Source organism: Panthera leo, chromosome B1 (assembly GCF_018350215.1).
Source record: "Panthera leo isolate Ple1 chromosome B1, P.leo_Ple1_pat1.1, whole genome shotgun sequence".
NCBI classification, from domain to species: Eukaryota; Metazoa; Chordata; class Mammalia; order Carnivora; family Felidae; genus Panthera; species Panthera leo.
The window spans coordinates 131,208,882-131,353,060 of NC_056682.1; the positions used below are offsets into that span (position 1 = coordinate 131,208,882).

A 144,179-nucleotide genomic window follows, 5' to 3' on the forward strand; every position below is an offset into this window, starting at 1 on the left:
AAAGCAGTAAGGTCTTGGGAGGATTTGTTTCAAGGCTACACAAGTAATCCTGTCAGCAGTTATCGCCTCCTAGGGGAAGGAAGCTTTAAAAAGCTAAGTGAAGAGAGGGTGGGAGTTTTAGGGCCCCAGGTAATGGGCGGGAGTCCAGGACAGGGCTCTCTTCCAAAAGAAGCAAAGAACAAAGGCAGAAGAGGAAACAGGCCATTTCCAATAGGACCTGGAGCAGAGTGAAGCTCTAATCCTACGCTCACCTGGAGACCCAGGTAAACTAAGTTCCCGATGTGACCAAGGGGTGAGGGGTTGAGGAAGCAACAAACTTCTTAAGATCTCAAGTACAAGAGAGAAAGAAGGTCCCCCTATATTTTCAGTGCTATTTTCATGGACATGAGGCACAAGAGGGCTGAAGCTTTTGGTGTTTGACCACTTTTTTGCTGGCCAAAGGAAAGAGCTAGGATAGGACAAGGTGGATAAGGAGGTATATTATGTAGTGGTGATGAGGGTGGGTAATGGAGCCCCTCTGCCTGGGTTCAAACTCTCCTCTGCTGCTTACTAGCTGTGAGACCTTGAGCAAGTCACTTCATTTCTCTGGCCTCAGTTTCTGGACTGCAAAATATAGGGGTAATCTAGAACCTACCTGATAAAGCTTTTGAAGGATTAAAGGAGAAAATATATAGAACATGTTTACAACTGTATACGACATGTAATAAGCCTGCACTAAATGTTATCTATTATTACCTGCCCCTTGGAATGTTTCTTTTTACTTACCCACCCCTCCTCATTTACATATGGAATGTCCCTCACCAGCAAACTCCTCCTCTGAGGTGCAGCATGTAGGATCAGGTTGATTCTCTCATTCTCTTCCCCTGCCCCCACCCCCTCCTCACCCCCCCCCCCACCATTGGATTCTGGCTTTGCTAGGTTAGACCCAGTTTCCACATTCTCAACACCTGTATTCACCAGCTGCCCATACATCACATGTAGGTAGCATGCTTCTCCAGCTTCCTTACTAACAAGGCTAGTCCTGGACAATAAAGTCACATGAACTCTCAGATTTAGAACATTGAACTAAGGATTTGACTGGCAAAGTGCAAACTCTAGACCAAATCACATTTCTTGATGATAGCATGTACGAGGTCATCCCAATAAGCCTGAAGGAACATTGAATTTAGCTTTTTTTAAAAAAAAATCTGAATAACAATACACAATCATTTGAAGTATCTTATTCTGTGTTATATGAATAGGTCTTGTTCTATGACATAAGATCCTTGCACTCTGCCTGGTAATACTGAATTTAAAAAAAAAAAAAAAAAACCTTCTTGGATTGCTTACATGCTTATGAAAATCCTCTGCTAGAAAACACATACAAGCATACGCTTGAAATTTTACAGAGCATGTCAGAAAGTTCGTAGCACCCTTGATACTGGCCATGTACCCCAAGTTGATTTCTAATGGTTAGTTTAAAGTTCTTTTCCTTTTTATCATTCTCTAATCTTTCCCTCATTTTTCTGCCACCCCAATTCACTTACACTTACCCCAACTTGGTAATCAAACCACATATGAACACATACATGTATATTCCCCCTCCTTATTTCTAAATAAATATCCTAGAAATTCTTAGCAGCTAATTGTGGGCTCAGCACAGGGCTACTGGACAGATAAAACAGTGAATAAGAAACATTCCCTACCCTTAAAAAGCTTACAGACAATCCTATTTATCAGTAGGGGATGTCCCTCTATAAGAAAAAGAAGATCGAGAAGAGAGCCATACAGGTTCAGGATCATATCCGTCTTGGCTAACAAAATGAAACTTTAATTTAATGGATTTAATGGAGAGCAGCAGTGAAAGAAATCTTAGAAGAGTGCAAATTTCATGTTGGCAACATCGCTAGTCTGACCTCACTTTGCCTCTGGTTTATGTTCAATGAAAATTAACTTCAACCAGCATCAATACATTTAAAACTATTGGGGTTTTCCTCAGAGCTGAATTAATAAGAAGGTCTAATGGCTTCAGAACAAATTGATCAAAGTTTCATTTAAAGTCTGACATTTAAAGTGGAGCATTACAAGTAGCTTACTCGCCCTCCAGGAAGACTTAAACGTAGAAGTGCTGTAACTTAAACTGTGCCTCTGACAGTGACAAAAGTTGAGATTTATTAAAAGGATGATGACGATAGTGATATCTGCCCTTCATTGAACATCAGCTATATGCCAGACACTGTGGTGGAGTCTTCACATGCAATATCTATGGTCCCTGCACCAACTCCGAACAAGAGGGACTATTACTTTATTTTACATATGAGAAACAAGATTAAGTAATGTGCATAAAATCACATATATCATAATGGAAGGGTGCACATAAATGTGCAATATTTAGGTAAGTCACTTTGATTTACTCATGTAAATATTTTATTATGTACATTATACAAAGACCACCTGCTTCTGTTTCCTCTTTCTCTTGCAACTTCTAGTTTAATCTTTAGATATTAAGTCTCTACTTAGTAATTCCCCAGAGTTTTGAGGAAGAATAGTAGACACCTGTTGTTTTTGCCTGTCCAGCATTCACACCCCCTTCGAGCAATAGCACCTCCATCCACTCAGTCCCTGTGATTAAGGTGGGCTTATCCCATGCTTAGCCAATCAAAGCACTGCATTATCCTGACTACAACATAACTGGTTCCAAACAGAGTGAACTAAAATTATCTCCCAAACTTTCATTGGAACTCTTGAGGAACCTTCCTTTTGACTGGGGTTGCTGAAATGATAGGGCAAAAGCTTAGACAGAAAGAAACAACCTGCCTGAATTTGGAACTAGAGCAAAGGAATGATGTATCACATGATGAAGAAAATTCCTGGATCCATCTGTGTCTGAAGCCATTTGGACTTCTCCATTTAATAACCTAATGAATATATTTTCTCACCATATCTCAATTTCTTGATCCAATAAAAGTCTTCTAATACAGAGCATAATCTTAGTCTGCAACTTTCTATTAGATGCAAGCCATGGTTTTGGAAATACCAAAACATGAAGAATCACTGAGCAGATTCTGTGGCAGGCAGAATAATGACCCCCCACCCCCCATCAAAGATGCACCCATGCTCATCCCTAGGACCTGGGAATATGTTATTTTACATGGAAAAAAAAGAAACACCTTTGCACATGTGGTTAAGGATAAAGACCTCCAGATTAGATGGCCCAATCTAATCGCATAAGTCCTTAAAAGCAGAAGAGGGAGGCAAAGACGTTAAGAAATGGAGTGGGAGAAGATTGAGGAAAGATTCTAAGCATGAGGAAGAGTCATCTGCCATTATCAACTTGGAGGATGGAGGAAACAAGCTATGAGCCAAAGAATGTTGTGTCCCCTAGGAGTTAGAAATGATCCCCAGCAGGCAGCAAAAGGAGAAACTCAGTCCTACAATTAAAGGAACGATGTTCTGCCAACAGTCTGAATAGAAAAGGTGTTCTTCCCTACAGCATCCAAGAAGAAATCTAGCCTGCTGGCACCTTGATTTTTGCCTGGTAAGATCCATACCAGACTCCTGACCTATGAGCTATTAGGTAATACATTTGTGCTTAATTAAGTTGCTACATTTGTGATAATTTGTTACAGTAGTAATAGAAACCTAATATGGATTCTGATCACTCCATTTGCTTTAGAGACTCTGGGGGAATCAGACCATACTACCGAAAGCTCTATTAGGAGGACCCCCTGGGCATCAGGGGAGGAAACTATGGGCCTAATCCTCAGGTTAAGTATGTTAGCACCCCCACACAAAGAGGGAGGAGAGGAGGAGAAAAATATAGCATAAGAGAAGGCAGAGATACTAGGCTGATAAAATATGTGCCTCATTTTGTGTCACTGAGCAATCGTTACCAAGGAGCACATTTGCTGTGCTACCCTTGGGCTCTGGCAATCATGTTCAAAATTCCTAATTCAGCATTTGCAAGGAAAAAGCAGCCAAGCTGAGCCTTAGGGACCTAGAAAGCAGTAATCCATGATGAAGAAACTTCTCTCCAATGGCAAAGTTTCTGAGAGCGAGGGAAACTGGTGACAGGAAGAGAAAGCAATGAGAGTGTTGAATGAGAACCACAGGGACAGTAACACTGACAGGCCTAGAAAGATCTGGGCTTCTGTAGCAGCAAAGTTAGAGAAGCCACGGGAAAAGAACTTGAAGTCCCCAGAACCCTTGAAGTGAAAGTGGAAAGAAAGGAGAGAGTCAGGGTCCCACTGAGAATTCTGTGGAGGGGGCAGAGAAAATCAAGGAACGATGACTGGAATTTTTATACAAGTCCTCAGTGCCCCCCAAAACTCCCTAGCCCAAATATATGGGTTACCACACACCCTAGTTTATATTTACAGAAACTTAGAATATTCTAAATGATATCATGTCCTTTTTTTTCAACGATGTCCTTGCGTTCAGGATGACGCATTAGAGGCCCTCTCAAGGTCTATCATTCAAGGCTCTGTTAATAATGGTTTTATGCTGCCAGGGCAAGTCAGGCAGGATCCCAGCTTTCAACCCATTTGTGGGGATTTGATACAATGAGGAGAAGGCCTACATACTTGTGGCAGGATGATTTTCCACTCTCAGGTTACCTGGCTTTAGATGTCTTCTGAAGAGAATTCATCAGGGAGTTATTTAGTCATAAATCTCTGAAGAAAGTACTTGAGAAAAAGACACAGAATTTATAAAATGAAGATCTTCAGAAATATTTTCTTCATTCAAAGAAAATAGCATTTATTACTAAAGCATCCCAGCCAGCTTTCTCTCTTAGGTAAATCCTAATTTTATTTTCTTTCTTTTTTGTAATGTGCTACGATTATACTCTTAAAGTGAATGGTTATGTCATATTAAACAATATGCTATATTTGAAAAATCCTAAGAATTTTGAATTCATTTAACTTTTAAATTTTTTTAAGTGTATTTATTTATTTTGAGAGAGACAGAGACAGTGTGAGCAGGGGAGGGGCAGAGAGAGAGAGAGAGAGAGAGAGAGAGAATCCCAAGCAAGCTCTGCACTGTCAGCACAGAGCCCAATAAGGGGCTCTAACTCATGAAACCATGAGATCATGACTGAGCTAAAACAGAGAGTTGGATGCTTAACCTACTGAGCCACCCAGGGGCCCTGAATTACTCATTTAACTTTTAAAAAGTACTAGAATCCTACCTAAAGACACTTCTAGCTATTTGGACTTAGATGTTGATGGGCCAAGAACAAAACAACAAAGAAATTAACAATAGTAATTGCAGCAAGAACTCGTTAGGGCCAGTGCTTACTATATGCTGAGGAATCATAAGGAATGAATAATGAGTTAAAACCATATTTTAAAAAGTCATAGTCTAGAGCTTTTATCTATGTAGTCTGGTTTATTTACTCATATATAGCTACAATATCTTTATCCACTAATGACTCAATTGAGCTGATCTCAGATAATCTATGAAACGGGGACTAGTTGACCTCTTGATACCCAATGGAAGAAAACATTCTAGTTCATATTTCATACAGTAGTCTGAGCTTGGGAAATTTTAAAGACAACTGGAAAGTGTTTTTTCTCTAAAGCTATATTTAGTTTTGTTTATCTTCCTTGCTGCTTAATTGCAATGTGAACATAAGATAGTCTGATTTCTGATTTACCAATCTACATCTACTAAACAGAAAACAATGGCATGTCCTTTCTAACCTCCAGGATTTTCTGCGCTGGGAAGGACAGTTAATTGCAACCATACAAATTACCCCATTGTAAAGAGAAGTGCACTGCCTTTCTTTAATCATGAGGATTAATCTTTCTTCATAATTCTCAGAAATAGCAATCCATAAGATTAATAGTATATAGTTACCCCATGTGGGTTTTTCTGTCCTTTGTTTTTCTTAACAAATAAGGGCAAGAATTTGAAGTAATATTAAGTAAGTGTTACTCATTAAACTCATGCACTCAATACAGTTGAACAAAACAAATAATTTTGTGGCTAAATCCTGATTGTCTATAAATCATTTTGATTCCTGGGTTTATAAGAAATCCTTCTACATTCTCAGGAAACTGGACTCTTTTAAAATTTTTTTAATGTTTATTTATTATTGAGAGACAGAGAGACACAGAGCATGAGCAGGGGAGGGGCAGAGAGAGGGAGACATAGAATCCAAAGCAGTCTCCAGGCTCTGAGCTGTCAGCACAGAGCCCAATACAGGGCTCAAACTCACAAACCACGATTTCATGACCTGAGCCGAAGTTGAAGTCAGACGCTTAACCGACTGAGCCACCCAGGCGCCCCAGGAAACTGGACTTTTAAGATATTTTTAGGAATTGTGTTCTTCTTACTAGTCAGGTGGGGTTTTTTTAATGTTTATTTTATTTATTTGTTTGTTTATTTATTTTTGAGAGAGACAGAGACAGCGCCAGCAGGGGAGGGGCAGAGAGAGAGGGAGACAGAATCCAAGGCAGGCTCCAGGCTCCAAGCTGTCAGCACAGAGCCAGATGTGGGGCTTGAACTCAGGAACAACAAGTTCATGACCTGAGCTGAAGTCAGACACTTAACTGACTGAGCCATCCAGGCTCCCTACTAGTCAGTCTTAAAAAAAAAAAAAAAAAAAAAAAAAAAAAAAAAAAAAAAAAAAAAAAAAAAACTAACACAGAACAAAAACCAGGAATATAGTTTCCACGAAATCGTCTCTATTTGCTTTGCTTGAGTAATGGTAAACAAATGTCTACGATAACTCAGAGAATTTAGGAGGTGGAAAGAATCTTGACATCATCTGCTCTGTTCTGTCTTCCTTCACCTCTCAGCCCTGCTCTGTGGGTGAGAAAGATGTCTGCTTTGCTCTCCACTGAACCCCATTTCAGAAAAGAAAGTTGAGGCCCAGAGAGTGGTGACCATTATCACTCCACTAGCCATTAAGACAACAGGACTCCTAGCTTCCTGTGCAGTTTTCATTTCCTGCACCCAGAGTCCCTGGAGGATGTGAAGGGTCAGAACAGTGATTCAAATATTGATGTTGATATCCTGTTAGGGCTATAAGGAATGTAGTCATGTAATCCTGCTTCCATATTTTCTAGATGAAACCCAGACAGATTTTGATTTGTCTGAGGTCACATGCATTGTCAGAGGAAAAGCAGAACTGGGTGGTGTCGCTCCCCCACTCCCTCCATCCTCAGAAGTGAACAAACTCTCTGGAGTGGGACCTGGCAAAGTAAGGCCAACTTCTGGGGACTTGATGGCTCTTTCATCTCTTTGTCTCTCTTAGATGAGTCGTTCCTCCAAATGAAGTGGGTAAAACTACTTCAGAATGAAGATTCTCAAGATATTCCTAAATTCCTTGAGCTAATTACAGTGGCCATATAATTGACCTTTCAAAGAAAACACAATAACCTACCTTTTATTTCTCCCTTCTTGTTGTACATCAAGGAACAGAGCCATTTTATGCCCTAATTTGGGGTTGAGCATCATGATTACATTGTAGATACTCCAATAAAAAATAGAGGTTAGCAGGTGCCACTGACGCATGTTCTAATATGTCACTTTTTAGCTAAAAAAGAAAACATGTCCTAGGGAAGGAGCAAGCAGTGCTTAATGGATCAAGAGAAAGAAACCATTGCTTTAGTTGTATTTGTTACTTAATCTATTTGTAATGGACTGAATGTCTGTTTCCTCCAAAATTCCTATGTCAGTATCAATGTAATGGTATTAAGAGATGGTGCCTTTGGAAGGCAATTGGGTCATGAGGACATCTCACAAATGGACGAATGCCATTATACAAGGGACCCACAGAGCTTTCTTGCCTTCTTCACCATGTGAGGATACAGCAGAAAGAAAGCTGTCTGTGAACCAGGAAATAAGCCCTCACCAGTCCTCAAATCTGCTGGCACCTTGATCTTGGATTTCCAAGTCTTTGGAACTGTGAGAAACAAATGTAGTCTATGGTATTTTTATCATAGCAGCCCAAACTAAGACACCTGAAGTCTACATTTTCAATAGAAAGAACCGTGAAATCCATATTAGCAGACTCTCAGACATGTCAGGGCATTTGGAGACGATGGTGAGAAGAGTGCTGAGTGGGTGTGATGGTGGTGGCTTTCCAACTGTGTGCTGAAAACAAATCTTGTCACAGCCAAGCCCTTGAAACTCCCTCTCACATTCACTTGATACTCCAGTCTAAGTATGTGTTTGCCACAATGCCTCTGAAAATTTTAACTCTTTCTCAATTCCTTGATAAGCCCTGATGTCTCCTAAGTAAAAACTGATAACAAAACTGTCATTACATGAGTGCCACTTATGTGTGAGGGGCTGTGCTATGTGCTTTAAATGCATTATGCCCAGTCTCATGACAAACTTAAAAGAGAGATTTCATGATGTTCCCTTTATAGAACATGGGTTTGAGAAGCCTAGAATTTGCCTAACAGGTCAGTGAACAGTTAACAGGTAGTTTAACAGGTCAGTTCAGGACAAAGCTTGCTTCTACTTGCAACCCTACAGATCCAGGTGTTCTTTGCAGATTCTTCTTCTCCTCCAATCCTACTCCGCTTCACAATCCCTATCCTCTGGCTATATTACACCTGAACAGAAGGTTCAGAAATAATGCCCAACCACAGAGAGACTGCCCCTGCTCTGGCAGTGAAGATGACTTGCTCACTTCCCATTGTTAGAGTCTCAATAATGAAGAAGAATTGGAGAGGGGCACCTGGGTGGCTCAGTTGGTTAAGTGTTGGACTTCAGCTCAGATCATGATCTCAAGGTTCGTGGGTTTGAGCATCGTGTCGGGCTCTGTGCTGACAGCTTGGAGCCTGGAGCCTGTTTCAGATTCTGTGTCTCCCTCTCTCTCTGCCCTCCCTTGTCTTTCTGGCCCTCAAAAATATATAAACATTAAAAAAAAATAAAGAAGATGTGGGGAAGGCCAAAATGAGACTGTCGTTTTCAGTTGTGCTTTGTACTTAACCTATAGTCTACATTGTCAATAGGAAAAGTGGTGAAATCCACAGTACTAGACGCTCAAACTCAGCAGGGCATTTGGGGACCTTGGTGAGATAAGCATTTGAGTGGGCTTAAGGAGATGTTTGAGCAAAGGAAAATTTGGAGATTGAATCTTGACACTTCTTAATCAGAATAATATTCAAATCCAAGAAGTGGAGCAAAAATAAGTACTAACTATGGGATAGAGTGGGAGAAGGAAACAATAAGATTAGAAAGGTTTTAGAAATACTAAGTAAGAGAGAAAGAATGTAGGAGGTGATGAGGGTGATAGTGTGGTTGGCAGGGGTGGAGTTTTGGCATAATTTTAAGTGTATACCTAATAAGATTTAAACATGAGCTGTCAGAGGAATCATTTCTAGGTTAGAACAAGGTATAGACAGAGACTCAGAACATCAGAGATTTGTTACTATTTCTTAACTTTTGTAAAATATTACATAATTATGTTGACTCTTTGTGGTTGATTCCAGCAATAAAAACTGACCCACCCTTAATGTTAAAACATGGAAGGTAAATCTTGTCCAGGTTTGTTCTGAGTTGTCTCATATATTAAAGTTGTGTAAGAATAGTATTCTGAATCCAGTATCTTTTTCCTATTATGATGAATTAAACTCTCATCTTTACCCTGGTGGGAGTGGCATATTTATTCTCAAAGGGTATAATGGACCATAATGGAAAAAAGCTGATGAGTATATACATTGTAACCTGTAGGTAAAAAACATATTATTGCTGTTACCCAGGACTCAACCGTGAAGCAACATATAAAGGAGGAAATATCATTACTATTCACCTTATCCTTTACAGACCTCATTACTATTGTAATTATATTTTAAAAACATGCATTTTTAGCAACAAATGTTCTGAAAAATTGCCATTTTCTATAGAACAATACATAGGTAGATAGGTAGATGATCAATACATAGATAGATAGATAGATAGATAGATCGATCCAGGCAGACACATGCATGTCTGTAAGTATCTCTGTGTGATGCATGTATACTCTATTTTGATCGAATTTTTGTTAACTGAAAAATTTCTAGACTTCAGAATTTTGAAATACCCATTACTAGGCTCATATGTGACTATTTGTGGTCTTTGGGTTTTTTGGCATTCAAATATCTCATAAAAGACAAAATTAATCTATGTTGCTGCAATCAGAAAAAAAAATACCAATAAAAAGGGGAAAACGAATACCTCTTTCCAAGGGTCAAACCTACAGCCCATTCCTAGTCTGAAGTAACTTCTGTTGTCTACTCACCTCTTTGTGTGGTAATTAGCTCAGGTTTAGGAGGAATTCCTTTTTCTTGATGCACCTGAGTTTTTAATGCTATTTCCTGGCCATTGGGTAACAGAAATGTGTCCCACATGGCCCAAGGTTTACATGCATGAATAAAGGTCTGAAATTTAACATCAAAGAGATGTCTTTCCCCTCAAGAAAGTCCTGTGAAAGCTTAGGTTTCTCTGTCACCAGGACAGTAGAATATCTAAGGAAATAGGTTCGTCAGATTTATGTCTTCATCCAATGACAAAATAGAGGATGAGGAGACTCTTCCAGCTAGAATCCAGGGAGGCACCAAAAAGAGAAACATTATAAACCCTTAGTTCTCATCCATCTTAACCTCTGTGGTTAGTAATGCGCTCAACCAGTCCAAACTAAGACATCTCTTTCTGACCATTACCCAGCAAGGTTGTGCTGTACTCACTTTCATCTTAGCGGTTTATATATATTTTAGATAAAGGATGAAACATAAGGTACCACTCCATGCTACATAGATTTTCCTTCTCTCATTATTGATTATTTTGTTGCCAGGCAATACACTTTTAAAATAACTAAAAGCACAATAGAAAATCCGTAAGTATTTTATCCTTACCCCTTGGCATAATTTTCTGTTTTCCACAATGCCATTTTCTGGGCATTTTCCCCATTATGAAGACTCTCCTTTAATGAGCCCTGAAGCATCTACTTGTGCAGGAGCCACAGTAAGACGCAAGTTAGGTATCTTCTGAATGACTTCAGTATCTACATGAAATACCCAGAAGAAGGCCTGGAAAAGATCACAAACAATAAACTTCGGTCAGATGCTTGGAGAAGAGCACCCTTCACAAAGCAACAGTTACTGAGTACACTTAAGGAAGCAAGCCAGCTATGATTCCTGCCCCTCAGAGGTCACATCTATTATTCCTGCCTTATGAAGAGTTCAACAATAAGGTGGCAGTTGGTATAAGTGGGGATTAAGGATGAGCTGGGGAAGAATCAGTGAGAAGGAGTCGTATTTAAGGAAGTAATGTGGATAGAAATCTTCCCCATCCCAGAAGATAACTTGTTGGGCATTTTCACCTAAGTCAACAGTTAGAGAACATTTTTTTGTAAAGGGCAAAATAGTAAATAATCTAGCCTTTGCAGTCCATACAGTCTCTGTCACAACTACTCAACTCTGCAATGTTCCAGTTGAATTTCAGACCCAGGTGGTAGCTGGGTTTGGCCTAAGGGTCATAGTTTGTTGACCCCTGATATAAATGATCACAGTTTCAAACTTGGAAGTATGTTTAGAGGGTGATATAATTAATAGAAAAAGAAATAGAAGAAGATGTGGGTTTCATGGGACAAGACAATGAGTTTGGCATTCAAAACTATTTAATTTAATACAACAAGTATTTCCTAAGCACTTACTGTGTCTGAGGTGTGATACTGGGTAAAACAGATAAGGAAATGGATAAAATATGAGCTCTGCTCTCAAGGAGTTCACAGTCTATCATACAACGGATAAAAGCATGCCATGGAGTCACAGCTTTAGGGAAGTACTATGTCCTGAATTAAGCAAGCCATGTACACAGGCTCAATAAAGTGCCTCATTCGAATCCTATTAGTTCACAAAACACACTCGTGGTTCAGTGAGCTGGACTGAGAAGGACAAGCAGAAAAAGTTCCAAGCTCACCTTGACAAAGGAAATAAGTTCTTTGGTTTTAGATACTGAAAAGTATGGTACACTCAAAAGTGTGCCCCCTCCTGAAGATATCCACATCCTAATCCCTAGAAACCTGTGACTATGTTACCTTGCATGGCAAAGGGACTATGCTGATGTGATTAAATTAATGATCTGTGACAGTGAGATTATCCTGGTAGGCCAAATAAAATCACAAGGATCCTTCTAAAAGGGATTTGGGGAGGGGCACCTGGGTGGTTCAGTCAGTTAAGCGTCTGACTTCAGCTCAGGTCATGATCTCACAGCTTGTGGGTTTGAGCCCCACGTCAGGCTCTGTGCTGACAGCTCGGAGCCTGGAGCCTGCTTCGGATTCTGTGTCTCCCTCTCTCTTTGCCCCTCCCTGCTCACACTCTGTCTCTCTCTCTCTCTTTCAAAAAATAAACATTATTTATTTATTTATTTATTTTTTAATAAATAAAAGGGACTTGGAGAGGTCAGATAGAAAAGTTACTATGATGATAGAAATAGAAATTGGGGTGATTTGGCTGCCAGGCAAGGAACGTCAGCAAGCTCTAGAGACTAGAAGAGACAAGGAATAGATTCTCCCCTAGGGCCCCCAGAGGAAGTGGCCTTGCCAATACCTTGATTTTAGCCCCATTAGTCTCCTTTTAGACTTGTAACCTCCAGAACATAAGATTGAATTTGTGCGGTTTTCAGCTACTAAATTTGTGGTAATTTCTTAATATAGCAACTATAGAAACTAATACAAGAAGTAAAACCAAACTAAGTTATACTGCAGTCAAATTTCATTTTTTTCCCGAGCTCCATGAGAGCAAAAGTTTTATATTCCTAACACTTAGAATAGTGCCAGAAGCAGAGTATATGCTCAATTATAAAACAGTGAAACAATGAATGCCATAGTGGTACCATGATACTTCAGAAATATAAGAGAGTTGAAAACCTAGAGGAATGGTCCTATAGGGAGAAAAAAAAATTATCTAAAATATGCTGTTGGGAACTATAAAAATAACTGTGTCTTAGCCACATGTTTATACCTAAAAGACGCAGATGCAGAAGAATCATCTAAATTTTAAGGTAAATTATTGAGCCAAATTCTCCAATATACATTCCTTTTCTCATGCAACCTATTGTTCTTTTATAAATGAGGTGGTCTAAACTTCAATTCTATTTAATAAATGTTTTTCTCTATACTTCTGATTGTTCCGGCTATTCCTCTTGGAACTGGGCAGAGAAAGAATTTGGAAATCCCCGCTGTTTCAGGGAGGAGGCTAAAACTGATGATTCCTACAAGCCTTGAAGTTCACGTCTACATCCCTCAACATCACTATGACAAGGAAGGGTGACTATTCCACCTGTCTTAAAAAGAAAAGCCTTCACACTGATCTTCTATGGCCACTTTGCTTCTTTAAAGTTTTCCTAACTTGAGGGGTGGTGGATGTAAGGTAAAGAATAAAGAAAAGAAAATGAACTCAAATATCAAATTCACTAGATGCCTTTTTTTCAAACCCCACCAACCACAAAGCTTTATTAGTGAGAGTCAATGATTACTGTAAGAAACTCCCAAATCTTGGTGGCTTAGCGTAGTTTACTGAATCATGTGCTTACATTAAAAAAAAAAAAAAAATCCAAAGTAAATGTTCCTAATCAGTGGTTAGTCCTCTGTGTGGTTAGTCAGAGATCCAGGACTTCCCGGGCCTTGTAGTCCTCCATAAGATCAATAGAAGAGAGAAAATCATACAGGAGCTATGGAACTAGGAAGTAGAAAAAACAGATTTGGTAAGAATAAAGGCTCTACGTAAGCTGGCCTCTGGCCACTCCCACCAACTCATTTCCTGTTCTTCTTTCCCTCGTTTCATGTATTCCAGCCATTTTAGTCTTCTTGCTGACCTTTAGATATACCAAGTCAAGGTCCTGCCTCAGAGCCTTTATTATCTGAAAAGCTATCTCGCTATTCACCAGACACACACAGCTTGCCCCCTAACTTCACTCTGCTCAAAACCACCTCTTGAGAGGATTTCTCTGATCACCTCCACCCATCTAAAATAGCACCCTGTCACTCCAGTCTCTTAACTCTTCTCTTCCCCTTTATGACATTCATCACTATCTGACATAACATATATTTGTTTATTCAGTTTTTATCTGTTTCCCTCAGTAGAGCGTAAGCTCCTGAAGTCAGAGACATTTGTCTGTTTTATTCATCCCTGTATTTGGAGCATCTAGAACATTGCCCAATACATAATATAACACTAAGTAAGCATTTTATTGACTGAACTATGTTTCTTAATAAGGACTTCAAATAGGTAATACCACAGTAACTGTTTTCTAGTGACCTGTTTGGAGCACAGCACAGGATACTCTTAAATGTCTCTTTTACATCCCTCTTCATCATCCCACTACCTCCTTTCCATCTTGAATTTAAGACTCTTTACAAAGAACTGCTTTCTCAAAACTGCAGCTTCCCCGTGTTTCATAGTGTCTCATGTGTCGCTCGTGCCTATATGGAAATCAACTACTTATGCATCTGTCTCCCTCCCAGAACTATGAATTCCTCCTGGGCAGGGCTGTGTATTATTCAACTGTGTGTCCTCATTGCTTAGCATAGTGTCTGGCATATGGTAGAATCTTAACAAATATCTGCTTGTCAGAACAGTTTAATGATTTTGAAGACTTCTTGCTTCAGGAAAACTTTTCAAGAGAAAAAAAAAATCCACTCAAACTTCCCTAAGCGGTGCTAGTAAGAATTTGGCGAAACATTATTCCTCCCAACTCCTTCTGAATTGTAAGAATGCAAGCAAAACTATTCCTTGAATCATGTATAATTAGTGCAATGGTTGTTAGAGCTGGCTTGTTTTCAGTGTCATTATGATACAGTAATCTAATATAGTTATAATATGTTGCTATATATGTACATGGTAGTACATTGAGATATCCTGAATAATGTACATATCCTATTTATGTAATTTTATAGAATTTAGAACATAATCTTATTTTAAATGATTGTAGAGATTTTAGTATTTGTTTGTTTTTAACTCTGAATCATTTTGTTGTTGAATTCATGATCAGAAAAATCAGACCTAATGGTAGCATTATTGCTATAGGGAAAAAGATCCATTTTATACTAATACACTTTCTTTTTTTTTTAACGCCTATTTATTTATTTTGAGAGAAAGAAAGAGAGAGAGTGGGGGAGGGGCAGTGAAGGAGGGAGAGAGAGACTCCCAAGCAGGCTCTGTGCTGTCTGCACAGAGCCCAACTTTGGGCTCAATTCCATGGTTCCATCATGACCTGAGCCTCAGCCACCCAGGCACCCCCTAGTATGCTTTTTTTGTTGTTTATTTATTTATTTTGAGAGAGAGAGACAGCATAAGTTAGGAAGGGGCAGAGAGAGAGAATCCCAAGCATGCTCCACACTGTCAGTGCAGAGCCCAATACAGGGCTCAAATCCACAAAGCGTGAGATCATGACCTGAGCCGAAGTCAGACGCTTAACTGACTGAGCCACCCAAGTGCCCCAATATGCTTTCTGACATAACTTCTAGAACTATCTTATATAGAGAGAAACATAGAGATTCCTTATAGTAAATGAATAATTAGGGAGATAAGTCATCCTGGAAATTACAAATAGAAGCAATAACCCATTTGGTGATTAGGAAAATCTAATAGTCTTCTTAACTAAAGAAGTCTTTTTGCATTCGTATTTCTTATGTATAAAAAGTTTCCACCAGTGCCTGGGTGGCTCAGTCGGTTGAGCATCTGACTCGATTTTGGCTCAGGTCATGATCTCAGGGTGGTGGGATCAAGCCCTGCCTAGGGCTTTGCACTGAGCATGGAGCCTGCTTAAGATTCTCTCTCCTCCTCTCTCTCTGCCCCTTCTCTCTCTCTTTCTCTCTAAAATAAAAAAAAAATTGTTTCCAGAAAATCTGATAATACTTAGAAGAATATTATCTCATCAGAGGTGCTTTCAACCTATAAAAAATTAAAACATACTATTGATATATCTAGGCTTTATGGATCCCTTCTGTAAATTCATATATTTTCTGATATATACACACATATATTCATATTTAGACACACATTATATATAAATATATAATAACACTGTGTGTTTATATATATGTATGTGTGTGTATATATATATGTATGTGTGTATATATGTGTATGTATATATGTATATGTGCATATATATGTACATATGCATGTATATGTATACATGTATACATGTACATATATGTCTATATTTATGTGTATGTATATGTATGTGTATGTATACATGTACATGTATATGTATGTATACATTTACATATGTATGTATATGTATGTGTATGCATATGTTTACCATGGTCAATAACCATGTCTCCCAGGAAAGGGAATCATGTCTTTTAGAAATTCTGTTCCACCATATTATTTGCATTTTATGGACTGATTAGGTGTTTGGTTCTGTCTTCACCCATGCAAAAGAGTCAATTTAGGATATAAGATATGGCAGCCAAAGGATGTAAATCCGTAAAATGCATTTCACCCGTTTCTATTTGGATCCTTACCTAAAAATCAGTAATATCTAATCTACCACATCATGGTGAATATCAGCCATAGAAAATTAAGCCAACTGAATATTATAATGTTAATATAATTATCAATGAATATGAGTCTGTAAATCCATAAGAACTAAATATAACCTAAATTTCTCTGGGATCTTAATAGGCATCAAACTGATTGACTTGACAATAAGGAGTGCTTTGGTGGCTTCAAGTTTCAGGAAGTAAAGTGGGACACCTAGTACAATTCTACCTTTAGGTGAGGTAAGGGGAAAGATAGGATAGGAAGACCAATTTTTCCTTTGATTTTCCAGGTTTTACTACCATTCTGGAAGAGCTGTTAGATAAATCAGATTTTCTGTTTTGCACAAATCCAGAAAACACCATTTACATAGAATACAATTTTATTCCTTGAGTTGTGCAATTTCATAACTACATCAACTTAACCAGTCTGGGAAAACTGAATATATTCATCAATCCACAAACAATATGATAACGTGAGTTTATTCATTCATTAATTCAGTCCTTATTAACGACTGATGCAGTGGTGATGCGAAATGCCAAATCACTGTTTATTTTTGCAAAGGCTTCATATCCATTGCAGAAAACAAAATCAGGAACTATATCTTATTTTTTAAATTTATTTCTGCTCTATTTTTCTTTTGTGATATGATACTGCACATTTCCATCAGGAATCTTTACAGTTCCTCATTGAAAAAGAACATTCCATCCAATATATTGTAGGTTAGACCTGCCGAAAAGAAAGAGCAAGAGGCCAGCTAGCTGGCTGTCTGGTTGGCTATTTTAGGCAGAGTCTCTTGGGGATGTAGTACCTGTATGAGGCTAACACAGGCCAGGTGTTTAGCTTTGCAGTTTGCTAAAATCCATTCTATCTGTTCACCCTAAGTGTGATCAAACTCTGGGGAAATTATCTGGGCTAAAAAAGACTCACAAGAGATGGATATGCAAACCAAAGTATCAATTTATTTGCACAGGTTGACATATTTGCACAGGTTGACAGTATCATTGATCAGGATAATGCATTAAGGAAACAGACATGAAAAGGTTACTCGTGAGCTCATTCTTAGAATAACAGAAGTTGAGAACTTTAAAAAATATTCAATCGGACTTAAACTATCTGTTAAAATATTTTAAACAGCTTTATTAAGACATAATTAATGGGGTGCCTGAGTGGCTCAGTCTGTTAAGTATACCTGAGTCTTGATTTCAGCTCAGGTCATGATTTTGTAGCCACGAGATTGAGCCTCAGCACGAAGCCTGCTTAATATTCTCTCTCTCCCTCTGCCCCTCTCCTCTGCTCTCTCTCCAATTCTCAAAAAAAAAAAAAAAAAAAAAAAAAAAGATAAAATTCACATAGCATACAATTCACTATTTTAAATTGTACAATGTTTTTTAATATATTCACAGTGTCATGCAACCATCACCCCTATCTAATCTTAGAACATTTTCATCACCCCAAAAAGAAATCCCATACCCATTAGCAGTCACTCCACATTCTCTCCTTTTCCCTGCTTTACAGCCCTAATTAGGCAATGACTAATCTACTTTCCATTTCTATAGATTTTTGTATTCTGGACATTTTCTATCAATGGGATCCTACAAAATGTGATCTTTCGTGACTTCTTTCACTTTACATGTTTTCAGAGTTTTTCCATGCTGTATCATGTATCAATACTTTTTTATTTCCAAATAAAATTCTATTTTATGGGTGTTTGTACTACAGTTGATGGATATTTGGGTTTTTCTACTTTTTAGCTGCTATGAATAATGCTGTTATGAACATCTGTGTACATATTCTTTTGTGGGCATATGTTTTCATTTCTCTTGGGATATACTTAGGGTACAATTGCTGGGTCATGTGGTAACTCCATGTTTAACCTTTTGGGGACCTGCCAAACTGTTTCCCAAAGGAGCTGTACCATATCTAATTCCCTTTTGCAGTTATGAGCATTCCAATTTCTCCACATCTTTGCCAGCATTTATTTTCTGTTGTATGATAGTAGACATTCTAATGGGTATGAGGTAGTATCTCATTGTGGTTTTGATTTGCATTCTCCTTCTGACTAATGATATTGAACATTTTTTCATGTGCTTATTGACCATTTGTATATCTTCTTTGGAGAAACGTCTATTCAGATCCTTTGACTATTTTTTAACCAGAACATATATAATTTTTTTTATTGACAAGTAATATTACGTTGTACAATATGCCATATTTTATGTATCCATTCATCAGTTGATGAGCACTGTTAAATAATTTTTTGTGTTTTGTGTTTTTATGGAGGATGTTGGTGATCTCAGCAGATGGAGAAGGCTGGGAATTTGGACTAGGGAAACTACCTTGGTTTATGGGCCTGACTCAGAAAAAAAGTAATAGTGTCTGAAAGAATGGGCAAATTTTGTTACATAGAGCTCACATCTTTAAAGTGGAGGGAAGGTAGAACAGACTTAGAAGTGAATGAGGCAAGACAGTCTCTAGATGGTGGTTCTATTTGAATTTTTTTTTATTTGAGAGAGAAAGAGAGAGATAGAATGCATGAGTGGGGGAGAGTGAGAGAGAGAGAGAGAGAGAGAGAGAAAATCTTAATCAGGCTCCATGCTCAGTGCGAGTCCATTGCATGACTGTGGGATCATGACCTGGGCCAAAATCAAAGTCAGATGCTCAACTGACTGAGGATGGTGGTTATATTTAAAACTACATGCTAGTTGCATTCTCTTTCCAGGAGATCTATCTAATTTAGAGCTGGATTCCACCCAATTACCAGAAAAAATTGCACCTAAGTACCATCATCCCACTGCCATTGGATAAAAAGGGCTGGCAAGAGCTAAGAAGGGTCAGGGTCTCAAACAAGCATGCTGGAGTGCCAGCGAATGCAGCTTTACTAAAAAACCAGGCAGAAGTAGGACCATACGAATGAAGAGAACATGATAGAGAACAGAGAGGAAGGTTGATCATCATTGCAGATATGGTGGTTCATGGTCCACCTTAGTCATTCCATGTCAAATGTGGAAATTCAATGAGATTATTTCCACATGTCACCAGCTACAGGATGTGAGTCTATTGCCTGTCTTGGTCAGAGCTGGCTTCAGGACTAGAGAGCTGGAGGGTATGTAGTGAAAAGCCTGAGTTCTGTGGCAACATGGAGCAAGAAAAGGCAAAGACTTCAAACCTCTCCAGTCAAAATATATATTCGACACTAGCTTATCTGTCTATCAATAATCTTTTTTTTTTTTTTTTTTCATTAGAAGAAAGTACTAACTCCTCCTTTGGTTCCTTTCTTCCAGCATTAGAACAGATTTCTGAGCCTTTGGTCTAATACCAAATGAAATGGTTAATTGATGTTTAGGCATCATTGTGTTTAGCGGTCATATGAAAAAAAGTACCTTCAAACACTAGAATCATCCCCGGTGATAATGACCCTGTTATGAGAGCTGCCATGAGGGAACAGCTCCCAGGTCAAATGCAAAATGGTGAAATGTCATGCCAAATGCATACTATATGCATTGTTATTTCTGTATTTCTCTCACTACCTCTCCCCAATACTATGTATGTATGTATGTTGATGTAAATTAAATGTACATATGAACTGTTGGCACTCTACTGCTTTCGTTTCATTAGTTATATTCCAATTCCTTTTCCTGATGTTACACCCTAGATAAGTTAAGAGAACCAACTCTGGAGACCCATTGCTAGTTTGGTCAATGAGATTTTTAATAGAGACTTAGGATAGACCATAATCTCAATGGCAAATATTTTTTCAATACTTAGCCAATATTGTTTTTTGTATCTACCGTGTGCTAGGAACTGTGCCAGGCGCTCAACATAAACCAAGAAAAAATTCCTGTTCAGAAAGAAATTACAGTCTAAGAGTGGTAAGTGGAGAGGCACACAAGTAAATAGGCAATGAAATATCAAGAGATAAACAGGAAGGTGTTTTATGAACACAAAGTAGAAGTACTTAACTCAATCCTGGGGACTCAAATAACCTTTCCAGGAGAAATGGCTTTACCGGAGACATGAAAATTAAGTAAGTATTAGCCAAATGAAGGAGGTAGATATGGGGCAGTAAATCATGCCAGAGGGAACAACTTGTAAGAAAGCACTCCCTACATTTAAGGGACTATATCAAGCAGTCAGTGGAATGTATCAAGCAGTCAATCAAATTCTCTTTCCTGGGAAGTTTGAATGCAATTTGTGCAGAGGAAAAAAAAGGGTTCAGATAATAGTTGTGTAGGCAGAGAAGCAGAAAAGAAGCATTTAGAAAGTTCTTCAGAGTCTTCAGAAGGAGAAGCAACAGCAGATGGCTGCTTCTAAAGGGACAATGTGACCAAGTCACCAGAGAGCTTCACACTGGACCAGAAGCATCACTGTTGATCACAGGGTCTGCTGCTGTATCCTGAGCAATATATACCGTTTTCCATGCAGCTATTACAAGAGCCTATAAGAACTCTTCAGTTGTGGGAGGCAATCCCAACTTGAAAATAATTAACCAATGTAAAATTCAGTGGTGGAGCTTGAATTCAAGCATGGCTGAATGTAATGGTTTAAATTATATCACCAGAAAAAGAACTCCTCACTTTCTCTCCATCTCCCAGCTCTGCTTTCCTTTCCTTTCCTTTCCTTTGTCTTCATGTCTCCCTCATACAAACTGTCTACAAATGGCCTCCATTAACAGTTCCAGTTTACATTATACCTAGTCAGGAGACCCATCTTTCCCAAGAGTTCTAGTAATAGTTTGGGTCTTGTACCCATCCATGATCCAATTACTGTGACCAGGAACAGGTGGTTCTCCTATTGCTCTAAGTAAGACATACTATTTACCCCTTGGTCAGGGTCAGCCCCACCTAGTCACATGGACTGAGTTATGTAGCTCTTCAATGGAAAATTGAGATGTAGTCATTAGCAAGGGGTGAATGGAAGTCAAGAAGACAGAGACAGCAGGTGTCTGGCATAGATGGTTCCCTGCATCCTTATTTCCTGGTGCACTTTAAACAAGTTTCCAGTAGCTGAGGTGAACTGAGCATGATTTTTGTTCCTTATAGCCCAAAAGCACCTAGCAAAAATAATCACTGGAACACAGTCCTGTATGAAATAGACTTTCACATGTATGACATGCAGGTTTTAAATAGAAGGTGGCTATCCACAAGTGTACGTGGCTAAAATGGCCAGATGAAGAACCAAATCCTTCCACATTGCATACCCGTGACAACAGTGTAGACACAACCCCAGTTGTCAGAGCCTGAAGCCATTTAGGACTCTTCCTTCATCTTAAAGTTAGCTAGAAATCTTTTGTGATGAAATGATTGCTCCATCTTCTCTCACTTTAATTAGAGTAGTTGATTTTCAAAATGCCTAGCGCAACAGCTGGAGCAGAGTCAATTCTTTAAAAAACTGTTGGCCTTAAGTTCCACAAATGTTAACAATCAACAGGTGATGTGCTACGTTTGATAATAAAAAATGGTATAATACAAAGACTTGGTTCTCATGAAACTCTGAGTGTATTCAGGAGAAAAAACATGAATTGTAGTACAGTGTTTTATTAACTACGACAAGGATGGATACTTCATACAGATGTATCACAGAGGAGGAAGTAATTAAATAGAAGAATGGGTGGTTTTGGCAAGTGTTCCTGAAGGAAGCGAAAGCTAACTCAAATTTTGATAGGTGAATAGGAATTTGATAAGCAGCTATGAGGAAAGGGCACTTCCGGGGGGGGTGGGTGGAGGGCACAATCAAAGCAAAGTCATGGTGTCGCAGAACAATCTACTAGTGTGATAAAAACTATTACAGAAATAGAAAATGTGAGTTTAGGGAGCAGCAAGAGATGATGTCAGTAGGACAAGCAGTGATCCGAGTGTCTCTTATGCAATCAATTGAGCAAGCCTAGCTTAAGAATATTCCAGATAGAGATAATCTAAACATTTGGCAATAGGACATTGATTAAATATACAGTGGAATACTAAGTAGGCAAAAGATGATGCTGCAGAAGGCTACTTAGCATCAGAAGAGGGGGAACCGGAAGTTGGGTAGGGAGGGACGGAAGGAGGAGAGGGGGGAGGGAGGGAGGAAAATAAGTAGGAACCTAACTTATACGGCTTGCTAGGGTCTTCCAGAAATCCAGATGCAGGCAGGGAACCTCCAAACAGACCTGAATGTGAGTCACAGTCACTTTCAGTGTCTGTGAAAGATATTGCTAAGGGATGATCCTAGGGCCGACCTTCCTTCTCCCTTACTAACAGAACCTCAATTTTGATTGGGGCACCAGGATTTTTTCTAGACAACCTAGAAAAATCAAGGCAGGTCCATTCCTCCTTGCTAGGGGCCCATTTTCAGAGTCTTCCTGGGTGATTTGGTGACTGAATTCTGGCCAACTATTTGGGACTAGGAGAGTGGGTTCTGGAAAATGTTTTTCTTCCATGAAAAAAAAAAATGGAGGTTCCCTTTTCCACAGGAATTCTTTTCTTCCTGTTGTAGAAGAGGAAAAAAATATTTTCCTTCTATCCTCCTAACTTCTCCAGCTGAAGCCCTATAGACAGAGAAAGACAAATTAAGACAGGAAAAAGAAACCGAATTTATTTACCTGTGCGTTGTGCATAGATCCAGTAGAAACTCAGTGATGTATGACTCAAATGGGTGGGCTTATCTTAATAAAGAGCCATCATTTTGTAGAGAAATGACCAGACAAAGGAAAAGGGGGTATAGGCTTTTAGGGGCAGCAAACTGTGGCAAGGTAAATGTATGAGGGGAACCTAATGAAAGCCAAGGGTTATTTTAGTAAGATTGGTTCACAGACCCATCTTGGGGCTGGCTCTCCATCTTTTTCATGGCCACAAGACTTCCCAGGAAAGGGGCTTATAGCAGTCCTCATTTCTCAGAAGTTTTCTTTTAGTCTGATAAGGAAAGCTCCAAGAAGGCTTTCTTATGCATCTGTTGACTCCTATTTGCCTCCAGCTCAAAACTGGACATATGACAAAATGACATATTTTGCAGTGGCATATTCAGATCCCCTACATTGTTTTGAATGTGGTTTGTAATGATAGAATTTTTTTTTTAGTTTAGTTATTTTGAGAAAGAGAGTACATGCATGTGCACGAGCAGGGGAGGGGCAGAGGGAGAGGGAGACAGAGGACCCCAAGCAGGTTCCACATTGTCAGCACAGAGCCTGATGTGGGTCTCAGTCCGACAAACCTGTGAGATCATGACCTGAGCCAAGATGAAGAGTCAGATGCTTAAGAGACTGAGCCACCCAGGTGCCCTGTAATAAAATAATTTTTGTAGTGATGGCAGCCTTCTTGTAACCATGCAGTGGTAAGTCTATTTAGAACCCAGTACTGGGCAGAATGCAGGGATATAAAAGAAATAGGTGGCTCAGTCGGTTAAGTGTCCGATTTCAGCTCAGGTCATGATCTCATGGTTCATGGGTTTGAGCCCCACATTGGTCTCTTTGCTGACAGTTCAGAGCCTGGAGCCTACTTCATATTCTGTGTCTCCCTCTCTCTCTTTCCCTCCCCCACATGTGCTCTGTCTCTCTCTTTATCAAGAATAAATAAACATTAAAAAAGATTTTTTAATAAATAAATAAAAGAAATAGAAGTTATAGTCCCTGAGACCAAAAGCCTATAATCCAGAGTGTCAAGACATGTGCACATGAATTAACAGAACACTTACAAAACAACTTACAGTATTAGTCAGTGCTAACTAGCATGGAATTGACGGCAGCCCTCCAGAATTCACTGTTGTTAACTCTGTCCTGCCAATGTTTCTTGCCAATCCAGCTAGATGGATGAAGCTTTTAGGAAAGATGTGACATTTAGAGAGGATTCTAGTCTCAAATTCTTATCTTTTTAAAATATATTGCTGCCCCTATTTAAACATGACTAACAGCTTTCACTCAGAAAGGGAATAGTCTATCAAAAAAAAAAGCATCGGGCCAGACATTGGGCTTCAGTCTTGGTAAAGGCACTTTTAGCTGTTGGACATCAGGAAGGTCATTTAAACATCTGGGATTTTCGTTCCTGATTTCTAAATTGGAGATAATGATCCATCCGACAATATTTCCTGAGCACTTAATAAGTGTTGGACACTATTTTAGGCGATAAGGATATAGCAGTGAACTAGAGATGAAGTCCCTGCCCTCATAAACAGTAGATATCAATAAACAAATATATACTCTATCAAGATACAGTAGTGGGCCCAATGGAAAAACATAGAGCAGGGGTAAGGAAGATAAAAGAATGGCACATGTAAGTGGGAAGGGGAGCTGCAATTTTACATAGAATGGTCAAGAACACCACTTTGATAAGAGACTTGCATTTCCTTCCTTGTGTGTTGCATGCGCATGCACAGGCCTGCTTTTCTGGGGGCTTACGGGAGGAAGTCAAGTGACTGAAAATATGTAAAAAGTGCTTGGTAAATTATTCTATGTGAACATAAGGGGTTATTATCAGTGTTATTATTGCAGGGGAAGTCTAAACTCCTTAGTTGGACATTTAAGATCCTAAGCAACACAACCTTTCCAACCCACCTTTCCAGTTTTGTATCTACTCTCCAGTATTAGTCTAACTTCCAGATTTATCTAATTTACTTGGCAATTAATCATACACCATCTCATGTGGCTTCTCCTATTATTTCTTCTGTTTAAATCCTTTATTATTTCACTTTTCAGAAATTCTGTGCCCCAATAATATGATAAACTTCTCTATATCAGAGTTTTTCTATAAATGTCTTGAGCATAAAAGGTGTTCAATAATTTTTATTGATTTTGTTTGACATACTGGTTTACTGTTTCTCATCACTTCAAAAACCATCACTTGGTTTGGAATTGAAGTTACACTCGATTTTGTCTGAGTTTTGAATTGCATTATTTATCCTAGAAGCAGATATTTGAGAAGCAGAATTTTGAACAATTCTGTATTGTTAAAGAGGGCCTTTAACAGCAGTTAGGACTTCCCCTAAGGATTACCTCAGTGTCATTCAGACCAATAAGGTATGGTAGAAACTGTTAAGATAAGTACCAATCGAGGTTTCAGTAGGCATAATAATAATCTTCCAAAAATATCTAATCCTAATCTCTGGGACCTATGAATATGTTACCTTACATGACAAAAGGCCCTTCATGGATGTGATTAAGTTAAGGATCTTGAAATGGAGAGATTCTTCTGGATTATCTGGGTGCACCCAAGGTAATCACAATGGTCACAAGCCAGGGAATATAGGCTGTCTCCAGAAACTGGGACCAATAAGGAAGGAAAAGATTATCCCCTCAGAGCCTCCAGAAGGAATGCATAGCCCTGCTGGTCCTTTGATTTTAGCCCTGTAAGACCTATTTTCAGACTTTCAATTTCCAGAACTGTAAGCTAATACATTTGTGTTATATCAAGCTACTGAATTTGCAGTAATTTGTTACAGCATCAGTAGGAACTACCCACGTGGCATAGTAAAAACAACCTTGAATTAGAGATCTGTCACAGTCTAGCCACTACTGCCTGCATATTAATTGTTAACCTCAGGAAACTCAGTCCACCTCAGTTTTCTTTCCTGTAACATGAAATTATTCTTGCCTTACAGTGTTGTTATAAAGACAGATAAAATTATTTATGTGCTCGCTTTGTAAAGTGTTTTGTGTTACATACGTCAGGTGTAAAACTTTAAGCTTTTCTTAATGAGGGTGAGAACTGGAATGGAAGATATCTGTCCTTGGTGCACCAACGCCTTCGATATTATACCATAGCCACCCCTGTTGTTTTGGAAGGGGATAGCCACCCAGCACATTGTCACAACCATCTCTCCACAACCAAATTGAACATGATGAACTGATTACAGTATTCTCTGACTAGGAGCCAAGATACAACCATAGAGTCCTTCTTAACCCACCTTCAGAGAGCTGCTATGGGGCGCCTGGATGGCTCAGTTGGTTAGGCATCTGACTTCAGCTCAGGTCATGATTTCACAGTCCTTGGGTTCGAGCCCTGTGTTGGGCTCTATGCTGACAGCTCAGAGCCTGGTGCCTGTTGCGGATTCTGTGTCTCCTTCTCTCTCTGCCCCTCCCCTGCTTGTGCTCTGTCGCGCTGTGTCTCAAAAATAAAAAAGAATTTAAAAAAAGTTGTTATCAACCAACTAGAGCTAGGGTGAAATAATTTAATTCAAATCCCTGGTCTAGTAGGTTAGAAAGTTTGGTTCCTTGGCCAACAGCATGGACATCACTGTGAGCTTCTTAGCAATGCCCACATAAGACCTACATAATCAGAATCTTCATTACAACAAGATCCTTGGGTGAGTCCTGTGTACTAGTTCAGAGGACATATTTTGGAGTGGGTTGAATCCTGGCTGTGCAGGTTACTAGGGTGTGGCCTCAACCAAAGTGTCTAAATCATGGAAGCCTGTTTTCTTGCCTATACAGTGGAGAACAATACCCACCCCCCTGAGTTGCTGTGGAACTCAGAGAAGGCACATATAAGGCCTTTTACATAGTGCCTGCCAACAATATTCAGTTAATAACAGTTATTTTCCTTGTATCATTTGCAGCATCTCTAGCTGTTAACCATACTACACATCCATACAGTACTACCGGAGCCACTTGGCAGGGACGATTTTCAAAGCCATCCACGCCCATCAGTGGGGGTGGGGGAGAGGGAAGAAGGACAAGAAAACCGTCCGCAATGCCATCTCCAAATACGCAGGAGACTGTCCGTTTTGCAACACATGTGAAACGTCGGGGAGTTCCTTGTTCTCAGATTTTCGCTGCACGTGGCTTTATTAGAAACCGTCTGCTAGAGTCTAGACACATACATGGAGTCTGGTGACCTGTGGGAAGGAGCAACGGCCAGAATTCCTGCCGAGTCGCTCTGGGCCCTAGTCCTCTACCTTAGTCTCCTTAACTTTCCACCTGCCGCTGGTCACCTTGCAGCAGAACGCTGACCCTCCAGCCGCTGCCCCGCTACCCCCCACCCCCCTGCCGCGCTGCAAGTAGCCGCTGCAAACCCTTCCCGGGGGACCTGGAAGGCTGGGCTGGGGTGCGGCGGGGGCGGAGCTCGGCGCCCTGCTGCCGCCGCCACCGCCGCCGCTGCCTGCGAAGCTGCAGCCCCTTCCCCGGATGCTCCGGCCCGGCGGCGCTGCCCTCCGTGGACAGGTGGGCGCATCCCGGGCCTGACGGAGGAGCAGTCGGGCACGTGAACTCCCACCTCCAATTTGGCTCCGTGCCGGGCGGCGGCGGCTGCAGCCCCGCGGTGGGGGCGGCCCCCGCGGTCTCCGCCCGGCTCCTGCGCGCCGCCTCTGCTCTTTGCATAGTAATTTCAGTTCCTGCGAGCACCCAGCTAGCTCCCGGAACGGGGCGAAAAAGGACCGCCGCTCCGGAGCCCGCCGGAGCTATCCGTGTGGCGCCGAGAGCCGCCGCTTGGGATATGCGACGGGAAACCCCCGCCACAGCGCAGGCAGCGGCCCCGCGGCGCCGGGGAGAGCCCAGCGAGAGCAGGTAGGCGACCGGCGGCCGCGGGAGGAGACGCCCCCCTGCGCCACCTCTGCCCGGCGTCCAGCCCGGGAGACCGGAGCTTTGTGGTGTGCTCGGTACCGCCGGGGGTATGGATTCGGTCCCACATTTTGCCCGCTGATCGTTTGCCTGTTGCTCTTGTCCCCATCCCGTCCTGCGCTCCAGGAGGGGCCGTCTTTCTCGCAGGTGATGAATTTCTCTGCAAGGTCATTGCTCCCTTAGGCTCTGGCTTTGAAGGTAAATGGGAGACGAAGCCTGTTTGTTCTTGTTCTTGGGCTGGGAGGCGTGGGGATTATAATCCATCAGGTCTGCACACTGTGAATATCCAAATAGGGGTGTGTGTGTGTGTGTGTGTGTGTGTGTGTGTGTGTGTGTGTGTTTGGCAATACTATACTTGTATTTTTCTCATTTTCCCATGTCTATTTTCTTTAGAGTCAAAACGCTGTAGTTTTCATATATTTCATATGTGTGTGTATATACATGTATGTGTGCGTTTATCCACATACACACTTGCATATATAGTTTATCTTGAGACAAGTGGAGAGAGAAGGAGGGGAGGCAGAGGTTGATAAAGGGAAATCATTGTAGAGACCTGTTCAGCATGTAGAGGTGAACTTTGGAACCACATTAAGTCAGGGTAGAGACTAGAGGCTATAAAGGGTTCTGTAGAGATGGATCTTAGGAAAAAATCTGAAGAACACTGCCAGCCGATATACACACAACAGATTTTCACGCTATCCAGGCAGATCTAAAAGATAGATGCAAAATTTCAGACACAACAGTGGACTATAAAAGAGGGGGTGCAGGGGAAGAGGGGTTCTTGGACACTGGGAAGTGAATTTTGGGTGGTGGGAAGGCAGCAAACAGCCGTCGGGTTTGAAGGGCCTCCTGGAGAAGCAGTGGGAGAAATCTCTGCTTGGAGTGTAGGCAGTTCAAGGTTAAGATGATGTGAATGTCCAGAAAGCAGCAGAGGCAGTGGGGAAAAGGCAAGGGTTGGAGGAGGAGGGGAGAAAGCAGCTCAGAGTCACCGAGAAGCAAGCACCTTTTATTAAGGGGATCTTCCTGTTAAAGCAAACCTGGATATGCTCCATGGCAATATTTTTCACAACACATTTGTGAAAGAACCATCAGTCCGTGTCTTCATTTTATTTTTGCGGGGAATCTGGGTCATGATAGGACTGAAAGAAACTGAAGTGTTTACAACCCCAGCAAGATTTGGGGAGAGAGTTGATTAAGGCTTAGTCTCATGAAATATTTACACATCTCTCGCGTGGGCTTTTGTTTGCTCTTGTTGGTGCTGCTGCATATTTTACTTTGATAATGCTTTGAGTGTACTTCTCTTGAATGTGCTTATTTTCCAGTTATAAACTATTCTTTATTTTCCATTGTGTTCACCATTGGCCTGCCCTGAGCCTGGGAATAAAGACACATGAGTCACAGCATAAAGAAGAAAATCTGCTCTGTTGCTATCTGCGAATGACAGGAGTTTGTATTAGAGAATGTTCTTTAAATAGAATCACCAAGAGCACTTTTTAAGTTTTTATGTGTTGGGTGGGGGGCGAGGAAATGGGTTGTTGATTCATAAACAGGAAAAAAGAGTAGTAATCGCCATTGCAAGTCTAGATGTTATATCACTGGGATTTATTTTGGAAACAGAGCAGAGGAACTCACGCTGAGCCACGTACAGTGTGTTGTGGTGTGGTGAGGCTTCACCTAATCATTAACTAGACTTTTATGAAAATGATGAGAAAAAAAAAAAAAAAAAAAGCATGGCTTCATATGGGAAGTGGAGGCCTGAAACATGACCTGAATCGGATCAGTCTCAACTGGAGGTCGGGGTGAGGTCCAACAAGCCATTTTGAAATTTGGGTATTTTTTAATTGCCTCAATACACTTGCCTTAATTATTTGTCCCTGCAACATTTTCTTGACTGTGCCTCAGATATACTTATGGGATATAGGTCTCCTTCACTGTATGAATTCCCAGTCAAAAAACCTACAACTTATGGGGGAGCATTAAAATGTCCGTCATGGAATCCAAAATCATAAAAGATTGGGAGTCAGGACACACAGTTCCAGCCCCAGCTCACGTGTGAGTTCTTTCAGTGCTAGCAATTTCTGCCCTCTGTGCACTCATTCATTGATTCATTCATGCAATCAACCTTGTTTATCTAGAACTCACCATGGTCCTCGTCTGTGGAATAGAAGACTGAGCGAGACACAGCCTCTGCTGGCAGAACTGGGCAGGGAGTGAGTACCACCTGGTTCAGTGCTTGACAGGGCCTGTAGACCATGCTGCGGAAGTCAGGTTGTGGAGGTAGAGAGGACGAGGACTGTGTGCAGAGACCTGAAGAACAAGAGGAACTAGTTTGGTAAAGAGGAGAGAGAGGAGCAGTCCTGGTACAGGGGCCAAAACATGAAGAGGCCCAGGAATAACAGGTAGCTCTGGGTGGGTGAAAAACTGAGAGAAGATGGAGACGGGAAGATGAGTGTGAAAGGAAGCAGACCCACCCTCACACTGAAGTCCGGCAGGGCCACTAACTCATCTGGTCATGACCGTAAACCGTTTGACCTGGGTAAGTTAGGTACATGCATATCCAGGGAGGCTCTATGTTGTTCACATCACCCAATGTTATACCCTTCAAATATCTAGAAACGCTATTCACTAATTTTTTTTAACGTTTATTTATTATTGAGAGACAGAGCGTGAGCGGGGGAGGAGCGGAGAGAGAGAGGGAGACACAGAATCTGAAGCAGGTTCCAGGCTCCAAGGTGTCAGCACAGAGCCCGACGCAGGGCTCGAACTCACAAACCTCGAGATCATGACCTGAGCCGAAGTGAGACGCTTAACCGACTGAACCCCCCTATTCGCTAATTTGTAAGAACCTGATTAAAAAGGAGACGTACCCTTGAAAAAGTCATAATCCTCTATGTCTCAATTTCTTCATCCATGAAATGTCTACCCCCTACTTTGCCTATTGTGAGAATAAAAGGGAATGAGAGAACGGAGATTGGAGTTTTATAGGAGGCAGGAGATCTTATTTTTATGACAACAGTGCTCAGGGCAAAAAGATGGAAAGTACTGTATATGCCAGGGATTAATTGTCCCCAATGACCCAAAAGGCAAAAGTATGATGGTTTGAAAAAGTGGATGAAAAAAAAAAAAATAATTCCGAAACATGTACTAAAGAGAGCCAAAAGGTCTCACACAATTTTTAAATTATGTCTTAAGTGAGGGAAATGTATATAGCAACCCCATGGTAATCAGTAAGTGCCCTTCTAGAACTGGTCACAACCCATTGTGAAGTCAGTTTACTGGGTCTGATGGCATTTTTATTTTCAAAAAATGAAGTAGAGTAAAACAGAATAGAAAGGTAAGTATAGTTCATGGAACTTTTTGATTAAATATATGTTTATATGTATATATACACATCTGACTATGATGTAGATTGTATATCTTATTATGCATCATGTTCCAAAAAGTCCAAAAGCCAATGCTTTAAGTGACACAAAGAAGAGATGCTTCCCGTTTGTCAGACCCCAAGAGTCAACAGGAAATCTGATACACAAGCATTTACACAATATTCTGAAAGGCAGAACTGCCTTGAGAAAGGCAAGACATTATGACTTACCATTCATGACATGAATGGTAAGTCATGACACTAAAGTCAGATGAGAAAGAGATCCTTGGGGACTGCATTAATCTAGAAAGGCTTCAAGGAGAAGGTGGAATGTGAGCTAGTTTATGAAAGATGAATGTATATGGGTGGGCAGTGCAGAAGGAGTGGTGATATAGAAGGAAGAAGTAAAGAATGAGGCAGGGTAGTGTGAGCTTTATTTAAGAAACATTTAGAAAAGAAAATGAGTATCGAGGTGGGGGGAGAGAATCACAGCAGGATTTCTGTTTAGACTAAAATATTAGCCGAGAGTTGTTACTTTGAATATAAGATTTCTTTTCCTAATACTACTCCATTAAGAAAATCTAGTCAGCATGGCCATAACATCATAAATCTGTCATTTCCTGCCTTTAAAAAACTCTCATTTGCAATAATTTACTGGCTAGGCCTTGTTTCAGTTGAATTCAATGAAGTATTGAAATTACGCGATATACCACATTGTAGCATGAGCATTTCGTTTCCCAGAACACAAGTACCATCATTGGCACAGAGGGGCAAGGGTGATCAAGTGACTGTCACAAATCCAGCAAACCTTTCTATTCTCTCCTACAAGTCTCCTTTCCTGTGTGCCTCGTAGGTATAAACCCCCGTGTTAGAAACCAACAGCTTCTTGAAGATGAATCAGACCACTTGGTACTCATAACCCCAAAAGAAGGGGCAGAACCTGCCAGATTTTATTTTTCAGTTGCTCTATGACTTGTTCAGCATTTTAGTAAAATGTTTAAGTACGTTTGCATGCATTTTGAGAAATTAACATCAGTGTGTTTTGCTGCAACCCGAGCTATTAGGAGATAAAATCAGAGGAGAATGTCTTCATTTGTGTTTTTTAAAACGTTTGGTGGGCTTCTTTCAGCTCTTGCTACCTTTCCTATGGAATAGAACAACATTATGATATTAATACCCTTTTGAAAACAGTTATACCTTCAACCAGAAGAACAGTGCCAGTTAAAACAGAGACTCGGGTACCCAAATTAGTTGATTTGGAGTTCAGTCAAATATGGAGATTCACTTTTCTATAAAGATGTCCTGAACTCCTTTTTCATCTTCCTTCATCAGAATCTTTAGATTAGTGATAAGCTAGCTTTGTTGCATAAGAGTCAAGTCCGGAATAACAAAAACATTTAGAGGGTGCATTTGAATTGAAAAGACTTTATTGAATTTCATGGGGGAAAATGTATATGAGCTTACAATTTAGATTACTTACTGTCTTGAATGCCAGTGAGAAAAATTTTCACAGCTTTTTATTTGGGCTTATTGGAGTTGCCAGCACAATAACAGCTTTCTGATTTTTCATGTCTATAATTAGATCGTCGGTTTTATTTTAAAGCTGGCAGAATAATTGGGGGCCTGAATTATTATTACCAGGTAATAATAACGGACCCTTAGCTGGAAGGCTAAATGCTGTGACCTATTGAATCTGAATCCGAATCTAAATGTAGGGCTTGGAAATCTATATTTTATGATGGTCCTAAAATGATTCCAATAGCCAGGCTTGAACACCACTGTTCAGTCTTGCCCTTACTTACAGGGGAGAAAAAAGATAACAGGTGAGCCCCAGATGAGTGAATAATGTGTCCTCATGATTGTTAAAGCTGGGGCTAAAACCTGGACCTCTTCTTTCTAATTCTCTACCGATTTTCTGCTGAGGGGGGAAGGAATGGGGTCTGAAGAGAGGATATGAATGGCTCCAGAGTGGTGGGGGGAAGGGAATCTAATTATTCCTGCAGCCCTTCCTCCGAAATTGAGAGTCAATGCTGTGAGCCTTTCTAAGTGACAACGCAGTGATCTCTGTCCCAGAGGTCTGATGTGGCAGAAAAATTGTGGGCATCAGCTGTGCAATCTGAGGCAGGGAGCCTTCTTGGACTTACTTACACACCAGATTCCACTTAAACATGTTAATTCTTGGGTCTTAAACCCGGTGGATACCGAAGCCAACCCTACTGCTTTAGTCAGTAGTCACAGCTTGTGACACTTGCAGAACCAAGCAAACCTTGAAAAAACTCAAGGCTAGAGAGTAACAGTTCACAGTCACAGGCACCTCCAGGGACCTCAGCACTCTTGCTAATTCAGTAACAGACAGCTGGACAGAGAGCTCCAGTGCTCCTTAAAAGATCACATTTCCATCTACTAATTTTCTGGAGAAAAGGAGTTGCAGAGGATCCTTTTTTAAGCCTGAATTGCAAATTGTCCAGCAAAGTGGAAGATCTAGTTCAAGGGGAGTAATCAAGATGTTTTATGGGGATAGACTCTTGATTGTTTTTTCAGCATATTGATTTCTAAATAGTCTAAAATTAAAACAATCATATTGTGTCTATGGGAGACTCTTCTCTTTTTTATAATGTACAACTCTGGGTAAATTAAATGCTTGAGGGAGCTAAACATTTGTGTTCACTATATTTTCTGAGTAATCAGAGCATCTTTTTTTGTTTCAATTCTTGTTGACAATTTTTTTTCTAAAATGTTATAGTCTGTGCCTATGTGTCTGCCTTAATAAGTACACTATAGCAGATATCATCGGGATTCAGAATTTTGCATCAGCTCCAGATTTTTATCCCAAATCATGTCTGTGTAGGACAGGACTGCTGAATATAATATAGACATTTTTAATCATCTTTCTTCTTTTTTAGTCTGATATGAATTTGCTTTCTCCTGATACACTTCTCAAAAATTGTTGTTCAAGGGGCACCTGGGTGGCTCAGTCAATTAAGCGTCCAACTTCGGCTTAGGTCATGATCTCACAGTTCATGAGTTCAAGCCCCACAATCAGGTTCTCTGCTGTTAGCACAGAACCTGCTTCAGATCCTCTGTTCCCCTCTCTCTCCACCCCTACCCCGCTCTCTCTCTCAAAAATAAACATTAATTTTTTTTAATTGTTCAAAATGCAAGATATAATTGATTCATCATGGAGTCCACTTTGTTGGACTTTGGTCATTGCCTTTACCATTACATCATTTTGGAATGCTCAATCCTTCATCCTAAATTAGCTTCTCAATCCCCTCAAAACATGGTTTAGAGATCAATTATTTCAGTAAACCCTCCGTGATTCTTATGCCCTGTCTCTAACTACTTTCTTATACAGAGCATGAATTTTTAATTTACACTTGGTAATATTTTTTTTCTAAGCACGGCTTTCTTTGAATACTACAAATTATTTCTCCTTGAAAAATACAGGTAAAAATGAAGCAACTAGAATTTTAATGCTAATGAGGATTTTAATCAGTGCGAAGGTTAATAAATGGATATGCATTTTCCCTTGCATCCTTGAATGAGTAGAAATTGCTTCTGACAAATGAGTGTGGAGGTTTGGTCTTGTTTTCATGTTGAACATGTTCCGAAAGCAGTCACCGAACAGAAATCTGTCAATGTCAGGGTTAGGGGCTGAGCTCTCATTAAGTGAAAATGCCTATGCAATCTCCTTTCACATGGGGATGATTTTGTGTCTACACGTATAGATACTCAGAGCAGAAGAATCCTTTGCCATGAGCATCTGAGAGACCCGATACATTTCACTTAACGTGGCCAGACCTCAGGTTTGAAGATGTATATACCAGGTCAGAAATTAAAAACTGGCACAGTTTGTGGGCCCAGCAGGAAGATCATGTTTTATTTGACTCGCAGGTATTTATTTTTCATTAAGGCAATATTTAAAACTTAAGAGATATATTATAAAAAATGAGACACTGATACATACTCTCTGGGTAGAAGCTAAGTAACAGTATGTGCTACATCTTTATTTCATTATAGTCTCCACTACTCCCTACTGTCTCTCTGACACTGAGGCTTCATAGAAGCCACTTGTGCTCAACAACTTCAGTTAATAGGGATTGAGTTTGTGATGTTTTGTAAGTATCCCTGGGCCCTCCAGTGCTGTGACTGTACTCATGAAACTGATGTGACTCTACAAAGTAGAGAGATCATTGTGGTCAATGTCGTTGACTCCCGTAAACTATCACGAGAGTCTAAAAAGTTTCCATCATCAAAACATGCAGATGCTGCAAAAGGTTAATGAATACAAACTGGGTTGACGTGGTCTGTTAGTAAGAGAAGAGTGAATTTTTCAGTTTGCTTATTTTTTACCGTACCACTTTTGGCAGCAAGCAAACAAAATCAACCCCCCGTAGAACAGTTCATTTCTTCTTTAACCAATAACTACAATTTTACATCAGATTGCTTTATGTGTGTTTAAATACACCATATCTTTATGTTACATACGACTCTTTAGGTATATGCCAAACTTGCCTAGCCTCCTGAAAGCCCAAAGCATATCTCAGTCTTTCAGGTAATGGTGAGGTCTATTTCGTAGGCTTGGCAATTGAGAACCAACTGTCAGAAGTAGTATCAACTCTTATCCCAGTTTGTGTCTGTGTCTGTACAGCTGAGAAATGTGCATCTAACAATGGCAGTTGGCTGTGCTTTTAACTCATCCCTGAGATCACTACACAGTGTGGCCACTGGATTGTGTGGAACTCGTCTGTTACTAGGGCTGACAATGCGCTGACTGTGTCATAGTTGATCATTCACATTAGAAGTAAAGGCATATGCCCTTCTGAGACAATAGGATGAAAACCTCAGGCAGATCTCGAAAATAGAGAAAGCTCTTAATTAATAGCTCTCTGAAATCACTTTCTTTCTCAACTACCGCTGCCACTTTCCTTCCTCGTGCACACTTTGCTGCGTACCACCCCCACACTGTGCCTCCCACCTCGCTTCTAAAAACATCCTCACATCAAATTATTAATCCCAAAGTGTCGGTGCTTCACCATCTTCACTCTAAGAAGACGGGGCTGAGAATAGTATCGGTGGAAGCCAACAGAGGACACGGGGCTACATTGATTCTGTGCTTTCTTTGGACAGAGTGCATTTCCATGTAGAATGATGTCCGTGTCTTCATAACACCTAAAATGTATTGATAACATGTAAGAGACCATAGGTGTTAAAATTCTTTAGGGATCAAGGTAATTTTTTTCTTAGTGATTTGAAATAACATAAACTTAGTTACACTAAAACTTTCGTGCTCTTATGAAGAACTGTTCTATTTCCCTGGTGGTTATTTGGATGTCTAAAATTGTAATGATGGGTTTTTAAAGATCATCCCTCACTACTTTTGAGTAGTGAGTCTAACTCTCAGAGAGGGATGATAAAAGTTAATAATGTGAGCTTGATGGATTGGGGATATGTCAGCTACTTCTGCTTTGCAAATGAAATAAAAGCATTCCTCAAACTGGAAATAGGATTTTATTTAGGAGATGAAGTATAGAATGTGAAAGGGGACCGGCTGAAGCTCTGATTTGAGGAAGATAGATGCTTGGATCATTTAATAAATTTGTATCGAGTACTTGATATATATGTTAGGCCCTGTGCTATGTGCTAGGGATTCAAAAATGAATAAAACATAATCTGAACTCTCAAATAATTCCCAGACTCCTGGCCTACATAAACATATTAATAAATATGCTCAGCAGCATTAGAGTGGGTTCTTTTCCTGGTGAGGTTCCTTGGGAATTCCCCTACAGCCTAACAACCAGGCTTCTTTCTCTGTCCCAAACAGACCTCTCTCTTCCTTCCTCTAGGCCCTAGCAATTCACTTAATTTCCGTTCCCCTTCAGAGCTTCGCCACCTGCTCACCACACCTGGGGTCCTTTCTTCCAGCCAGGCCAGCTCGAAAACTGGAGGAAGCCTTTCCCACACTACACTTCCTTAATGTCGTCAAAAATGAAATGGTAGACATATGTATTTTCAACTTCATCTTGTTAAAAACAACTAAGAAACAGAGGGGAGCAAATGTGACCAAGATAGGGAAGGTGTAAGATTAAGAAATCTTCCAGGTTTCTGTGGACAGCTAGTTTATATACTGTAGGAAATTTCCTCCCCGTGAAAATACCAGAACCTCAATGTAACTTCATCGCCCCTCATTTTTTTCTATTCAAGAAAACATCTACAAATGCAAGTGAGATAAATGAGAGTAACATTATTATAAAAATTACTTTATCATCGAGATCAACATAACTGACATTACAGAAAACTGCTCTAAATTAGTCTTTTAATAAATCATTTGCTGTCATTGGTACTTTACCATTGCTTATAAATGGTTTGTAATATGCTAGTGTATTTTAAGACAAGTGAAAGGCTGCCATTTGGGATTATTAGACTCGCGAGGATCACCTTCACCCTTGGAAGATGATCTTGAATCAGAGCATTATTGGGTAATATACCCATTTCGGAGTACTGAAAACACTTGGGGTTTTCATAGTTGTTGGGTGAAATACCCTCTGCCTTCATGCTATCCTTTTTTCCTAACATGGTGCTTATCACTCTTTCCTGGTCTTCCTCTTCAGGGTTAAGACCCTAGAGTTTAAGTGGTAAATCACATCTCTGGATTGCCTGGTGAGTGATTCCATTTTTGTGTATTCACTCCTGCTGAGAAGAGAACTTTCTTGCTTTGCTGCCCAGAAGGTAGCAGCACAGGGGAAATAAGAGAAGAGGCAGTACCTAGATTTCAGAACTAAGGATGGTAAGTGAGAAAGAATGAAAAACCAACCAAACACGTAGGGAAGAGGAATTTAGTTGAGGTAAATGAGGATCAAGAGCCTAAGGGAACCACTCAGGGCACTTTTGCTATCTTGGTTCTAGGGCATAAGAGAACCCTAGTACATTTCTCTTCATCCATTTGCTTTCCACTGTAAGGAAATGGGTGATGAGTAGACTACAAATCTGTCCAGTTAATGAACTCAGATTCTTTCAAAACTTCATTCTTTAGCCTTTTCTGCTAGTGACATCCTGCTAAACCCATTTCTCATTTAAACAAATCTATGAGATTTGTACTTTTACTTCCCCCATTTTAGAGATGAGGAAACAGATTAAAAACTTGCCAAAGGTCCCTCAGATAGTATCTGACTCAACTGTGTGTAGATTCAGAGTTGTCTAACTTCAAAGGTCACAAGCTTCACTTCACTACTATACCACACTGTAATGTATTAACATTATTATTATTACCACTGGGTCAAAAGCAGAGGAATAGGTTGGATTTTATAGCCTGATTTCTCCTATCTCAAATTTCATTTTGTGTTGCTGAAAAACCAAACTGAAAGCTTATAAATCAGAGATAAGACTTTTTTTTTTAAGCAAACAGAGTGAGTTCAAGGACAAACAAACATTTTAGGTTAAAACTTTATAAATCATTGTATAGGCGGTTAAACTGAAAAATAAAAATGTTTATCAAAATATCCAGGTGACACATATGTTCAGCAAACAACATTTCTTTGTTTCTCAAGAGAAAAACAAATACCTATCAGATAGTCACGTGCATACACACGTGCGCACACACACACATATAAGGAGAAAAACAAAGCATGTGTCTGTGTTTAGCCCTACCTGTGGACTTTGGACTTAGACACTATTTATAGAACTAGTGTTTCCGTGATTGATGTTTTAATCATAGATACTCATTTACTTATGAAAGTTGAGCAATTCCTCATTTTAGCTGGCAGCTAAGTGTTCTAGTTCAAATTAAAGGCTGAAAAAAAGACAGTCTATGTACAGAAGGCTCATTTGAGACAAGCTCCTTCTTAAGACCATATTCCTAATAAATTAATGATAGTTGACAGGTAGATGAATATATATTATCTCTATCCATTTTAAAGATGAAAATCCACTAATTGTTTTTAAAGCCATGACTTCTGCCTTAATTTATTTTTTTGTTCCTTAATAAGCAATTGGTTTTTTTCTAGTTAAAAAAAAAAATAGGCAGAAGTCACCTGCAGGCATTGATCTTATTACTGGACTCTTGTCATCAATCTGGAATGTGTTTACCACAAACAACACTTCATGTTGTTTCAGAATCCAAATGCTTTGTTCCAGGGGATGGCATGGCAAAGTGCACTAGTTTTCAAAATGCAGAAGATTTTGATCAGTGACCTGTAAGATGATCTTAGATGGTATACAGATTTACTTTTTATTTTAATAGTTATGAATTTGTTTTATTTCAGAAATGTATTGGGGCGCCTGGGTGGCTCAGTCAGTTAAGCGTCTGACTTTGGCTCAGGTCATGATCTTGCGGCTTGTGGGTTTGAGCCCCGCATCGGGCTCTGTGCTGACAGCATGGAGCCTGGAGCCTGCTTCAGATTCTGTGTTTCCCTCTCTCTCTGTACCCCTCCTCATTCACAGTCTGTCTCTCTCTCTCTCTCAAAAATAAATAGACATTAAAAAAAATTTGAAATATACTAAGAATAAATTTAAAGTATATTTTAAAAATATAGCCTATAATGTATTTAGCATATGGTATATTTTTAAATTTATTTTAAAATAAATTTATATTTAATATTTTTTAAATATACCATATACTAAATACACCATATGCTGCTATATGTAAAATACATTACTAGCACATCAAAACTGTTACTTTGCAGAGAGAGCATTTCTTAAGACTAGGTTAATATTTTCAGCTAGTGCACCAATTAAAGTCAATTGAATAAAAAGCATTAAGTAAAAAATAGTTTAGATAAGAAGCACCATAAGGCAAAAATCATGAAAGTGACACACACATGTCACAATCTGTGAAAATGGTACTTGAAGTCATGTCATTACCCAAGGCACCTCAGGTTCTTTCTAGAAATGAACAGTTTGGTCCAGAAATTCCTAAGAACAATTCTAGTTTTAATGTCCAGGTTTTTAAAATGGTCTTTCATTTTTTTCTTCTCTCTTGGGCCTCTTTTTTTTTCTGGATTTGGAGTCTCTTCAGCCTTTTCTGGAACTTGGAGATGCCCTTCTTATCCCCCTCCTCTCCATTGCCACCAATAATTTATGCATTCAGTTGTTCACACATGTATTCATGGAACAAACATACTGTGGAGAATTTCCATAGTAGGTTTTGTTGTAGACACACAAGAAAGCTACAGGTCTGTACTCTCTGACTTCTGTGTAAATGAATCTACATGTCCGTGGTTCCCATTAAAATGAAAGTCATTGAAAGCCCTGGACTTCTGCCATATTTTTTTCTTTGTATTTCCTAAATGATTAAGAGATCTTCGTTAGAAAGTCCCTTCATTGATAAAACACATTGTCAAGGCTCATATTACAAATTTAAAACATGTGTTATCCAAATCCTAAATAGGATTATACATGAGAGTGGACAAAAGGGGTTTGTACATTTCATAGTTAGAAAGGTCCAATTCTTGAGCTATTTTGAATACAAAGGGAAAAATTAGTATGGTCACAATTTTTTTAAAAGTTTATTTTTGAGAAAGAGAGAGAGAGACAGAGAGAGTGTGAACAGGGGAGAGGCAGAGATAGAGGGAGACACAGAATCCAATGCAGGCTACAGGCTCTGAGCTGTCAGCCCAGAGACCAACACAGGGCTTGAACTCCCAAACTTTGAGATCATGACCTGAGCTGATCATGACACTTAACTAACTAAGGCACCCAGGAGCCCCAGTACTGATTTTTGAGTACAGGCTAATGCATCTTTGGTCAGTTAGAAATTTTTGCAAATTTCAGTGAAATGCAAAATTTTAGCACTTATCAGGTTTTTTTTTAAAATCAGTTACTTCAAGGGAGGAGTTGAGTTTCAGCGGCATTTATTGTTTTTCTATATAGTTTACCCCCTGGCAAGTGGTTAAGGTATAACTATTATTATGCCTACTTTTCTCTGGAATTTGTCCTTGAGAAACATTGTGAAAATGTTGTAAAGCACCCAGATGTGGTGAGTATAAATTGTCACCACTATCTATGTAATGTCAATAGAGCTGTTTTATGCTTGCCAACAATTCATAAGATTTTTCTATACTGATGAAAAGGATATAGCTGTGGTTTCCTGCTGGAGTTTCTATATAATAGTGAGACAAGCATCAGAGGATGCAGTTGGTTGTGGTCGCTTGCTCACACACTGCTGCTCTTTTCTTTTTTGTAAAAAAACAGGAAGCTGAAATTTGCTCTTTACGTAGTTCAGCCAGTGTTTAATAAGGTCTTATCTATGTGCTAATATGTAAGGATGTAAAGATGAAAAGAGGCTTCTCCACCTTTAAAGACCATAAAATCTTACTATTAAGAAATATTAAAGAGTTTGAAACTCTTGGAACAGTATTTATCTGCTCTCAATACACATAAAGTGTGATAAAAATGGATTACTTGAAATCGTTTCCAAATTTGTAGTTTATGTTTTACTATGAGTAGATCCAACTTTCCAAGTGTCACATTAAAACGTATTTTGAAGAAACAACTAGTTGGCTCAGGTGGGGTTTTTTTTGTTGTTGGTGGTGGTGTTGTTTTGAGAGACCATGCATGAGAACCGGAAGGAGGGGCGGAAGGGGAAAGAGAGAGAGAGAGAGAGAGAGAGAGAGAGTCTTAAACAGGCTCCAGGCTCAGTGCACAGCCAACGTGGGGCTCCATCCCACGAACCTGGGATCATGATCTGAGCTGAAATCAAGAGTCATACCCTCAACCAACTAAACCACCCAGGCACCCCATCATAATTTTTTTTCTAATGTTTATTTATTTTTGAGACAATGCGAGAGACAGAGTGCAACCAGTGGAGGGGCAGACAGAGGGAGACACAGAATCTGAAGCGGGCTCCAGGCTCCGAGCTGTCAGCCCAGAGCCCGACGCGGGGCTCAAACTCACGAACCGTGATATCATGAGATCATGACCCAAGCCGAAGTCAGACGCTTAACCGCTTAACCGACTGAGCCACTCAGGTGCCTCTATCATAATTTTTTTTTTTTTTTAAGTCAGGCACAAAAAGACCATTTGTAACCAAGTGCATATTCTGAATAGAAACAATTTATGGAAGCGATATCAGTTAGGAAAGCAGTAACGGTACGGTGGATGTAGAATAATGGATTTATCATAAGTGTTAGACCTTACATAATCATGGGAGCTTATAAAAAGTTCTATGGGAAGCAGTTGTTCTGCATCTGATATTGGGCCTGCGGTGATCGTAGGCTAACAGAGCCAGCAGTGGGAAAGAAAAGCTGGATGTGAAGTGGAACAGGGACAATCTGGAACCCGCAAGACAAACTGGAACACAGAAAGACAAAACAGAATCCCCGCTGGACTCCTGTCTCCTCCAACCACAGCCACCTGGGAAAACCGTGAAAGGGGCTCACCCTTCTCACTGCAGAGCTGTTGACAGACCTTGGGCAGAGGCTGAGAGAGAGGGTCTGGTGGGAGGTGCGGACCTGCGGCCTGGCTGCTGCCTGAGGTCACTGAGGTGAGCCAGGAGATCAGCGCCCAGCCGCCCAGCCGCTGTTGCACCACAGGGCTCTTCCAAGCCGAATAATGCTAATGCCCCACTTCTGCCACCAAATATCACAGAGATTTCCCTTGTAGCCAACTATACTGAAGAAGTATTTAGCGAAGGGAATTCCGGGAATGGATTTCCATCTGAGCTAAGCTTCGTACAAAACCACCCCGGAAACTAGCCAATAGAAAGAGAAATGTCTAAGGTTAGAAAGCCCCTTGTTTTTGAGTTCTGCAAGAATGCTTTCCATTAAAGGGCTCAGAGTCCAGTCTACGCATAGATTATACTTAAGACATTTTCTTCTATAGACTTATACAAATTTTCTTCTCTATGTACAACTGTAAGTTGTTGGTTTACTTCCATTCAAAAACTAAAGTTGCAGAAAGAGTGATATATAAAAACAGGTTCCAAGATTCATGTCGTTTACGCCACTGAGTTCATCTCTTCAAAATATAAATCATCTTGCATTATAAAAGTTAATGAGATTAACTCTGCTCGTGGCTGGATGATGCAAGGTGAACATCTTTCTGCCACAATAGATTCCAAACTCCATGTTTAGATTTCTGTAGGTGCTACGGAAAGTTAATATGATACAAAGTTACAGAAAAACAGAAGCTGGTTAGAAAGAAGCTGCTTTCCCAATGTTTTGTATTTATTTTGTTTTGAGACTCTTGCACGCAAGGATGCATGCACTGGTGCCATATGAAGTGGTGAGCTTTCTAATGGTGCAACTATTCAACCAGATGTTATAGTCAGGATACTGGCAATGACTGGGAGGTTGGCCCGTGGCACTTCAAAGACACATTCACTTTTGAAATTGAGTCTTTATCAGTGACTCTCAACCTCTTTTTTTTGCCCCAACTCACTTGATAAATGATGATTACAGTTTCCCCCTGTAATTCCAATTTTTCCTCTCACCTAAAAAGCACATTGAAGTGCAAGTAAGTGACAAAAACAAAAACAAAACAAAAACCCATTTTTAAAAAAATGGGCAGAGGGTCTGAAAAGACATTTTTCCAAAGAAGAGATACAGATGACTGACAGGTGCTAGTCATGACTAATCATTAGGGAAATACAAACCACAATGAGATGACCTCACACCTGTTAGAATGGCTATTATCAAAAAAGGCAAGCAATAACAAACATTGGTAAGGATGTAGAGAAAAGGAAACCCTTGTGCAGCATTGGTGAGAATGTAAACTGGTGCAGTCCCTGTGGAAAACACTATGGAGCTTCCTCAAAACTTTAAATTAAAAATAGAAGTACCATATGACCCAGCAGTTCCACTTCTGAGTATTTATCTGAAGGAAATGAAAACACTTGAAAAGATATTTGCACTGCCATGGTCACTACAGCGTTATTCGCAATAGTCAAGGTAAGAAACTTAAGTGTCATTAATGGATGAATGGGTAAAGCAAATGTGATTACACACACACACACACACACACACACACAAACTTGTAGTTATGAAATAAATTGGCTCCAGGGGTATAATGTACAGCATGGTGACTATAGTGAATAACACTGTGTTGAATATTTGAAAGTTGGTGAGAGAGTAAGTATCTTAAAAGTTCTCATCACAAGAAAGAAATTGTAACAGTATGGTGATGGACGTTAACTAGACACTGTTGTGATCATTTTCACATTATATACAAAATATCGAATCATTATGTTGTACATCTGAAATGACTATAATGATATATGTCAATTATAGCTCATTTTTTAAAAAAAAATGCAAGTAAGTGATATAATTTGTAAAATAAATAGGTCATAATCTCTTACTAAAGTACTAGTAAGAAAAATCTCGTTTTTTATGTTGGCACAAGAAATCTGTTACTCAAATATTTCACCACCCTAACCATATTTTCTAATTTGCCCTTTGATAAAGCAGGAAAACTGAAATCCATAATCTAGACAAATATCCCCCAAAACAAATGAAAGTTTTGGGGGATATACAATATCTGTGAGAAGGGAGGAAAGTGCACAATTTTATTAAAATTCCTATGGCATAAAACAATTGATAAAATTGGGCAAACGATATTATGTTTTGGATACATTAGTTGTGTCATTATGTGTTGATCAAATCTGATCATATAGGAGCATTTATTTAAGTAGCATGTGTTATTTCCTGTTGTTGCAAATCCCCACACTTGAGGTGGGTTGGCAGCACATTATATATACGAAAATGGCTAAGACTTGTTCCTTACCCACAAAGGAATCCTTAATCTAGTGGGAGGGATAATACAAAGATCCAAGTGAAGGGGGAGGAGGACATATTGAGTGTGGCCTTAGTGTGGAAGTGGAAATATTATGGTTCTAAAAGATGAAATCTTAAAATCCTATCTCACGCTATATAGATCTAGAAGGGCAAAGAAAAAAAAAGAAAAAAACAAGTCTTGAGAAAACCAAGCGTTGGTAAGGATGTGAAGCAACTAGACCTCTGACTCATTCTGTGGAAAGCATTTTGGCAGTTTCTTATAAAATTGAACATTCACTTACCATGTGACCTGCCGATTTCACTCCCATTTACCTAAGCAATACGAAAACCTATGGTAACCCAAGAACATATTTTGTAGTGGCTTTATTCACAATCACCAAAACCAGAACATAACCGAAATGTCCCTCAGGGAGTGAATAAATAAACAGTGGCACACTTTTGCAATGGAATACCACTCTTCCATAAAAAGGGACAAACTATTAATAACACACAACAACACAGATGAATTGCAAGTATGTGACGCTAATTAAAGAAACCAGACCGAAACAACTATGTACTTTTATATTTATAGGACATCCTGGAAAAGGCAAAACTACAGGAGTGGAGAACAGATGAGTGGTTAAGAGCGGAGGAGGGTTTGACTACAAAGGAATAGTCAAGGGGTATGTCTCTAGAGGGATGATGGGACTGTTCTATATCTTGATTGTGGCGGCGGTCATACAACCATGCATTTGTAAAATTCCTAGAACTGTACCCCAAAAGAGTAAATATAACTGTACATGATTATTTTTAATTTTCATGAAACAAATGCAGCCTAGAATCATGGTCCAGAGTTTAGCAGCCTTCTGGTTCTGGAGTCGGAAAAACAGACCATATGGGGAAGATGCTAATCCTATTTCCTGCTTATTGACACAGAAAAATGTGCAGACTGAACAGATCTGCGCTCTGATGACCAGAAATCTTGCGTTAGTTTTGGTCTCAAAACTCTCTTTAAATGGATAAAGGCAAGTATCATGGGGCCCTGGATATCAGCTGACAATTCTGTTGACCAAAATAATGTTATGTTAACCATCTGGTGGGGGGGTGTGAGAGGAGTGTGAGCTTACTGTCCTCTCCTGACTGTGTGTGAATGGAGTGTGCTGCTCTCCCTGCCCAATCTCGTAGTCACAGACTCTGAGAGACATTGTTTATTCCAATATCATTTATTGAGGTCTTCTATGTGGAGCTCTGTACTATGTGCTATGAGGGCTAAATATTGAGCTACTTAGAGTCTCCATCAAAAATAAAGCTTACAACCTAGGGTGAGAGATAAGACTCAATAACTGTAATTCAATCAGATTATGATAAATCCTGCAATAGGTTTTCTCCCTGTGCTATGGCTGTTGGGAGGAGAAGTCATCACTTTCTGCCACGGGTATCAGGAAAGACATTTTGCAAAGAGTGTGGCATCTGTCCCGAAATTTAAGAACCCAGTAGATCCTAATGTCCCTGAGAAATGGATCCTTTCTATCTTATTCACCAGCTTCCTCCCATGTCTAGCACAGACCCTGATACACTGTTGTTGATACATCAATGTTTTGGAATTAATGAATGAAAGAAAGAAAAGACAGCATTTTCAAAGGCAGGGAGCCCATTCCAAGAGGCCATAGCCTGAGAGAGGAATGCAGGCAAATGCTTCAAGCATGTTTAAGACACTGAGAGTAGTTCCATTTGGCTGGAGAATAGAGGGGGTTGTGGGAAGCAGTATTCCAAAATTATGTGGAAATCAAACCGAAGGATGTCTATGGTGCCAGGTTAAGTAATGAGAACATTTTTCAGTAGAGGAAGGCACTGAAGGATTTTGAGCTGAGCATGAGGTGATCAGATCTGTGTTTTAAAATGAGGTCATTTGTCAGTGATTATGAGACAGTGACTATTAGTGCTTATATAAGCTGTGTTGGAACCAAGTAGAGAGACCGTGCCTGGGGCACCTGGACCAGCTCAAGCAGGGCCTGGAGACATAGTTGTTGCAATATTCCCCCCTTGGAAAAAACAGGAGTCAGAAACCCTGGGATCAAGTCCTAACTCCGCTTCGAAACTGTGGGACAAATCACATAAGTCTCTGTATTTTTAAAAGCTGTAGAAGGTGAGAGGTATGTTATTTGAGTCCCAGTTATTGGAAGGAAAGTTGCAAATATTTCTAGCCAGAGATGTGACAAGAATTGGGACTGCATAAACATAGGGGGTGAGGGAGTCGGAGCTGTCCAAATGACTCCAGGATTTTAAGCCAGACCTGACCGGGAGAACACTGGTGCCATTAAAAGAAATAGAGATGTCGGAAGGAGAAGTTCATTTTGACACAATGATGCCGAATCCCGGGTTGGGCGTTGTTTGGGATACCGGCCATGACATGCACATCAGATATCTGGCCTGCAGGTATTAAAGTGGAGGAGGATGGGAACACCGGGAGAGGCTGATGCCAGGACTTACAGCTACTAGATCAGCACCATTAGATATCCCAAGTGTGAAAGAGATTTCCAAGGACAGGAAAGAAGAGGACAGAGGAGGAAAATTCCTGATCAACTCAGATTTAGGGGTCAGAAAAGGAATAAGTTTGATCAAAGACTACAAAAACACTGTCCAAAAGTAGAAAGGAAAGTCTCAGAGTGTCAGGCAGAGGGGATCAGTGGTGAAAACAAAGCTGGAGTTCAAAGGGGATGAGGAATAAAATTGAGTTTCCTCATTTTAAAATTGAGAAAATGATACCTTCCTTGCTGGTGTGTTGTGGAGAGTAAATAAGAGATAATACTTAATCTAATATCTTAGGCTTAAAAACTGGAGCTATTATTAGCATTGTTATTGGAAATTAATTCTCATTTTCAATATCTTCTAGAATTTTTTAAAATGTAACCCAAACCTTGTGGGTTTTGTATGTGTGTGATGCTGCCTTTCTAAAAGATAAATCATAGGCTCAATTTGCTGCATAATAATATCTCCTGACCTTTAAAGGGTAAAACGTAGCTCCATCCCAGTTTTAGAAGAGCTCCACACTGTTCTGACAAGAGCACATTGTTTTTCAGTAACTCTCATTAGGGAGCCCTGCATGGAAACACAAAATTCTCCTCTCCAGGCCAATGTTGAATAATACCAGGTTACACAGAGTAAGAAGAACTTGCTCATCTGCTTCCTTCTGCCCTAATGTGGAATATATCATTTTTTATGAAATTAATGCTAACTTTCAGTCTTAAGGGTGGCACTGAAAACTTAATTGACGCAGAAAATCATTAAGGAAGGGGGGAAAGAGCACTGCTCTGATATACACACTTTTACATCATTTTAGGAATAAGTAGTGCCCAAGACAACATTATACAATTATCAAACGTATTTGTATTGTGATTATTTTTTAATTTTTTATCTAAGAGGCTGAGAATTTATGCTTTGATTCATATAAGAACCAGTTTGCTTTTTTTTTTTAAGTTTATTTATTTATTTTGGCAGAGACAGAGAGAGCAGCAGGGAGGGACAGAGAGACAGGGAGAGAGAGAGTCCCAGGCAGGCTCTGCACTGTCAGCGCAGAGCCCAGTGCAGGGCTTGAACTCAGGAATTGTGAGATCATGACCTGAGCTGAAACCAAGAGTTGGATGCTTAACTGACTGAGCCACCCAGATGCCCCAGAACCAGTTGGTTTTTTAAAGGGGGGGGGAAAAACACCTCCCTTCCAGGATCATACCTTGTGTCTCACCTCAAATCAACCACCTTGAAAATGTATTCAGTTGGGGCGCCTGGGTGGGTCAGACGGTTAAGCATCCGACTTTGGCTCAGGTTGTGATCTCGTGGTCCATGGGTTCCAGCCCCGCGTCGGGCTCTGTGCTGACAGCTCAGAGCCTGGAGCCTGTTTCAGATTCTGTGTCTCCCTCTCTCTGACCCTAAGGGTTCATGCTCTGTCTCTCTCTGTCTCAAAAATAAATAAACGTTAAAAAAAAAAAAAAAAAAGAAAAAGAAAATGTATTCAGTTAAGGACACACAGTGAAAAAGCAGAAAAGGCTCTGGGACCACCGCAGTTACTCTGGGGAAACCCATCCAAGGCACGGAGCAGGGTTCTGTGACCATTAAAGACCCGTGTGGCTCTGAAATTCGATGGCCCTTTATTCTGCATGCTCAAATCATTAATCAAAAGTGTGGGATCTCCCAAGGAAATTGATAAAACTGTTTTCTTGTCATCAGTTGATATATTTGCTGGCCCAACACTGAAACCAGAGCAAACTTTCTTCCATGTTTGCAGCAATTACCAATATTATCATGAAATATGCCTACCACATCTTTCTTACCTTCAGGCTTCATTATGATTTTCCTACAATTCAAAAACAGTTCAAAACACAAACATTTCTTTTTTCTCTTTCATTTTACATTTTAGCTGATGGAATCATTCATTTTTCACTCATTTCAAGGCATAGAACTTGGAAATAATTTCTGAAATGAAATTCAATTTCTTAACCTGGCATTGAAGTCTATTCGTAATAGACTTGGGCCTAGAGCCATATCTCCCAGCAAGTATCTCAGTCCGAACCCCATACACCCCTTCCCAGCCCTCCTCCTTCATACATTCTTAAGCTCCAGGTACAATGGACCATGACAGACAATAGTAAGTCTATGAGTTGCTGTCTGTGAATCTTTGCCTGGGCTCTCCTCCTCTGCCCCAAACGCTCAGCTTTAAAACCCAACTCAAATTTTACTCCAAACTGGGAAACAGTACGTGGTCCAATATGATCAGTTTGGATGTAGTGACCACAGTAGCCTAACTTCTAATGATATAATAAACTCCAAACATCCATGGCTTAAGGAAATAAACGTGTATGTGTATAGTTTTAAAAAATCTTTACCACCTCCAAAAATTATTTTAAGTTCACCCTAGTGGTAATTGAACGTTTGCTCTCCTGCATTCCCACAGCACTTTTCCTCTACATGATTCGTACAAGTTGTTTTTAGGGGGATATTTTCTCTAAAATGTTCAATTTTGAAGCACATCAGCCAGCTTTTATAAATTTTTACGTATCTTTGCATAGCCCCACAAAGCTTAGCGCAATGCCCAATACATGGCAATCCTCAGTACATGTTTATTGAATTCAGTTCAATTTTCCATTGAATTCAGTATTGAATTCTTTAAGAATTTGAGGCTGGAGTAGTAGATTTTAGAAATAATTTGCTTTGGGACCCCTGGGTGGCTCAGTCAGGTAAGCGTCCAGCCCTAGATTTCGGCTCAGGTTATGATCTCACAATTCTGTGGGTTTGAGCCCGGCATCAGACTCTCTGATGATAGCACAGAGCCTGCTTGGGACTCTCTCTCCCTCCTCTCTCTCTCTCTGTCTCTCTCTCTGTCTCTCTGTCTCTCTCCCTTCCCCTTCCCCACTCATTTGCATGTGCAGTCTCTCTCTCAAAATAAACTTAAAAAAAAATAATTTGCTCTGTAAGTATTCATGTGCTACTGCCTTCCAAATCCTTGTAAAGTTAAAAATTGTTTAAGTGTCTTTATTGTATTTAAGGTATTTATGTTATGTCATATCATGAGAGAAAGCACATAGTTTTCCCGTGAGTGCTTAGTGACTTTTCTTCTTTGAGATTTTTGTTTTCTAATCATCCTGAAAGTCAAGAAGCTTCTAAAAGTAATGACAAAAAAAATACAAGAAAAATAAGAAATTAATGTATAAGAAGCGATGTACATAGAGGGTGGAGATAAATTGAAATTGGAATCACATTTTTTAAAAGTTATTTATTTTGGGCGCCTGGTAGCTCATTGGTTAAGCGTCCGACTTTGGCTCAGGTCGTGATCTCACAGTTCATGAGTCCAAGCTCAGAGCCTGAAGCCCGCTTCGGATTCTGTCTCCCTCTCTCTTTGCCCCTCCCCCACTTACGCTCTGTCTCTCAAAAACAAATAAATGTTAAAAAAAATTTTTTTAAGTTATTTATTTTATGAGAGAAAAAGCACCACTGGGGGAGGGGCAGAGAGAGAGGGAGAAAGAGAATCCCAAGCAGGCTCTGCGTTGTCAGCACATACCCTGACACAGGGCTCAATGCCACAAACCGTGAGATCATGACCTAAGGAAAAAGCAAAAGTTGGATGCTAACCCAATGGAGCCAGCCAGGCACTCCTGAATTGGAGTCACATTTTAAAAACACAAAGACGAAAGACGAGAAAACTATAACATTTTTAAAGTAAGCTTTCTGAATATGAATGTGGATTCTCAGATGAAAACAAGGTATATCCGATGTGATTAAAACAGAATATAATAAAGCAACACTGAAAGGTGAATTTGGCTGAAAGGGAAATATCACAGTTGTTCTGAAGCAGGCCCCGGACAGAGGATAAGAAATAAAGTTTAGTACAAGATTTGGGGGATTATTATTATTATTCAGTGGTTATACTGAGCATCACCCACCTGACATTATCATCTGTACAACTTTAACAATATCAGCAAAAACCATACTTTTGTTGAGGCAAGTTGGCTTCTGAAGTGAACACTTTTATATTTTGCAAATTAGTGCTTCACCTAACTTCTACTTCCTCCTAAAACATTCAGAGAATATGACAACTTCTCAAGCCTTGTGTTCCCTTAATTTTTATGTCTATATGCATAAGGAAAACATTCCTTCTATCTAAGAAGAAATAAGTGTAGTCGACCAACCTCTAGAAAAAGGGAAATGTCTAAAAGTTAAGGGGAGAATTATGGTCTGAAAAAGAAAAAGGGAGAGAGGGAGAATATGAGCAACTGATGAAGTCAAGCAGAAAATGATGAATTTAACTGAAAAACTAGTGTATTCCTTCTTTTTCCATTGGCAATAAATTAAGCGGTTGGGACAGCAGAGTTACGGATTTAGGTAAAGAGTGGATATTCTAACAAGCTTCTTGTCCATAATGGTCCCCGCCCAAACACCCAGTCCTCTGTTGTTCTTCTTGGATGCACTGATTTCCTTCACCTGTCCCCATCAGCATCAATTTTGGTTTGCATACAGGTGAATCTTGAGTAGCTTGTTTTAGGAATGTCTATAGAGAAAGGAGATAGTTATATTTAAGAAAAATAGAAAGAAGTGAATTGTATGACAGAGTAGAGAATTGAGATTTTCACAGTGCAGCCCGAGGTTTCCAACACATTTTTTCTTTCAGAATTAAAATTTCAAGTTATGGACCTTTGATTATTCCATAGCTATGACGTGGATGGGATGAGAAGAAGGGTATAGCAGGGGCAGTAGACTTGCAAGGTGGAGCTGGTGGTATGTTTGTATTAGTAAGAAAAGCCAAGTTTTCTACTACCACTATCACCAATGCTACCGCTGCCTGCTAGCCAACACTGGGTGCCAAGCTTTCTTCTGAGTGCCTACAGCAACCCTATGAAGTAGATGCTGTTTTCATCTCTGTGTTTGTTACATGCCGTAGGTAGGCACTGAGGAGTTAAGTAATTTCCCCAAGGCCACGCAGCTGGTAAGTGGCAAGCCAGGTGTGAATCCAAACCATCTGATCCTAGAAGCACACTTTAACCACCTGTCAATATATAGCCTGTCACACAGAGAAATGTTTCCAGAAGGTAAGGGACATAGGAATTCTGCACTGCTGATCATTCTCTGATGTATTGTTTTCAGTCTCCTCCCTCTGTTTGTGCTGTTTCCCTTGCCTTGGGTGGCCTCCTTTCCTCCACCCTTTCCTTCTCATGTATTACTCTACATCCTTCAGATCTCAGCTCAGGGGTCATTTTGCTCAGCAAAGCTTTCCAGAACTCTCCTCAAGGTGGTCTGGGTCCCTTCCCTCACTGACTTATGTTGGGTACTGTGTAAATACCTCTATTGTTACACTGATCACAGCATCCTGTTACCTTCCTGCCTCATCTTGAAGCCTTGGATATTCCCTCCGTCTCATCCTTTACATTCAGTCAATCACAGTGCACAGGTGATTTGATCTCTTCAGTATTTCTAGATTCATCCCTTCCTGTCTATTCCTATGATCACTGCCCCGGTTCTCACAGTACCTCCTGCAGTAGCCTTCCCATAGGTCCTTCTTTCTCAGGCTTCCACACACCTGCCCCATCAAGCCCTCAGTGACTGCCCATGACCTGGGGAAAAGACATACTCGGCCCAGCACAGCCTCACTTGGTTGCTGCCCTTAGCCCCATCGCTTGACAGATGGCTGCTTTATGCTGTCAGCCTTGCATCTGGAGCTTTAGCGGTGCTCACTTATTGTTCCAACCCCACCCCACCCTCAACCACTCCTCCCAACAGGCTGTCTCTTGCTTCTGCACAGCTGCTCACACGTTGTTGTTCATGTGCACCTGAAATGCTCTGTCCTTCTCACTGGCAAACTCCTGCTGGATTTTCAAGGCCGCTTTGCTGTCGCTTACACTCAGAGGCCTTGGGTGGCTCCTCTGTCAGATGCACTAACACTGAGCTTTCATGACACCTGTACCTCCCTCTTTCAAGAGGCTCACTAACTTGTTTCCAATCAGTCCTTTAGGTTTCTGCCTCCCTGACTGGATAAGAACTTCCTGGGGCGGAGGGGCGGCGCGCCTGGTTGACTCAGTCGGTTAAGCGTCCAACTCTTGCTTTGGGCTCAGGTCATGATCTCCTGGTGTGTGAGTTTGAGCCCAGCATGAGGCTCTGTGCTGCCAATATAGAGCCTGCTTGGGATTCTCTCCCTCTCTCTCTCTCTCTCTCTTTCTCTCTCTCTCTGTTTCTCTCTCAAAATTAAACCTAAAAAAAGAACTTCCTGAAGGGGAAGACTGGTATATTGACCATTATAGCCTCAGTGCCTGGAACATACCAACTACTCAATGTTTAATGAGTGAATTAAGGAGTTAGTTATATAGATAATATTATCTCCACGTTTGGGGCCTGATGCCTTACTATTTCTCCTCCCTCCTCACTCTTCATTAAACTCGGAGCTGTTCCCAAAGCCCATCTTGTGTGTCCCACGATCTGTGTGATTATTTACCTTGTTTCTGATGAATTTTCCTTCTCAGCACTGCAGCAGATCACAGCTTCCCCAGGAAGCCTTCCCTGACTACACAAGATGGAATGAGTCAGCCTCCTCTTACGTTACTGTTGAAATTTCTGGCACTGAAATTGCCTTTGTCTTCAGCAGACGCCAGCCTCTGAAGGCAGGGATTGAGTCTTGCTCATCTTTGTGGCTCTCTTGTACCTACCACAGGCCCAGCACCTGTCTGTGTTAAACAATTTGACATAGCCACAAAGTGTAACATGTTTGTTTCATGGTGCTTCAGGCCTTTTGCTTAGCTGCATAACAGTTGAGTGAATAAGAAAAATAATCATTGTAAAGGCCCTGTTTTAATCTCATCTCATAGCCTTCAATTAGGCAAGATCTTCTGCAGTCAAAATACTAAAGCCCTTGGCAACTTTTGTTAATTTTAATAACAGGTGGTCTTCTGAGGCCTGAGTGGATGTGGCTACTATTGTTACCACTTTTAGAAACAATGGCCTATGTTACCATCTGCGGGGAATATAATTGTATGTATGGCAAACAATTAATGAATTCTTAAAAGGAAACAAGTTCATTTTTTTTATAGCTTAATTAGGCAGATTTCCACATGTTGGTGAGATCTTTAACATAAACACTGAGACTGTTTTATAATTCCCATAATAATGAAGAGGGTACAGCCCACTAAGCCACTTCAGGCCATGAAGAGGTTATTTTTAGTGAATAAAGTGCCAACACTTCTGACAAGTGAGTTTCAGGCTAACATCCTACACACTTTGGATTGATCCTTCCCTAATGAGCTCCTACAAACCTGTGGAAGTTTACCCAATAAAGAATGAACGCCACCAGAGCAAGTGAGAGATCACAGCTGCCCAATGGTCAGGCATAATGTAAACTTCCCTGACTTCCATTTATTTTATTGTTTGTGAAGGATATTTCTATTACTTAGATACTCATATGATACATTTTTCATTATGAGCTGGTAGTCAGAACTTCTAGTAAAAAAATGCAAAGCAAACAATTCATAATTTGGGACAGCGTGCACACAATTCTCATCAGCACTAGTGAATAAAATTAACCTCAGTAATCCAAACAGCTCTTCTTTTATTTTAAAGTAATTTCATTGTCAGCGCATCGCACATTGTTGGCCTAATGTGAGATCTTATTTTTCCCATTTACTTATCTCCTCTCTACCTGATGGTTTGTGATATTCCGTTTGAAAGAAATAAAATCACACGTCTTTTGAGGCATGATAACATTCACTGAATGTTAACTGCACATGCAGGATCCTGACACTGTCAGGTGGGCACCCTCTCAACAGTCTTAGAGCTTATCACCCGACAAAGAAAACACAAAGAACAGAAATCTACTGATGACAGCATAGCACTGCATTTTAATAAGAGGTACATACAGATACAATGGGAAAACAGAAGGGCATCCAAGGCTGGAGGGTGGGGAAGCACCAGGAAGGCTTGCCAGAGAGACGCTAAGCTGAATTCAGGTTAGCAAGGGAAAAGAGTAGGAAGGGTATATTAGTTTCCAAGAGCCACCATTATAAAATACCATAAACTGTGTGGCTTACAAAACAGGAAGTCTGAAACCAACATGTCAGCAGGGTTGGTTTTTTCCAGTGGCTCTGGGGAAGAAACTTCCACATCCTTCTCCTTGCTTCTGATGGTTTTCAGCAATCCTCAGTATTCCTTGTTTTTAGATGTGCCACTCTAATCTCTGCTTGTGTCTTCACAGGACCTTCTCCCCTGTGTGTGTATGTCTATGTCCAAATTTCCTTCTTATGACACCAGTATATTGGACTTAGGGCCCACCCTAACCCAGTATGACCTCACTTTCACATGATTATATCTACAATGACCCTATTTATAGGTTAGATCACATTCACAGGTTCCAGGTGGACCTAAATTTTAGGAGACAGTATTCACCCCAGTATAGAGGGCATTCAAGAAACACAAAGCACTATGGATGAAGGTGAAGAGACTTGACATGTTTGGGTAACCACAGATCCTTCTTAATGGCTGGATTGAAACACTCTGGGGATCCTACCAAGCTATGTGTCTGAAGAGGTAACAGGAGTCTCATCACAAGGAACCTGTGTGCTAAGCTCAGGAATTTGAATTTTCTCATGAAGCATGTGGCTGTCATTGAAGGATTTTAATTCTGGAAGCTACATGATCATATTTGCATTTTAGAAAAATCTCTGTGGCAGCAGTATGGAAAACTGAAGAAGATACAGATTGGAAGCAGAGAGATTATATAGGAAGTCCTTGAAATAATTCTGGCAAGAAATGGTAAGTGCCTACATTATACCAGTGGTAGGGAAACTAGAGAAGAGGTGGTAGACAGAGAAGATATTAAAAAAGAATTGTCTATAAGACAAATCTCACTGGTTAGTGAGATGTGAGAAAGGAGAAGAGAGAAGCAAGAGTGGTTTTGAAGTATCTGGCTCAAGTGAGAAATGGAGGTAACACTGGCTGAGATAATTAACAGGGAGGAATGTATTTAGAGGTAAGAGTGGATGAGTTTTGGTCCATATCTAATGAGAGGCATCAATAACACTTCTAAGAGGAGAGCTGCTCTTTTGGAGACTGGTACAGTTCTGGCTGGGGATGCATTTGAGATTGATGAATATATAAGTAATTGGTTCCCCAGGTTGAATGTATAAAGTGAGGAGAGCAGAACTTCTAGAAATGCCAACATTTAGGAAAGGAACTGAGGAAAAAAGAGCCAAAGAGTGGTATTAAGAAGGACTTTTGTAGAGAAAAGAGGAAAACCAAGTGAGCATATCACAGATAAGAGAGCTTCTAGAAGGACAGAGTGCTCAGAATGCAAAATGCTGCATGCAGAGAAGTCAAGATAAGAAGGGAGGGTGGTTATTTGTTTTGGCAAAATCCAGTCATTGGTGACTTTAGCAAGGGCAGTGTTAGTAGAATGCAGGAATGACAGAGGAAAGTAGATGATAGTAGATTGGGGAGTAACTGTGCAGAAAGGGAGATGTAGGGACTGTAGACTGTCTTTTTAAGTAGTTAGACTATGAGGGAAGCACAGCTGTGTAAGAATTAGATAGGAATCAATAGCTATATGGGGTCAGGGAAGAGTGTTTCAATGATGATAGATATTTGAGCATGCTGTGATCCAACTCAAGTGGGAAAACATGGACTCTCCAGAGAGGGCTTGGAGTGGGGTTTGTAGCAGGAAAGGGGTACAGATATCTCTTCCAACTAAAGTTGTCTACTGAGTACATGTTCTTAAAGCAGTTGAGAGATCTCTCACACAAATGTCACTGTGAACATTTTGTTAATATGAATAAAAATATTTCCTTCATGCTCCATATAGTGGGCATTGTTTTGCTGCCCACTCCTTCCAAATTCCCTTCCTTTTATAACAACACTTCCATTTCCTCTTAGGGAATTGATTTTTTCCCTTTGCATGCAACCTTAGTAGAACTTCAGTTAAGGTGCCCTGCCCTCTCCTATGTAAGGACTAATTGGGCCTGTCTCCCAGGACTTTGAATCTGGAGACTTTAACTGAGACAGGTGTTTGAGGGGTGATTAGAGTTCATTTATTCCTGATTAGGGATACCCTGGTTTCTAACCTCTTCTGAACCTGCCTCTGTAGCCTTCCCTTTCATTTTATGACTTCCCCATAATCTTAGATATGCTGTAGTGTCTAAGACTCTGGAGCCATAGAGCTTGGATTCAAATCCAGGTTTAGCAACATCCTAACTGTGTGATCTGGGACAACTTACTTAATTTCTCTGTGCCTCAGTTTCTACGTCTGTAAAGTGCCTACATATAGGGTTTCCCAGGAATTAATTAGCCCAATGCTTAGCACAGTGCCTAATCAGAGTAAATGCTATAGGTGTTTGTTATTATTACTCCAACAGAGTCCTCTTCTCTATAAATTATCCTAGATCATTTGTTGCTATGTGCCACCCAGGAATCCTAATGGATACCTCCTTTATTCCAAATGAGTACCATTTTATTATACCGAACTTGAAAATGTAGATATAATGAATCATTTCATAGGGATTGGCCATTTACAATAATTTGAAGAGAGAAGGAGAATTTGAATATATTATAGTTGTGGCAAATGGACGAAAGTTCTCATTTAAGAATTAAATAAGGAACATTAACAAGAGACATTAAAGGCATATTTGTACAGAATTTTGGAGAACTAAAATATGGGAGAGTTTTTAAAAATTATTTTGAAACGTGATTGTTCTGCAATGGCTCCTGATAGAAATGAGGTGGCTATAATGGTTCCTGTCTTTCTAAGTTCTTAATACAGTGGAAAATGCAATAACCTGGGAATCAGGTTTAGAGGCTCATGTCACTTATGTCATCTAGAAGTTAATTTTTTTCATGGAGGCTCAATTTTCTCACTCTGAAATTACTCACTGCTACCTGACACTGAATTACATAGCAATATTGCAGCAATAGGTAACTGATAAGGTGGGCTATAAAGCTGTAGGATTAGTTATGATCACCCAGGGGGGAAGGAGGTACTGAAAAAGGCAGGGAATAAATCTGCTCAACTCTGGCATTCTGAGCTGAGGACAAAAAGCTACCCAAGATGGGCAAGGCAGAAAGACAGAAGAAAACAAATAGATTGTGGGTCATGGAAGCTAAGAAAGGCATGTATTTCAAAAAGGAAACCAGGCATGTGTTGAATATGGCTAAGAAGTCAACTAAGATAAAAGCAGAAAGAAAGTCTTTTGGATTCATCCACATCAAGGTTACCAATGATCGCAGCATGACACTGGGTGGAATCCAGTGATGAAGGCTGGGCCTTATGAGTCAAATAATGGGCATCAGGTGACAAGATAATATATCCTAGGGCCTCAGACACCCAAGGGCAGATGATGGAAGAAGGTATTTGGAATGACTCAGATGTCCATGTCAGGTGGCCCCAGAGTCGGTGGACAGGACAGACATGACAATCTCCTTCTTGCAGACAAGTAATCTGAAGGTCAGTATTGTTGACTAACTCCACAAGGTTTCATGATAAAGGGAGCAAAGCTAAGCTGTAGATCTGATGAGAGGAGTAAGAATGGGCAGGCAGCCATATGGAGTGACATCTGGCTCAGCACAAGCAAAGCACAGTGGTTCTGAAGCAAGAAAGAGCCAGTACCAATTCCTCCAGGGTCCCCCGAGGCCCCAATACTCCCATTAAATTTAATGGCTCTAGGAGAAATATTCTTTGTTTGAGCTGAGGGTCCATCCCAAGATGTGTGAGAAGCTCATGTATTAGAATGAATTGTTGAACAGAAAAAAAAAAGACATTAAAAATTGTTATAATGGAAAATTTTTATATTTAGGTCCATCCAAACAAGCTTATTGGACACATAGCCTTATGAGCTGTCATTTCATAAACATATGTCTCTCCAAGACATATGGGAATATTAATTTTGAGTTCCATTTAGAGCTTCAGGAGCCCGTCTTCTGGATTTTCAGTAGACAGAGCGCTGCCCAGCCAACATGCCCAATTTACAAATGAGGGTAGGAGAAATGATACTTCTGCCTTTGAACTCCCATCATGGGAATAATAGAGAAGAAGCTGGGAACACTGCACGATGTCAATATGCCTGACAATAATAATCTGTAACTTTTTCCTCGTTTCTTTACACTTTGCAGTGCACTCACATTATCTTTTAATACATTTATATTTCTTTGCTTTTATTTTTAAAGGCTTTGGGGTGGGTGAAGGGAGGATATACTACATGTATAGCAGATTAGTGTGATTTCTGTAAAGGAACATAAGACAGATGTCTAGCCTTTTTTTTTTTTTTAATTTAAATCCAAGTTAGTTAACATATAGTGTAGTAACGGTTTCAGGAATAGAATTTAGTGATTCATCACTACATATCACACCCAGTGCTCATCCCAGCAAGTGCCCTCCTTAATGCCCAGCACCCCACCCACCTCCCCTCCAGGAACCCTCAGTTTGTTCTTTGTATTTCAGAGTCTCTTATGGTTTACCTCCCTCTTTGTTTTTATCTTATTTTTCCTTCCCTTCCCCTATGTTCATCTGTTGTGTTTCTTAAATTCCACATATGAATAAAGCCCTATAATATTTGTCTTTCTCTGACTGACATCTCGCTTAGCATAATACACTCTAATTCCATCCATGTTGTTGAAAATGGCAAGATTTCATTCTTTTTGGTCTTCAAGTAATATTCTATTGTGTGTATGTATATGTATATATATATATATATATACACACACACACGTGTATATATATATGTGTGTGTATATATATATACACGTATATATATATGTATGTGTGTATATATATCTATATATATCTATATATATATATATATCTTCTTTATCCATTCATCAGTCTATGGACATTTGGGTTCTTTCTATAATTTGGCTATAGATGTCTATCTTTTTAAAAGAAATTAACTGCCATTTACATTAGCACCCCAAATAAGTGAAATAACTTAGTGAAATACTTAAGTGAAATCTAACAAAATATGTAGAAGATCTATATGTTGAAAACTAAAAAATTGATAAGCAAAATCCAAGAACTAAATAAAAGGAGAGATAGTCCGTATTCATGGATAGGAAGACTTAACATCGTCAAGATGTCAGTTCTCAATCTGATCTATAGATACAATGTAATCCCAATCAAAATCTCACCAAGTTATTGTGTGGATATTGACAAACTGATTCTAAAGTTTATATGGAGAGGTAAAAGACCTAGAATAACCAACACAGTATTGAGGGAGAACAAATTTGGAGGACTAACTCTACCCAAATTCAAGACTTACCACAGTAATCAAGATAGTCTGATATTGGTGACTGAATAGACAGATCAATGAAAAATTGTTATGTTGTCAGAGTCTAGAAATAAGCCCACATAATTATAGTCAGCTGATCTTTGACAAAAGAACAAAGGAAATACAGTAGAGCAAAGATAGTCTTTTCAACAAATGATGCTGGAACAGCTGGACATCCATGTGCAAAGGAAGGAAAAGGAGAAAAGAAAATAAATTATACACAGACCTTTCACCCTTTACAAAAATTAACTTAAAATAGGGCATAGACCTAAATGTTAAATGCAAAGCTACAAAATTCCTAGAAGAAAACCTAGGCGACGTTGGGTATAACAATGACATTTTAGATACAACACCAAAGGCATCATCTATGAAAAAATTGATAAGCTGAACCTCATTAAAATTAAAAACTTCTGCTATGCAAAACACAATGTCAAAGGAACTAGAAGACAAGCTACAGACTGGCAAAATATATTTAGAAAGATGCATTTGATAAAATACTGTTGTTCAAAATATACAAAGAATTCTTAAAAACTCAACAATAAGGAAACAAACAACCAGATTAAAAAAAAAAAAAAAAATTGGCCAAATAGCTGAACAGACACTTCACCAAAGATATACAGAGAGCAAAAAAGCTATGAGAAGATGCTCCCCATTGTATGTCATCAGGAAAATGCAAATTAAAACAAAAATGAGATACCACCATATACTAATTAGAATGGCTAAAATCTAAAACAATGACAACACTATATGCTGACAAGGATATGGAGCAATGAGACCTTATTCATTGTTGGTAACGCAAAATGGTACAGCCACTTTGAAAGACAATTTGGCATATTTTTACCATACAATCTAGCAGTTGCACTGCTTGGTATTTCCCCAAAGGAGTTGAAAATTTGTATCCACACGAAAACCTGCACATGGATGTTTATAGAAATTTTATTCATGATTACCAAAACTTGGAAGAAACCAAAACACCTTCCAACAGGTAGATGGATAAATAAACCCTGGTATATCTAGACAATAGAGTGTTATTCAGTGCTAAGAAGAAATGAAATCGCATGAAAGTCAGATGAATTTTAAATGCATACTACTAAGTGAAAGAAGCCAATTTGAAGAGGACACCTACTGTGTGATTTTGACCATCTGACATTTTGGGAAAAACAAAATAATGGAAAAAGTAAAAAGATCAGTTGTTTTCTAGGAGTTGGTGGGGCAGAGGAGAGGTAAAGAGGGAGATGAAGAGATGGAGCACAGATCTTTAGGGCAGTGAAAATATCCTGTATTTTGATATTTGTATTATGATACCATAATGATGGATATATGTCTTTATACATTTGTCCAAACCCATAGAATGTACAACACCAAGAATGAACCCTTATGTAAACTATTGTCATTGAGTAATTTCGATGCGTCAACTTAGGTTCATCAGCTGTAACAAATGTACCACTCTGGTGGGTAATGTTAATAGTGGGGGAGGCTGTGGGGCACCTGGGTGGCTCAGTCAGTTAGGCATCCAACTTCAGCTCAGGTCATGATCTCCCTGTCTGTGAGTTCAGGCCCCACGTCAGGCTCTGTGCTGACAGATCAGAGCCTGGAGCCTGCTTGAGATTCTGTGTTTCCCTCTCTCTCTGCCCTTTCCTTGCTCACGCTCTGTCTCTCTCTGTCTTTGAAAAACAAATAAGCCTTAAATTTTTTTTTTTTTAAATAGTGGGGGAGGCTGTGCATGTGTGGGGCAGAGGTATATGGGAAATCTCCAAACCTTCCCCTCATTTTGCTGAGGGTTGAATTAGTCATATTTCTCAACTAAGTTTATGAGTACTGCTCTAAAAGGACCCTATATGTTTAGTTAATTAAATAATAATTAATTTCTCCTTATCCGTCTACTCACTTCTATCCCTCTTCTGATGGGCCACCATAGCTAGTGCAATACTAATTAATGAAGGGGATCTATAATTAAGAAAGATTGCACTAAAATATGAATTAGAATACAATTAGCAAAAGCTACAATAATAGAAATAAAATAAATACTCCAAAGGGTTCTAAAGATCAGAGTATAGACAATTCATAGAATAAATAAGAGTAAAAGTTGTATAAAATACAATTATACATGATCATACCTGGTGCATAGTAGGTGACCAGTAAATATTTGTGAAACAATGGTTGGTGTTTTCAAAATTCATTGACAGTATCATAAAATATCCTCTATTATTTTCTATGTGGCCAAGGGAAAAGATAGTTTTAAGCGTCAAAACAGGGCACACTTTATATCCTGTTCTACTAATTTAAGCAAGAATTTCCTGGAATCAATTCTGTTGAGGCAGGTATGGCTGCCAGAACTTTCCCTTGAAATTGTCTGCCTGGCCTAGGTTAACTGTAGACATTATTCATTATAGAACTGAGAGCTCTACATAAAACTGGCCCACTGTTAAGATCAGTTAGGCAGATCGGGGTTTTGTTTTTCTTTCTTCTTTATGAAATGTATCGGCAAATATTAACCAGTCTGATTAGTATCCCATATTGCATTAGAGTGACGATGTTACAGTTCGTCATTACTGGTGACGTGGACAAGGAGGCAAACAAAGGTCTATTTCATTAAGGAAGGAATAAATAACAACCAAGGAAGGGTTTGCACATGTTTTCTGCAGCTCTTTGCAGAGCTGGTAGGAAATGAGTAGAGAGGAAGGAGGGCTACATTTTGCTCCTCCTCCAAAAGTGGAGGCAATTATTATCATGTTAGCTGGGGCAGAAAACTGCCAGAGCAAATCTGCTCCAACTGTCACAGAATCTGTTCTGAAGAAGGAAGAGGAAAGTTGTCCCTTAGTCTCTTATCTCTCTTTTGCTTCCTTTTTTCTACTGATTCCAAGATACTCAAATACAACCAAAGGTCAAAGAATGTGCTAATTCCATCTAGCATTAAGTGGCTGCTGGCTGTAAGCAGGATGTTATTATTTTATTGATTATACTACCTTTAATAGTACAACGTAGACATCACTGGTAAAAATTTAAAATTAGATATCCAGCTTCTGTTCTAATTTCAAATCAGAGGGCCAACCCTATCTTGTATTCAAGCTCTCTTCTTAGACAAAGGCACTGTTTCACTCTTAGATGAGTTGCCCCTATAGCCCCAAGTATGAGTGCTCACCACACAGTGCACATGCATGTACGGGCACCCATGCACACACATACGCACAGTTTGCCTGGTCTCTTACTGAAATGTGGCAGTCACCAGGACATGGTGCTTGCCAGAGAGCTACAGCTCCTATAGCCACATCTATAACTCCCATGCTGTCCATAACCTTCTGGAGATTTAAAGCTCAATGTGTAGTGATTGTTGGATTAATGTTAAAATTGAGATTATCCATTAGCTTGAATTTAAGACTCGGGAACAAATTTACTAAATTTGTAGATGAAATAAACTGAGTAAAATTGCCATGTAATGGATTTACCAAATCTTTTTTAAACTGAGAAAAATAAATGACCTACCAAAAAGATGTGATTCCCTCCCTCTTTCTTGTTTTCAGCATTTCTAAAGCTCTACATGTTAGATTCTGTGCTAGGTACCAGAGGCCCAAGTTAACCACCTGGTTATCTTTTCTATGGATCTGAGTTAATCTCCCTGTTTTTCAGTCTGTTCCTCACTATGGGTACCAATTTGGTAGGTTTTAGTTAGCATTTTTAAATGTAATGGAATTGAACAGAAAATATCAAAAGATAAGTATTGTTTTTAGTAACATTTTATTTTAGTAGACTAAACAGTTGGATATGAATGGGTTGTGATATGAATGGATATGTCCTGAATTGTGATGTAATTTTTTATACACCGGAATGTGTCCGAAAAGCTTGAAATCCACTGGTATAGCTGATATATTTACAGGAAAAAAAAAAGTGATACACTAAATATTCCATTGAAGCAAAATTCCCACTAACCACACTTATTTTAAAATAATTACGAACATGCTATCAGAAAAGTACCAAACAAAATCAGACAAAATGGAAGTTTGAGTTGAATACCCCAAAAATAATTGCGAATGTGAAAAGAGAATTTCATTCTTATAAATCTTAAAATAGTAAGTGCTATCATTGTCATGACCACCATAACAGCTCATATCATGAACACCATATACATAAGATGTCTGTGGTATGGTACAGTATGACCCATCTCAGTACCCAACACCAGCAATTGCCATTTTGTGACTTTACTGCCTTCTCTTTTCCACCCACTTCCTGCAATCTTCCATTAAAAACAACTTTTGTAACCTTCGCACCAACATTCAGGCCCAGGCTCCAGGTCGTTTTTTTCTCCATCATCCTCCCTAACCGGTTACAGTCCCACTCCCTTACCCTTTTTTATGGTGAATAAATTGACCACCTCCCTTTCTTCACTTTTTTAATACTCTTTAATGTTACTATCTGTTCTGTTTTGGTAATTTTAATATGATAATCAGTCAACAAATCTTGCTAAATACTTTTCCCCAAGTGAGGAATAAATATACTCAAGATGACTAAGAGAATGAATAAATGCTCAAGATTCACATGCTATTGATTAAATTTATCTGACAATTCTAAAATAATATTTCAAGCAAAAGGGACCTTTATTCCTTTAGTGCCTCAAATATTTGTTTAAAGTTTACTGCAGTGGAGCCCTACTGCTACCGAAACAATATTCCTTTCTTTCCAGAAGCATTTTTGAGCACCAATTATGTTTTAAATAACATAGCAAGAGACTGGATTCTTTTTAGAGCCTAATAATTGCCATGAGAATAACATGGGAATCTCTGTTGCACAATCTATAGTTTCTTCCGAGTAGGCTTGAAGAGATGTATTTTGCTCTGTATAGGAGAATATATCTCTCAATAATGGGTATCTTAACCTTAATCCAACCAAAATGTCATTCAGGCATAATCACTTCTTGTATCCTGCCTGCTCTAGTTAACAATTTCTGTAATAAATTTCACAGTTGAGGGATTAAGCCTTAGAAATGATTCATTATAAAAAGAGTGAATACAAACTACAGTGGCATTTTGGAGAAGGGAGGAGAAGATCCGGCAAATGAGGTTGTATTGGGGTGGGGTTGACATTTGAACACAGACATAGTTCCAGAAAGGTGCCCTGAAAAAGTTTAGTGGCCTACAGTATTGAGGGGATTTGCTCTTTAATAACTGTTTCACACATTCAGCATGCTAGCCTGATGAAAAAATTTATTATCACTCAGTTGAATTGTTAACTAAATTTGTAGAGGAAATCCAGCAGGACCGTTGCACCAGGGAGCATGAAAGCAGGAACCACCCACAGTGGTCATTTTGAAAAACATAATTTGTGCCAGAGTACTTTAAGCAGTATTTCATACTGTTTGAAAAATCAGAAGTTTTTCCCTCAAGGAACCAACGACTAACTTAGAAATGTTTAGAGATCCCCCTGGGTGGAAAAAAATCTTGCCATCCCACCTGTCGTGAATCTTGATAGCCATGTGTAACAAGTGTACCTCAAAATCGTACGTGTTGCTCTTCCTTCTCCTTCCAACTGATATTGTTAAATGTTGCTTCATAATCATTCAAGAGCTTTTATAAAATTTCACTTCTTTAAAATTTTCATAGCCAGTTGCTCAAGAGAGGTATAAATATTCAACAACAGGTTCTCTGGAAGAAAAACATCCATATTTGCAGAGTTTGCCTATTTCTGTGGTGTAAATATTCCCACCACTATGGCCAATTTCAGGCTACCTACATGATGTTCCTGATCACAGAGTAGGGAAGAGATGAACACAACCAGCCATGTGAGCCAGCTCCCACACACTCTGGCTATAAGCCTACAATTTCCATCATTCACTACTCATACACCTTAGTATTGGTTCCAGAACTTTTATATAAAAGAGAGTTGCAGGACCAATGTAATTAGAAATGGAGGCTGGATATTAAGTGCACTATTTTTATTGGATTATATGTTTATTGGGAGTGAGTTGGACACAGAGAGAGATGGCAGTGGCAGGAGTAGCTACAGCTCCTCATCCATGCCATTGCCCCACCCTCAGCACAGACACTCACTTGGTATCTAGTCCAGCTTTGTTTCCCATTCTTGTTCTTGAGTCATCTTGACAGCCTCCCCGCAACAAATCACTCTGATTTGAAATCTTGGAATCGTCCTTGATTTTTTCCCCCAGCCTTGCTCCCTACATTGGAGCACATTAGACGCTCCAGTACCACCTCAGCCATGGTTTTCATGTCCCTTTTTTCTTTATATTCTTTATACTGACAACATCGATGGATTCCTCCTTACCTGCTATGTAGCAGTAGCCTCATAACTGATCTACCTACCTGTGGATTCTTCCCTGCTAGTCAGTACAGATTAAAACCTGCTTCCTTTATAAACTTCCTAATTGTTTCGCTGGCTTGTTGAAAATCAGGTAGTAGCTTCCTACTGCCTACCAAAAAGCCCAAATTTGTTAACAACGCCATTAAGACTTTCCTTTCTCAGCCAGTCTACCATCTCAGCTTTTGGTTCCCAGTAGCCACTTTTATGTAACTACATACCAGAATCAGTAGTTTTACAAGTAGCATCCAAACTGATAAAGTCAAGCACATCCAAGTGTGTACTAGCTGATAAACATTTTCAGTGATACCCCTGTTTATGAGTACACTATGTTTAAACTTCCAGGACAACCCACCCTTCCCTGAGTGAATAGTATATTCTCCCTATATCTTCACCTTTCTCTGTGAGTTTCTCTGAATTCCTTCCCCCTGTACAGCTGAAATATTCCCAGTCATTCAAGGTCAAAGCTTGTAGCACTTATAGACATTAAAAAAGCAGAAAGAGAAGATAATACTTCTTAAAGCCAGAAGTAGAAAAGAAATGACTGTGGCATTTAAATGGCTTAAACCAGATGCCAGAGACTGACTGGGGCCCAGATAGGAAAGAATGTCAAGGACCAATGAGAAGCAATGATAAGCAACTCCCAGAAAAGGCTTGTTAATGCTCTTGAATCAGAGCCATCATGTGCTTCTAGGTCAGGGTGATTGTTGACCTTCTAAAGCTGGTTAAGTACTCTAAAGCAGCACCATATAGGACTACCTCAGCTGGGCAAGCTTAACCCCAGATTTCTTCCCACATACCTGGTGGAGTCTAATCATGTACTTGGGACTCATGCGCAGAGCTGATTTAGGCAAAGAACTGGTGTAATATCTGAAAACTGAGACAGAGCATTGAGATAAAACAAGATCTAGAAGTGCAGCTTCATAGAGAAACACCCTTCCCACTTTTTGCACTATAAATATGCTTAGCATGGGGAAACGCAGAGATTTAACATGAATTATAAAATGGGAAACCTTGGAGCTTTGGGGTTCAATTTGGTAGGAATCTTGTTTCCCCATTCTTAATCTTCCTCACATTTTTTTTGCTACATTTTACATTGTTAAAATAAGCCTACGTTTACAAGGTTTTAAAAATAAAAAAGAATAGGAGGGCACCTTTTGGGAAGAGCACTGGGTGTTGTATGGAAACCAACTTGACAATAAACTTCATATATTGAAAAAAAACTAAAAACCACTCAAAAGAGAACTTAAAAAAATAATAAAAATAAAAAATAAAAAACAATAAAGAATAAAATTTTTATAATCACCCATAATCCCACCATATATCGACCCTGTATATTTTAGTACATTTCCTTCTAATATTTTTTCTACATATATATTTCCTACATATTATATTAGATGTATATTTCTTGCAGCCTATAGCATCATAATTTGTTGAATCAATTGATAAAAAGTTAGAGAAAACAAGGAATTATAAAATGATACATATATTCTTAAGATTTTTCTTCCAACTGAAAACATTTGAATTTGCATGAGCCTTGTGATACAGGGCAGATGTTTTCTTTGAGAATGGAACCCCTGGTTGAAGTTTTGCATCCTCTTTCTTACATAAATTCATCACGGACCCTCAATATTTTCCTACTTCACTTTTGTTACACTGAAGTAAAGCATCCCTAATTAAGAATAAGAATGTTAAGTGTTTATAATTATCTTCCTCTTTGACAGCTGTCTCACACACTTCTTATTCAATAACTACATTTTTTTAGGGACCCACCTTCGTCAGGGCTTATCAAAGCATTCAACTTAGTTTCAAAGAAACAAAAATACGTTTGCACTCAAGTTTCATCTTTTTTTATGTAATATAGTTAAATTATGCAGTGACAAGAACAAAGACAACTGGCGTGAACAAGTTCAGAAGGAGCCACTGACTCTTGGTTTTCATACCACATAACAGGAGCAAACCAGGCAGGCTTACCAGCTGCCAAGGTTCCATGAGTCATGGGTTCCATCAGTAAATCTTACACTGGGAGTGGAAAGCTCATCAGCTAGGTGGAGGTTATGTAGAGAGCTTACAACCCTATGATGAAACCCACTGGTCATAAACCCTTACCAGTTATTTTGTTTGCTTTCTTAGGCTCAGTTCCCAGAAGTAGAATTATTGGTTCAAAAGGTATAGATATTTGTAGTTTTCTTCATCAATTTGTGCACCTATAACATGACCGAGAATGCCATTCTCACCCCACCCTTACAAATGTTGACCATTATTTTTAATCTCTGCCACATAAATAAGCAAATATGGTGTTTTATTAATTTATCTGAAGATGGTTTTATATAATATGGTGGTTCTCAACTCTGTGGACTTGTCAGCTTCACCTAGGAAACTTCTGAAAACTTTTCATATCTTATAATTATAGCTGCAAAGTATATAAAATGATTACAATATAAGTAATGAAAAGCAGCGCATCAATTTATGTTCATGCTTTACAATTTATTATAAAGTATTGGCAAATAAATCATATTAGGCTTATACCAACTAAAAAAAGGTGGGAGGGGGAAGAAGAGGAGAGAAAAAGGGAAGGAAGGAAGGTTGGTTCAACGAAAGTATAGTAAATAAACATCAGCTGAAATGTTATTGGAAATCAAACAACATTTTAATGTTTAGACTAGTACCAAATCATAGTAATCTGGGATTTTAGTGTTAGTGTATGTTCCTAGCCACTATTACCTTGATGAATTCATCACAAAGTTTTAAAATGTTTTAAATGTTCCAAAAAAGATAGTAAGAGCAGAGAGAAGAATTTCCTAGGTTGGAAAGACATATCTGAAACAATTTTGTTTAATGCTTGGTATTTTTCTATAAATTTATTTACATATTACAAGTTCTCCTAAGTATTTTAAGCAAAAAGAGACATTGTAATAAGTTAGTTACAAGCCGCTGGATAAGATGAACCCCTTCTAGGGATGGAATTAGAAGTTGCCCATCTCCATACATAGCAGATGTCTTTGGAGGAATAGAATTTGTTGTCTAAATTAGCCAATAGGAAAAAAGAACAAAAGACATATACGTGTGTGTGTGTGTGTGTGTGTGTGCGCGCGCGTGTGTGTGTCCCTTTCTGTTAGGACCACATCTTAAATGAAAATTGAGGCATGTATGGAATATTTATGGTGGAAATATAACTCAGTATCTTTAAAATACACTCCTCCCCAAAACATCCAGAATATATGGTTACCTTGGCTATATATGTATGTCCTCAAGGAAAAATCGATCTTCAAATGCCAGTAAAAACTAAATGAAAATCATAGAAACTATGGCATATGATGAAAGTAGGCTAAAATGCAAAAGGCAACATTCATTCATTCAACACATGTTTGCTGTGAGCTTTTTATAGGCCATTCATTTCACTAGGCACTTGGGGTATACAAATGAGTAAAAGCAGATAAAAGCTGCCCTCTTAGAGCCTGCATTCCAGCAGGGGAAGATAATCAATATCTAATACTCATAATAAGTGGGTAAATGTTGCAGTATTTTAATCACTAAAAGGTGATCACCTTTTAATCACTAAAAGGTGATTAGTGCTATGGAAAAACAAGTAAGCATAATAGAACATTTGAAGTGACAGAGAGTAGAAGTCAGAAGACTTGCAATTTAACAGTAGCCTCGTCTAGAGGGACCTCACTCCTGCACAAAGACCTCAAGAAGCCCTGTGTGATCACCTTCTCTAACCTCCCCTCCTACTCAGCTCCAGCTGTGAAGCTGAACTCTTCACTCTTCCCCACAAGCTCCTGCCTTTGCCCGGGCTGTGCCCTCTGCCTGAAGAATCAAGAATGAGGCAAAATGTTCCAAGTGCCCTGAGGTCAGTAAAACAAAAAACAAGCTGCTGCAGGAGACGAGAGACTGCACAGTGGCTTTTGGTTAATGTTATCAGGGACGGTCTTAGGGAGGAATTACCTTTCAAAAATGCTTTTCAGATGTACTCACTAGCTGTCTGTTATCTGCATACATAATGAGTTCATCTGTACCTCCCATTCTCGTGCTCTGAGAGGCAGTAGAATTTGGGAATCAGACTCACTTGGTTTTGAATTCTAGCTCTTCCACTTATTGAACATGAACCTTGGGCATCCTGCATTTTTCTGAGCGTCAGTTTTCTCATCTGTAAAAATGAAGATAAACCTTCTTTGAGGCTTGTTGTAAGAAAAGTGACATACAGGTGTAGCAAATGATAATGAAGACAGGACACCAGTCTTGACAGGGAAACGAATGAGATAATGAAGCACATTTTTTAAACTGTGCTAAGGAGAGTGTATCTTATTTTACTGGTAATGGAGAACCATTAAATTGTTTGGCACAGAGAAGTGTCATACCTATATGTTTGTTTTAGGAAGATAACATTAGCGGCAAGTGGAGGGTAAGTTTTTGGAATCGATGAATCAAGAGCAGGTACGGTAGTGTGATAATGCACTGCTGTGAAATACGATTAATTCAGGAAAGCCTGAAGAGGTGGCTTTGATAATTGGCAATTAAAGTATGTATTCTAAATTTCATATCTTTACATTTAGCTAATTCTCATCATATAGACAAAATTAATTAATTAATCATTTTCATCGATGTTTGACCCAATTTCATAGATTTGGCTTTGGCCATCCTTGGATTTATTGTTGGAGGGATGTATATAATATGAGGACCAGCTGATAGAGCTACCAGGAATAGGAAAGGGGAGGGGGGAAGAAATCAGCTGATAAACAGGAGTCAGAGAGTCTGGGAAAAGAAACTTAAGTAAACTTTTTTTTTAGTGGCCCAACAGACATCACTTTAGAAAGCATTTTTCAGCTGCTGACTTTGAAAAATGATTACATTGCCTAGCTTGGAGCTTGTAGATAACCAACATGGATAAGGAAATTATGGTTTCCTTTATCTAATTTCATGGCCAGGCTAACCTCTTACATAGCAAAGAGCAGATGGAAAGAGTGTAGAAGGATAAATCAGCATAAAGCCATCATCACTGATAGAAAAGCTTCAGCACATGTGAATGTTCAGTTTTGCCTAGTTGAGGAGCACCAGCTTTTAATTTCTTGATTACTTGTGAATAGATAATACATTTACAGAGTTTAAAATTCAAAAAGTACAAAAAGGCTATAGAGTGAAAAGTCTTCCATCCATCCAATCCCCCAAACACCCAGTTCCCCTCCTCTGATAGTAATTTCTTATTTATTTTTGCAGAGATAGTGTATATATATACAACCAAAAGGCTTTTCCCCTCTTAATACAAATGCATATTAAACATACTGCTTTGCATCTTAAGACTTTATACATTATTGCTGACTTTTTGTTGTTTAATTGTTGTTTTACTTAATATATTTTGGAGATTGTTACATATAATACATAAAGATTTTCTCCTTATTAAATATGGGTGCTTAGTACACCATTATATGAAAGTATTATAAGTTTTATAACTGACCCTCTCCCTTCTAGTGGACATTTAGATTGTTTCTAATATTTTATTTCATGCTGTGAATAACCTTGCACATGTATCAATGAGTACATTTATTTATTTTACTCATAAGGTTAGTGCCTAACATGGAATTGCTGAGTCAAGGTGTATGTGACCTTATATTTTTGACAAGTATTGGCAAAGTGTTCTCTATAGACGTACCAATTTGCATTTTCACAGGCAGAATATGAAGAGCACTATCTCTAACAGGAGAACAGAAAACTATATCATTAATTCCTACCTAGCTGGAGTAAGTCCAAAGTCTCTTCCATCAATTCACAGGTATTCATTCTAAAGATGTTCCCTACTATCAAAGGTGAATATGCTCATCTCCTAGATCAGTGGTTCTCACCTGGCAACAGTTTTGCCTCCCAGGAGCCATTGGCAATGTCTGGAGACATGTTTGTCACAAATGGAGGGTGATGATGTTGCTGACATCTTGTGGGTAGAGGCCAGAGATGCTGTGAAACATCTTACAGTGCACAAAACAGTCCACCCCCCTTTCCCTCCCCCACAAAGTTACCTGCTCTAAAAAAGTCAGTGGTGCCAAGGTAAGAAACTGATCTACTTCTTGTCGATCACATTAAATACATCTTATAAACCTTAGGATTCTTCACTCTCTCTAACCTAAGGTCTATGACAAATAAAATGATGTGCTTCCATCATGCATTTGTTTTTTATTTTTGGTTTCTGTTACATCTATTGTATTGAAATTAATGATTTTCAGGAACCTTAAACTCCTCAAAACCATGACTATATTTTATTTATATTTGTATCCTGAATATCTGTCACAAAGAAGGCACTCAGCTTATTAAATGAGTGAATGAATTTAACAGTACTTCCTAATTATCTCAGTCTGACTTAAGAGATTATTATCTTTTCAATCAAAGACCATTCTTTTTTACTCTTACTTGCTTCACCTTTCTCTTAATTTCTAAATGTCCATTTTTTTTCTTTAGACTTAACAGGTGATATTTTCTAGCCTACAAAAAAAAAAAAAAAAACTACGAGGAAATGTCAATTGAATAAAAAATATTGGCCTTTCCCCTGATTTGAAGCACTGTATAGTTTATTATATATAGTTTAATTATTAAATATATTTAATTATATTAGTTTAGTTATTAAATATATTTAATATATATATTTATATATTATATATATTAAATATATATATATTTAATATATATATATTTAATATATATATTAAATATAGTTTATTACCACAGCATTAGTCACTTAATTATATAGTATCTTGCTCATTTTTAACTTCTGACTGAATTGTCCTTATCTCCTCAAATGTATTAAAATCTCCTTAGGCCAAAATTAAAATTTTAAGTACCTCATGATACCTGAAACAGTGTTTTACAGACTGTAAAGCAGGAGAGTGACCCATTGTTTATTTCTTTTTTGTTTTTTATGTGTTTGGTTTTTTTTTATTTTTGAGAAAGTGTGTGCCTGCGCCTGCGCTTACCAGCAGGGGGCGGGGCAGAGAGAGAGGGAAACCCAGAATCCCAAGCAGGCTCCAGGTTCTGAGCTGTCAGCACAGAGGCCCATGCAGGGCTGAACCTAGGAAGCTAGAGATCATGACCTGAGCAGATGTCCGGGGGTCGTTTAAGCGACTGAGCCACCCAGGCGCCCCCAAAGAATGTGTATGATTCCTTCAGCAGAAAGGCAGCACTGTGCACAAGGTCCAGATGCCAGGCCCTGAGGAATCTATCTACTTCCTAATTTGCCTTCTCCGGGGTTTCCCTGCTCTCTAGGAGCAGAACAGCCCCAACTGACCGGCTCCACGTATGGCTTTTTTCCTGTTTCCTTCACCACAGGTACTGCCACCAGGCACGTTCCCATCGTTCAAAATGATTAAAGAAGCAAGTGTGCAAGGAGAGGTTCCTGGCCCGTGTCTGACGTGAGCTAAAAGCAGAAATCGCTAAAAGCTTTCCGCCTGCAGCTGGGCAGCCAGGGTCTCCGTTTAGGCCCCCACTCGCCTTTGCCGGAGGGAAAGCAGGTGGAGCGGAGGCCTGGTTTTAATGAGCTCGACTTGGCGTGTGAGGGGAAGTGCGGCAGCCAGGGGAAAAGGCGGCCGGCTATCAGCAAGGTCAGGGAGGAACCGAGCAAGGACAAGAATACTTGTTTGTAAGGCTGAGTGGCGCTAAATATATCCTGAGAAAATTGGGATGCGGGCAGCTTAGATCATATCTCACCCAGGATTTTAAAATGCAAATACAGAGCTCTTATTTTATGGCTAATAGGGTGTTGTTTAACCATTAGTTAGCCCAGAGATCCTGTTGCACTCTCTTTGCAATTAAAATACGCTCGCAATTGAAATCTTCAGAGCCGAGTTGCGAAAGAAGAGGAAAACATTCAGATTCAAATATCCATCAGGCAAACAGAGTAAATGAGAAGAGCCAGCTTGATTAGACAAGGGAGGAAGTAACAAAACAATTATTTTATTCATGTTTCCCCAGAAGAGTTCAAATTAAAAAAAAAAAAAAAAAACTTAGGCATTTTTAAATAGAAACGTTGATATTTAGCTATGAGTTATCTCCACAGGTAGGAAAATAGTGCTTTTGAGGGGTTAATTTTTCAAGGTCATTAAAACCTGAGTCTTGATTTTGCTGAGAAAGAACCCAAAAGTTCATGTGTCACCCATGACCTAAAAAGAATAGACCTCATTTTTGTGCTAATTTGTGAATTAGCTAAAAGTTTCCTCTTCAAATAATAGTCTTTAGATGGGTTGGGGAGAATATAAAAAGTAAACATTTCTGCTGGACCACTTAAGACAGAGTCATTATGAAATATATCGCATAATGCATGCCTCCTCGGGTAAATGACGCCAAAATAATAATTTTTTAAAATAGTAATAATTCATGATTATCTGTTATCTTCCCAAAACTATGCTAAGTATTTAGCTCATTTCCTTTAAATGCTATAACAACAATGTGAGGCAGGTAAATTTAATTTTGTGGTGGTGCTGCAAAGGTTGGTTTGTTTGTTTTTATCTCAATACCGGGATTCGTTGTCTAGCACTTCAAAGAACGAAGAGGTGGACACAAAATAAAATGAGCAGCAGGCAAAAGTTTGTCAGAGTATAAGATCAAAATGTAAGAAGTAAGAATAGTGTGAAAGCTCTCTTTATAGAGAGGGGACATTAGAAAGTGAATGCCCACGACAATAGGCAAAGGACTTTGTTCTGTAAAATTCTGATCACCCCCACCTTCCTTTCCCCCTTGCTCCTTCTCAGGTCCTACCCTTATTGGCTGGATCACTCTGGGAGCTGGGTTGTCCATTCCTCATTGGCGCGATGCCATTGTATGAGGGGTGGTCTATGGCCATACTGAAGTTGTTTTTATTGTCTACTAATTTTTAGTTAGGTCTTTCGTCAAATTACTGAGGGGAACCTGAGGGGGAGTAGGTGGTGTCTGCTATGGTCTTAAGAGGAACCTTACTCCAAGGGGGTTTGCTGTGGTCAGAACCTCCTGGCATTGTTCCCAAATACCTGTTTTGCCCCACCCCGGGACCTCAGGTCTTAACCTTTCCCTCTTTGCCTACTGAATCCTATCTTTTCCTATCATAAAATTTTTTTCTTAGATAAAAGGATATTAATGGATGGTCTGGGAATGGTTTCCAGGCAGGAACCCCCTAAAGTTACCTGCAAACACATGTGTGGGCAAGTTTGTGTTTCTAGAGAGAAGGTCCCTAGTTTTCATCAGCTTCCCAGAAAAGTCTGTGGCCCTTAAAATGTCCAAATGGGATTAATCATTATGAAGAACAGGAATTTTTGTGTAGTCTAGTTTACCTCTGTTCATCCGAATCAGTGAGAGGGGTTTAAGGCTATGTGGGTTTTTTTGTTGGTTTTTTGGTTTTTTTTTTTTGAGTTTTCCATTGTTTCCTATATTGTCTGATGAGGCTTCCTCCACAGGTCATTGAGCTTGCCTCCATGAAAAGTGCCCTATTTCAACCCTGTGTAAAACTGGTTAACAACATGGACTCTGTACTCAGAGGGTCTGGATTCAAATTGGGTCTTTAACCTTGATTGCTTGTGTGGTCTTGCCACAGCTTCCAGATCTGCAAAGTGGAACTCATAGTAGGTTCATCCTTATGGAGTTATTCTGAGGATTAACTAAGTTCACCTGCAGAACTGTGTCTGGAATACAGAAAGTAAAAACGTAAGCGCTCGCTGAGCCGTGTGATTTCTATCTGTGGTGAATTTAGAAGCCGCCTGTTCACATTTTGTGTTTGACAAAAGATGGGGATCTGCTTGGGGTTTCATGCGTCTTAAAGCCCTTTTTTACTTCTTAAGAGATTTTTATCTGGCCCTACTTACAGTGGAATTCAATGAGATAATAAACCATGCATTTGTTTTTCTAGAATAGCGTGGAACAAATGACTTGAATGGGGAGAAGGATGCGGCTTGTTTCTCCTGTGCCTTTATTAAAGTAACCATTAGGGTTAAAAGTCTACCGGGCACTGTCAATGGCACTGAGCAAAACAGCCTTCTTGTCTCTTCAGCCATTCTGATTTGCTTTAGATGCATTTCGAAGGGAAGAACCAATTTTTCAGCGAGTATCTTTGAAGTGCATTTGAGGCAGCTGTTACTGCGAAGGTATGAATTTTTAAAGAAAGAACGAACTGCTTTTCCTAGCTTGTGGGTGTTTCTTGGGATTGAATCACCTCTCCTTAAAACTGTGCACTGGCACAATCTGCTGGGCTCAGAATGCAAATATCTAGGCAAAGTTTCTTGATTAAAGGGAGCAAAATAAAATCAGGTTGAATAGGATGCCAGATGACATTTTTTTTCTTTATCCTTTTCTTAAGGATTAATAGTCTCTTACCCCTTGCCTCACTGTTCTTCAAGGGTCTTTGCATCATCCATCTGAAGGCTAAAAACTGCTGTCAGATATCTGCAGACAGAGGTATCACCGAGGTCCCTGTAACACTTACCTAGAATGTCACTAAAAGAGATGCGATGACATTCTGAAGTCCTTGTTCTAGCAATGCGGCAGTTCTGAAGTAGGCAAAGGTAATTGCTGTGCACAAGATTATCGCCATGACCTGCAATGTACTAGCATCCTGCCGGTCCAGGACTGCCAAGCCTCTCTCTGTTCTTTCTGTCTAATGCTCTTCCCACCAGAGCAGCTCTGGAGCAAATCACAAAGGGCTGAGGTTCCCTGCTGCTTGTCTTATTAAGCGTGGGTGTCTGTTATGAAAATAGGCAGCGTGGCATAGTAGTGGAACCCACTATTTTCAGGATGAATGGTGGCAGTGTCAGCCTTCGGCAAGGCAGGCTTTTCATAAAGTGACCAGTTATGAATGTCATGGTAGTCTGTGTTAATGCCATGCAGGCTGCCCCTGGGTTGCAGATCACTTGCAAAAAGAAGTCTCTCTCTCTCTCCTCTAGATAGATAGGTAGGTAGATAGATAGATAGATAGATAGAGATAGAGATATATATTTCTCTTGCTTTGCATTTTCTTTCCAGAGTTACAGATAATAAGGAAGCTCACAGAAAGAGCCCAGGCATTTGCACCCATAAAAATTCAATTCAATAGGAATTATAGGTATTCAGCCGTGAGTAGGTTACTTAACCTCTGGACCTCAGTTTCCTTCCCTGTAAAAGGTGGATAATATTTACCTTGCAGGCTTGCTGCATTGCTGCAATAAGGCCTTAAATCCTTGCTCATGTTTTTAAGGGCAGAAGGACCAAAGACACCTGCTATTAAGAATCTAGTTCCTATCAAACTGAAAGACAAAATCAGAGATACCATTAGCTCCTTTGTAATTTATGGCCAATTCAGAAAGAATTCATATTGCTGCAGAGAGTATTATAAGAAAATCCATATTCACCAGTGCATATGACAAAGACTCTCTCTTTGACCAACCTTAGTCAGACTCCTCTGAGCCCTCTTATTGACTAGGCCTCGGTCTTGGGCTTCCATGCCTGTTCTTGTAGTCTCCAGTTTTAGCAAGAATCCTGCTAAGCCAGTTTAGAGAGAATCCTCCCACCCTTAATATCTGATATCCTCAATAACAGATTAAATTTCCCACTCTCCCACCATCCCCTAGTTGGTGTCTGATCACTTGGCCTGCATTCAACAAGAGTCCCTGTACCTTTGATTTCTCCTCTTAGTAATGTTTGATCCACTGACACCCCCCCTTAACTGCTCTTTAGTTAAAAATCCCCACTTATTACTGCAATTGTATTTGGAGTTGAACTTGATCGTTCTCTCTCTATGCAGTAGTCTTGACACGTATCCCAATAGTCCTAAGTAAAGTCTTCCTTACCATTTTCACAAGTGTCAGAATAGTTTTTTTCTTTAACACAGATCAAAGCCTAAATATCAAGGTTTTCAAAAGAAGCTAGTACTCATAAGATGTTTAATATATGCCAAGATGTTGTTTGTTCTAAATGTTAAATCTATTCCTCACAATATCCCACTGAGGCAGTACCATGATTATTATCCTCAATTTATAGATGAAATGGGTTCCTTGAGCGGTTAAGTTAACTTGCCCAAGCACACAGAGTTAGAGTTAGCTAGTGGAACTGATACTATAATCCAGGAATTCTGCCCCAGGGTCCATGTTCTTAAAGACAATGCTGAACTGCTCTCAGAGGACTAAAAATTAGGTTGGGAAGTCTACTCTGTCAGTATTCTTAGACCAAAGTTCTCAAATTTGCCCACACAAGCCCAGGTAAGTAATAACAAACCAGGAAAGCAAGGTAGTGGGGAATGGGCCATGTGGAAAGTCCATGCTCAACAACGTAGCCAGCCCTCATCATCACTACCTGGTGGTTGCTGCCTAGAAATGCATACCTTCTGAGTTTTTAAAAATTAACAAAAAGAGGGAAATCTGGCTTTTTATGAAAGATCTCTTCAATTCATAAAACAAAAAAAGAAAGGAAAAGGAAGGGGGAAGGAGGAAAGAGAGGAGGGGGAAGAAAGGGAGAGAAGGGGAAACCGTGCAGTTCTCTCTCTCTCTCTCTCTCACACACGCACACACACACACACACACACACCTGCAGGGATTCATTCAGTCTGTGGATTACCTGTTAGCAATTTCATTTGTAGAGGTTATTAAATCTTATCATAATGGACTCAGCTTGATTTTAAAGATACACACTCCCCACTCTAAACCACCAAGTAATTACACTTTTAAAATACCCTATCTGTCTAACCTATTGGAGACTATAGATTTCTGCTTCTAGTTGGAGAGGGGAGGGGAAAATATTCCTGGACACATGGAGATGTTGTAACAATTACTTTAGCAGATATGATTGAGAAAAGTCTTGATTTCCTATCTATCCATGAATCAAGAGTTTCAGATCACAAGTATGAGCCAAGAATCTGTTTTTTCTTCTTGATTCTTTTTTTTTAAGTGTATTTATTTTGAGAGAGAGGGGAAAAAAACACAAATAAGAGGGAGAGAGTCCCAAGCAGACTCCACACTGTCAGCACAGAGTCCTACTCCGGGCTCAGTCTGAGGAACCTGGAGACCATGACCTGAGGCAAAATCAAGAATCGGACTCAACCTGCTGAGCCTCCCAGGGGCCCCTTTCTTCTTGATTCTTGAATTGATGGATTTTGCCTCTATTGACAAAGTAAACAAAAGGAAACACCTTTTAAAGTTAAACTAGTATAATCAACTAGGTATCTGTGGAAAATGGAAGTAAACACAGCGAATTCTGAGAGCTTTATGAAATGTCGTCTTTTTCTAAGTCTTTCAGCTTCAGTTGCTGAACTTTGAGCTGCTTATATTTCACAGTCCTCTTTGCAAACCAGGTTTCTTGGCTCCAGCTATATAACACAGGAGATGTTCTATACTCCTGGCTTTATGAAACCTTCCCGCTTTTGTAGCAGGTGTCCAATGTACTTGTTTTTAATTGCCTAACACTGAATTCAGATAAAGTTTCATAAATAAGATACAACCTTTTTTTTTTTTTACTTTTAAAAATAGCACTCTTTTAAATTGTGTGTTTTGATTAATATTCCATGTCATGGGTTAACATTTCCTATTATTTTGAAGTTTGGCAAGGCTTTAATAATAGCCATTTGGGAGGGAAGTTGGGATCAATTAACACCTTTTTATGCACAAGACTTTGCACTGTCTCCTGTGGAGTGAACAGAAAAGAATCAATAAGCTTGTCCCCTTCCCTCCTGGAACTTGAAGTACTTTTGGAGAAATAAGACATTTACACGAGTAACAAAGGTACAAAAACAGCACATTAGAAGGACCCAGATGACCACAGCTGTACGATTTTTAAAAGAGAGAAAGACTTTATGACTTGAAAGCTTTAGAGGCCTTCAGAAAGGAAATGAGATTTAAGTGGAGCCTTGAAGAATGGGTAGGCTTTTTGAGGATGAGGAGGGCAGAGAGTGGGAGGAAAGGCATAATATAGGCGGATGAGGAAGGGGCAGAGGGGAAGACAGGCTTGGTGCCCAGTAAGTGACTGCGACAGAAAACTCCAATAAGGAAGAAATGGAATATACACCTGGACAAAGGGTTTTAGCAGTAAACAGTCAAGACCAAGGATGGGAAGGGGCGCCTGGGTGGCTCAGTCTGTTGAACATCCATCTCTTGATTTCGGCTCAGGTCATGATCCTAGGGGTCATGGGGTAGAGCCCTGTGTCGGACTCCACACTGAGCATGGAGCCTGCTTAAGATTCTCTTGCTCTCCCTTTGCCCCTCCCTCCCATGCTTGCTCGCTCTCTCTCTCAAATAAAAATATAAGTAAATAAAATTCAGATTTAAAAAATTAAGTTTTTTCCCACCTTTCAGTACCTCCATCTCTCTTTTACTGTCTTCTACTCCTCACATTCCCTCCATTTAAGACCTAATATGTCTCAGTCTAAATATTTTTAGAATTTATATAATCGTATACAAACATGTCTGTACACATACACAGTCTGTTTTAGGTCATTGTGTGTTTAGGTCACTGTGTGTTTTAAGTCACTGTGTCGCAAAAAGGAAAATGTATATATTCTTTTCTCTACCTTGCTTTTCTCACTCAGCCATACCTTGGAGAAATCCCTCCCAATTGAAAAGTTACAGCCCAATTAACTGTTTATTTTGATGGTTGCATTATGCTCTACAGTAGAGATATGTCTTTATCTATTCTACTACTCCCCCTTTTCATGGAAATCAGTTTGCATCCAGTTTTTCTGCCCCTACAAATAGTACTTCAGTAAACATACTTGTATCCCTATCTATATATGCTGGTATTTTACATCTGTTGATAGAGTTAGGATCACAGAGTCGAGGACATGTGTATTTTTAGCTTTAAAAACTAAACTGCTTCCCTAAGAAAGCTGTAACAATACACAATATGCACCTACAATTAATAAAAATACTTCCTTTTGCTAGGTCTCGCCAGGCCATAATGTTACAGCTCTTTTTAAAAAAAGGTTTTGCAGGTGGAAGTATTGTAAACTAAAATCTCGTTGTTACTTATTTGCATTTTCTTTGACTACAGATGAATTTGATCATTTTTCCAAAAGCTTGTTGACTGTCATGTTTCCTATGTTGCAGGCTGCATTTTCATGTTCTGTGTCCATTTTTCCAAAGACCTATTTTCTTTCCCTGAAAATTTTTAAGAGCTTCTGCTATATGATAGATATTTTTGCCTGTCCTCTAGGATTTTAAACATCTGTTTTTCAAATCTATTGTATTTGTTTATGGTATCTTTTGCCATACAAAACTTTTGGATTTTATTCAATCCCTTATGTATTTCTTAGTTTGTGTGTTTTCTCCCTTGCCAAGAGAAGCCTACCCTCTCTGCCCCTAGATTATATTTATGGTTCCTAGATTTTCTTATAGGATTTTATTTATTTAATTACTTATTTTACATTTTTAACCTTTAATCTATCTAAATCCATCTAGGATTTATTTTTGGAGTTGGTATAAGATAAAGATCTAGCTTTATTTTCTTCCAGATGCATAAACAGTTTGCCAGCTCCTTATATTAAATAATCCATCATTTTGCCACTAAATTGAAATGCCTCTCTTGTCATATATTAAATCTTCATTTATATGTGGATTTATTTCTAGATATTCTATTTCACGTATCTGTTTAGGCCTATTTCAATACTTACTGATTTGATTACAGTAGCTTTATAGGATTTTCGGATATCTGGTAAATCAGACTACACAAATGACTTTTGGGTAGTTATCAAATGCTTAGGTAAATACATTAAAAACCTATTTGCAGACAGAAATGGGATGCAAGCAGAAACTAATGTACCAAATAATACTTGTATAATTAAAATATTTTTTTCAAAGTCTTTCTTCCCAAGATCTATGTTTTATAGCAACGAATACACGAGGAAAAGGTTTAGTGTGCTTATAAGATCTTGTACAAATTACAGTTTGCTGTATTTTCAACCCCTAAATGCTGTACCGTGTTAATCATACTATTTCCTTGATTCACAGATTGATCCTTCAGAGGAATCGTCCCTGACTCCGTCCCTACACTGAGCTGAAACTGCTTCCCAGGTGGAACACTGTTCCGGGGAGAGCTCTGAGGATTTCCTGAAGAAGAATTCCATGGGGACTGTACCTGACCCTTTGAGATCGGCTAAAACTTCCTTGATCACAGCTTCTGGAAAAGAAGAGGATCTAGGAGAAGTGCAGCCTGCCTCCCCTCGGTCTCCACCAGCCGTCTTGTGTGAGAACACCAATGGCCTTTCCAGCATTCCTGCAGAGCCAGACCTCAGCCCCAGTGCAGCTGCTGAGGTCCTGATGCAGGCCTTTGAGCATGAGACCACCCAGCCAGACATGTCTTCTCCTGGTGTCTTCAATGAGGTGGAAAAAGTGTCTCCTACATGCAGTTCTGACAAAACCCAGCTGCCAGGAAGCAGTGAGCCCACAGCACCAGCCCCATGTTCTGCAGCAGGAAAGGATCTCATAGATGAAGCATTTACAATGCCAGCCAACCAACACACCCACCAGGTGACCCCAGGTGACCAGCTCAATGCCAGCCCCTTATCAGGACCTGAAGATACTCTGCTGAAAACACAGAGAACCTCGGATGGGGAGATTCTTGAAAAACCTGAAAAGTCAAATTGCCCTGTGGGAAGCACCCAGAGCAACAGCAAAGACCAAGTGCCCTGTGATTTTTCTTCTCAAAAAACAATCCAGGGAATGCTGCAGACTGCAAATACAGCAGCCAAGGTGTTCAGTCACCCCTCGTCTCCTGTAGGCCAACCCAAAGGGGCAAGGCCGGGAGCCATATGCGACTCCCAGACAAGGTCCTGTGACTCTCCCGCGAGAGAAGAAGGATGTTCAGGGAACAAACAGCCCTCAGCCACCACCTCAGACAGCCAGTCCGTGACTTCTGTGACACCTCAACCACCCCACCTCACTAGCAAAGTCTCCACACGTCCTCAAGATCAGGTGTCAAGGTTCAAAGAAGCAAGTACAATGACCAACGAAGCTGCAAGTGAGGTCACGGAAGCTCCCGACAGGGCTCGGCAAGATGCTGGGGTGCAGGCAGTGGCAAGTGTGGAGAACAGATCGGTCTCCACCAGCCCCAGCATCCTCGCTGCATTCTTAAAGGAAACCCCAATTCCTGAGTGTTTGGAACAAGAGCAGCTGCGTGTCATTTGCAATGGCAGTGGCAGTGGGAGCCACACGCTGGAGCTATCTGACAACATCCACTCCCCACAAGGGTCAGGTCCGTGCCCCAGCATCATGCCAGAAGTGCACATCCAGGCAGCTGCCGCTGTTTCCACAGCTCTCCAAGGGGAATGCAAATTGATGAGGTTACCGAGTGAGGTCCTTAAGATCTCATCCATCACCGTGGCATCCGGTAATACTCAGGATCTGTGTAAGGAAGATACAGGGTCTGCAGGAATTACCCCAGCAAGGGAAGAGCCCACCTCTAAACAGCTTTCAGGTGTGAATTCCAGGTCCCTGAAAGCCAGCCCCACTGACCAGATTTCTTTCAGTGCGGGAAGTCAAACCGAAACAAATCATGAATTGAGGAAAGTTGAAACCAAGCCATCTGAGTTTGCAGTGAAAACCACAGATGGTCACGAAACAAACCCAGACTGCCAACTCTCTGACTCTTGTGGTCCTGCCAACAAAGCCAACCAGCCCGGGAGCCTGGATCCCACTGACAAAGGAGATGCAAGAGAGAAGCAGCCAGCATCTCCTCAGATAGTAAAACAAGAATGTAGAGGCACCGATATCCTTGATGTCAGGGCCAGGGCAGAGGCCAAAACCCTGCTGCTCAATCCTAAATCTCAAGAAAGTGGAGGCACTGGGTCAGCTGCTAGTCCTACACCCTCCCCAGTGAGGAAGAACCAGGAGGGTACCCTGGAGGAAAATAGACAGACCAAGACAGCCACCAGCCTGAGCCTCCCATCCGATTCCATGGGTGACTCCAGTCCAGGTTCTGGCAAGAGGACCCCTTCTCGCCTGGTCAAAGCCAGCCCACGGCGGGCCAGCCGAGTCAGCGAGTTCCTCAAGGAGCAAAAGTTAAATGTGACCGCGGCTGCCGCCCAGGTGGGACTCACCCCAGGAGAGAAGAAAAAGCAGCTGGCCGCCGACTCCAAGCTGCAGTTGAAACAGTCCAAGCGTGTCAGGGACGTCGTGTGGGATGAGCAGGGCATGACCTGGGAAGTGTATGGTGCCTCCCTGGACCCAGAGTCCCTGGGTATCGCAATCCAGAACCATCTACAAAGACAAATCAGGGAACATGAGAAATTAATCAAAGCTCAAAACAGCCAGACCCGGAGATCCATTTCCTCAGATACTTCTTCAAATAAAAAGCTCAAAGGAAGGCAGCACAGTGTTTTACAGTCCATGCTGCAGAACTTTCGACGCCCCAACTGCTGTGTTCGTCCTGCCCCTTCTTCTGTGCTAGACTGAAAGGGAATGTGTATGGGAACCCTTGTGTATATTTATGGTATTCCTAAGTGTCTCTATTTGTCAAAGCTTACTTAGTTTTTGTTTTCTGTTTTTTGTTTTTTTGGAGAGACCAGGAAGACAAGCAAGCAAGAATCAACTATTGGAAGTTGCTATTAAGAATTGTTGGGTCCTTTGATTGGGGCTCCATAAATAAAAATATCATTTCAATTTGAAAGAAAGAACAAAAGAAAAGAAGAAAGCTCCACTGAAGGTTAATGACCCTAATTAAGAGGAAATAACATTCACTGGATTTTTTAATATGATGTTACTTATAGAACTAGCACTATCATTAAATACGTGTCACTTTGTATTACTGCCTCAACATATCACACTGTGGTGTTTCCATTAAAATCCCTGCTTAATATTAAAACTAGCAAAAATACTGTTATACTTTCTAGTCATATTGCAATAAGAATGCTATTACCACACAGAATTTAAGTAGACGATAAGAACTATAATGTAAAACTGTGAAATAAATTCTACTTGCTCTTCAGCCAGATGACATTAAGGAAAAGCATTTAAATGCATACAATACCAAATGAATTAATATTTGTCAACATCTGCAGATAACTGTTTTGGTAAACCTTGTTATATCGTCAACAAATGTAAGAAAGTTATGTTAGGAAAATTAGCTGAGCTTTTGAATATGAATACTGCCCACCACGTAAAACTTGAATTTATATCTACAGATTTTCCTGCACTGAAGGCAAGGGGCATCTCTATGATTCTGACGAGATGAAATTTCTATTTCTTTAGAGGAAGTACATGCAACTGAATTCTTGGAAAGAGTCATCAAATTATTAAGTATACTAAAGTTTGTGTAGTACAGGTGTTCTCCAAAAACATTCTGCTGAGAGTGTTAAGGTTTCTGTGTTGAAACCTTTTCTGTGTCAAAAAAAGGGAAGTAACAAAAGCAATGGGTCTAATTTCAACTCCTATAAACGGGATGCAGTTTGTGTTTTCCTTTTGACTTGCTTATGCAGTAGCTTCTAATAGAAAATGTAGTGAACACCAAATAGAACACAAACTTCTCATGTTTTTGTAGGTAGACTAATATCATCTAATTGCTTAAATTTCTCATCTGTAGTAAAAAGGTAGCCTCTGTCAACTTACTGATTTTAACAGAAATACCATTGTATCTCATCCTTCAAACCCAGTAAAAAAAAAAAAAAAAAAAAAAAAAAAGGCCCTTACTAAAACCTGGTTTGAGCTTCTAGTGGGCTATAGATTTTGAAACCATAGGCACCTGTTTGAGCCCAGCGCTCACCTGCCTCCAGAAGAGGAGCTTTTCATTTGTACCCATGAGTGTCTTACAGGGTACTGGGCTGGGATGACCAGTAGTGGCTTGAGAGTTGGAGGGGTGTGGAAAAGGGAGATGAGGCAGGGCTCTGGAAAAGTTTCCCCTCCTAGATTCATGTAGGGAGATTGCTCGTCTCCACCTTACATTTACAAAGCCAGATTGTTAAATGTGGAAGGGGTGCTCCCTGGTTGCCTTCTCTGAGCTCATTCCCCTCGATGAGCCAGAAAAGAGCGTCTATCCCTGTATTCTCTCTCTCTGGTGACGCATAAATGGCGTTTGTGCAGTAAACTCAAAACCTCTGTTTTGGCTTCTATTTTTGTTAATTCTCTTTTGCAGATTCTGAGCATATAGGGAAAAATCTTTTGTGCCTGAGCTTTAACACCACATGCTAAACGGAGCACAACCCAAATTAGTAAATAGCCCCTGGTTTCTTTGAAAGCAATAGGACCGTAGATGACAACTGCATAAATAGACTGCAGCCCCAGTACTCTTAGAGCCTAAGAATAGTAAAATCACAGTGGTTACATTTGGAGCCACCCTTTGAATTTTTTAATTAGGCACATTTTCCCATTTCTTACCAACTGGCCCTTATTAAGAATACTACCTACAGTAGAAATTGCCATCAGATTATCAATCAAATTACTGTTAAGGATCAGAGATGTAGTCTAAAATTCTCTCTTTGGCCTCGAATACCCGTTTGTAGTAGTGTTCGTGTGGCTTCTGTTGGAGATGCTTTTGCCAGGGTGTCGTGTCCCTCCTACCCCTTCCTCACTGCCTGTCTCCCTCACACGTTGGCATACGTGCTGTGTACACACAGAGAACACCCTGTGTACACAGTAGCAGCTGTCAGCAGCGCCCGCTCCAGATGGGTGGGCCCCAGGTAATCCTCGGCTGTGTAGGGAGGGGCCAGAACAGGCTGTTCCTGCATTAAAATAGGGGGAAAGGAAGAATTTAGCATCTGGTAGTAATATTTATTCTTATGAGGTTAGAATAACCACGTGAATTAGAAATACTGAAATTAGAAATGTATAATTATACATTTATAAATTATAAATGTAAGCTTATAAATTGTAAATAGCTCAAGTTAAAAATGAGGCAGAGGCCTAAGAGAGTTGTAGACCTTTGTCGCACATTAAATTAAAAGAAAATCACATTAAGTTACTTAAAACTAAATGTAACGTTGCAGTGTGCCTCTCATAGTAAAACCTAAGATCTGATTTAGTAACTTTGGTTTTCTTTGGTACTGGAACTAGCCTTTCCTTCTTAATCTTTATTTTTGTTTTTTTACTTTTCACCTTTACTTCTGCCACACTCTAGAGCTTGTCATAAAATAGTATAAAACTTTTCTCGTTTAGTTGTGTATTGAATCTTAAAGAAGGAACAGCTTTTCAAAACAGTAAGGAAAAGACCACCAAGTGGGTAAATAATGAAGCCTCCTGAAGACAAGCCATGCTTTTGCTTTATGACACTCCAAGTACTCATACCATAAAACCTTAACCTGAAAATTTTCCCTCACTTCGATCTGTGACACAACATTGACATGCAGCACATCATTCGTGACTCCTTAGGTTGGTTCAACAAAATGGAAGTGGAAAACAGCTTTCATAGCAGATTCTTTGAATTTGTTGGGCTATTTCTTAGCCTGGCTGCATGACATAGCAGGTTGAAAATTGTTTTTGGCCTTAATTTCTTTTAGATGTTCTGTTCCTTTTAAATGTTTTTTAATCAGGGGTGCCTGGGTGGCTCAGTCGGTTAAGCGGCCGACTTCGGCTCAGGTCATGATCTCACGGTCCATGAGTTCGAGCCCCGCGTCGGGCTCTGTGCTGACAGCTCAGAGCCTGAGCCTGTTTCAGATTCTGTGTCTCCCTCTCTCTGACCCTCCCCCGTTCATGCTCTGTCTCTCTCTGTCTCAAAAATAAATAACACGTTAAAGAGAAAATTAAAAACATGCTTTTTAATCATTGAGATATATGGAGGAAATATAAAATATTTCTTAAGCAAGTAGTATAAGAGAGATGAATTAGAACACAGTGTCTGGAAGATAATGAAATATTTACAGTGTTAAGAGGCTTTATGGCTTACCCAGTGAATACTAGAATTTTAATTTAAATGTCGATTTTTCTATTTTAATGACCACAAGAAAAATGGCACCGCTTGAGCTGTCATATGTTTATCATCAGTGCTTTTCTAATTATGTCCTTCTGGATTACTGGCTTTGGTGCCACAGACCAACTGCTCTATGTTTATGTTTTGGACCAATGGCATAAGTTTAACATTTTGTTAGGTCGGAGAATCCTTTTTGTTTGCGTCCAAAATGAAATATTTATAAAATATATTAGTGTGTTTTCCTACCTTGACAAGTTCAGCTATGTCGATATAATTTGATTTTTGATGACTTCTTAATCTTCAGAATTGTCTGATAATTGGTACTTTGGACACCAGTATTCTTCACGTTATAGCTTACATCTCAAAATTTAAACAAACTGTAGTGAATATGCATGTGTAACATATACCCTAGAGGCTGAATTTGGGGACCAAATCTCTAATAGGAGCTTGTCATTTTCAACTAGAAAACAGAAAAAGGAAATGACTTTTGGTTGCATCCTGAGAGTATTGAGGTTTTATTGTTCCTAGCTTATTCTAATGTTATTTCTCTCATTTCTAGGAGTTCCCATCATTCTGAGAATACCTGTATATACCACATGAAGAATATAATATCCTGTGACTTTACACTTTGTTTACAGAGGATATATATGAGTATGCTGTTAATGTAAATTGTTTGGCCTTTGCTGTATCCACTGTTACTGTTTTGCTGCCAAAATGTGAGAAATTATCTTCTATTCCTCCTACATATTGTGCAAGTGTTAAAAAAGTGGTCCATTTCTAGTACCAGATAATTCACCACATCTCTTGTCTACTTTTTAAGAATCAGTATAAAGAAAAACAATACATTAGGATAAGGTTTGCATATATGTATATGTGTTTTTACTGACACTTGGGCACTTGTAGCCTTGTGTGGGCCTCTTCCTGTCTGATTTACTAATCGGCTACGATGCTGCCATGGAGATGATACTGTTTACTCTCTCCTGCTTTGTCCTAAACGGTATTTGAGAAATGAAGCCTGTGAATTTCCCTTTGTGATGATAATACAGTGAACTCGGCAGTATCTTGGATAATTGAGCTGACCATCTTGTCCCCACCCCTGTTTTGTCTACACAGTGAATCAGAAGTCTTGTCCAGGTCTGCTTCAGTGTTTGCTATTTTATATTGATATTCGAGCATTTTGTTTTCTGTGAGCAACGTTCTTTGATGCTGTGTGTGGCCCTTTTGGTTGAATCTCTCCAAATGTGGGTCAGCTGCTGCCACCTGGCAGATAACAGGTGATACGCTAAATCTCCTGTCCATTCTTGTAACTATAGCCTTCTTAATGGAATTCTGCAACTGGATGAGTAATTATAAATGTCATCTTTGCAGACACACAGGCTTAAGGATGTCTACAAAATTTTAGACATTTTTGCAAAGGGGGAAAAAATAGTCTTGTAAATACTGAAACATTTCCATGAAATTTATCCTGCTCTTGGGAAAAAAAAATTCTCCTTGGCTGCAGAAATAAGATAAACTTTATTTGCGATGACCAAGGACATAAATGAAGATGGATTGAGGTGGAAAAATTCTGTCTCACAAGTAATCAGTGACATCTGCCAGAGGTCATTACAGCTACTCTTAACTGTGAACACTCACCAGCTAAACTACTCACTTGCCACAACCAAATAACCTCTCAAAGTAAATCCGATACATCTGTATATATGTGTAGATAGAAACAACAAAAAATCCTGAAAAATTACTGTTGACTATTAGTTAAGTCAAGGTGAAGATAATTATAAAGAACATTTAAATAACCATGGGCCTTGGTGAAATGACTATGGAGGCCAGAATGGTGCAACAAGATGTTATTCACAAGTTTGTTATTTTTTTAAGACCCAGAAATCTCAGATACTCATCATGAGAATAAAGACTGTTGAAAATGAAATTAAAGCCAAGCAATAATGTGCCAAAAAGAGGCAGTTATACCAGCAAGTGCATCTATACGAGCACACCGTTATGTAATATGGTTTGCTCCGTGAAGACTGACTATAACCCACAAGATAAAACAAGCAAAGGCATAATTTCTGCTTTCTTGCTCGAAAAACGTGTTTAGGAGCTCTATAAAGAGATACAGCGCCGGTGGACATTAGTAGAGATAAGGTAACATCTCTGTCTTAATGCTAGCCAAGACGAAAAAGGAGTCAAAAAGTCTTGCTAGCTTAAAATTCAAGATAGATCCAACCAGAAACTTTGTTGAAACAGAGGGGTTAAATATATAGTAATTACTCTTCCTGGACACTTGCACGTAGCAAAGCAATTCAGTTAATTCTGCCTAGAGGATTACCAGCCTTAGCTATGAAAAAAATGTGTTCCCAAATGTAAAATAACTAAAACATGAGTACTCATATCAAAAAGGGCCTCAAATAATGCCTTACAGAAAATGATATTCCAGATGGGCGTTTCTAAATACTAGCCCTTTTTTCAGTTCAAGCTCAAAATCAATTGGCTGCAAAAAAATAAGTCACTATTTTACATTTCATAAAATGATACAAATCATCAACCAGCATGGTGAGAATTATGATGAGAAATAACCTAGTGATTTACATGTGTTAAGGAGAAATAAGTGGGAGAGAAATGCTAACTTCTTTCTTGATCTCTTATGATGCGGGGATGTCATCCACTGATTTGCAGGGTGAAAATTATGGCTTGCTTTTTAACATTACTACTAGCATTACTCTTTGTTACTTTAAAAAATTAGATTGCCTATTTTTTAGCAAAGCTTCTAAGTGGATAAATGATTTTTCTGTTTTATATCATTGCTTTAATATCACGTGAAGACTGTACAAAGCAAACTATGTTGAATGGGTGGGTAGAAGGAGCTTACTCATGTTTATCAGGATCTCTTAATGATTTTAGCTGAGATTCCTAAATGCTTCTTTTAGGCCACATCTTTGAGTAAATTATTTTTCATAATGTTTTCCATCACATCTTAAACTGATGTTGGTAAATCAGAAGATTGCAGTATTACAGTCATGCTCCTCAATCCCTAGAGGAGAGGAGAGACTAATTTTTATTTTAAGGACATCTGGACATAGCTTTCCTGAGGCTGAGAAAGGTCAACAGGGCCTGACCTGAAAACTCAAGAAAGAAATATACTAATAATTCCTAAATTCCTCAATGTATTTATCTCTGCTGTACTAACATGTGAACAATATGTTGTGCATAATACTGTAGCCGGTTGTGGTATGTCAATACATTTTGTAAGTGTGTATAGTCTGTGAGTGGTTGGTTTTCTCTTTCTATGTGTAGGAAAAAAAAACATGCCGTGTCCCATTTCAAAACCAAGTTCTGTCATCGGGTAGGCACATGTATGAAAATGAATAAAGCCAACAGAAGTGTACATGTGTATTCAGTAACAGAATTTGTCCTTTCATTTCTGAAGGTCAGAAAGGGCTGTTGTGTGTGTGTGTGTGTGTGTGTGTGTGTGTGTGTGTGTTTTATCATTTCTGAGAGTAGGTAACATAATTATCACAAAGGCTGAATACATTGGCAATACACTGGCATGTTACTAAATCTGCCAGGTTAATTAACCATGCCATTAGTCACAGGTAAGGTCAGTTCTTTGACCACCGGCATGATTTACATTCCTCACACATCCTCTCCGTGGTAAGTGTGTGACTAGGATGTACATGCTATGGGTGTGATTGTGTACATACCTTGTATGAATTAACCTAAATCCTCAAAGAGTTGTACGAAAGCAGGAAAACGAAACAGTTGTTCAAAAGCCTCAAAAGGGCTAATCAATGAGTATTTTCATTTTCTACACATAAAAATGTATACATGGCATAACTGTAAATAGCTTACCCACATATATATACACACATAAATGCATTTCATTCATACTGTTAATATTTAAATAAATTACAAATTAAAACAATTGAAAACTGCATCTTTCCATGACTGTTCTGTTTTCTATACATTAACATGGGATCAAATGCTCCCCGTTAAATGGTGTTATACTCCCAGGTAGCAGATTTGGTGCTTAGGAAAGCCCTGCCTCACTATGAAAATCTAGTTATTGTCATAGACTGGTACCTGAGCACCTTCAAAGGTTTAATGCTGTTCTTTAAGCACCTAATTTTACATCTGGAAATGACAAACACTGGGGAAAATCAATTATGTTTTGTAGGCTCCATTTGTACATTTATTCGTGTGTTTATTTGCACAGGCTGATAAAAGCCCTACCTTTTTTTTAGAGATCTATCCATAGGTTTCAAAACAGTATATGATCCCTTGAAGAGGAAAATGATTGTACGCATTCTCTTGAGATAAGCAAAATGATGTTTAGCAACACCAAAGAGAAGTCAAAGAGTAAAAGTTTTGTTTTTTTTTTTTTAAATTACAGATGATGTTGGCAGGATAATAGAATATGAGCATTTGGGAGTTCCGTCAAGTGGACTCAAGTAAATTCCTATTATTGATAACAGGTAATACTGTGTGGACTAGATAACAAGATGAGAGACATTAGCCAGCAAATGTCAACACTGGACAACACTTGTCAACTTATCACAATTCTAATCAGTGAAATGATGTTTGAGTTTCTCTCATTTTTCCTAAAAGGAAATACTCTATTAGAGATCAAAAAGTCTGATCTGGTTCCTAAAATCTAATGTAATTTGACCCTGATTCCTTGACACTAAAAATTATGTTGCCTGGGTATTAGGTTGAAGATATAAATGGTATATGAGTTTCCATTAATAGAGAACTCCATGTGGCAAAGTGCAAATATAACCATTTCTCAGTAGAAAGTTAATAATATTTAATATGTATTTATGTTTTGGAGAATTAATGTGCCATCTTTGTATCTTAGATAAAAATAAAAGGCTAACCAATCATAAGAACACTGTAACTATAGCTGGCTGTGTTTTTAAACTACTAAAACCATACTTGTTTATAAGAGCAGAATATGTGAAATCTTGATGTTTGTCAATATTTACTGTTGCTTAAAAGATAAATTTGTGTAATTATTTTGGACGATGTATATTAATTTAAATGCCACCCAGAAAAATTATAGCTGTCAATGTGAAAATCATTTGTGTGTGTCAATACTCAGCTGAGAAAGACCAAAAGTGTAGTATAATGTTAAATCTCTGAAAAAAACAGTAGTACTCAAAGTGAAATTCCATTTATGAATGTATCAATATTAGAATCTAAATTTATATCTTTTCATGATGTCTATATATGAAAGTCATAAAATGGTTTATTCAAGAAAGTCCCCATCCTCCAGAAATTGACCTACCAATAAAATTTTATTTCCTAGAAAAAAATATGGAATATTAGGATTTAAATAAGGATAGATCAGGATTTTGGAATTTATACACTTCTGCTCTCATTTTGAATTTGATTTTTGAATGAAGGAAGGAAGGAAATTCGACGGATGACTTTGTTTTACCCTCAAAAAATTTTAAGTATGATTTTTTGCATTTCATTTTCCATAATAAACATAATAGAGATTCAAATTTACTTTGTTCTTTTTGTTGTTGTTGCTTTTGCACTGCTGTCAAAAGTGTTATTTTAGCCCTAGACGTTTAGAATCAATTGATTTTCAACGTGACACACTTCTGCTAGAAATCTACAGTGGAGCTGAAAGTATTTACAATGAAAGGGTTTTTTTTTCCTTTGATTAAAATAGAATTCCCATAGAATCAACAACACCTGCAGATGAGAAGCAGTGATTTTTTTTCCTGCTCTTGATGATATAGCGTGTGTGTGTGTGCGTGTGTGCATACTTTTGCTCTTGGCTTGGTGAAAGTGATAAGAGCTTGACATTCATGGAAATACAGGAGGGCATGGAGGTACAGGGTGCATCAGCTCTTGTGGTGGCACAGAGCACCTGTATTCAAGCTTATATTATGTCACATCTAGGCTTAGCGGCCTCCTGCCCAGGGCCATCCAGGTGTATGCTGTGTAGTTTCAGCCTCTCTGCCTACTCCTGGGTAAATAAGTTGGGATCCTGTGGTCTAAGTTCCTAGAAGAAGATGGAAAGTCCAGCCATGTCCTCCAATCTAGCTTAATCATTATAAAACTAACACTATCATTGGATTTCTTTGTGCCTCCTTGAATCTATCTTCATCAAGAAACTGTAGAGTGGGGGCGCCTGGGTGGCGCAGTCGGTTAAGCGTCCGACTTCAGCCAGGTCACGATCTCGCGGTCCGTGAGTTCGAGCCCCGCGTCAGGCTCTGGGCTGATGGCTCGGAGCCTGGAGCCTGTTTCCGATTCTGTGTCTCCCTCTCTCTCTGCCCCTCCCCCGTTCATGCTCTGCCTGTTTCCGATTCTGTGTCTCCCTCTCTCTCTGCCCCTCCCCCGTTCATGCTCTGTCTCTCTCTGTCCCAAAAATAAATAAAAAATGTTAAAAAAAAAAATTAAAAAAAAAAAAAAAAAGAAACTGTAGAGTGGGAGAGGTGTAAGATTTATGAACCCCAACTCTCAAAAATAACTTAGTAAAATTTCTATATACTTTAAACAGTGATTCTTTCAAAACTTCCAACTACTCTGGGGTGCCTGGGTGGTTCAGTTGGTTAAGCATCTGACTCTTGATTTCGGCTCGGGGTGTGAACTCAACAGTTCATGAGTTCAAGCCCCATACCATGCTCTACCCTGATACTGCAGAACCTGCTTGGGACTCTCTCTCTCTCTCCCTCTCTCTCTGCCCCTCCCCTGCTCTCTCTCTCTCTCTCTCTCTCTCTCTCTCTCAAAAAATAAATAAACTAAAAATTTTTTAAATAAAAAAAACTTCCAACTACTGTGTATATAAGTACACACTATTTTGGCCTAAAATAGAGCTGCCATTAAAAGTTAAACTTCATGTGTTTCCAAAGATATAAATACTATTTGTGGAAAGTTAGATCACACAAAGGTCCTCAGGGGGCTGAGATAGTTTGTCTTATGCCTGTAGCTGTTTCTGTTCCACTAACCAGACGCTTGTCTCCTTAGATGACATTTCCAGCCACTGTTCTCACCCATCCACATCTGTAATGCTGAGTAGTAAATACAAGAGCAACCTTCATAGCTTAATCTGGCTTCACTGGACTGATTGTGGACTCAAAATATTTCTTGTTTCCTGTGAAGTCTTTCTTTGTAAACCACATAGGATCACGTTAAGTCTACCACCCATACTTAATGAACTCATGAATACCAACATTGTTTAATTTTCCTCAACACCACCCTAGACTATCAGTCAGCTAATTTACAGAGTTCTAAACTCTTTAGACCCTTAGAACTATGTTAATGTTCTGCAGCCGGTTTTTCTAAATATAGCATAGAGGACTAAGATAGTTGAAATTCAAATTGTCAGGATAGAAGCTGAAAGTGCTTGAAAGATTTCTGGTGGGAGTACTGGCATCTCAAGGATGATTATTTCTCTACATCTTTTTTTTTTTTTAATTCCCACTTGACACCTCTTAATCAAACAGCACAGGAACCTTGGCCTGCCATTAAAAAAAAAAAAAAAAAAAAAACTAAGCAGGGGTGCCTGGGTGGATCTGTCGGTTGAGCTTCTGACTTCAGTTCAGGTCATGATCTCACGGTCTGTGAGTTCAAGCCCACATCGGGCTCTGTGCTGACAGCTCAGAGCCTGGAGCCTGCTTCAGATTTTGTGTCTCCCTCTCTCTCTGACCCTCCCCAGTTCACACTCTGTCTCTCTCTGTCTCAAAAATAAATACGCATTAAAAAAATTTTTTAAATAAAATTAAAAAAAAACTAAGCAGAATGTCATTGTCAAAGATATTACAGGTGTTTAGAAGCAAGGTAAGATTTCTTAAAGGCCTGGAAAGTATTTTCCTGTTACCTATGTTCTTTTTGCCCAAAGTCAATACAAAGGATAATAGCTATGTGCCAAACACTCCGCTGGGCACTTGCACGTATGTCTTCACTCTTGGGAGGTTTTGCATATAAATGCACACTGTTTTCAGCCAATTTTTTTCAATGGCAGATACTTGAGACATATAAATTGGATGTTCAAAGGGATATAGTAGTAAATACCCAGTCTTAGAACCAAGGAAAACTGGGTTCAAATTTCAGCTTTAAAGCCAAATTCCTTGTCCAAGTCATCTAGTCTTTTTGAGACTCAGCACATTCATCTGTGAGTTGAGGATAACAGTACCTACTTTGCAAAATTGTGTGGATCAAATAACATAGGCAAAACAAAATGTCATTTATCTCCCCTACTCCTTTGAGATTTGCTTTCTTCTTTGCTTGAACTTTATCACTCAATTACAAAAAGGCTGGCATTTTGCCATTTTCTTCTACTTCGCAAACTTTATATGTGTGTGTGTGTGTGTGTGTGTGTGTATATTTCCCTACATCTTTTATGTGTATAGATATGTATTTATGTATATATATATGTATTTATGTGTGTGTGTGTATATATATGTGTGTGTGTGTGTGTGTGTATATATATATATATATACACAAAGCCAGATAAATAGTGGGGAGCCTGGGTGGCTCTGTCAGTTGAGTATCTAGCTCTTGATTTCAGCTCAGGTCATGATTTCACAATTCGTGGGTTCAAGCCCTGTGTAGGGCTCTGTACTGACAGCATGGAGTCTGCTTGAGATTCTCTCTTTCTCTCTCTCTCTGCCCCTCACCCCCCCAAATTAATAAACATTTTTTTAAAAACTAGGTAAGTACTAAAAATAATTTTAAATATTACTATGAAATACCTATGTGACTTTAAACGTATTTCCCTTTTTGTTTAAAGTATGAGGATAATACGTTCAAACATTTAGAGTTGCCAGACCTTTAAGAATTAGGAAAATATTTTTGATTCAGTTTAACTTTGTCATATCAAATATGATTTTATTTTTTTAATTTTTTTAATGTTTGTTTATTTCTGAGACAGAGAGAGACAGAGCATGAGTGGGGAGGGGCAGAGAGAGAGGGAGACACAGAATACGAAGCAGACTCCAGGCTCCAAGCTGTCAGCAGGGCTCAAACTCACAGACCGCGAGATCATGTGCTGAGCTGAAGTCGGGCGCTCAACCGACTGAGCCACCCAGGCGCCCCAAATATGATTTTTAAAATATAAAGTTAAATGCTAATAAAAATATTACCAATTCAAAAAAGGAGGAAAAAGGAAAACAATCGGTAACTTTACACTAAAATTTAAAACTTAAGTAACTAAGATTTAAAGAGAAGTCATGTGGGGCACCTGGGTGGCTCAGTTGGTTGAGCGTCTGACTTTGGCTCAAGTCATGATCTGATTGGCTGTGGGTTTGAGCTCTGCATCAGGCTCTATGCTGACAATTCATACCCTGGAGCTGCTTCAGATTCTGTGACTGACTCTCTCTCTCTCTCTCTCTCTCTCTGCCCCTCCCCTGCTTGTGCTCTGTGTCTCTCTCTTAAAAATAAATATTAAAAATTTTTTTAATTAAAAAAAGTCATGTAACTGACAAAATATTAGAATTTGGAAAAATCGAAAGAACATCTACAAATCAATTACAAAGGATGAGCAATACAACAGAGAAATTTGTCAAACTCTATCAGCAAGCATCATAAATGTATAAAATTATGCTCAACTTCACTAATCTCTTTCCACCGCAGCTGAATGCTGTTGGAGGAAACCTTCAAAATTCACAGGGACTGAATTAGGAGCTTTATGCCCAAGAGCTGGAGGACAATGCTAAGAGATCTGTAGGTTGGAGATCCCTGGTGATGTGTGTAAGGGAGGGAGGAGGGGAGGGAGTATACACCTGAACACCTGCACACAAATCTGTGAGCAGCATCCATGCACATTTAAAGAAGGAGGGGAGACTGGCGGGGGAAGGTTCTGTAAAGAATCTAAACAGGACCACCTGGGTGGATCAGTGGGTTAAGCAACCAACTCCTGGTTTTAGCTCAGGTCATGATCTCACAGCTCCTGAGTTCAAGCCCAGCCCCTCGTTCCAGCCCCTCGTTGGGCTCAGCTCTGACAGCGCAGAGACTGCTTGGGATTCTCTCTCTCTCTCTCTCTCTCTCTCTCTCTCTCTCTCTCTCAAAAATAAATAAATAAACTTTAAAAGAATCTACAGAAAGCCAATGAGAGCAGTTTAGATGTAAACACCTGCCCAGAGCACCAGAGCATGCAACACTTAGAAGATTATAACCTTTCCAGATGTCCTGTTTCCCTCTCTTTCCCTGGCCTTCAACCAGACTATTTGGCAGAATTAGAATCCCAAAGGGGTGGAGGGGCACCTGAGTGTCTCAGTTGGTTAAGTGCCTGACCCTTGATTTCAGCTCAGGTGGTGATCTTGCGGTTCATGGGTTCGAGCCCCACCCACACTGGGCTCCATGCTGACAGTGCAGAGCCTGCTTGTGATTCTCTCTCTCTCACTCCCTCCCTCCCTCTCTGCCCTGCCCCCACTCATGCTCTCTGTCTCTCAAAATAAATAAATAAACTTGGGGGAAAAAAAGGAATCTCTAAGGAGTGGAAAGAAACAAGAATCCAAATCACAACCCCCTTCTTCATGTGAGTCTGTGGAGCTGATAAGAGAAGACTTTCAATTATAAACAAAATAAGGATTATTGCATGAGACTGGACATTTTAAATCTGAATTGGGATTGCATCTACAATTTTGAGTGGCCTGTTTCTGCTGAATCGAGGGGGTGTCCCCCAGACTGAAATAAACGATGTCGTTGATGATGACCGTGCCACCTGACATGAAGATTCGTGTGAATAGAAAATACTGGAAATTCATGTGACTGAGCCATGCTGTTTGGATCCTGAATGCATCCGCATTTGCAGCTCTTGCTAGTCTATAGACCCCAGATTACCATGCATTTTAGACCTTGCAGAGGTTGTGGGAAGAGAGTCCCAGGTGACTCCACTTTGGTTTATTCAGGCCCACTGTGGTAGACAATATTTGAGGATGGTCCTCAAGATTCTCTGCCTCTGATGTACACACACCTTCCTCCAGTCATTCAATCAATCACTTCCATGAAGTGATTTTGTAAATGTAATTCGGGTCCCAAATCAGGTGACCTTAAAATAGAGAGATTGGGGCACCTGGGTGGCTCAGTCGGCTAAGGGTCAGACTCTTTCGGCTCAGGTCATGATCTCACTGTTTGTGAGTTCGAGCCACTGACAGCACAGAGCAGAGCCTGCTTGGGATTCTCTCACTCCCTCTCTCTCTGCCCCTTCCCTGCTCACTAGTGCACCCTCTCTCTCCCTCAAAATGAATGAATAAACTTTAAAAAAAAAATTGTCTGCATGTACCAGACCAAATCCCGTGAGCCCATTAAAAGGAGAGTTTTCTCCAGCTAGTCCCAGAAGTCAGAGAGATACACTCCAGCAGGCCTGTAAGAAAACAATCTATGTTGTCAACTGCAAATGGAGAAGGCACGTGGCAAGGAGGTGTGGACACTCTCTAGGAGCTGAGAGAAGTCTCCAGCTGACAGCCTGAAGAGAAACAGCAGCTTGGCTCTACAAACACAAGGAAATAAATGCTGCCAACTACCAGTGTGCTCGGATAGAGGAGCCCCAAACTCAGGTGAGAACCATAGCCCTTAACCAACACCTTGATTTCTGTCAGGCAAGACCCAACGCCTGGATTTTGGAGAATCCAGAAATGCTGCACCCATAATTCTGACCACAGAAATTGTGAGATAGCAAATATGTGCTGCTTAAATTTGCTGAGTTTCTGGTCATTAGTTACACAGCAAAAGAAAACTAATACAGCACTGAGTTGGGGGTTTGAAATTGCCAAAGATCAACTTTTCAGTCAGGAACTTATTTCTGTGCTCCCACTCCCCAAACCAGGACCCGAAACTTTTCATCCTGAAGAATCACTTTTCCTGAAACATGAGATGGCAGTTTTAATGGGTAAGTACTTAAGTCGCTTTAATATTGAAGCAAATATCAAATATAAATGTATATAGATGTGCTGGAATCTTCCATGTGCTCTTGTCTATCCATCCTGTACCATTGCACATCTTGCTCTGTGCTCTTGCAGGCTGACTTGTACAGACAGGTCCCACAGGCCCCCTGGCCATGCCGCTACCCTCTGCTTTCAGCCCTAGGAGAGGGCTGGAGATGGGTGGCAGAGAGGGGGAAGGGTAAGACGTTTATTTCCCGGATACCCGCCTTAGGGTGCTTTGTGTTGTCTGTGTCATGTTCAACAAAGCCAGAGCCCCTACCAGGCAGACATTTCCATTAGGCTGGGTTCTGGTTGCTCCTCCTTTCCTGGACTCCTCAGGTATAGGAGTGATACGCTTGACCCCAACCTGTCACTAGATCCCGTGGTACTGCACTCCTAATTTGTGGTCACCCTACCTGCACCTTTATACACAATCTCTTTATAAAATTCTTCTCAATTACCCAGGTTGAAGGTGCCAGCTGTTTCCTACCAAAATCCAACTGAAAGAAAAATCAAAAGACACATTCACCATTTTTAAATGATAAAACACGCGATTTCAGATAAATTTCTCTCTTTTGTCTGGCTTCTTCTAGCTATGCCCCTTTGGCTGCCAGTATTATTAGTTTATTGTTCTCACCTACCGTTAGGGACAGTGCTCTATAATTTGAAAAACATTTCCTGGAGTAAATAATGTAGATGATATGCATATAAGATTTTCTTTACTACATGATACAGGTGCCATCTTCGGTAAAGGAGAAGCCTTCTCGTATGAAATAGGTACTAGGTTGTTATGTCTCCAGGCATAAGCTCTTATCTCAAGGCTCTTAGGATAAACATTTAATGAAATTATATACCTCAGTCTCCCCATTCATAAAATGGGATCATTAAAATTATTTGCCCCTTGTTCACAATCAAACTTATATATAAATGATTATACCTTAGTATTCGAGACTGTTACTATTAACAATAATAGCTAAGGTATATTGAATGTTTACTACATACCAGTCATTATTCTAAGTTTCTTACGTACATTATCTATTGCTGTTTACAATAACCCTATGATGTAAGCATTATTGTTATTAACCTTCCCATTTTACAAATGAAAGTTGAAACGCAGAAGGCTAATTACATATAGCTTGTTGAGGTGGCACCATGGCCAAAGCCCACTCAAGCCTGTCATCGTCTACTTACCTAACTAGTTCACTCCGGCTGCTTTACTGCACATGAAATGCTAATGACAGGATGTCAGATACTGCTTCAATAAAACATAATGGTTTTCTCATTATGACCTGACTCATTCTTCCATTAGCCCTTACTAAGTTTTATTAACTCCAGCTACTAGAGTATTTTTTGCTGCATCACAAATAAAGTAACAAATCTTCCCAAATCGAGGGTGGGGTTAAAAAAAAAAAGGAAACAATTACTTCTAGAAGAAAATGAAGTTTTCTCAAATATATTTCCTCTAAATACTATGTATAATGGGAGGAAGGAAGAAAAAAACAAGTTATGCTATCAAAATATTCATTTTCTATGCAAATCTCATGTTCATGATAACCACAATTAGTTGTATGCCAAGGATGCAAAAAAATAAGACTACTTATGGAAACTATAAAATTACTTGCCCTTTTCAGGGGAAAAGAAAAAAAAAAGATCTTGATGTATTAAGACATTGTTTTATGCGTCACCTGAAATACTGTTGCACAAATTGAGTAAAAGCTATTTCTTGTTTGGAGGGAGTTTGTTTGTTTGTTTGTTTGTTTGTTTATTTTGCTGGCCAATATTCTTTATTCTGCAAAATGCTTGGCAATGCTTCATTCTTCTCCAGTATTTTATTAATAATATACTTATTAACTTAATTTATTGTTTGTTATAAAGATACTACCTTGCAAATTAGCCATTACATCTGTCAATATCTGTAACCAGTTATTAAACCACTTCACAGTGGAAAAATATGAGATTCATATGGAGGAAATGTTTACACATAAACAGAATTATATGTCATAGGCAATGAATATTGCTTGCTTTGTTTTGAGCCTGTGATTTGCTTGAAGTTGATATTCTCAAGTTCAAAACTTCTGTACTCCTATCTGGAAGTGAGAATTACTACTTTATTTCAGAGTCCTATGTTTCCTTATTGATCTTTGCTCTAGTTTTTCTATTCATTATTGAAAGTGGGATATTGAAGTTTCTAAATATTATTATGGAACTGTCTATCAATTGTATATTTTTTCTTCATATATTTTGGACTGCTTTATTACACACATATAAATTTATAATTGTGGGGTGCCTGGGTGGCTCAGTTGGTTAAGCGTTCACCTTCAGCTCAGGTCATGATCTCACAGTTCGTGGGTTCAAGTCCCGCATTGGGCTCTGTGCTGACAGCTCAGAGCCTGGAGCCTGCTTCAGATTCTGTGTCTCCTTCTCTGCCCCCCGTCCCCGCCCCCTACTTGTGCTCTGCCTCACTCTCTCTTTATCTCTCAAAAATAAATGTTTTTTAAAAAAAAATTTTAATTAAAATTTACAATTGCTATATCTTTGTGAGTTTTTTTTTTAATATTTTTTATTTATTTTTGAGAGAGAGACTGACAGAGTGAGAGCAGGGGAGGGGCAGAGAGAGGGAGACACAGAATCTGAAGCAGGCTCCAGCCTCTGAGCTGTCAGCACAGAGCCCGACGCGGGGCTCAAACTCACAAACTGTGAGATCATGACCTGAGCCGAAGTTAGGCGCTCAACCAAATGAGCCACCCAGGCACCCCAAATTGCTATATCTTCTTGATGAATTTTCCAGTTTCTCAGAATACAATGTCCTTTTTTATCACTTTAATTTCTTTTTGAAGTATAGTTGACACACAACGACACACAATTTGTTTCAGGTGTACAACATAGTGAATGTTATGCTATGCTCACAAGTGTAGCTACCATCTCCTCATAACACTATTACAATACCATTGACCATATCCCCTATGCTGTACCTTTTATCCCATAACTTATATATTCCATAACTGGAAGCCTGTACCCCCCACTACTCTTTACCCATTTTGCCCATCCCCCACCCTCTGGCCTCTGGCAAATACCAGTTTCTTCTTTTTGTTTATGAGTCTGTTTCTACTTTTTTTGTTTGTTTTGTTTTTTTAGATTCCACATATAAGTGAAATCATACGGCATTTGCCTCCGTCTGACTTATTTCACTTAGCATAATACCCTGTAGGCTCAGTCACGTTGTCACAAGTGACAAGATTTCACTCTTTTTTATGGCTGAGTAATAGTCTATTGTATATGTACACCACATCTTCTTTATCCTTTTATCTCATTGGACCCTTAGTTGGCTTCCACATGTTGGCTACTGTAAATAATGCTGCAATGAACATAACGGTGCAAATATCTCTTTGAACTAGTGTTTTCATTTTCTTCAGATAAATACCCAGAAGTGGAATTGCTAGATCATGTGGTATTTCTATTTTTAATTTGAGGGGGAACCTCCATCGTGGTTGCACCAATTTACATTTCCACCAACAGTGTACAGAATGTTTCTTAACATTCTAGCAAACACCTGTTATTTTTTGTCTTTTGGGTAAAAGTCAATCTGATCAATGTGGGGTGATATCTCATTGTGGCTTTGATTTGTATTTTCAAGATGATTAGTGAAATTTAGCACCTTTTCATATACGTGTTGGCCATCTGTATGTGTCCTTTGGGAAAATGTCTATTCAAGCCTTTGTTTATTATTTTGTTTTTTTATTGTTTTTTTCTAAATTTTTATAGGGTTGTTTGGATTTTTTATATTAATTTGCATGTGTTCTTTATATATTTTGGATATTAACCCCTTACTGGACATATGATTTACAAATATATTCTCCCATTCAATAGATTGCCTTTTAATTTTATCGATGGTTTCTATCACTAGGCAAAAGCTTTTCACTTTTAAATTCCATTTGTTTATCTTTGTTTTTGCTGTCCTTGCCTGAGGAGATTGATCCAGAAAAATATTGTTGAAGCTATATTGTCAGAGTTTACTGCCTATTTTCCCAGAAGTTTTATGGTTTCATATCTTACATTCAAGTCCTTAACCATTTTGAATTTATTTTTGTGTATGGTGTAAGTGTCCAGTTTTATTCTTCTGCATGTAGCATCCAGTTTTCCCATTACAATTTGTTGAAGAGACTGTCTTCTCCCGACTGTATATTGTTGCCTCCTTTGTCATAGATTAATTGGCCATTATATGCATGGGTTTATTTCTAGGCTCTCTATTCTATTCCACATCCAAGTGTCTGCTTTGCTACCAGTACCATACTAGTTTGATTACTATAGCTTTGTAGTATAATTTGAAATCAAGGAACATGATACCTCTAGCTTTATTTTTTTCTCAAGATTGCTTTGGCTATTCAGGGTCTTTTGTGGTCCCATAGAAATTTTAGGATTCTTTTCTCTAGAGTTGGTATTATGATGGGGATTTCATTGAACCTGTAGGTTGCTTTGGGTAGTATGGACATGTTAACAATATTAATTCTTCCAACCTATGGGCATGATATATCTTTCCATTTATTTGTGTCATTTCAGTTTCTTTCACCAATAACGTAGTTTTCAGAGTACAAGTCTTTTACCTCCTTAGTTAAATTTTTTCCTAGGTATTTTATGCTTTTTGATGCAGTTGTAAATGGGATTTTTTTCTTGATTTCTCTTCTCTTAATGCTCCTTATTAGTGTATAGAAATGCAACAGATTTCTGTTTGTTAATTTTGTATCCTGTAACTTTACTGAATTCATTTATTAGTCTTAACACTTTTCTTTTCAGTTTGGATGCACTTTATTTTTCTTGCCTAATTTCTGTGGCCAGGACTTCCAATACTATGTTGCATAAAAGTGGCAAGAGTGGGATCCATGTCTTTATCCTTTGGTTAATGTGATGTACCACACTGATTGATTTGCAGGTGTTGAACTGGAATAAATCCTATTTGGTCATGGTGAATGATCCTTTTAATTTGTTTTTCAATAGAATTTGATAATGTTTTATTGAGAATTTCTGTATGTATGTTCATTAGGGATTTTGGCCTGTAATTTTCTTTTTTGGTGGTACCTTCATCTGGTTTTGGTATCAAGGTAGTGCTGGTGTCCTAAAATGACCTTGGAAGCATTCCTTTCTCATCATTTTTTTTTTTTGGGGGGGGGGGAATAATTTGAGAAGGATATGCACTAACTCTTAATGTTTGATATAATTCAACTGTGAAACTGTCTGCTCTTAGACTTTTTGGGGGATGAGTTTTTAAATTACTGATTTAATTTCACTACTTATAATCAATATTCATATTTTCTACTTCTTCATGATTCAGTCTTAGAAGATTATATATTCCTAGGAATTTTTCCATTTCTCCTAGGTTTTCTGATTTGTCGACACATAATTGTTTGTAGTAGACTCTTATCATCCTTTGTATTTTTGTGATGTCAGTTATAACTTCTCTTTCATTCTAATCTTATTTATTTGGGCCCTCTCTCTCTTTTTCTTGATGTGTCTAGCTGAAGGTTTACCAATTTCTTATCTAATTCATCAATTATCTTTTCAAGGAGCTAGGTTTTAATTCAGTAATCTTTTGTTTTGAGGGTTATTTGTTTTTGTTTTTGTTTTTTGTTTTTAGGGTTTTTTTTAGTTCTTATTTCCTTTAGTCTCTATATCATTTCATTTTGACCCTGATCTTTATTATTTCCTTCCTTCTACTAACTTTGGGCTTTGTGCTTCTTCTTCTAGTTCCTTTAGGTGTAAAGTTGGATTATTTTTTTTAGATTTTTGTTATTTTTGAGGTAGGTCTGTATCACTATTAACTTCCTTCTTAGAACTGATTTTCTTATATCCTAAAGATTTTGAAAAGTTGTGTTTTTTTTTTTGTCTCATGGTATTTTTTTTATTTCCTCTTTGATTTCTTTGACTTTTGAACTATTGGTTGTTTAGTGGCATGTTGTTTAGTCTCCACATTTGTGAGGGGTTTTTTTTCCAGTTTTCTTTTGGTAATTGATTTCTGGTTTCATATCATTATGGTCAGAAAAGATGCCTTATATAATCTCCATCTTCTTAAATTTATTGGTACTTGTTTTGCGGCCTAACGTGTGATCTGTCCTGGAGAATGTTTTATGTGCATTTGAAAAGAATTTGTATTCTGCAGTTTTGGATAGCATGTCCTGTATGTATCTCTTAAGTTCATCTGGTCTAATATGTCATTTAAGGCCAATATTTTCTTGTTGATTATCTGTCTGGATGACCAATCCATTGATATAAGTAGGGTTGTAAAGTCCCCTACTATTATTGTGTTACTGTCAATTTCTCATTTTATATCTGTTAACTTTTTAGTATATATTTAGGTGGTTTCATGTTGGGTGCATAAATATTTATAAATGTTATAGCTTTTTATTGTATTGACTCCTTTATCATTATGTAATGCCCATTCTCTTTTGTTACAGTCTCTGTTCTAAAGTCTGTTTTGTCAGATAAGAATATTGCTATTCCAGCTTTCTTTTCATTTCCATTTTCGTGGAATATCTTTTCCCATCCCTTCACTTTCAGTCTGTGTGTGTTTAGATCTGAAATGAGTCTTTTGGTCTTGTTTTGTGGTGTGCTTGGGTTGTTGCTTTTTGTTTTTGTTTTTGTTTTTTATCCATTTAGTCATCCTATGTCTTTTGATTGGAGCATTTAGTTCATTTACACTTAAAGTAGTTATTTATAGGTCATTTAGTTCATTTACACTTAAAGTAGTCATTTATAGGTATGTACTTATTGCCATTTTGTTCATTGTTTCCGGTTGCTTTTATAGTTCTCTGTTCATTTCTTCTCTGTCACTTCCCTTGTGGTTTGATGATTGTCTTTAGTGTTATGTTTGGATTCCTTTTGCTTTATTTTATGTGTGTCTGTTGTAGGTTTGGGGCTGTGGCTATCATGAGGGTCATATATGTATCCATATATATTGAAATTAAACATATATAATATATAATAATGTATAATAAAGTAAAATAATATATAACAATATAATATGTAATAAGGTATTATATGTTATAATAATATATGTAGTATTATATTTTAAATATGATAATATATGTAGCACTATATAAATATATATAATATATAAATATATATTTAATATATTTACTTATATATGATATAAATATGATATATGATATATATGATATATGATATAAATACATATAAAATATTTAATATATATAAATAAATATAATAATATATGTAACACTATATTTATCATTACTTAAGGTCAAATGAATTCCAAAAGCAGTAACTTTTTACTCCCCCACCAATGTTTTATGTTATGGACATCATATTTTACATCTTTTTTACTTTGTGTATCCCTTAAGTACTTATGTTAATTATAGCTGATTTTATTATTGTTTGACTTTTAACCTACATACTAGCTTCTTAAGTGGCCGACCCATTGCCTTTACTATGTATTTGCCTTTACCAGTGAGATTTTTTTCTTCCATATATTTTCTTATTTCTAGTTAAGGCCTTTTCTTTTTCTGCTTAAAGAAGTCCCTTTAATATTTCCTATAGAGCTGATTTAGTGGTGATAAACTCCTTTAGCTTTTGCTTGTCTGGGAAATCCTTTACCTCTCCAATTCTGAATGATAATTTTGTTGGGTACAGTATTCTTTGTTGTAAGTTTCTCCCTTTCATTACTTTAAATATATCATGTCCCTCTCTTCTGGCCTGCAAAGTTTCTGTTGAAAAAAATAGCTGATAGTTTTATAGAGTTTCCCTTATATATGATTATTTATTTTTCCCTTGCTGCCTTTAAGATTCTCTCTTTCACTTTGTTATTTTAATTGTGACATGTCTCCATGTAGATCTCTTTAGATTCATCTTGTTTGGGACTCTCAGTGCTTCCTGGACCTGGATGTCTGTTTCCTTCTCCAACTTAGGGAAGTTTTCAGCCTATTACTTGTTCAAATAAGTTTTTTTCTTCTTTCTCTCTCTAGTCTCCTTTGGGGACCTCTAAATGAGAATTTTAGTGCACTTAATGTTGTTCTAGAGGTCCTTTAAACTATCTTCACTTTATTAATTATTTTTCTCATTGCTGTTCTAATTGGGTGATTTTTACTGTTCTGTCTCCAGATCATGGATTTATTCTTTTATTCCTCTAATGTGCTGTTGATTCCCTCTAGTGTATTTTTCTTTTCATTTATTGTATTCTTCAGCTCTGAGTGGTTCTTTTTAATATTTTATATCCCTTTGTTGAAGTTCTCACTATATTACTCCCCTATTCTCCCAAGTTCAGTGAGCATCCTTATGACTATTACTCTGATAAGTAAATCACTTATCTCCATTTCATTATGGTGTTTTTTCTGGGATTTTATCTTATTCTTTCACATGGCACATGTTCTTTGTCTCCTCATTGTGTTGACTTCCTGTGTTTGTTTCCATGAATTAGGCAGAACAGCTACTTCTCCCAGTCTTGAAGGAGCAGCCTTGTGTAGCCTGCATGTGTCTGGCAGCTTTGGCAAGCCAACTGGAGCTGGAATGGGCACAGGTCAGGGGGCCCCCAGGTATGCTGTACTGGGGCTGCCCTGACAAAGAGGCTGGAGTCAAAGAAGATGTGGTCTGGAGGGGTCCTAGAACCTATCACCACTGCCTTAGTAAGACAACTGGGTCCAGAGCAGGTGTGGACTGGAAGTGTCCCAAGGCAAGTCCAGGGGTGACCTGGCAAGAGGACTGGAGCTGAAGGGGACTTGGGCAGGGTAGACCAGGACATGTGTGCTATCATGGTGGAGGGAGAATATAAAAATGATACTGAACAAAACCCAGAGAGAATTCCAACAGTTCTCCATCCATTTGGCAGACACTGTAGGGTTAATAAATGGATTTCCTTCACTTATAATCTAGTTGCCCTTTAGGCTGCTGTGTTTTCAGTGTTCCTTAGGGAAAACAAGTATGTGTGTAGACCCCCAGTGATATTCCTCCCTGCCACAGGTCATAGCATTAGGGTTGGGGTTCCAGCCATTACTCCATTTTACCTCCTTTCTATGTGGGCCCTCTGTTGTTTGTTGTGCAGAAGTTGTTGAATCAGCCTTCGGTTCTTTTTTAGGAAAATTTGCTCTATATGCAGGTGTAGATTCAGTGTCTGTGGGAGGAGGTGAGTTCCGTCTTTCTATACCACCATATTGGACCCCCCTTCCTAAAAGTTATTTGTAGAAATGAGATTGTTTTCTACCCTCAAAAGTATTTTAATAAATAATTATTACATTTTTTGAACTTTCTAAATGTAACTATGAAATATATGAATAAGCCTTGAGCATGTTTTAAGATAATTAATAAAATTATTGGAAGGTATACATTTTTAATTATAGCTTCCTTTATGAAAGAACCAAAGCTTGGTATAACATTTTTCCCCCTTAAGGTGAAATGCTCATTTAAAGACACTAATCCTCATACTAATGGCCAAATGTATGGACTGAGATATTTAAAGTAATTATGAATTTACACATGATATAATCATTTAATTTCAATAAGGTTTTAGATTTATCTTCCAAGGAGTTACATTGTAATAAAACAGGAACTGTCAACATGTTTGTGGATAAATAAGGAAAGGAAGGCACCGACAATGTATTAATACTTCCTCTCTGAGAAAAATAATAGAAATACTGAAGAAATAAGCATAGACACAGTTGACCTGGCAGATAAATTCTCAATTTTGTAAAAGTAGAAACAGTGTATATCTATTTCTGAGAACTTTACAGGGCATACCAACTCTGCCTGTAATTGGGAGAAGTTTTCTACACTAGGTTAAATCTCAACCAGAATCTTAATCCAAGAACCCAAAATAGATTTAAACATAATGACATCTAAAGAACCATGCTTTCATTTGGTAGACCTAAATTAAGCATCTGTACCAAGCACATATGTGACATGTAGGTGTTAGAAACATGAAAGATCCATAGACCTTACCTTTCAGAAGTTCCCAGATATGTAAACCATAAAACACAGCAGTATCAAAACACACACACACACACACACACACACACACACACACACAAAAGCAATTATCAGTTACTATAGGAGCTCAGAAGATGAACTGCTGACCCTTGCTTATAGAGTTCAGTCAAGAAGATAAAAAATGGAATTAGGAAACCACAGTGTATAGAATGTGAAAGTGTATATTTGCACTACTGTGTACTTAGAGTATCTTGTTTTAACATGTCACAAATTATTTGTCACTAGATATACAATATCACCATATTAGTAAATTTTAATGTACATTAATTGGTGAGCCATAATAGTTTCAAGCGATAGTACCACAAAAAATCATTTTGTGAACGCTGAGAAGAAAAATAGTATAATATATATACTGTGTAAAATATGTGGGGCCTATTGTTTTCTTTCACTCGTACCTATTATGTTTGTAATCACTGGAACATAAGCATAACAAAGAATGCCAGATGTCAGTGCAGGATTACAAAACTACAAAATTACCAGTGTTCAGTGTTATTAATACAAAAACAATGAATCACATGATGTTCTTGAGCAGAGAAGCCATGTGGGTCAGCACAAAATTAGTGGGAAACAGAAATGTTTACTTGTCATTGTGCTCAGCTTTAGGGTTCTCTAATATAATATACGCCAAGGTGTTCAGTATTCCCCCTAGGAATTACAATATATTGTGGACCTCCTCAGTATACCTCCTATCCACATATAGCCATCAGGAATTTGGTACGTGACGACTTAAGGCATAAGCAATTTAATGACTGTATTCATGTAATAAAAGACACCAGTGCATGTTAGCAGCCTGTTCAGATGACAGGACTCCTCATTTTCTGTGTCTTGCCTGTCGATAACCCTCAAAATGAATTTCCAAGAAGCAACAGGAATAAATAAAAAAGTATGCCGTTAATCAAAACCTCTCTAGCATGTCCTTTCAAATTCTTAGGAGACATCACAGTTGTTTTCTGACCTTGAACTAAATGGTCAATGGTTGGGCAATTCTCTCTCATGAAGCTTATCTCCTGTGTATCAAATGTTTTAGTCCCTGAGAAAGATAAGGTTATTGTGGCCTGGGTTTTCTTTCTCAGTCTCTACTTCCACTCTTGGGATATTGGAAAGTCTTCTAAGTGAAAACTCTCTCAGTTTAACTTAAAAGGGACAGGGAGAAGCAAACCTCCTCCTTTCACTATTTGACTAACCTGTAGATTTCAGAGAGTTTTTGCCCTCATAATATGAATAGGATTAATATCAAATTTCTTTGAGCCCATATGATACCTACAGTATAAATTGGTACCTCAAAGTGTTGGAATTTTTAGCTATCAATACCACTCCTCTCTCAACCACCTATACCTGAGCATACAACTCCTATATTCCTCCAGGAGAGAGAGAGAAAGAAACTACATCCTTTTTATAACTTAGCATTAGAAATCGCATAGCATCCCTTCTGAGATATTCCATTAGTCAAGGTAATCATAGCCCTGCCTGGATTCAAGGGGAGGGAGCATAAACCCCATTGAGATGAGTGTTAATCACCTTGTAAGAAAAGCCTCAGATTGAATATAATCTGTAATCTGCCACACCCTACCTCCAAGGTAAGGAGGACCCAGTCCCTAGAAGTATAATGGCCTTTCTCCCCTACTCAAGGGTAGGAAATTTAATCATATTCATCCTCTTACAAGAATGAACAAAATGTTTCCTCTAAAAAAAAAATAAAAATAGAAACTGTATATTTATATCCAGCTGGATGTATATGAACTTGTTTCTGACAAATAAATCCATCAATGGGAATCTTTAAACCAAAGTGAATGTTAGGAATTGCCAGAGTTAGGACATAGATTGTGGACTCAAATTTCTAATTGGGTTATTGTGGTATTATGATTTATAATAAGGAATATATACAGTTGAGCCTTAAACAACATGGGTTTGAGCTGCTTGGATCCACTTATACATGGATTTTTTTTTCAATAAATACAGTACTGTAAATGTATTTTCTTTTATGAATTTTAATAACATTTTCTTTTCTCCAGCCTACTTTATTGTAAGAATACAGTATATGATACATATAACATGCAAAATATATGTCAATTGACTGTTTATATTATCAGTAAACCTTCTAGCCAATAGTAGGTCATTGGTAGTTAATTTTCTGGGCAGTCAAAAGTTGTATGCAGATTTTTAACTGTGCAGGGGATGGACACCCCTAACCCCCAGTGTTATACAAGGGTCAACTGTATTTTTCCCTCATCCTATTTCTGACACAGAACTCCTAAAACCTTCAAATATTTCCTAAGCGATGAGAGCTGTAGGGTGTCTTTTATTATGTTAATGAGGACTTTTGGACTCAACAGTTTAGGGTAGGGACTGGTTACCAGGGGAACCAATCGTGTAATTAGGGGGTTGAAATTTTCAGACCAACTCCCTGACCACTCAAGAAGGAAGGGGGTCTGGAATTTGGATCAATCAATGGCCAATGATTTAATCAATCATCCCTAAGTAATGAAGCCTTCATAAAAACCCAAAAGGACCCTTCAGAGAGCTTTCTGGTTGGTGAACACATGAAGTTCTAAGGAGAGATGTACACTTGGAAAAGGAATGAAATCTCTCCACCCTTTCCCCTTTCTTTTCCCCATGTATCTCTAACATCTGGTTGTTCCTGAATTGTATCTTTTTATAATAAACTGGCATAGTAAGTAAAATGTTTCTGTGAGCCACTCTACTAAATTAATCAAACCCAAGGAGAGGGTATTTGGAACCTCTGATGTCATTTGGTCAGAAGCACAGGTGGCAACCTGGACTTGCAATTGGTGCCTGAAAGGTGGGGGAGCAGTCTTGTAGGGCTAGAGCCCCTAAACCTGTGGGATCTGATGCTATCTGCAGGTGGATAGTGTCAGAATTGTGTTGAGTTACAGAACATCCAGCTGGAATCCCTGTTGCTTGGTGGTTTGTAGAACACACATTGTAACTGGATGTAGAACCCTTGAGATATATTACAACTTGGAACCAAAGAGTTATTCTACTCTGTTGCAAAATCAGTAACTAGTAACTTTATATACATCATGTAAGTATGGCAAGAATAAGATGCAATAGTTAAGACTTTATGATAAGCTGATTGGCAGTTTATTGGGAGATGAGTCTCTTGAATTAATTTCCCTTTAGAATCAGAAAAAGGAGATTGAATAATTTGGCTAAAATACACACTGAATCCTAAATTCAAATTTTAAAAAAAAGGAAGTAATTGAAACATTTTATGCTTCATAATGACCTAAAACCCAGTAGCGCTAAGAATAGTGTAACATTTCATTTTCTTATGTTTAAATACAAAGTTAATTAACAAAGTTGTAGAGTGTAGACTTAAATTATTGTAGGGAAGGAAACATAATATTCCCTCTATGTTTCTGAATTCTTAGCTGAGACTCCTTTAGCAGTAGATCAACAAGAAAAAACAGAAAGTTATTAACACATCTACCTCATGTGTACATGAGAGAAACCCAGGAAAAAATGAGTAACTCTCTGAAGTGACCTAAAATTCAGGCTTATATCATCTTAATAAGAAAAGAAAAAGGGAGAAGTAGACTTTGTAGGGGAGAGTATATAAATAACTTACAGGAAATATGAATGATCCCTTAGAAGAACAGATGGGAGATCTGATAGTTTGTGAGAAAGTTGGTTTGGGAATGGTATGGACTTCTAGCCTCCTCTCATGTGATGAGACTCCTGGGGAGGTGATGTATGATAATTGAGTTCCTTTTAGAGGATCTGTCTTCAGGCAAATAAGGGGAGTGCAGAGACTGCCTTTCCCTGCATTTGTTATTTTTCAAGTGTCTACAGCTCAAAATAACCAATATACTAAAAGTGACATGTTTTGAAATAGCATTTTCTGCTACCCTTCATTATCAAGAATAATAAGCAAAATGGTTATTTAAATAAATGCCTTCTGGGTGTTTTTGTAAATAGGTAGGTTCCCCCCCACCCCATACATTTCTTAAATCTGTTAAATACCTTAAAATTTCCACCTTCAAACATCTCTGTATTTTTCTCCATTGCAAGAAACTTTTAGTTAAGCAATCATACCTTTGGTCAGGCCTTTGTCTAAAACATACTGTATTCTGAATGGACATATTCCCAATAGAGAGCTGATCAAACTCGAAGCAGACAAGCAAAAAGAAAATCTATATGGATTGACTCTCAGTTCTATGCCCTGCACAAGACAGTGTAGCTGCATTTCCACCCAGGTCCTCTCTGGAATTTGAGACCTCAATAAAAATCTTTTTTCCCTCTCTATAGACAAGGGAAGCTATCCTCCATCATGAGCTAGGACCCCAGAGTTCGCTCAGAGTTGGCAGTAAAAGCCAAGGAATGAAACCAGGAACTGCTTGAAAAAAACCAAGCTGTGACTGCCCTCTGCTGGAATGGCCTGGATGACCAGCCTCTGAGACTGGTAGACCCAGATGCCAGTTCCCCTCCACTCTCCCTCAACCAACTGAACCTGTAAACATTCTCTCTAGCCTAGTTACTATAGGTTCTACTCTCTCTGCTCCAACACCGTGCTGGTTCTTTGTTCTCCCAAGATCTGTACTTGGCTTCTTAAGTAGTACTAAGTAAGTAAATCTTGGATTTTTGCTTTACCCAATTACTAATCTTGGTGACATTCTGCCATAAGCCGACACATCTCTCCCTCCCCTAGATCCATCCACAGCAACAAAATACTCATCTGAGATGAGTGAAATGGGCTACCTGCATATCTGACTGTTGTACAATTCACTAATTGCTCTATACATTTGCTGAGTTACTTACTTGAAACATATGGCTATGGGTTATGGGTATTAAAATATTAGAAGAGGGGGTACCTGGGTGGCTCAGTCAGTTGAGTGTTGGACTCTTTGTTTTGGCTCAGGTCATGGTCTCACAGTTTATGAGATAGAGGCCTAAGTCAGGATCTGTGCTGACAGTGCAGAGCTTGCTTGGGATTCCTCTCTCTCCCTGTCTCTCTCTCTCTCTCTCTCTCTCTCTCTCATTGCCCCTCCCTCATGTATGCTCTCTTTTTTTCCCAAAATAAATAAACTTCTAAAAAAAGGATTAGAAAAAACAAAGTGCAAGACTAAAAAAAAAAAAAAACAAAAAAAAAAAACACTAACTTAGAAAAAGAAATCTTAGTTCTAATATGAGCTTTATCACTTCCTCATTTATCCATCTGAATAGAAAGAGATGACCTATGTCACCATTCCCAATTTAAAGTCCTTAGACCCCTAGAGATTCTAGAATGTGATTAAAAGATCTATGAAATACAGGGGCCTATGCCTGAATGACAATGCATATGCTAACTAATACATTATAATTCTAAAGACTTTAATTATAATTATATAATTTTTAGTAAAAAATATATAATTAAAATAATTTTGTCCTAGATTAATACATTTGGTTATTTTTGTTTTAATTTGTGAATTATTATTTAAATGACTCAAAAATCTTGGGACTTCATCTCCCTGGGGATTTAAATGATTTTACATTATCATTTAAGCCAAAAATTATCTGATTCATCACCCTCATCTGTATAGCTATCAGCTACCTCCTTAACCATCTCTCCCATAGTTACTTCTGAGAATACCCGGGGAGTTACCCTAATGCCCACAAGCGAGTGAAATTCTTGTCTTCCTGTCAACTGTATGGTGTCTGTGGTCTGCAAATCCATCTGCAATTGCAAAAACCACCACCCTGGTTGCAGACACCTTCTAGGGATGCCTGCCAAGCCCATGAGGTTATCTCCTTGACATTCCAGTGCTACAGATCCTTGAATTGCTGACAAGCTCATATGCCCTGTAGATTTTACTGTACCTAGGCTAAGCCAGATTCAGTACAAAAGGAGGAAGAATGGCTTCTCTGAATAAATCTCAGGTGGAGCCATGGACCCTAGCCAAGATGAGACCTAGAGAAGAGTCCACATGCTTTCCGTAGTCTCTGAGTAGTCTCTGAGTCCCCACCCCACCCCTTCTTCATTCTCTGGAGAGGAGAAAGGGGGAAAAATCCTTCTTCTCTCTAGACTCTGTTCACCCACACAAATTAGTTAATTCACTAGCACATCAGATCTCTTGGTGAACAGATTTACTCAGTGGAGTCTGGGGGCGAGGGGCAGAAAGTAATAAAAGATAATCTTGGTAAGGTGATAAAATTTGATATTTCTGAGCTAGATAATGCTTAAGCCCCCTTCCAGGACCTTCTTGATGGTACAGTCCTTCTGATCAACTTGTCCTCACCAGGAAGTGGGAGTTTTCCTGATCTGGTTTTCCTGAAATACTTCTTCCCTATCACCATTCCTACCACCACCACCTCCCACCATCTAATAGTTGTTCTCAATTCTTCCCTCTCTTGTCCTAACAAGCATTACATATCTTATCTATGAAGTACAGTCTTTCTTGTCTACACTGTATTTATTTTTCCTACTCTCCAATGTCACCAAAGAACAATTTGAGGGCTTGATATTGTTGATAAGCTTCTTTAATATTATAAAATGATACTATCCACAAATTTACTGATGCTTATACTAGGTGTTGAGAAATATCTTTTTATGTCATACAGTGATACCCTCTTATTTTGTGTCATGCTATGATAAACACATTCCTATCCCCATTTAGAGGATAAAGAAAATAGAGTTATTTGTTCATGGCCAATAAAATAGCAGTGCAATAATTCAAAACCAAATTCAACTTCAAACCTATACTCTGAAATCTGTCAGAAAAAAAGCTAAGAACAAAGAAGGAAACAAAAAGAGACCTCAGCAATGAAAATATTTCACATAATCCATGCACTAAAGCTTCTTAACTCATCTTCAAAGGAATCCCCCAGGCTCTTAATCAGAGCCTAAATATTGAATCTAAATCTAGATTATCTGTTTTTTAAATCTGTTAGATAAGAAACAGCATGTTGAAAGCAGTGAGAGAAATGAAAGATAATGATCAGATTCCGAGAAAAAAAAAGAGACAAGAAAACTAGAAAAAATTAGTCTCACAAGCTCAAAAGTTCCCAGGAGGAGAGGACAATTTAGAAGCAACTAGCTCTACATTCCAATAACAATTAGAATTAGTGCAATAGTTGATGTTCATAAATTCTGGGGGCATCTTTTTGTCACTTTTATACCTCACTTATAATAACTCAGTTAAATCTTCTAGAAACAAGAATCAGCTGCTGCATGTTCTCATTCACACTACTTTTTCACTTAATAATTTTCTGTGTTAACTATTCTAGTACCACTGTTGGGAAAACAATTGGTTTTACCCAACATGAAAATCGAATTATGAGAATATTCAAGTTTCTATTCATGAAGACTATACACAATATAAATCCATTTTTTAAGACTTAAGAAGAAGCCAAACAATGTTTTGTTTAGGATTACCTAATAAAACAATTTTTAAGTGCAATACATTATGAAAACAATTTTTTAGATGCAAAGAAATAATGGCCCTAAAATTTGAAATAGGGCTTTCCTCCAGAAGGAGACAGGAAGGTGGAATAAGCAAATAACCCAACTGTAAAATAAAAAAAGGGTTTGAACAGACACAGAGCCAAAGAAGCTATACCTGATAAACCAATAGGAACACGAGAAGATGCTCAGCATGATTACTCATTAGGGAAGTGAATATCAAAACTATAATGAGATACCATTTCTCACCCAATAGGATGAGTATACAAAAAACCCAAACAGGGGCACCTGGGTAGCTCAGCTGGTTGAACGTCTGACTTCAGCTCAGGTCATGATCTCACAGTCCATGAGTTCGAGCCCTGCGTCGGGCTCTGTGCTGACAGCTCAGAGCCTGGAGCCTGCTTTGGATTCTGTGTCACCCTCTCTCTCTGCTCCTTCCCTGCTCATGCTCTGTCTCTCTCTGTCTCAAAAATAAATAAAAACATTAAAAAATTAAAAACAAAAACAAAAAACAAAAAACCCAAACAACAAGAAGTGTTGCCAGAGATGTACAGAAACTAAAATCCTCACACATTGCTACTAAGAATGTAAAACGAGGTAGCCACTTTGGAAAACAGCTTGATAGTTTCCTCAAAAAGTTAGACTTGCCATTTAACTAACCTAGCAAATCCACTCTTAGATGCCTACCCAAAAGAAATAAAAACATGTCCACACAAAAAAACGTGTACATAAATATTCATAACAGCATGATGTACAATAGAGAAAAAGTGGAAAGAGCTCAGATATCCATCAAATTGGTGAATAAACAAAATCCTGTAAATCATAGAATGGAAAACTATTCAGAAATAAAAAGAAACAAAGTTTTGATGCGTGCTACAACAGGCATGAAACTCAAAAAACACTCAGCAATAGAAGCCAGACACACAAGAATATCAATATGTATGATTCTATATATATAAAATGTCCTAGAAAGGCAAATATATAGAGAAAGTAAACTGGTAGTTTGCTAAGGGCTGAAGGTGGCAAAATGGAGTCACTAAATGAGCACAAAGTGTTTTTTTAGAGTTATGGAAATGTTCCAAATTTAGGTTCTGGAATATGATTGTATAATACCATAAACATACTAATATTCATTGGATTATGTACTTAAAAAGGGTGAATTCTATGATATGTAAATTATATCTCAATAAAACTCTTTTTGAGAGCATAACAGATTTCAACTCTTTCCTCTTTAACATTCTAATGGACTACCCACATTATTCAGTCTTCATGAAATTTTTAATTGAAGCAATACATGACTATGCTGTTCATGTCCTTGTAGTTTGCATAACTGACAGGTGGAAAAGAGAGGCTTAATTACCCACAAATTACTCTCATTATCATTCCTTCCAATTTAAACAACCATAGTGTGGTTATGAGTAATGTCACTAAAAATGTCCCAGTTTGCAATTTCACCAAGAACGGAAAGTAGGGATGTCTGGTGACCTTGAATCATTATCCATGATAACGTGGACACATCTAGCTTACAGCCCTGCCTCTGCATTGGATCATGTCAGGTATATCACACATTTTAAAGTCAAAGAAGGGAAGTTGACAGTACCCTTTTATTTAAAAAATAAAATTTTATTGATTCATTATATAAATCAATGATCCATCTACAGGGCGAGATGGAAAAATAGGTAAACATGGCCGAAATACATCAAATCCATTAAGAAAAAAGGAAGTCAATGTGGAGACATATTTGCTATTTCTCTGAAAAAGTACTCTTTTGGTTCTTCACCTAGAACTTGGCAAAGTTAAAATGTCCTATCATGCATATATTCCCAGAAACTTAGGTGACTGTTTCTGTCATAGTTGTTTTCAATGGAGACATACTCTTTAAATTTATGTCCAGGATATTACTGTTCTATGGAGCTTGTAGTTGTTGTTTTTTTAATATGCCTGTTTTTGAAAGCCTTTTAGAAGACCTACGATGAACTTAATAGCTTTGTTTATCCTTTTTTGTAGAGTAGGTTCTTTCTACTCTGCAAAATGAAAAAGTTATTTGGGGAAACACAGCATAGACTGGCATATTTTTCTCAGATCTGTGGTATGTTGTGATGAAGCCAGAACTGTCAGACCGAGACAGAAAAGCCATTGAGAGTGCATTAGCACTGAAATGTGCACAGCCTAATTTTCTATTACTGGTGATGCAAAAGGAAAATACAACAGAGCAGCAAGGGAATAACACAAATTATTTTCCTCTTTATTTATCACTTTAGGTTCAGCCAGGCAGAGCTGATGGACAGGAAGAAAAACAGCAATGGGGAATTCTCCACTTCCTAGTATAGTCATTTAGATTTAATAAATGTTACTGATCATCTTAGAAGAAGTACCCTTAGTTTTCATTATTCCTGGGACTTCTCTTTTCCTGGAATATTTTCCTCTTCCATCTTCTCCGGATACAATTCTATTCCTTAGAGCCTGGAACAGAAAGAGGACATTAGTGGGAAAAATCTGAATAAAGAATGTAGTTTAGTAATTAGTATTGTATCAGTGTTAACTGTGGGGAATAAGCTTAGGAATTCCCTGAGCTTGCACCCATGGGTTAACAAGGCATAAAGAATTAGAAAGCCACAGGATGAACACACACAAGTTTGGGTAAACAAGATTAGGTAAACAGCAAAGACCCCCTGTATAGGACAAATGTACAGAAATAGAAAAGCTTCAGGATAAAAACATCAAGATGAGGTAAACAAGATTAGATATTCAGGGCGGAAACACCCCAGCTTAGTACAATAGCAGAAAGTTGCTTTCACAAGAAGGAAGGACAAAAACAGGAAAACAGGACTTTAGACAGCAGCAGGGCAAAGTTGCCCAGAGTGGAGCTAATTAGTAAAAGAAAGGTGCCTTGTTGACCCTGAGGAAGCATGCTCTGTCTTTCTTGTCCCCAGGGCCAGTTTAGGTAAACAGATGTGGAGCCTCATGCCTGTTGTAAACAACCTTCCTTCCAGTCAGGATTTTGTTTTGTATTAACCCAAACCTCTAACACAGCATATCTTCAAAACTCCTTTTCCCCACACCCATGAGTTAATGTTCATGGTTTCATTGTCTCTTTGTGCATGCCCATCACGTTTGTAAGACTTCTGATTTTAATAAAACCAGAACAGGGACACTTATTTGTGGCTCTTGTCTCTTCCTGGACATTAGCCTCTCTCCCATTTTAATCCTATGTCCTGCTCTCTTGCTGGACAAGAGAGAACTCCAGACCCAGAGTCTATGACAATTAACTTACTACTTTTGATCATTGTTTCAAGGATTTGTAAGATGTTAACATGGCAGAAAATTGAGTAAAGTGTACCGGGGAACTTTCTGTACTATCTTTATAACTCTTTTGTAAATTCAAATATATTTCATAATAAAACCACAAAAGAAAAAAAAACTTGAGTACAGTTACTAAACAACAACAAAATTCTACTCCTCATGTAGGAGGTGAAGCAGATATCTTCCCCTCGTGTCTACTTTTATCCCCTCCTTGGCCCCCAACCCCTGCCCCACAGTGAGAGGTAAAACTTGACACTATATATTCTTGTACCCTTTGTTTCCTTAAAGCACATATCACTTTCTAATTTTTATCACTGATGTACATTTTAATATACCCTATTAGGAAGGCAGAATGGGTTAGAACAACAATAATAACAAAAATAGAAATTTAGTTCTACCAAACTTGGGCAAATGACTTAATCTCCCTGAGCCTTAGTTTCTTCATCTAAAAGAGTGAAAATAATTAGTTAACCATAGATTAGATGCCATATATGAATAAAGATCTTTGGACAAAACCTATCACATAGTAGATGCTCAAAATAGCTATATATGCTATTGTTCCCATTACCATTATTATGAGGCTAAGTTTCTTGGTATCAGGGACTTTCTTGTTCAAGTTCACAGAAACTTGAAATGCAGATGCTCAGATATGGGTTAGTGAATTGTAATGGCCTCAGAATGTGTTTTTTCAGATTGATATATTTGTCATTCTGGTTTTAATTAATTTTATTTTCTAAATTGTTATTGTCTTCTTTACATTGTTTTCAATTCTCAAAAGTACACGTTTATGGTCTATTATATCTAGCTAACTCACTGAAGTTTCTCATCAAACTACAGTAAGTAGGAGAAAAGGGATTTTTTTCTTACAAAGTTCTTGAGTAAACCTTAAACGTTTCCCTTTTCTATTTCTGTCTTTGAAGAAACTTTACCTCACTGCCACCTAACTAGCTTGTGTATTCTTGGGCTTGTCAGCGACCTCTTTGAAAGGACCCAAAATCTGCTGTGTTTGCATTGGTTTCTGAATACCTTCATTCCAAATTATAAAGCAAATTTTATGAACTCTAACCCTAGTCATGCCTATGTGCTTTGAGATTTAACAGAAAAAAAAAATGGAGAGTACTGGAATAAAATAGGATGAGATTTTCCCTTTAATGTGAATATTATTCTGAAAAATGTTTGTTAACATTAGTTGCTTTCTCATTCATTCGTTCATAAAGAGTGATTGATTGTTTAGTACTTACCAGCCATTAAGCTAAATACTGAAAATATAAATCTGAAAAAAAATACAGTCCCTACCCTAAAGGAGCTCATATTCTTTACGGAGACAAACTTGTAAACAGCTCATTATAATGCATTGTGAAATGTGCAATAATAGAGATGTTACAGAACATTATGAGATCGTAAAAGAGCATTTCAATCTGGGGAAAACAGAAGCATCCTGACTCTAAAGCATTTTTCTCAGCCTTAGCTGCCACAGAAATTACCTGGGGAACTTTTAAAAATATACATTCCTGGGAGCCATCACATAAATTCTATTGTAATTGGTCTGGGGTATTGCCTAGGCATTAGGACTTTTTCAGGTGCTACTGTTCTAAAGAATAAGGAGAAATTAACCAGGATGAAAACAAAGATGGTGGAGAAAGCCATGGAGACAAGGTATGTGGAGCAGAGAACAGCACAAGCAAAGGCACTGAGGCAAGAAAGAGTTTGGTATGTGATGTGTAAGTAAGATACATGTTGCTGTTTTGTGAGAGGGCAGTGTCGAAAGAATGATTTTAGTGTTCTGAGTGCAGTGGTGGGAAATGAAGCAACAGCGGAGAGTAAGGAGGCCATGCTGCTATCAGGATAACAGATTTGACAAAGAAATGACACGGTCAGATTTACATCATGGATAGCTTTCTCTGCTAGCTGAGTAGAGGGAGTGTTTGAAATAGACAATAGTGGAGGCAGGGAGATAAATCAGATCTAAATGAGACATGATTAAGACCACAACCTTAAAACATTATGAAGAGATTCCTAAAAACTTAAGAAAGTTATATTAGCCATTCTCAGATACTGTTTGGATGTCACAAGAGTGGTAGAAGGAGAAATCTGGTGAACAGGTGGATGGAGATTAATATCTACTGAGACAGAGAAGATAGTAATGGCAGTAGGTTTAGGAGGAAATGTGATATGCTCAGTTTGGAATACAATGTGTTTGAGATGCCTGTGGTGTGTTCAGGTGGAGATATTACACTAGGCCACCTGGTCAAAGTTTAAGGATGAATGAGAATATTGACTTGGACACATTCAAGACTGCTTTTGCTTTGGCTTGCTCTTGAAGGAGCCAATAAGCAATGCAAAAGTAAAGATTGAAATGGCTGATACAATTCCTCAATGTCTCCTTTTTAACTCAAGGAGATGCAATGTAAATGCAGTGTCTTAGTCTATATGGACACTTTGTGCATAAGAACAGAAGAATTCTAGATCTCTGGGCTTACTGACGTTACTCCCAGCCATGTCAGCACCCCATAACTCAAGGTAACATTTGAAGCTATAATTCTGCTATTCCACAAATTATATTGCACAGGCCTAATTAGGTTCTGAGACTTGAAATTCTTGCTCTGTTAGCACTGATGAAAATGCCTTATCTCCCCAAGTCTATTTGGTCACATGTAACACTTAGGTTCTTTTTGTTATATCTCAATAGCCAACAATATTTGGAGGTAGGTGGATAAGGGTTAAGTTTCCCCACTACTTCAACACAAGTTTATAAAGGAAACAAGTCTCAGACCAAATTCTGATGTAAACATAGACGTTAATCTTAGTCTCTCAATTCTCATAATTTCTCTAAAACTTAGTGGGATGAAAAACAATTTTACTATTAATCTCTCACTGTTCTGAGGTATGAATGATCTCAATTGGGTGTTTTTTTTTCTTCCACTCTCTGAGGAGTCATGTCTTCTGGGTTTCTGGAGACAGATAGATTGAACATCCAAGATGGCTCTTCACAGGGCTGGTTTTAATGCTGGCTTTGGGTAGGAGCTCAGCCAGGACCAGAACATCTGTGCATATCCTCTTTATGTGGTGTGGGCTTCCCACACCATGGAGTCTAAATGAAGAGCAACTAAGGGCTGTACTCATAACTGACAGTCATTTCTGCCATAGTCTGCCACCAGTGCTGCCACTGGACCTATCCATATTGAAGGGGGTGAAGAAACAAACTCCTATAACCAGACGGGAGAGTGACAAGGTCACATTAGAGATCATTTAGTCTTCCATGGAAAACACAATCTACCACTAATGAGCAAACCAGCACAACACAGTCATGCAACCTGTTCTTTAAGAATAATGAAGTGTCAGCTCTATGTCTTTTTTGTTGCTCCAAAAATACTTTTCATAAATAGCTTCCCCTGAGGCAAGAGAAGTACCATTCCAGAGATAGGTTTTGGCTAATTATTATTTTTTTTAATATGTGGTGTCAAAGAATCTGGACTATCTGAGATACTTTAGAGATTAAACTTAGAACACCATCCCAAAGTTTACAGTTTATAGGGCTCATTAAACTCATATGCTCTGTTTATGAAAATCTGATGATCTCTAAAATATTCGGTATGTTTAGGCTTTCAGAGTATCTATGACATAGTATTTTAAAGTAATATACAAATATCATCATAAGGCACTAGGATTGTGCCACATAGAGGTTTAGATATTTTAATTTAAAAGACCTTAGATATAAATTTTAAACCATCTTTTACCTATTTCAAAAAATATACATGAGGATGGATGAAATCACCCAGGAAGAGTGAGTACAATGAGAAAAGCCGTGATTCTTGGCCAATTCCTGGGACTCACCACCATGTTAGGGTCCCCAGAGGAAGACAAGCTGGCAAAGGGGTCAAAGAAAGATTATGGGTATAAGTAGAAACAGTACAGGCAATTTCCAGAAAAAGTGCTAATCCACAATTTCCATTGCAGTGAAGTAGTATAATCAAATAGGGATTAAAATATTTTCACTGGCATTGGAAACTGGAAGTCACAAGTGACCTGAGCAACTGCACCATCAGTGAATTGTGGTCAGAAGACACCTGGTATTAAGGAGTGAATGCAAATGCAAGGAAGTGAAGACCGACTCTTTGAGGATGTTTTGATATGAGAAGTGGACAATGCTCAAAAGGGACATGCAGCTGAAGGGCAATTTTTAGATAGGCTGAGATTTAGGCATGTTTCTAGGATGAGCAAAGAAGAATCATTCCTGATCAAGCTTTTCTGAGAGAGAAAAAGAAACAAGATAAAAGTCAGGGTTAATAAATTACCTAAACCCTGAAGAAAGGAAAGCAGGATGGACGTAGATGCAATTAAGAGTGGCAAAACAAACAACTAAGTTATAAATTTGTGCCTTGTTCTTACTAGATTTTTCTTCTTTCCAAAGAGGTGGCCTCATTTTTATATATTTTTCCTTTTTAAATATAATATATAATCTTCCTGAAATAAAAGAATCATAATGGAATACAAATATATAGCCTCAAAATGAATTTGCAACAAAGAGTAGAGAACAATGTATTTTTCTAATACTTATAAGTAAAACTTTTACAATAATTTGAAAAATAATTCATACAAATGAATGGCATGAATTAGAGTATGGGCTAAATTGTGATAATAAAGAAGCCCTAATGTGAAGCAGCTCAAACCAGACAGCACGTTAATTCTCTCTGGGTTTTGTTTTTTTTTTTTTTTTTTAAGATAAAACTAACCTATAACATTACAGTAGTTTCAGATACACAACAAAATGATTCAATATTTGTATTTGCCCTTGTTAAGTGATCACCACAATAAGTCTGGTTTATATCCATCACCACACAGAGTTACAAATTTTTTCTCGTGAAGGAACTTTTAAGATCTACTCTTGTAGCAACTTTCAAATACAGTCAACAGTATTATTAACTACACTATGTTGTATGTTACATCCCCGTGATTTTATAACTAAAAATTTGTACCTTTTGATTCTCTTGGCCATTCTGCCTTACACTACTCCTGTCTCCAGCAACACCAGTCTGTTCTATCTATGAGTTCTATGTATGTATGTATGTATGTATGTATGTATGGGAGTGGGTGGCAGTTTGATTCCACATACAAGTGAGAACATACGGTATTTTTTTTCTCTGATTTATTTCACTTAACATAATGCCCTCAAGGTCTATCCATATTGTGCAAATGGAAAGATTCTTTCTTTTTTGTGGCTTTATATTATATATATGTAGCACTTTCTCTTTACCCATTTATTCACCAGTGGATATTTTGGTTGCTTCTATATCTGGGCTACTGTAAATAATGTGGCAGTGAACATGGGAGTTCCTGTATCTTTTTGAAGTGGTGATTTTTTTTTCTTCAAATAAATATCCAGAAGTGGAATTGCTGATCATATGGTGGCTCTATTTTTAATTTTTTGTGGAACTCTATATTGTTTTCAATAGTGGCTTCACCAATTAACACTTCCTCAATGGTGCACAATGGTTCCCTATGCAACATCCCTGTCAAGACCTACTATTTCTTATAACAATAGCCATTCTAACAGGTGTGGAATTATGTCATTGTGGTTTTGATTTACATTGTCCTGATGATTAGTATCATTGAGCACATTTTCATGTGCCTATTAGCCATCTGTATATCTTCTTTGGAAAAATGTTTATTCGTATACTCTGCCCATTTGTTACTTGGATTATTTGATTCCTTTGCTATTGAATTGTATGAGTTTTGGGGTTTTTTTGTTTTTTGTTTTTTGTTTTGAGAGAGAGAGAGAGAGTGCACAAGAGGGGAGAGGGACAAAGGAAAGAGGGAAAGAGAGAAATAATCTTGAGCAGGTTCTATAGTCAATGTGAAGCCTGATGCAGGGCTCAACCCCATGACCCTGGCATCATCATGATCTGAGCCAAAGTCAGGAGTTGTATGCTCCATTGACTGAGCTACCCAGGTGCCCCCAGTTGTATGAATTCTTTACATATTTTGCATATTAACCCCTTCTCAGATACATGATTTACAAATATTTTCTTTCATTCAGTAGGTTGCCTTTTTTTTTTCAATTTCTATATTTATTACTTGAGCTGACGATTGAATTCTAAGCAAGGCAGGAGGGAAAAAACTCAAATGCCAAGTCATTCTTTTTTATTATTTTTAAATTCCAGTATATTTAATATACAGTATTATCTTAGTTTCATGTGTATAATATTACAATGCAACAATTCTTTACATTACTCAGTGCTCATCAAAATTAGTGTACTTTTAATTCCCTTCACCTATTTCACCCATCCTCTACCCACCTCCTCTAGTAACAATCAGACATTTGGACAGCTTCTATGTTATGGGTATTATAAATAATTCTATAAAAAAAACAGGAGTACCTGTATCTTTTTGAAGTAGTTAGTGGTTTTGTTTTCTTCAGATACATACCCAGAAGTGGAACTGCTGGATCATATTGTTTTATTTTCAAATTTTTTAGGGACTTTCATACTATTTTCCAAAGTGGCTGTACCAGTATGCATTCATATCAACAGTACACAATCTCCACATCCTCGCCAATACCTGTTGTTTCTTGTGTTATTGATATTAGCCATTCTGACAGGTGTGAGGTGATATCTCATTGTGGCTTTGATTTGAATTTCCCTGATGATGAGTGATATTGAACATCTTTTCATGTGTCTGTTGACCATTTGGATGTCTTCTTTGGAGAAATGTCTATTCATGTCTTCTGCCCATTTTTTAATTGGATTATTTGTTTTTTGTGTGTTCAGTTGTATAAGTTCTTTATATATTTTGGATACTAATCCTTTATCATATATGTCATTTATAAATATCTTCTCCCACTCAGTAGGTTGTCTATTAGAATAATTTTTTGTTTCCTTTGCTGTACAGAAGCTTTGTGTTTTGATGTAGTCCCAATAGTTTATTTTTGCTTTTGTTTACCTTGCCTTGAGAGACATATCTAGAAAAATGTTGCTATGACCAATATCAGAAAAATTATTGCCTGTGCTCTCTTTTAGGATTTTATGGTTTCAGGTCTCACATTTAGGTCTTTAATCCATTTGAGTTTATTTTTGTGTATGGTGTAAGAAAGTGATTCAGTTTCACTATTTGGTATGTTGCTGTCCAGTTTTCCCAACACCAGGGAAACAGCCTCCATTTGTTTGTTGAAGAGATTGTCTTTTTCCCTTTGCATGTTCTTTTCTCTTTGTCATGAATTAATTGATCATATAAATGTGGGTTTATTTCTGGGCTCTCTATTCTGTTGATCTAAGTGTCTTTTTTGTGCCAACACCATACTGTTTTGATTACTACAGCTTTATAGCATATCTTGAAATCTGAAATTATGATACCTCCAGTTTTGTTCTTTTTCAAGATTGCTTTGGCTATTCAGGGTTTTTTATGGTTACATACAAATTTTAGTACTATTCTAGTTCTGTAAAAAAATGCTGTTGGTATTTCTATTTCATTGTTGCAGTTATGTTTGGGTTATCTGTCCATTGATTTAAGTGGGTATCAAAGTCCCCTAATATTATTGTATTATTATCAATTATTTCCTTTATGTGTGTTAAATAGATGCTTTTTGTGTTTGGGTACTTCCATTTTGGGTACATAAATGTTTACAATTGTTATATCTTATTTCTGGATTGTTCCCCTCTGGTTATGTAGTGTTCTTGTCTCTTGTGTCAGTCTTTGTTTTAATGTCCATTTTGTCAGATGTAAGTATTGCTACTTCAGCTTTCTTTTCACTTCCGTTTGCATGATACTTTTTTTTTAATTTTCTTTTTTCTTTTTTAAAATTTACATCCAAATTAATTAGCATATAGTGAAACAAAGATTTTAGGAGATTCATTAATGCCCTTTACCCATTTAGCCCATCCCCCCCTCCCACAACCCCTCCAGTAACCCTCAGTTTGTTCTCCATATTTAGGAGTCTCCTCTGTTTTGTCCTCCTCCCTGTTTTTATATTATTTTTGTTTCCCTTCCCTTATGTTCATCTGTTTTGTCTCTTAAAGTATTCATATGAGTGAAGTCATATGATTTTTGTCTTTCTCTCACTGACTAATTTCACTTAGCATAATACCCTCTAGTTCCATCCATGTAGTTGCAAATGGCAGGATTTCATTCTTTTTGATTGCTGAGTAATACTCCATTGTGTATGTGTGTGTGTGTGTGTGTGTGTGTGTGTGTGTGTGTATATACACACACACACATATATATATATGTATATATATATATATATACATATATATATATATATATATATATATATATATATATATACCACATCTTCTTTATCCATTCATCCATCGATGGACATTTGGGCTCTTGCCATACTTTGGCTATTGTTGATAGTGCTGCTATAAACATGGGGATGCATGTGTCCCTTCGAAACAGCATACCTGTATCCTGTGGATAAATGCCTAGTAGTGCAATTGCTGGGTTGTAGGGTAGGTCTATTTTTAGCTTTTTGAGGAACCTTCATACTGTTTTCCAGAGTGGCTGCACCAGCTTGCATTGCCACCAACAACGCAAAAGAGATCCTCTTTCTCCACATCCTTGCCAACATCTGTTGTTGCCTGGGTTATTAATGTTAGCCATTCTGACAGGTATAAGGTGGTATCTCATTGTGGTTTTGATTTGTATTTCCCTGATGAGGAGTGATGTTGAGCATTTTTTCATATGTCAGTTGGCCATCTGGATGTCTTCCTTGGAGAAGTGTCTATTCATGTCTTTTCCCCATTTCTTCCCTGGATTATTTGTTTTTTGGGTGTTGAGTTTGATAAGTTCTTTATTGATTTTGGATACTAACCCTTTATCTGATATGTCATTTGCAAATATCTTCTCCCATTCTGTCGGTTGCCTTTTAGTTTTGCTGATTGTTCCTTTGCTGTGCAGAAGTTTTTTATTTTGTTAAGTTCCCAGTAGTTCATTTTTGGTTTTCTTTCCCTCACCTCTGGAGACGTGTTGAGTATGAAGTTGCTGCAAGCAAGATCAAAGAGGTTTTTGCCTGCTTTTTCCTTGAGGATTTTAATGGCTTCCTGTCTTACATTTAGGTCTTTCATCCATTTTGAGTTTATTTTTGTGTATGGTGTAAGAAAGTGGTCCAGGTTCATTCTTCTGCATGTTGCTGTCCAGTTTTCCCAGCACCACTTGCTGAAGAGACTGTCTTTATGTCATTGGATATTCTTTCTTGCTTTGTCAAGACTAGTTGTCCATACGTTTGTAGGTTCATTTGTGGGTTCTCTATTCTGTTCCATGGATCTGAGTGTCTGTTCTTGTGCCAGTACCATACTGTCTTGATGATTACAGCTTTATAGTATAGCTTGAAGTCTGGGATTGTGATGCCTCCTACTTCGGTTTTCTTTTTCAAGATTGCTTTGGCTATTCGGGGTCATTTCTGATGCCATACAAATTTTAGGATTATTTGTTCTAGCTCTGTGAAGAATGCTGGTGTTACTTTGATAGGGATTGCATTGAGTATGTAGATTGCTTTGGGTAGTATCAACATTTTAACAATATTTGTTCTTCCTATCCAGAAGCATGGAATCTTTCTCCATTTCTTTGTGTCTTCTTCAATTTCTTTCATAAGGTTTCTATAGTTTTCAGTGTATAGATTTTTCACCTCTTTGGTTAGATTTATTCCTAGGTATTTTATGGTTTTTGGTGCAACTGTAAATGGGATCGATTCCTTGATTTCTCTTTCTGTCGCTTCATTGTTGGTATATAGGAATGCAACCGATTTGTGTGCATTGATTTTATATCCTGCAACTTTGCTGAATTCATGGATCAGTTCTAGCAGTTTTTTGATGGAATCTTTTTGGTTTTCCATATAGAGTATCATGTCATCTGTGAAGAGTAAAAGTTTGACCTATTCCTGGCCAATTTGGATGCCTTTTATTTCTTTGTGTTGTCTGATTGCAGAGGCTAAGACTTCCAATACTGTGTTGAATAACAGTGGCGAGAGTGGACATCCCTGTCTTGTTCCTGACCTTAGGGGGAAAGCTCTCAGTTGTTCCCCATTGAGGATGATATTAGTGTCGGGTAGTTCATATATGCCTTTTATGATCTCGAGTTATGCTCCTTCTATCCCTACTTTCTTGATGTTTTTATCAAGAAACGTTGCTGTATTTTGTCAAATGCTTTCTCTCCATCTATTGAGAGGATCATATGGTTCTTATCCTTTCTTTTATTGATGTGATGAATCACTTTAAATGTTTTGCTGATATTGAACCAGCCCTGCATCCCAGGTATAAATCCCACTTGGTCGTGGTGAATAATTTTTTTAACGTATTGTTAGATCCGGTTGGCTAATATCTTGTTGAAGATTTTTGCATCCATGTTCATCAGGGAAATTGGTCTATAGTTCTCCTTTTTACTGGGGTCTCTATCTGGTTTTGGAATCAAGGTAATTTTGGCTTCATAGAAAAAATTTGGAAGTTTTCCTTCCATTTCTATTTTTTGGTACAGTTTCAAGAGAATAGGTGTTAACTCTTCCTTAAATGTTTGGCAGAATTCCCCTGGAAAGCCATGTGACCCTGGACTCTTGTTTTTTGGCAGATTTTTGATTACCAATTCTATTTCCTTACTGGTTATGGGTCTGTTCAAATTTTCTAAACTTCCTGTTTTGGTTTTGGTAGTGTATATGTTTCTAGAAATTTGTCCATTTCTTCCAGATTGCCCATTTTATTGGCATATAATTGCTCATAATATTCTCTTATTATTGTTTTTATTTCTGTTGTGTTGGTTGTGATCTCTCCTCTTTTATTCTTGATTTTATTTATTTGTGTCCTTTCCTTTTTCTTCTTGATCAAACTGGCTAGTGGTTTATCAATTTTGTTCATTCTTTCAAAGAATCGGCTTCTGGTTTCATTGATCTGTTCTAGTGTTTTTTGTTTTTTGTTGTTGTTTTTTTTTTTGGTTTCGATAGCATTAATTTCTGTTCTAATCTTTATTATTTCCTGTCTTCTGCTGGTTTTGGGTTTTATTTGCTGTTCTTTTTCCAGCTCCTTAAGGTGTAAGGTTAGGTCGTGTATCTAAGATCTTTTTTCCTTCTTTAGGAAGGCCTGGATTGCTATATACTTTCCTCTTATGGCCGCCTTTGCTGCATCCCAGAGGTTTTGGGTTGTGGTCCTATCATTTTGATTGACTTCCATATACTTTTTGATTTCGTCTTTAACTACTTGGTTAGCCCATTCATTCCTTAGTAGGATGTTATTGAGTCCCCAAGTATTTGTTACATTTCCAAATTTTTTTCTTGTGGTTGATGTAGAGTTTCACAGTGTTTTGGTCTCAAAATATGCATGGTATGATCTCGATCTTTTTGTACTTACCTAGGGCTGATTTGTGTCCCAGTATATGGTCTATTCTGGAGAACATTCCATGTGCACTGGAGAAGAATGTATATTCTGCTTTAGGATGAGATGTTCTGAATGTATCTGTTAAGTCCATCTGGTCCAATGTGTCATTCAAAGCCATTGTTTCCTTGTTGATTTTTTGATTAGATGATCTGTCCATTGTTGTGAGTGGGGTGTTGAGGTCTCCTACTATTAAGGTATTACTATCAATGAGTTTCTTTATGTTTGTGATTAATTGATTTATATATTTGGGTGCTCCACATTTGGCACATAAATGTTTACAATTGTTAGGTCTTCTTGGTCCATAGACCCCTTGATTATGATATAATGCCTTTCTGCATCCCTTGATACAGTCTTTATTTTAAAGTCTAGATTGTCTGATATAAGTATGGATACTCTGGCTTTCTTTTGTTGACCATTAGCATGATAGATGGTTCTCCATCCCCTTACTTTCAATCTGAAGGTGTCTTTAGGTCTAAAGTGGGTCTCTTGTAAGCAGTATATAGATGGACTTGTTATTTTATCCATTCTGTTACCCTATGTCTTTTGATTGGAGCATTGAGTCCATTGACGTTTAGAGTGAGTACTGAAAGATATGAATTTTTGCCATTATGATGCTTGTAGAGTTGGAGTTTCTGGTGATGTTCTCTGGTCGTTTCTAATCTTTTGTTGCTTTTGGTGTATATATATATATAATATATATATATATATATATATTATATATATATAAAATCATTTCTGCCCTCAGAAAGTTCCCCTTAATATTTCTTGCAGGACTGGTGTAGTGGTCACAAACTCCTTTAATTTTTGTTTCTCTGGGAAACTTTTTATCTGTCCTTCTATTTTGAATGACAGCCTTGCTGGATAAAGAATTCTTGGTTGCATATTTTTCTGATTCAGCACACTGAATATTTCCTGCCACTCCCTTCTGGCCTGCCAAGTATCTGTGGATAGGTCTGCTGCAAACCTGATCTGTCTTCCCTTGTAAGTTAGGGACTTTTTTTCCCTTGCTACTTTCATGATTCTCTCCTTGCCTGATTATTTTGTGAATTTGACTATGATATGCCTTGTTGATGGTAGGTTTTTGTTGAATCTAATGGGGGTCCTCTGTGCTTCCTGGATTTTGATGTCTGTGTCTTTCCCCAGGTTAGGAAAATTTTCTGCTATGATTTGCTCACATAACCCTTCTACCTGTTTTTCTCTCTCTTCCTCTTCTGGGACCCCTCTGATTCTGATGTTGTTCCTTTTTAATGAGTCACTGATTTCTCTAATTCTTAAATCGTGCTCTTTTGCTTTGTTATTCTCTATAAGTTTGTCCTCTATATCGCTGATTCTCTGTTCTGCCTCGTCCATCCTTGTTGCCGCTGCATCCATCCATGATTGCAGCTCAGTTATAGCATTTTTAATTTCATTCTGGTTATTTTTTACTTCTTTTATTTCTGCAGAAAGGGATTCTAATCTGTTTTCGACTCCAGCTAGTATTCCTATTATCGTGATTCTAAATTCTGGTTCAGACATCTTGCTTGTATCTGTGCTGGTTAAGTCTCTGGCTGTCGTTTCTTCATGCTCTTCCTTTTGGGGTGAATTCCTTTGTTTTGTCATTTTGAAGGGAGAAAAGGAATTAATGAGGTAGAAAAATTGAAATTTAAAAAAAATTAAAATTAAGAAACATATTATTATTAAAAATTAAACACACACACACATAAAAAATCAAATAGATGATGCTAGATCCTAGGTGTGTTTTGGTCTGGGTGTTGAAAGTTGTTTGACAGATTCGAGAAAAAAAAGGCAGGGGGAGAGAAAAAAAAAGGAAATAATTTGAAAAAACGAATACACTGAAGTAGACTAAAATAAGATGACGGGGTAAAATAGAATTTGAAAAAATATACATAAAAGTAAAGAATATAGTAGAAAAAATTAAAGAAAAATATTTTAATAGAAATTAAAAATAAATGAATTTTTTCATTTTCTGTATTTAAGAATAAAGGGAAAAAACTAAAAAGAGAAAAAAGAAAAAAGAAAAAAATCATTTGAAAATTTGAAAAAGTGAATACACTGTAGTAGACTAAAATAAAATGATGGAAGTAGAACAGAATTTGAAAAAAATTACATAACAGCAAAAAATATAGTAATAAAAATTAAATAAAAATATTTTTAATAGAAATTGAAAGTAGAAATGACATTTTTCTCCTTCTGCATTCAAGAAAAAGAAAAGAAACGAAAAAGAGGAAAAAAGAAAAATAAAGGAAAAGAAATTGTTTGAAAATTTGAAAAGGTGAGTACACTGAAGTAGACTAAAATAAAATGATGGAAGTAAAGTAGAATTTGAAAAAATTTACAGAAAAGTAAAAAATATAGTAATAAAAATTAAAGAAAGGTATTTTTAATAAAAATTGAAAATAAAAATGAGTTCTTTCTGTATTCAAGAAGAAGAAAATAATTGTAAAAGAGAAAAAGGAAAAAGAAAAAAAAAGAAAGAAAATTGAACAGATGAACCTACCAACAGATTGAAGTAGGACTGAAATTGCTTCGTTTTCCCCTAGAAGTCAGTCTATGTAGCTCTCTATAGTCTATAAACCAAGCCAGCAGTGAGACTTGTGTTCCTGAAGAGCAATGTTGGCCCAGTTGGGGCCAGTGTAACAGCTCTGCTCTCCACTAGATGACGCTGCTAGCCTACTGGGGTGGATTGTTGCAGGGTTTATAGGTGCCTATGCGCATGCGCGGGAGCGGTGAAAATGGCACCACCCAGCCACCCAGTCTGTTCTCGCGGATCAGCAATCATGCACCTATTCTCCGTCTTCAGCTCTCATCCACTCCCACTTCTTCATTCTCCGTGACCAGGCCCCAGGCAGTACCTCTCTCCCAAGTTTTGTCTCAGATGCGGCTGTTTTCCCTATCCCCTTACTTCAAAGGTCTGTGGCTTTGACCTGATCTGCCCCTCTGCGGGAGGGTCTCACTGAGCAATGGCTGAATGAGCAATGGCCAAATTTCGGCTGTATCCAGGTATCCCACTGGACCCTATTGTTGCCGGTACCCCGAGACTGCAGCCAGGTGCCAGCCTGTCCCAAAAAAGTTCGTGAGACAGTGTAGCAGCAGTGTCTTGGGGATTATGGAAAATCACAACACACATCTGGCACCAGGCTTCACCCTTAACGACCTTGCCCCAGCACCAGAGAATGTGGCTGCCTTCTGGGGTCCGCTGGGACCAGGTGGCTTCAACAATCTCTACCAAATGTCCTTCCAGCAGTGGAACCACTTTTCCCCTTGTGGCCCGAGAACCTCCCAGACCCCACTCTGTTCCTGGGGATTCGCCCTTCCCACCAGAGCACCACCAGGTATCAAGCTGCGGAGTTGCAGCCTTTGCACTCCCCTTGTTTGCAGTCTTAATGGAATTTAAACCCTCTCCTTTCTCCTTTCTCCCCTTTTAGTTTAGTCCCTGCAGCTGTTTCCAATTTTCCACTTTCTCTCCAGCTGCTTTTGGGGAGGGGTGATTTCCCCATATTCTCCCCACCTCCCCAGTCTCTGTCCTCTCTCCTCCCTCAAAAGCGGTTCCCTACCTTTCGTGGCTTCTTGCTCCCCAAGTTCAGCTCTCCGTGCCGCATACCTGTTGAATTCTGTGGTTCAGATTGTGCAGATTGTTGTGTTAATCCTCCAATCAGTTTTCTAGGTGTGTAGGATGGTTTAGTGTTGGTCTGGCTGTATTTCATGGACATGAGACACACAAAAAGCTTCCATGCTGTTCTGCCATCTTGGTTCCTCCTCTGATAAATGCTTTTCTAATCCCTTCACTCTCAATCTGCATGTGTCTTTAGGTCTGATATGGTGTCTTGTAGGCAACATATAGATGAGTCTTGCTTTTTTATCCATTCTGTCACCCTAGGTCTTCTAATTGAGGCATTTAGTCCACTACATTCAAAGTAATTATTGATAGGTATTATACTTATTGGTTTGATTTGTGGTTACCATTCAGTTTATATATAACATTTTATGTATACATCAGTCTATATTAAGTTGATGGTCACTTAAGTTTGAACCCATTCTTTACTTTTCTCTCCTCCATGTTTTAGATATATGATGTCATACTTTACATCCTTTTGTTTTGTGATCCCTTGACTGATTTTTTTAAAGTGTATTTATTTGAGGGAGAGAAAGAGGAAGAATAAGTGGGGGAGGGACAGAGAAGGAGGGAGAGAGAATCTCAAGCAGGCTCCACGTTGTCACGCAGAGCACAACATGGGGCTTGATCCCAAAACCATGAGATCATGATCTGTGCTGAAATCAAGAGTTGGACGCTTAACTGACCGAGCCACCCAGGCACCCCTCCTTGACTGAGTTTCATAGATATACTTAGTTTTGCTGCTTTTGTGCTTCCTACTTTCCTTACTCCTACTTATGGTCTTTCTTTTCCACTCAGAGTCCCCTTTAACATTTCCTGTAGGACTGGTTTAGTGGTGATGAATTCTTTTAATCTGTGTTTCTCTAATAAACTGTATCTCTCCTTATGCTCTGAATAATAGTCTTGCTGGATAGAATAGTCTTGGTTGCAATTTTTTTTCTTTCAGCATGCTGCCTATGTCATGCCATTCCTTTCTGGCCTGCAAAGTCTGCTGAAAAATCAGTTGATAGCCAGATAGGGTTTTCCTTGTATGTGACTGTTTTCTTTCTCTTTCTGCTTTTAAAATTCTCTCTTTATGATTACTTTTTGCCATTTTAATTATTATGTGTCTTGGTGTGGACCTCTTTGGGTTGATTCTGTTGGGGACACTGTTCTTCCTGGATCTGGATTTCTATTTCCTTCCCCAGGTTCAAGAAGTTTTCAGCTATTATTTTTTCAAATAAACTTTCTTTTCCATTTTTTCTCTCTTCTCCTTCTGGGGTCTCTATAATGTGACTGTTATTATACTTGATGGTGTCGCTGAGTTCTCAAAGTCTATTTTTATTTTGTATTGGTTTTTCCTCTCTCTCTTTTCAACTTGATTACTTTCCGTTATTCTATCTTCCAGATGACTGATTCATTCTTCTGCTTCCTCTAGTCTACTATTTTTTCAACCTAATGTATTTTTAATTTCATTTATTGTGTCCATGTCTGATTACTTCTTTTTTATGTTTTGTATCTCTTTATTGAGGGTCTCACTGATGTCCTCCACTCTTTTCTCAATTCCAATGAATATCTTTATAACCATTGCTTTCAATTTTCTATTAGGCATAATTCTTATCTCTATTTTGTTTAGCTCTCTTGCTATGATTTTTGTCATGTCCTTTCATTCAAGACATATTCCTATGTCTCCTCATTTTAACTCTCTGTGTCTGTTTCTATGTGTTAGGAAAGTCAGCTACATCTCCTGCTCTTAAAAGTCGTGGCCTTATGAAGAAGAGTTCCTGTAGTGTCCTACAGTGCAATGTCCCCTTTGATTACAGCCTAGTGCTTTAATGGTGTCTCCTGTGTGTGTTGCATACACCCTACTGTTGTGGCTAGGCTGCTTTCTCCTTCAGTCACCTGCAAAGGCTTTCTTTGCTTTATGTGGGTAAGATTAGGTCCCTGTGTTATTAGTGGGCTGGTCGGTGGCCATCTTGGGCTTGAGATGAGTCAAACTAAACATTTGTCAGAGGTGCAGAAGCATGGAACTCCAGGGCACTCTCCCTATGTCATCCCCTGAGAGACTTTCATTGGTGGGTGGGGACTGCAGTCAGACCAGATTCTTCCCTCAGCCTATTGCTGAGACTTCATTCAGACTGAGGTGTATGATATCTTCTCTCTCTCCAGGGAAGGAGTTACTTTAGAGTCCTCCTGGCCTGTTAGGGTTGCTTGCACACTCCTAGGCTTTTGGCAGCTCTTTGTATGGGGTCTGGTTGAGGGCATATTGGAATTGGAAGAAGCAAGTCTACAGGAGAACACAGGGCTGGGAATGTGGTGTTAGCAAGGTGTGCATAGGTCTGCTGTGTGAGGGTAACTGGACCCACTTTAGAAGACATCCACCACAGGGCTGGAGGGGGTGAGTCAACAAGAGAGTGTGGGGATGGGGCCTGCAGTGCCATAATGAGAGAGGAACTGCAGTTATGTGGGAAAACTTCTCCCCAGGCCACCGGGTCGGAGGGGGCAGATCTGCAGAAGCATGTGGGAGTGGGACAGGCTGTGAGCAAGCTAGGTGGAGAGTGTTGGTGCTGTGCTAAGATTGTTCCCACAGGTGTCCCTGTATCTAGGCTGGTGGTTAGGGAGAGAAACAGTGCCTGCCAGCTCTTTTATTCTTAGGGAATTCTCCCAAAGATTCCTGCCCATCCAGCACATGCTCTGATATTAGTAAATAAATCCCCTTCCTCATATACCCCAGGCATTTTTCAAACTGCTGCTTTTATGTTGTATCTCTGCACAGCTGCCTGTTGTGCTATCTCTTTAAGCATAGGGACTCAGTTTCCTCTCACCCTCTGTATATCCCAGAGTCAAGCCCATTAATTTTTAAAGCTTCAGGTGTTAAGCCCTGATGATTGTAAGAACTCATGAAATTCATCTCCTCTGGCTTTCAAAGGCAAATGTTATAAGGATTTGTCTTCCCAGTGCTGGTCCACCTGCCTGGGGTGCCTGGGGTGAATGCCTATTTCTCTTTTCTCTCCATGCCTACAGCATCCCTCCCTCCTTCAGACAGTCTCAAGGGTGTGTTTACCTCCTGAGCATGTCTCTGTCCTTTCAAACTTCCTTGGTGTGGGCTCTTCTCTATATTTAGCTGTGGAGAATCTATGCTGCCAATCTTTGGGCACTTTTCTGTTTTATTTACACTAATGTCTGTGTTATTTAATTGTATCCATGGGACAAGGTGAGCTTAGGATCCTGCTGCTCTGCCATATTCCCTGGATGTCCATTACCTTTCCTTTTTGTTGATGGTTCTTTTTGCTGTGCAGAGGATTTTTGTTTAATGTAGTCCCACTTGTTTATTGTTACTTCTGTTGCCTTTCTTTCAGAGTCAAGTTCAAAATGTCATCATCAATACCAATATCAAGGAGATTACCACCTATGTTTTCTTCTAGAAGTTTTATGGCTTCAGGCCTTACATTTCAGTGTTTAGTCTATTTTGAGTTTATTTCTGTGTATGGTGTGATAAAGTAGTCCAGTTTCATTCTTTTGCATGTGGCTGTCCAGTTTTTCCCACCACCATATTAAGCAGACTCTTTTCCCCAGTGTATATTCTTGTCTCTTTTATCATATGTCAATTGACCATATAAATTTGAATTTATTTCTGTGTTCTCTATTCTGTTCTATTTATCTATGTGTCTGTCTTTGTGCCAATACCATGCTGTTTTGATTACTAGAGCTTTGTAATATAGTTTGAAATTAAGGAGCATGATAGCAATGCTTTGTCCTTTCTCAAGGTAGCTTTCGCTATCTGGAATATTTTGTGGTTCCATAGAAATTTTAGGGCTCTTTGCTCTTGTTCTGTGAAAAATACTACTGGTATTTTGGTAGGAGTTGCATTGAGTCCATAGATTGCTTTGAGCAGTATGGACATTTTAACAATGTTAATTATGCCAATCCATGAGTATGGTACACCTTTTCCTTTATTTGTGTCATCTCAGTTCTTTTCATCAGTGTCATAGTTTTCAGGGTATAGGTGTTTCACCTTCCTTGATTTAAGTTATCCCTTGGTATTTTATTATTTTTGATGCAGTCCTAAATGGGATTGTTTTCTTATTTTTTCTTTCTGATAGTTCATTATTAGTGTATAAAAACACAACAGATTTTTGTATATTGATTTTGTATCCTGCATACTTACTGAATTCATTTATTCTAACACTTTTTTGGTGGAGTTGTTAGGATTTTCTATATGTAATGTCATCTGCAAATAATGAAAGTTTTATTTCTTCCTTTATGATTTAGATATCTTTTATTTCTTTTTTTTTTCCCTAATTGTTCAGGCTAAGACTTCCAATACTTTGTTAAACAAAAGTGGCAAGAGTAGACATCCTTGTTTTGTTCTTGATATTAAAGAAAAAGCTTTCAGCTCTTCATCATTAAGTATACAGTTAGCTGTGGGTCATATATAATCATTATTATGTTGAGGTACATTCCCCTCTATACCTGTTTTGTTGAGAATTTTTATCACAGGTGTTTGTTGAATTTTGTCAAGTGCTTCTTCTGCATCTATTGAGATGATCATGTGATTTTTGTTCTTCATTTTGTTAATGTGGTGTATTACAGAGTTTAATTTGTAATGTTGAACAATTCTTGCATCCCTGGAATAAATCCCACTTGATTATGGTGTATGGTCCTTTTAATCCATTGTTGAATTAGCTTTGCTAAAATTGTGGAGGATCTTACATGTATGTTCATCAGGGATATTGGCCTATAATTTTTTTTTCTTGTGGTGTCCATGTCTGGTTTTCATATCAGGATAAAATGCTGGCTTCATAAAATAAATTTGGAAGTGTTCTTCCTTCTTCTATTTTTTAGAAAAGTTTGAGAAAGATTAGTATTAATTTTTCTTTAAATGTGTGATAACATTCACCAGTGAAGGCATCTGGTCCTAAACTTTTGTTTGTTAAGAGGTGTTTGATTACTGATTGAATCTTCTCACCAGTAATTAATCTGTTCACATTTTCTCTTTCTTCATCATTCAGTCTTGGCAGAATGTATGTTTCTAAAAATTTATCCATTTCTTCTAGGTTGTCAAGCACAAATTTCTTGAAGACAGAATGCCCCCAGGTTTTTTTGTTTGAAAACTGAAAGACATTGAAGTGATTATGCTAGATCATCCTATTGGGGAATGGAGTGAGAGCTGAGTAACTTTAAGAAGAGATATTGAAGTAGTCAGAGAATCAAAGACATAGAATTCTGTTCAATTAAAAATGAATGAAGGTCTTGATATGTTTTGAGAGACACTGTGACAAGGGTCCCCAGTCTCTGAAAGCATCTCAGGGGATGGCCAAAACTCAGAGGGAAATTATATATGGTCATATACAAATGCTGGACACCAGGCACAGAAATGCCTCACCTCTGAGAGAACAAGTGGAAAATAGGCACTCATTCTTTAGGTGGGCCCACAGGTTTGGACTCTGAAATATCACCATGATTCCCATAAGAGATGGGGCCCAGAGGCCTTTTCCCCATGTACCAGACCCCACACAAGCCCTCAGGATCCTTGTAGACTTCAGGATAAGCTGGAAATTGAATGTCTCACAACCTGCTAAGTGGGGACTCAAAGGCAGGCTTAATTTGCAATTTAGCTTAGAAAAACAAAGGGGAAAAATGGGGGGGGGAAATCATCCCTTCTATCTCATGTCTCTCTTGAGTACTATCCAAAATTTTATAGTTAAAGGAAGTTAAAGGGAGATCTGTCTAGAGATTTATTTCATTTAAAGAAATAAGGTGTCTGCTATTTGACATAAGGACTGAGTAGAGGGTATATGGAAACTGGTGAATTTGGGAAAGGTTTTTGAAGCGACCAAGTAGAGTTGGATCCAGGACTTCTAGGAGATGCTAAAGGCCTAGTTGAGAATGGAAATTATGACTCTTTGGTGGTATTACTCAGACAAACGGTGTGTTGTCCAGCAGTGCCTAGCCATTCTGCTATGAGAGTAGAAAAAATGGATTGCTGAATTTCTCCAAAGTTGAGGTTTTGCTGAGAAGGCACAGCAGAAGAGTACACAAAGCAAATAAAGGTGTAGAAAAGAGCGTGTTTCTAATGACTCAGCTGTAAGTTGCAAACTGGCTTGGGAATGAAAATGGCTAAGAGGGGCTCATAGCCTGGTGGGGATAAAAGCAGAAATTAAAAGCCTGGACTTTTGTTGATGTTTTTTGTTTGTTTTGTTTTGTTTAAGTGGAAGAGCAGTGTTTCAGTCACTGTTATCACAGTCCAGTGTGATAGAAACAACAGTCCTTTAAAAGCTTCTTCCAAAAGTGACTTAGGGGCTGGAAATGCTTCTATCTTGTATCTTTGCCATCCTGTGGATCTTTATATCCAACCAACAGAAGAAAAGAGAGAGAGTGTGTGTGCAGAACCCACCCGACCTTTAACTGTCTCAGATGGAGGTGGCATATTATGTCCATTCATATTTCCGTTGACAAGGACTCAATTTCAACCTAAATACAAGGGAAAGGTAACTTTGTCCCAAGAAAGAGAAAATTGTGTTACAAACATATATTAACTCAGCCACAGCAGTGAGAGTGAGGACAGAAAGATTTCTAAAATGAAGCAAGTCCGCTCAGTAAAAAAGTACCCCAGAATGTTTTGAAGCTATTAAAAGAATAATGTTTGAGGAACTAAGGGCTAAATGGTTGGATAGGTAGTTGTAAGAGATGCTATAGTGTGCCACCTAGATTCCCCTAGCTGCTGATAGATAGCTCTCAGCTGTAGACTGTCTTTGGAATTTCCTTGGCTGGAGAGAGTCAGCCTCCCAAGGCTGTGCTGCCCTCTTGGGGAATCTCACATCTGGTGACAGTTAACAGTTAAATAGAAGCCTGGCTCCCTTGCCTCAAGTTAGGACGACCCTAAAAGCCACTCTAGTATCAGAGTTGCCTGTGGGGTTGAAGAGGTCTTCATCGAGACTGCATCAGAACCAAGCTTCTTCCCCTGCCCAGTGGTGACACCAACAGCAATCCCCATAAACCTCTCTGCTAATCTGCATCTCCGAATCTGCTTCCTGGGAAACCTAGGTTGTAACAGAAGTCAGTCCTGCCTATAAAGTTTGCAAGGTCCAGGACAAAATGAAACTTGTTCAAAACTTAAGAGCTTTAAGGTAGCAGTAGCAGATCATTTAACCAAGTGTTGGGCCCTTCTAAGTGTGGAGCTCTATATAACAACACAGGCTGAACATCCATGAAGCTGGTCGTACAATGGTCTAAATACTGTTTGAGTATTAGGGATCCCAAGGTCCCTGGGTAGGTCCCAAGATGTTGAATAAATAAGAGGAAGAGGTAAGGAGGTCAGATCATTGACAGAAAGGGGACTATGAAGGCTTTTTAGATGCCTAAGCTTCACAAATGTAGAATTGCCAAAGACTGGAAGCAGTGGACAGCCAGAAGAGTGTCAGCCTTACTCATGACCCTTTGGAACATGAGATCTGGAAAAATAAATTGTTGCATAGAAAGCAGTTTCCTCCATCAAGAATCAAATTCTAGTTAAGGCAATGAATAGTTGAGTGAGTTAGGTGCCTTTTTAAAAAAATGTATAGACCTTACCTCAGAAGATAACTGGCTAAAACATGGTTAATTTTGTTCAACTACATGGTGTCTGTTTTCTACAGATTCCTCTGTAATAATTGCAATGTACCTCCTCAACCCCCCGACAAAGCTTTGACACTTGGGACTATGAGATTCTCTCCTCTGATAGACCTTGGCCCATTC

General features: G+C 38.6%; 1 protein-coding gene across 2 annotated transcripts; it reads left to right on the top strand.

Annotated features, from left to right (window-relative positions):
• Window positions 1-27,851: 27,851 nt before the first annotated feature.
• GPRIN3 (GPRIN family member 3) lies at window positions 27,852-88,584 on the top strand. Of its 2 annotated transcripts, none has more exons than XM_042935903.1 (2): window positions 27,852-27,933; window positions 83,048-88,584. In XM_042935903.1, the coding sequence occupies exon 2, from the start codon at window positions 83,162-83,164 to the stop codon at window positions 85,487-85,489; it is 2,328 nt and encodes a 775-aa protein (XP_042791837.1). In that variant the 5' UTR covers window positions 27,852-27,933; window positions 83,048-83,161; the 3' UTR covers window positions 85,490-88,584. The 2 variants fall into 2 exon arrangements, with proteins under 2 accessions (XP_042791837.1, XP_042791838.1); XM_042935904.1 differs by lacking the exon at window positions 27,852-27,933 and adding an exon at window positions 77,486-77,644.
• The last annotated feature ends 55,595 nt before the right edge of the window (window positions 88,585-144,179 follow it).

Coding starts and splice junctions, on each gene's coding strand:
- GPRIN3 (XM_042935903.1), top strand. CDS start 83,162: ATGGGGACTGTACCTGACCCTTTGAGATCGGCTAAAACTTCCTTGATC.